General features: G+C 40.3%; 2 protein-coding genes, 2 non-coding genes and 2 pseudogenes across 8 annotated transcripts; 3 read left to right on the top strand and 3 right to left on the bottom strand.

Annotated features, from left to right (window-relative positions):
• The first annotated feature begins 7,930 nt into the window (after positions 1-7,930).
• Positions 7,931-8,281, top strand: LOC128591163 (small integral membrane protein 8-like; annotated as a pseudogene).
• A 10,066-nt stretch (positions 8,282-18,347) lies between these two features.
• Positions 18,348-22,538, bottom strand: LOC128591158 (high mobility group protein B3-like; annotated as a pseudogene).
• Positions 22,539-73,671: 51,133 nt separating this feature from the next.
• AGGF1 (angiogenic factor with G-patch and FHA domains 1) lies at positions 73,672-113,270 on the top strand. Its single transcript, XM_053588213.1, has 14 exons — positions 73,672-74,315; positions 76,493-76,595; positions 77,933-78,132; positions 78,982-79,146; positions 82,095-82,283; positions 86,119-86,449; positions 88,194-88,305; positions 88,722-88,773; positions 99,047-99,148; positions 100,420-100,585; positions 102,404-102,486; positions 106,540-106,667; positions 108,319-108,418; positions 110,125-113,270. The coding sequence occupies exons 1-14, from the start codon at positions 74,088-74,090 to the stop codon at positions 110,323-110,325; spliced, it is 2,160 nt and encodes a 719-aa protein (XP_053444188.1). The 5' UTR covers positions 73,672-74,087; the 3' UTR covers positions 110,326-113,270.
• On the top strand, positions 98,712-98,908 carry LOC128592997 (small nucleolar RNA SNORA74). The gene has a single exon (XR_008382192.1). It is a non-coding gene; the product is annotated as a small nucleolar RNA SNORA74 (small nucleolar RNA).
• Positions 113,271-118,043: 4,773 nt separating the features above from the next.
• On the bottom strand, positions 118,044-131,830 carry ZBED3 (zinc finger BED-type containing 3). 5 transcript variants are annotated; one of them, XM_053588246.1, is made up of 5 exons: positions 131,701-131,830; positions 131,499-131,602; positions 127,880-128,777; positions 123,242-123,385; positions 118,044-122,542 (listed from the first exon to the last, which is right to left on the bottom strand). In XM_053588246.1, exon 5 carries the CDS (start codon positions 122,484-122,486, stop codon positions 121,854-121,856), a length of 633 nt encoding a protein of 210 aa, XP_053444221.1. In that variant the 5' UTR covers positions 122,487-122,542; positions 123,242-123,385; positions 127,880-128,777; positions 131,499-131,602; positions 131,701-131,830; the 3' UTR covers positions 118,044-121,853. The 5 variants fall into 5 exon arrangements, with proteins under 5 accessions (XP_053444221.1, XP_053444241.1, XP_053444230.1 ...); XM_053588266.1 differs by lacking the exons at positions 131,499-131,602; positions 131,701-131,830 and adding an exon at positions 130,495-130,775 and having other exon boundaries at positions 127,880-128,039; positions 128,674-128,777; XM_053588255.1 differs by lacking the exons at positions 131,499-131,602; positions 131,701-131,830 and adding an exon at positions 130,495-130,775 and having other exon boundaries at positions 127,880-128,136.
• On the bottom strand, positions 124,752-124,889 carry LOC128593526 (small nucleolar RNA SNORA47). The gene has a single exon (XR_008382375.1). It is a non-coding gene; the product is annotated as a small nucleolar RNA SNORA47 (small nucleolar RNA).
• Positions 131,831-144,179: the final 12,349 nt, after the last annotated feature.

The raw sequence follows: 144,179 nt of genomic DNA, 5'->3' as shown, positions 1-144,179 counted from the left end.
AAACGTCTTCTTTGTATTTTTCCCTTGACCAATATAAAGTGACCATCTTTGTCTTTTTTGACTTTAGTTGCTTTAAATCCACATGTATCTGAAAATAAGATTGCAACTCCTCTTTTCTTCTGAATTCCATTTGCCTGAAAAATTGTCTTCCAACCCTTGACTCGGAGCTTTAATTTGTCTTTTGAAGCCAGGTGTGTTTGTTGCAGACAGCAAATGGATGGCTTGTGTTTTTTAATCCAGTCAACCAATCTATGTCTCTTCAGTGGGGAATTCAAGCCATTAACATTTATTGAGATAATTGATAAGTGTGGTAGTATTCTATTCGTCTTATTTTGTGAGAGTCCATTGCTTAGTTTTATCTTTTGCATCAGTGTGGAGGTTTGGTTCTGTCCTTTAATTTCTGACTTCTTACTTTGCTGCTGATCCATTGTGGTGGTCAGTGTGCAGAACAGGTTGAAGTATTTCCTGTAGAGCTGGTCTTGTTGTGGCGAATTTCCTCAATGTTTGTATATCCGTAAATGATTTGATTTCTCTGTCAATTTTGAAGCTTAGCTTAGCAGGGTACAGAATTCTGGGCTGGAAATTGTTCTGTTTAAGTAGATTAAAGGTAGATGACAATTGTCTTCTTGCTTGGAAAGTTTCATTAGAGAAGTCTGCGGTCACTCTGATGGATTTGCCCCTGTAGGTCAACTGGCGCTTACTCCTGGCAGCTTGCGGAATCTTTTCTTTTGTCTTGACTTTGGACAGGTTCATCACAATGTGTCTTGGAGAAGCTCGGTTAGAGTTGAGGCGACCTGGGGTCCGATAGCCCTCTGAAAGCAGTGTGTCAGAATCTTTGGTGATATTTGGGAAATTTTCTTTTATAATATTCTCTAGTATGGCTTCCATTCCTCTGGGGCATCCTTCTTCCCCTTCTGGAATTGCTATAACTCGTATGTTGGAACGCTTCATAAAGTCCCATAATTCTGACAGTGAACGTTCTGCTTTCTCTCTCCTCTTTTCTGCCTCTTTTACTATCTGAGTTATCTCAAAAACTTTGTCTTCTACCTCTGAAATTCTTTCTTCTGCATGGTCTAACCTGTTGCTGATACTTTCCATTGCATCTTTAAGTTCCCTGATTGACTGTTTCATTTCCTTCAGCTCTGCTATATCCTTTTTATATTCTTCATATCGTTCATCTCTTATTTGATTCTGTTTTTGGATTTCCTTTTGGTTATTTTCCACTTTATTAGCACTTTCCTTCATTGTTTCCATCATTTCTTTCATTGTTTTCAACATGTGTATTCTAAATTCCCTTTCTGTCATTCCTAACATTTCTGTATAGGTGGAATCCTCTGCAGTAGCTACCTCATGGTCCCTTGGCGGGGTTGTTCTGGACTGGTTCTTCATGTTGCCTGGAGTTTTCTGCTGATTCTTCCTCATGAGTGATTTCTTTTACCTGTTTCCTTGCCCTAATTTTCCTTTCACTTCCTCTTGCTCTTTAAGTTCTCATGCCTGTGGACTAAGGGTTACAGGACCAGAAGGGTGAGAAGGTTGAAGAGCAAAAAAGGGATGAAAGAAAGGAGGACTGAGTGATAAGAAAAAAAAAAAAAGAAAAATAGAGAAAGGAGAGGGGGTGGGTAAAAGGAATATTGACAAAAAGAAGAGCGGCACAGAAAGAAGGAGACAGAGCAATATAGGTGTCCAGTAGGGTACTTTGATACAACCTTAAAAAAAAAACCACCTTCTGGGGGTGCCCAGTTGGGTGGTTCCCTTGAGGTCAGCAGCTCTTTGCTAACCTGATCAGTCACAGTACCCCACCTCCACCAAGTAGAGAGGACAGACAAAAATGCTATAAATCAAACCAAAAGAAGCAAACAGAAAACTTTACGGGATAAAATTGGCTGGAAAAACCAAATAATAGTGGTAGAAACACTAACAAAAATGAAGTTCTAATTATTGAAATAGGGAGCAATGGGAAATTATAATTAAACTAGAAAAATTGAGAAAGAAAAAGGATCTGTATGGAAAAGGTTGAAGTTAAAAAACAAAACAGCAATCAACAACATCAAAATAAACAAAAAAAACCCAACCAAACCAAAAAAAAAAACCCCAAAACAAAGCAGTATGTATATGTTATTGAGTATTGTCTGGGCAACACGTGGTCTTCTGGGGTATGAGATGTTAATTGCAGTTCTGATACGACTGGAGGCTGCTAGTTTCTCAAACCCCAGCAGGTAGACACCCTAAATCTCTCTTCAGCCCACTTAAAAGGCACTTTCAACTTGTTCACTTGCTGAGCAGAAGCTTTCCCAGGGAAGTGCTTGTCGCTGGAATCACTGCTGAAGTGGCTATCCACTTACCCTGTGTGCCAAAACTGGTCTCCCTTTGCCCCCGAGGGTTAGGGCTATAAGGCGGCTCAGACCCCACCCTTAGGCTACTTGGTCGCTGGGTTACCAGCTCCCACCCAATTCTAGCTCTGCGACCCTGAGGGCGGAGCTTGCTGGGGCAGATCACTCACAATGGCTTCCCGTGACCCAGAGCCAAACACTGTTAGCTCCGTCTGGCTCAGCGGCTCAGACTTGGGCCCTAGACAACGGCCAAAGTTCTCCGCACTCCCGCTCAGGCTCTCCCCAAGGCAGTTCAGCTGAGTGCCAAGTCCAAAGACACCAAAACAGTTCACAGGTAAGGCCTTTCTGGTTTGCAGTCTCGCTGCTACTGAACTTACAGTTGCGGGCGAGTTTAGACAGATTGAACACACGCGACCACTTGCCGCTTTTCCACTGTTTTAGTCCTCCTCTTGGGGTCCAGAAGTCTCTCGCTGACTCCCTGTATCCTCTCAGGGGTGATGATAGGAAGATCCCACCAGCCAGAGAAGCCTGGAGTCCTATCTCCCCAGACTCACGGTGCCCAGATGCAAGGAAGCTGTTACTCGGCTGCCATCTTGCTCCCCCCTCTGCCGCCTGACCCTACTCTTATCCCCAACTCCTGCATCCAATTCTTCCTTGGGAGACTAGAGTTCTACTTACTTTTTTTTTTTTTTTTTTGAGACAGAGTCTTACTATGTCACCATGGGTAGAGTGCTGTGGCATCACATCTCACAGCAATCTCAAACTCTGGGGCTCAAGCGATTCTCTTGCCTCAGCCTCCCAGGTAGCTGGGACTACAGGCTCCTGCCACAACACCCGGCTATTCTTTGGTTGCAGTTTTCATTGTTGTTTAGCAGGCCCAGGCAGGGCTCAAACCCGCTAGCCTTGGCCAGCACTCTACTCACTGAGCTACGGGCGTCGAGCTAACACCCAGCTATTTTGTGTTGTTGTTGTTGTTGTCATTGTTGTTTTTAGCAGGCCCGGGCCAGGTTGGAACTCACCAGCTCTGGTGCATGTGGCCGGTGCCCTAACCACCGAGCTATAGGTGTCGAGCCTAGGGTTCTACTTACTGCTTACTAATAACTGATTTCCCAAGTTTTTCCTGCCTCCATACCTGAAGTTCTGAGCTTTTTTCTCATAGATTTTATGTTACTGTAAGCATCCATTTTCTGGACAATTTTCTACCTCCTCTAAGTCTGTCCCGTCTACCACTGTCTACCTGGTCTGCCTGTGATATTGGACTTTATCCCAATATCTAAAGCAACATGTCTTCCTGGTATTAAGTAGGTAGGGTAGAAATGCTGTGTGTTTACCAAAATTCATTTCTTCTACCTCCTGAACATATAGCTGGGCTACATTTTTTTCAACCTCCCTTACAGTTAGATTTGGCTATATGACTGAGTTCTGACTGAAAGAATATGGAAAGAAGTGATGTCCACCCCTCCTAGGAACCTCCACACCTTCTCTCTCTTCTCCTATTTACTGGCTAGACTCAGAGGATCTAACAGAGGACTTCAAGGCCATATAGGAAGACCATCCTATAGAGCCATAGGATGCAGACCATCCTATAGAGCCATAGGATGCAGGAGCCTGGATCCCTGAGTGACCATATGGAAGGCTGCCTATTGACCAAGAATATCCACATTATACTTGATGTGAGTTTTTATTTTGGTTTTATTTGTATGATATAAATATACATAATATTGAGTGTTACCATACTTCATACAGTCAGCCTATATATTTTTTTTGGGGGGGGTGAGGGGTTGTAGTTGTCATTGTTGCCTGGCAGGCTGGGGCTGGATTCAAACCCGTCAGCTCCAGTGCATGAGGCTGGCACCCTAGCCGCTAACCTACAGGTGCTGAGCCCAGTCAGCCTATCTAAATGTAACCCTCAGATATTCTTGAATTTTCCAGTCAGGTTTTATTGCAACTATCCAGAGAGGACTGATTTGACTCTCTGCCAAAGAAAACTACCTCAAATACACATTTTTAATCTTGTGAACACCAAACTTTGATATAACCATATTCAACTTTTCTACATTCCTTAAATAATTTTAGAACAGCGACTCTTAGTTGCTTTTGAAAATATGACAGAAACTACAAATCATCATCCAGAAAGAAATGTCAATGTACAGAAAAATATCCCCCAAATATCTGAGTGTTCACAGATCTCTAAAATCCATCTAAGGATTTTAGGACAAGAACCCTTGCTCTTGGACAGAATGATGGATAAAAGTCAGTTTTATACCAGAATTCTTCCCAACAGAATTGCCCTCTCTCAGTACTACAATGAATCATAAAATGATTCATTAGTTAATTTGGCTGCAAATTAGGTCCATCATAGCAATTTAATCATTCTGTTTCTATATTTAACTATTTAATTTTGTTTTTTACGAGATGAGGTCTTTTTCATCGGCTATGTAGTTTTTCCTGAGGGAGAAAGTACACTTGACTCAGGATGGATTTTTGTGGCTAAGATTTTTCCAGGTCTCTCCCAACTTCAAACTTCCCTTTCTTGATATTTTAATAGGGAAACAACATTTTCCAGAGTTTACCTGCAAATTAGAATCTTCATGAAAAAAAAAAATAAAGGTTTGATGGGCAAGATTCACTGGTAGGCAAGTTGTTTATGTGCTCCACAACAATCAACAGAGAGTTGTGGAAAGGAACTTGCAGGGTTATCATATGAAATGATATCTGAATACACTTTTTTCTGCACAGTGAAGTATTACAGAAAAGAGAAACACATTTATATGCTCATCTAAGCAAGTTGAATGGCTTCAGTTCTAATGGGTCATTTATAATGATTACCATCCATTCTTTTTCTTTGCATTTAAAAGTTTTTTCTTCATGTGTTAAACCACACAAAGAGAAAAGGAGCAGAGATATGAAAGAGGAAATATGGGTGAGAGAAAGAAGACTTGGTTAGAGGGTTTGAAAACATAGTAGAAATCAAGGTCTCTAAACTGAATTCTGAGTTTCCTCTTGCTAACAATAGAGTGCTCTGTCCCTTGACAGCTAAAAAAATGAAAACAAGAAATGTTTTTTGCTTTAGGGGAAAGACTTCATGGTAACTTAACTCAGACATAAAGTTGGATGAGCTACAAGATGACCACACTCTTTGTACCTAGAAGGATTATCAGATACTGAAGATTCCTAGTAAGAAAATAGACACCCCTTCCCAGGTTTCTAAAGTACAAGAAAATGTGTTCCCTGTTATTAATGGTTCAGATGTAACCAAGCCAAGACTTGAGGGATGGCAAAAGGTCCACTTAATTGAAAATAGGGCCCTTCACGGAAATTCTCACCCTTACCACCCTTTTCTTTTGTTCTTTAAAATTCATATTTAATTAATGTGTAATTAATTAGTTCTTCATTGTTTTAAACATTCAAACCATTCAGAAGTAATGAGGTAATAAGTGATTAACTTGGCCATATAAGGAATTGCTAATTATTATAACATGACATAGAATTGGCAGGTAAGTTTTGAATACATGAGAGTATAATGAGTGAAATGAATAGTATAAGGCTGTGGTTCCCAACCCCCCAAGCCATCACTTCGGAAAAGTATTCCATAAAGAATGTTTTATTCTAAAAATTCTAATAAAATATTCAACACAGGCATACCTCATTTTATTGTGCTTCACTCTACCGTACTCCAAGATATTGGATTTTTTTTTTTTTTTTTTTTTTTTTTTACAAATTGAGGACTTGTGGCAACCCTGAGTTGGAAAAGTCTGTTGGCACCATTTTTCCAACAGCATGTCCTCACTTCATGTCTCTATGTCACATTTTGGCAAATCTTTTGCAATATTACAAGCTTTTTAATTATTGTCGCATCTGTTGTGGTAATTTGTGGTCAGTGATCTTTGAAGTTACTATTGTTACTGTTTGAGGGCGTCACAAACTGTACCTGTAAGATTAAGCAAACTTAATCTATAAATGTGAGTGTTCTATCTATTCTACCAATCACATGTTCCCCTATCTCTTTCTCTCTCCTCTGTCCTCCTGATTCCTTAAGACAAAACAACATTGAAATTAGGCCAATTAATAACCCTACAATGGCTTCCACGAATTCAAGTGCAAGGAAGAGTCTCATGCGTCTCATTTGAAATCAAACCTAGACATGATTAACCATAGTGGGTAAAGCTAAGATAGGCCAAATACTTGCTCTCTTGTCCCAAACAGTTAGCCAAATTATGAACGCAAAGGAAAAGTTCTTGAAGGAAATTAAAAGTGCTACTCCAGTGAACATGGCAATGATAAGAAAGCAAAATAACTTTATTGCTGATAAGGAGAAAGTTTGAATGGTCTGGCTAGAAGATCAAACCAGCCACAACAGAGCCAATTCCTGACTCTCTTCAATTTGTAAAGATTGAGAGAGGTGAGGAAGCTGCAGAAGAAAAGTCTGAAGTTAGCAGGGGATGGTTCATGAGCCATCTCTCTATCCAAAAAGTTCAAGGTTAAGCAGCAAGTGCTGATGGAGACACTGCGGGGAAGTTATCCAGATCTAACTAAGATCATTGGTAAAAATGGCTACATAAAACAATAGATTTCAATGTAGACCAAACAGCCTTCTACTGGAAGAAAATGCCCATGTAGGACTTTCATAGTTACGGAGGAGAAGTTAAATGCCTGGCTTTAGAGCTCTTGCTAATGCCGTTGGTGACTTCAAGTTGAAGCCAATACTCATTTACCAAAAATCCCAGGGCCTGTAATAATTATGCTAAGTCTACTCAGCCTGAGCTTTATTAATGGAACAGCAAAACCTGTATGACAGAACATCTGATTACAATATGGTTTACTGAGTATTTTAAGTCCAAAGTTATGAACTACTGCTCAGAAAAAAATTCCTTTCAAAATAGTACTGCTCATTGACCCCGTAGGTGGTGGAGAACTCTGATGGATATGTACAGGAGATTAATGTTTTCATGCCTGCTGACACCTCATCTGCAGCCCACGGATAAAGGAGTAATTTTGACTTTCTAATCTTATTATTTAAGAAATACATTTATACACTATTGTTAAGAGGGTCTTTACCTAACAAATGAAATCGGTGTAACCTGGTTTCTTGTACCCTCAATGAATCCCCAACCATAAATTAAAAAAAAAAAAAATTTAAAGCCAACCATTAAAAAAAAAAAGAAAAAAGAAATACATTGATTAGGGCCAGGCAGAGCCCCAGGGGTGTGGAGCAGAGGGGACGCAATGACTGTCAGCCGCAAGGGGGTGCCGGGCGGTGCAAGCTTCCCCCACGCTACACACGCCCTTCCCGCCCGCGGAGCCCACTTCCTGGCCCGCCCGTCCAGTCCTGTACACGCCACCCAGAGCCCCAGGCCTCCCCCTAGTGTCTCGGTGTCCCGGCTCTCTAGACTAGCAGAGCTGGGAACGTGGTGGTGTCAGGCGCGGACAGGAGGAGCCTCCTGCCCTCAGCACCCTGCGCTGGACTCCCGGGCGCTGCCCCTCCCGCGGCTTCCAGCGCGAGCCGCCCTTGGCCGTCACCCCGCCGTCTGCAGCCGCTCAGAGCCTCCCCTTCGGGTAAACTCAAGAGACGGGAACGTAATAAGCCTTCCGTGGTCAAAATGTCTTCACCACCCGAGCCTCCAACATTTAAAAGGGAACCACCTAAGGAGAAAGCCTTTAAAACCCCAGGGCTCAGAGTGGGGGCGCAGGACAACCTTATGTCGAGCTGTGAATCCGGAGCTCTTCATTAAACCCTGTAACGGCTTTTGGACTGGCAGCCCTTTTGCTTTGTGGGGCTTATATTGATCACCTGCATGCAACACAAGAGAATAAGAAGGACCTCTGTGAAGCTGTTGATGAAGCTGTCCCTCATGGGACACAGTCACACGAGGAGGAGAACCTCTGGTGGGAGTAATGGTGCTGGTTACCGCACATGGAGCTTCCTTGAGGGCTCTGAAATCTTCAGATGAAAGATTTCGTAAGCACACAGTATCATGTTTCCTATTCTGGAACATGTGAATGAGCAGAGAATATAGCAGTAGCACCCAGACAGCTGTAGTAAATTTTGTCTTTTCATAGCTGCAGCCGCAGAAAATTTTCTACAAAAAAGTCACAGTATTTTTCTTTCATTAAATCCTCTTATCAAAGTGCCATAAGAATAGGAGCCATTTTTGTTAATTATTAAGCTCTGTAATGAAAGTGCTATTAAAAAATACATTTAGTAAGGCTGCAGCTGCCATAGATAGCAATTCTCCTGATGGATTTGGGCCCAGCACACTGCCGTTGCACTACTCTGTCTCCTGATGGATTTGGGCAAAGGCAATTGAAATTATTCTGGGAAGGATTTACCATTATGGGTGCCATTAAGAACCTCTGTGATTCATGGGAAGAGGTCAAAACAGCAACATTAGCAGGAATTTGGAAGACATCAACCCTTATGGATGGTTTGGAGGGGTTCAAGACTTCAGGAAGTAATTGTGGATGTGGTGGAAACAGCAAGAGAACTAGAATTAGAAGCAGAGCCTGAAGTTGTGACTGAGATGCTACAATCTCATGATAAATCTTGAATGGATGACGAGTTGCTCCTTATGAATGAGCAAAGAAAATGGTTTCTTGAGATGGAACATAGTTCTGGTGAAGATGCTGTGACTACTGTTGAAATGACACTTAACGTTTATGATTAACAAAGGTTATTGTCAAACGGCTATTGTCAAATCCCAAGCGAAATGCTTTTCATCTCTTCTCAATGAAGCCTATTGGAAGTCTCTTTCAAAGCAAAGTCTTTAATGGAAAGCCCGCCCTTACACGTGAATGGATGATGTATCCCCTCAGGTCATTGATAAGATGTGCTTAGAATGGTCAGGAGACCAAGGTGGTGCTTCGCTCAGGATTGCAGAAACATCTGTAATAAGACAAGAGCAGAGTGTTATTGGGAGAGACAATTCAAAAGGTCAATTTTTTAAAAAAATGAATAAAAGAGTCATTAAAACATAAAGGTGAATAAATGGCTTTGACAATATTGGACATAGCTAATGAAAAAATCAATTCTGAAAGAAAAGTTAGAAGATAGGACAGAATGAGAGGTATCAACATACATTTGAGCAGTTCACTGATGTTCGGTATCAATAATTTTGTTTCTCCTCACTCTAAAAATCAATTTTCTCAGACACTTTGCAGATTTTTAAGATAGTTTCCCTGCAGAATAGAAAACCTAGAGATGAAACCAGCATCATATCACCAATATACCTAACAAAAGCATACACGGGGAAAGGAATCCCTACTCAACAAATGGTGCTGGGAGAGCTAGATAACGACATGTAAAAGACTGAAACTGGGCCCACCTCTCTCAACACTCACAACAATTAATTCATGGTGGATAAAAGATTTAAATCTAATAAAGAATTTTTATCATTTCATGATTAAAAGTTTAGAAGAAAGTTTGGGGAAAACTCTTGATGGTATTAGCCCGGGGAAAGATTTTATAAAGAAGACTTTATTGGCAATTGTAACAACAACAAAAATAAATGAATGGAACTTAAGCTAAAAAGCTTCTGCACAGCTAAGGACACAACAATTAAAGCAGACAGACAAGCTTCAAAATGAGAAAAGATATTTGCATGTTATGAATCTGACAAAGGGTTGATTACTAGAATCTGCAGGGAACTCAAATTAATCATCAAAAAAAGAGCAAACAATCTCATTTATCACTGGGCAAGAGATATGAACAGAACCTTCTCCAAAGAAGACAGATAAATGGCTAGCAAACATTTGAAAAAGTGTTCATTGTTGCAAATTATCAGAGAAATGCTAAATCAAACCCACATTGAGATATCATCTAACCCCAGTGAAAATAGCCCACATCACAAAGTCCCAAAGCTTCAGATGCTGGTGAGGGTGTGGAGAAAAGGGAACACTTTTACCCTGTCAATTGGATTACAAACTAATACCACCTCTTTGGAAAGAAGTATGGAGAATCCTCAAAGAGCTAAAAGTAGACCATCCGTTTGATCCCATAATCCCATTACTAGGATCTAAACAGAAGAAAAAAACAATCATCTTACCATAAGGACATATGCACTAGAATGTTTATTGCAGCTCAATTCACAATTGCCAAGATGTAGATTCAACCCAGGTGCCCATCAACACATGAATGGATTAATAAATTGTGGTATATGTAAACCATGGAATACTATTCATAAGTCCCCATAAGAAAAGATGGGGACTTTATATCTTTTGTGTTTACCTGGATGGAGTTGGAGAACATTCTACTTTAGTAAAGTATCACAAGAATGGAAAAGCAAGTATTCAGTGTCCTCAATACTAATATGAAACCAGTAGATGAACAAATACACCCCTACCCAAGAGAAAAACATAATTAAACTCAAGTGGGGGGAGGGCAAAAGAGGGAGGGAGGAGACAAAACTGTGGGGAGAGGGGAGGAGAGAAGGGAATTGGTTTACCTAACAGGTACAATGTAAGGGTGAAGGGCACAGCTACAACTACTTGGGCTCTACCTAACAAATGCAAACAAAGTAACCTAACTATCTATACCCTCATATTCATCTGAAATAACAGTAAAATAAAATAGTTCCCTTGAAAATTACTGTCTGAAAAGGCAACATTAAGATGCTGTGAAGAACTGATCACTTTTTTTTTACTTTTGGGGTTTCATTGAGGGTACAGAACTGATTGCTTTTATCACTTGAGTGAATGTCGGTGAACAAAATTAATAATTCTAGGTAATCCCTCCGAGGCTTGATCTATTGCTGCTACTTTCCCTTGCATTTTGTTTTGTTTTTTACTTTTTATAATCTTATAAAGTAGCTCAATTCCTCATTTCACTTATGTATGTAGATTTGATATTCAAATTTTGCACTAGCACATTCTTTTAATTGAATTAAACTAAATGAATAATCCCTATGTAATGATACTAACAAATGTTACTAACAAATAATACTAAGTGCTGTGAAACCGTTCATATATACTATCTAATTTAATCTTACAGCAATCCAGAATGGTAGGTAATGGTATTTTCCTCATTTCATTGCCTCCCCGCTAGGTTCACATGCCCACTGCCCAAGAGACAGCTAATACCCAGAGACAGTGGGGTCTAAGTGGGGTTTAACCACACAGCGCTAAGTGGGGAGATGGGAGGAATTCTCAAAACCACCTCTCCAAAAATTGGAGAGACAGGGTTTTTAAGGATAGTGTTGACAGGCAAGGGATTAGGTAATTAGGTTTGCTAATTGGCTAAGTTTGGGGAAAAATTGTAGGGGGTTTGGAAATCAATTTCTTGTTTTGCTTCAGCTCCTGGGGTCATGATTCTAGTCAAATGGGTCTTGATATGGGCGCTGGTCTGGGCGGGTCAAACAATCCGCTGGGATGCAGGGCCTGGAAGATATCTCTTGGAAGCTGCCTTCCGGCTTCCAAAAGGTGATGTTATCTTTAGAGAAAAGTTAAGAAGCTTTACAACTACCAATTATGTGGAAAAAGTAAGGAATCTTCCCAACCACCATCTGGAAGAACACAGTGCCTAACTACTATCAGGCAAATGACAGGCAGTGGCTGATAATTACCGTTATTTTAGCTAACCCTGCTCCTTCACAGAGTTTGGGGCCATCGCTCTAGTTCTCATCTTGCACCCTTTCATCAATTTGTAAGGGTGGTTTCAATTTTGTAAATGAAGAAACAGAGAAAGAAAGAGGTTAAGACGCTTGCCTAAGATCATATAGCTAAGTTATCTATAAAGAAAACAATTCACTTATGTTTGTCAAGGTTAACTCATTATAAGAATGATTCATTTTGTACCTAATTATAAATCACTCTTATATATTATCTGTTTTATAATCCCCCCTCTCCCCTTCCATTACAACACATCCTGACCCATTCTCCTTTCTCTCAAGTATTTGGGGAAATAATATCCAGATAATTCAATGGGTTTGCTTTATTACTTTCTTTTTTTTTTTTGAGACAGAGTCTCAGCCTGGCACCCTGAGTACAGTGCTGTGGCATCATAGCTCACAGCAACCTCAAGCTCTTGGACTCAAGGCGCGTCTTGCCTCTGTTTTTCTATTTTTATTAGAGACAGGGTCCCACTTTTGGGACCAGCTCAGGCTGGTCTCGAACTCCTGAGCTCAAGCAATCCACCTGCTTTGGCCTCCCAGAATGCTAGGATGACAAGTGTGAGCCACTACGCCGGGCTATTACTTCCTTTTTAATGGAAATATTTCCTTGATTTTCATTTTATCACATTGTAGAAACCTGGCTTATTGTATTTCAAATAAAGGAACTCAAGAAATTTTATCCCCAAATGTGATTTCCTGGTATAAAGAATATTTTGAACTGCCATTCAAAGTCAAGAAACACTGGAGGGGGCTTTCCTTCTATCTGCATAAAACTGGACATGAAAAGAATTGCCTTTTCTTCCCTTTCCTGTTATTTCAATATATTGCAGGAATGAAGATCAAGAATGCAAGCAGACCTGGTCCAAATCATTTAAAATATAATACCTGTCTCTTGTGTTAATTTTAGTCAATCTATTTTCTCCATCTATTCATCCTCACTAAGCAATCATTTATTGCCCTGTAGTCCTCAGTCTTCCCCCTTCCTCTAAAAGACATGTATACAAATATCTGAACTCCATCAGGAAATTGGGTAATCACTCTGTGACTTCTCCCCATGTGCACAGTAAATAAATTTCTCCTACTAATCTGCCTTAACGGTTAGTTGGTCATTCAGCAAACTTTTGGGGGAAAGGGGCAAGTTTCTCCTCACCCCTAAGCATACTTCTACTAGGAGTGAAGGCATATTCCTCAGACTTGGTGTTCTAGAACACCAAAACATTTTCATAATCCTTAGGTCAAGCTGTAGACAAGAAATTCATTGTTGTGATGGATAAAAGACATCGCATTCTCCTGAGACCCGGCTGGAACAGACAAAACTTGCTTTCGTTTGGCAAATTTTTGAGGTGGGCTTTCTAGAACAAAAGCCTCCTCTGGTGCTGCAGGAACGTGGCATCTGATTCACAGACAGGAATCTCAGGGTGACCGAGTGAGCGAAATTGTCAATCCTTTTCCTTGCCGGATAAACAGTGTCTCTTACCATATTCTACTGAAATCCCAGCAAGCCACCAAGGCTAACGAACAAAGGTGTGCTTCAGAAGAGGGTCCCCGTGTTGGTGTTGCTATTTACAGGTGAGTCTACACTTGGTGGTGCTTCTTGGACCTTACTGTGACTGTGTGTCACCTGGGCCTGCTATGAAAGGTCGGGTTCTGATTCCCGGGTGGCGTTGGAGAGTCTGCACTTCCAACAAGCTCCTGGGTGATGCTGACTCTCCTGGTCCAAGAACTACAAGAACATACAGACCTGTATGGAAGAAGAAAATGGCCTTTCACTACAGTTAGCCACTGGATGGTTTAGTTGTTTTTGCTTTTCTCAAAGGCTTGTTCTGTATAATAAAATCTACCTCTCTTTTTTTTTTTCTATCTTGTCACTTGTGTTTGGAGCAACACACAGAAGGAGCAAGCTGTAACTTGTAAGCAGGAGACACATTAATAAAAGAAAGCTCTGGAGGGAGATGTAAGGCCAGCCTGTTGCCATGACACCAGGTTAATGACACTGAGCTGGAAGAGTGATTCTCCCCGGAATAGTTATCAAGTGACACCATCTTAATTACCCAATGAAAAAACTGCCTGTTTCCAGCAAATGATTATTTCCTGATGGATATCCTTGTCTTGTTAAGTATGCCTTCTGGCCATTTATAGCCAAACATTTTTCCTGAGAAGGAGAATCACTTTCTCAGCTACCTCTACTCATCAGCCTCCCAACTCAGAAACACATACACACACACACACACACAGACCTTCCACGTTCAGCTACTCTGAATGATTAGAAACACTTCACTGCTTGTTATGCTTCAGAGAATTACACCGATCATGAAGAACTAAGACTGGAATACAACTTCCTTTCTAGCAACTTTTTAAGCTGTGGATAAGGCCTTCACCTTGGGCAAAAGGAAGAAAAGCTGATCACAAATCCTCTCTGAGCCATCTTGACCACAGCTTCCTGTCACTCTCCTTTCCTCCAAGGCCCTTAACTTGTGTTTATGGCCCAGGGCTCTGGTGGGCAACTATCCTGTCTGACGCCTGACCTAGAGGCCTCCTAGACAAGTAACTGCCCCATCTGACACCTGGCCTAGAGTCCTCATGGACAACTATCCAGGTGTGACACCTGGCCTAGAGCCCTCATGGACAACTATCCTGTATGACATCTGGCCTAGGGTCCTCATGGACAACTATCCAGGTGAGACACCTGGCCTGGAGCTCTCATGGACAACTATTCTGTATGACACCTGGCCTAGAAGCCTCATGGACAACTATCCTGTATGACATTTGGCCTAGAGTCCTCATGGACAACTATCCTGTATGACATCTGGCCTAGGGTCCTCATGGACAACTATCCAGGTGTGACACCTGGCCTGGAGCTCTCATGGACAACTATCCTGTATGACATCTGGCCTAGGGTCCTCATGGACAATTATCCTGTATGACACCTGGCCTAGAGGCCTCATGGACAACTATCTGTTGTGACACCTGGCCTAAAGCCCTAATGGGCAACTATCCTATGTGACACCTGGCCTAGAGGGCTCCTGGATAATTGTCCATTCTGTCATCCAGTGAGATGTGGTTTGGGGAGGGCAGAGCAGCTGCCCCTCTTGGCTCTTTCTCTTCCCTCCATAATACCACCACATTCAGTTGAAAATGTTATTGATGAGTACATCAGGTTGAATAATGTCCTCCCAAAATTCATGTACACCCAGAACCTCAGAGTGTGGCCTTATTTGGAAATAGGGTCTTTGCAGGTGTGATTGGTTATGATGAGGTCACACCGGGTTAGGATGATTCCCCAAATCCGATCATTGGTGTTCTTAGAAGGGGAGAGGACACTGGAGACAGGAGATGCACAGAGGAGAGTCCAGGCAGCAGCAGAGACAGAGACTGGTGTGATTCAGCTATAAGCCAATGCTCCCCAAGGACTGCCAGCCACCCGAAGTGAGGGAAGACAGGAAGGATGGTCCCTTAGAGCTTTCGGTGGGAGGTGGCACTGCCAACACCTTAATTTTGGGCTTCTAGCCTCCAGAGCTGTGAGAAAATAAATTTCTGTTTTTTGAAGCCACCTGGCTTTTGGTACTTTGTTATGACAGCCTTAGGAAACGAATAGAATGAGTAGAATGAGTAAGGGAAATTAAGGAATTAAAAGATGTGGAGGAAAGAATGTAGAACTGTATGAAAAATATGACTCCTCTCCACCAATAATCAAGGGGAAAAACAGCTCACAATTAATAGAGCTAACCCATTTCCTCACCTTGGTCAAAGTATTAGGCCTAGCCTAAGGTGGAAAAACACCAGCTAACTCCTGGCAACAAAATGGAGAAAGTCTGGTTCACTCCCAAGATAGATGGGGAAGTTCTCACTGACTTCTTGCTTGATTAACTCCCTGAGAAACAGACCAGGAGGTACCAACTGTGCCTGGACTGACCTTTAAGAAATGTCAGGTGGGAAAGTACTGAAACAAAGATGTCTGACTAACCTTCTGTACAATGTTTGCTAACCTACCTGCATGCACCTGGGCAGCTTGTGTGCCAACCAAGATGCAGACCAAGCCTTAAAAATCTGACCCCTTATGCACTCAGGGCTGTTCTCAGAAATCCCATGCTGAGACACTGAGGCAGTCGCCAGCTGGCTCTTCAATAAAAGGACTCCTCTTTAAATTTGACTTTTCTGGCAGTGTGGTCTTTGAGAGACTCCCGGGCATAACAAAAGCTCGAATCAGAGCTCTCTGTGGCAGCATCTTCTTCAAACCTTTGCGGTTCAAATCTCCATTCAGCAGGGTAGTTTATTTATTTAGAAATCTTGGGAAATCTCATTCGCTACTGTTATGGATTGGTCTCACTCTAGGGCTGATTTCCCTTCCCCGATAATTTGAGATAATAGCCCCCAGCTATGTTTTTTTCTCTAATTCTGAAGTACTCAGCCCATAATCACACTATGCAGTGGCTTTCAACCTGGGGGGTCACAACCCACAGGAACTGTATTAAAGGGCCGTGACATTAGGAAGGTTGAGAACCAATGTTACAGGGGAAAGGCCATCAGACCAAAATCAGCAATGGCATCTTAGACTTATTCAAGGTCCCCTACCTGTGGAAGTTGAGGATCTGCCCCTTCTTTCTTTTCAGGGTCCAGTAGGTAACTCTGGGATCACAAATATGTGAATCTTTACATTGGTGAACACACACTTACATACATACACACACATGCACCTCCCTATGAGATGGGTGCCAGCTGCCTCATCACCCCCATAAGGATACTGCCTGCCGCTGACACGCACCAGGGAGCTGTGTAGGATAAAAGATGAAAGGACAAAAAAAAAAAAAATAGATGAGAATACCATAACTCTGAAATGATGACAGGCACCGTTACTCTTAGATGGGTCTGGATCAGGCCTGAACAGGACAAGATAATAACGAATGGGCCAAGTACTGTCATGAGGAGAGTTAACGAGCCAAGTGCTGTGACAAATTGTTTTACTTATCCATTAGTTGCTAGATCTGCATTATGTTCCCTTATTGTTATCTAACCGCCCTTTATGTTACCTATTGACTAAACCGCTAAATTGCAAGGTTTGCTTCTGTAAAAGTGGTCATCATGACCCTGCGCTTGCTTTTTGCTTCTTTTGCCAACTTTCTTTTTGCTTCTAATTGCTAACTTTCAGCTCACCTGTTTGGCCCTTTGCCAACGTTCAGACTGGAAAAACTCCAACTTCAGACCCCTCAATGCTCTCTCACTTAGTCTGCATCAGACTTTGCTAAGACAGCCCCGCCATCAATAAAAGACTCCTTTTTGAAATTCTAATTTTTATCTACCCCCATAACACCTAGGACAAACAAACCTTCTCAGATACAACACAGTCCACTGGAGGAAAGAAAAAATTTTCTTACCACTCAATAACTAGCAAAGCCACCCCCTAGCAATGGACTTAGAACCTCGGGACTTTACCTAATGTAACCTTCACATTTTTTATACTAGGCAGATGGAGATAATAGGAGATTTTCACCTCCAACTGGAGGACAACAATATGATCCTCCTGGGGTATTGTTTGACACTGAAAAAAGGGACGGAAAATCCTTTTGGCCATTTCTGTTTCTTAAAGTCATATTTTTATTTTCCAGCAATTAAAAAAAGTGAGTTCAACACAAACAATAAAATCAGCACCAATTTTAGCTGATCATGAAACAAGAAAGAAAAAGTTGGCATCTGAGCTTTAGGCCACAGAATAAATTGCAACTCTACAGTAAAGAACATCTTTACTTTGCTTTCTGTTCAGATTTCTAACCCTTTGTTAGATTCTAACACTCTATATGTGTTTCTTTGTTTCAGAAAAAATGAATGGCTTCTGTCAAGATGGGTTTTAGGAAGAAAGATGGGCCATTGGTATTAAGATGTCTTGCTTCTCCTAGTTTATGATCAGGAGTGTTTTGTGTTCATTGAGCTCAAAATTCATTCAAATAGACTTTCAGAGTTTTCAGTTGGTCAAAGTGGCTCAGAAAAACAATTCCTGAGGTTGTGTCTTTCTGCTGTGATACTCTAAAAGCACTTGAAAAACTTCTTTTAAAACTAGCATAAATACTGTATGTTGACTATAGATAGATGTATTAGTCATGGTTGTCCAGAAAAACCAAACTAATAGTGTGTAGGAGATATATGAGGTCTGACAATTAAGTTTGCAAGCTCATCTTAGAAAAAGTGCTACATACCTTGTTGCTGAAAATCACTACAGCCACTTTTGCAGTACTCCCCTCAGCCATCTGATGGCCAGATATTATAGTGATACTCAACAATGAAGTATGTTGCATTTTTTTCTAGAATGAATTAGTGAACTTAATTGTCAGACCTCATATGACAATAGCTCTGATGGCTGTTCCAGAAAAAGTTTTTATTTTTATTTATTTATTTTTTTTACAGATAAATAGTTTTTTATTCATCCTCCCTCCTCCTCCTATTCTTCTTCCTCGTCTTCTTCATCTTCCTCTTCCACCTTTTTCCTGGCAACTTTAGGGGGACCCTTTGTGCCATCAAACTTTCCTTTAGACTTATAGTCAGCGACATCCTTCTCATCCTTCTCCTTCAGCTTGGCTGCCTTAGTGATGTAAGTCTGCTTTTCGCTGTCACTTAAGTTATTCCACATCTCACCCAGCTTTTTTGCCACATCTCGAATAGAGATGCCAGGATTTGTAGACTTGATCTTGGGGCGGAATTCTGAACAGAAGAGGAAAAATCCAGACGGTGGCCTCCGGGGGCATTAGGGTCCTTCTCCTTAGGGTCTTCCTCCTTTAGCTGGTCATAATCCTGATCACAGCGGACTTTATCAGCCTTTGCCATTTCATCCAATTTATACTTCTCTTTCCCAGGCATTGACTTCCACCTTTCAGAGCACTTCCTAGAAAACTCTGCAAAATTGATAGGGACCTCTGGGTTTTTCTTCTTATCTTCTTCTCTGCATGTCTGCACAAAGAAGGCATAGGCAGACTTCTTGCCCTTTGGTTTCTTGGGGTCACCTTTAGCCATCTTGACTGTATTGTTCGCTCAAAAAAGAGTTTTTAAATTGCTCTGAAGTGTGGTCTAAGCATAGCATCCGTGCATAGCTTCCCAAGGGGAGGACTTCAAAGGGCACCACAGTGATATTCAGTGATGAGGCATGTAGCATGTTTTATAGGATGAGTTTGTGAACTGAATTGACCTCGTATGTATATATACAGACAGATAGAAATACAATAAAGATAGATACAGATATAGATATGGAAAGATACAGACATCTCAGGAGAAGATAAGATGTTCTACCTCAAGCAATGAAGCAGGAAAAAAGGGTGAATTCCTCCTTCCTCCGTCTTTCTTTCTATTCAGGCCCTCATGCCCTGACATTGGGGGAGGTAGTAATCTACTTACTGAGTCCACTGATTTGAATGCTAATCTCATTTGGAAACACTCTCCTAGACACACTCAGAAATAATGCTTAATCTGGGTACGCCGTGGCCCAATAAAGTTAACATATAAAATTAATTTTCACAATAGAGAAGAAAAACAGGTAACCAAAATAAGAAAATAAAGGTTTATAGCAGCATCAATAAAAAATAACTACTAATATTCTTTCAAGAGTTTTCTTTCTCTCTTTTTTTTTTTTTCAGACAGTCTCACTATGTCACCCTTGGTAGAGTGCTGTGGTGTCACAGCTCACAGCAACCTCAAACTCTTGGGCTTAAGTGATTCTCTTGCCTCAGCCTCCCAAGTAGCTGGGACTACAGGCGCCCACCAAATGCCTGGCTATTTTTGGGTTGCAGTTGTCATTGTTGTTTGGCAGGCCCAGGCTGGGTTTGAACTCACCAGCCCCGGTGTATGGGGCCAGCGCCATAATCGCTGAGCTACAGGTACCAAGCCACTTCCCATATTTTTCTATACTTATAAATATTATTAACATGTTTTTGAAAATTAGATATACTATATTTTTTGTTATATAATCTGCTTTTCTCCCTAAACTGTATTTTGTGACTATCTTTCCCTTGTCAATACAGATGCTTTCATATTTATTTAGGCAATCCTGTCTTTGATGCATTAGTACCTGCGGAACTATATCTCCAAGAATTCCCATCCTTGTGTGGTTCTTGGGTAGAGTTGGCCGCAGGAGAAACTTATGTGAGGGGAAATTTATGGGCGGTAGAAAAGAATCTGCAGCCTTTTTGTTAGACCGTGAAGCGTGATGTAGGGCTAGGTGCTGTGGCAGCTGGTGCCTGCTGTCACTCACCCGTCAGCTAGTTCACCTTGTTGACACGCAGCTCTGCAGCAAATGGCACAAGCTTATCCTGCAGTTTATCTGTGTCATTGAAGTGGGAGGTTTTATTCTAGAAAATGTAGAACTAGTTGCATCCCAAGTTCCAGGTTACCCTCACAGGTTTCAGTCTTTGTTTTCATCACATCCATCCTTCTTTCCCAAGTGCTGGGTCTGCTTGTTTCAGGCCCAACACCAAAAGCAGAAGCTGTAGCTTCCTTAGTCTGCTTAACTACCTACCTCTCACCACTCATGGCAATTCTGCTCCCATTGGACAGCGCCCATCTAGAACTCAGTGCCACAGGCGAGGTGTTCCAGCTAGTTACCTACTGCTCTGTAACTAAACACCCCAATATTTCCTGACATCTTTTAAAGGTATTATCTAATAGTTTTATATGTTATTAATTTTAGTTTTGAGTAACTAGTGAATGCTTACAATGAAACCTCCAAATAATGGATATTAGCAATATGGATGTATAAAGAGTTTTTAAAATCAAATTTAAAATATCCATAAAATCTTATTGGGTGTTCATCAGAGAACTAACATGAAATTGCTCTTCCTTTTAGAGCTTTATATGCTTGTGAACTGGGGAAGAAAACACATTCTGTTTTATGGAACTGTCCCTTTATTTTTTGCATCAGAAAATAAACCTTCATTTCTATTTGATGACACCCAGAATAATCTCTGATCATGTAATTTACTTCTCGGTTCGCCAGAGGATATTTGTAGCAGAGTGAACCTCAGAGATGGATGTTTGGGGTAATGTTATGACGTTAGAAGCCAAGCAGATAAGAGAAGCGTGGAAGGAATTTACGACAATGTGATAATCTTTTATGGGTGATTCTTTCCTCACCTATTTTTATATAGGAATGTCATCAGATGTATTCAGCTACCTGTTCAATAGATTTTATGTTTAGATCCAACAGTGAATGAGTGAGTTTCTTTGTCACCCTCACAGCCCTCTGAACTTTGTGGGGACACTGCCTTGCATTCACATGGGTTCACCTGTTTGGTTAATTGAATCACTTGTGAGATCCCGTGTTTACATTCTTTAGATAAAGACCCACCCCCAACCCTAAAGTAATAATAGTAAACACTAAACTGAATCCAGATTCTTAAAAATCCTCTTATAGTAGATAAAAAGGGGCATTATAAAAATGCAAATTTAACTTCTACAAAGTCTGCCCTTAGACTAAACACCACACATGGCATCCCAGGGCCTTTTCTCCTGGGAGCCTTCCCTACCCCTCTACTCTTAGTCAAAGTAGGACGACAAAACTCAGTAATGTTAGTGGGTCATGCACCAAAGTTCTGGACATGTTTTATTCTAGAAGTGAATGACAAATGTAAGCAAAGATTTATCTGAAGGGATCTGGAGAGAAAACAAACAATAGCTTCCATATATTAAGACCTTGTTAGGAACCAGATGCTGTACAGAGTTTTTTGTAAATACGAACCCCACTATTACTGCTTCCCATTTACAGGTGAGGACAGAGGGGGCCACTGTGACATAGAACTGCTGAGCAACTCTCTCACAGTCACACAGCTAGTGAGTGGCAGAGCTGGGATTCCAACTCGGGCTGTCTGGCTCCATTGCGTTCTACACTATGCTGGAAAAAAGCAAGGAAGCAAAGATTTTATGGGATTCCAGTGCCAATTAGCTTTTCCCCAAATAATGCATTTTGTTTAACTGAACTTCTGGAAAGCCAGAGGAGTGATGCTAATATCACTATGATATGAGTGGACCCACAATGTCCTTGCTGGGGTGTCCAGGCAGATGGTTTCCCCTGACTTGGCCTCAGTGTGCTTGTCTTTATAAAGGGCCTTCTGAACTAATGGTGGCTAAGGTTTTATCTACGCCCATACCACCAGTCTCAGCTTATCACTATTTCCCAGGGATGAGATGGGGCACCTGACTCCCCAAGGCTCCGTGATATTCATCTGCAATTCTGGGAGGCTCTCAAAGCAAGCATGAAGGATAAAAATGCCAAAAAGCAGAACAAATACAAACTCAAATGATTAAAAATAATGTAAAGGAATTTCACGAAAGCCAAACAAACGGATGAATGGCAGGTTGGTTCTCCGGAGTATAACAAATGAAATGAGTGTGAAAGTGGAGGGCAAGGCCCATTGCAGGCCTTTGTCGAAGCCGTGGAGGAGTGCTGACTTGTGCTTTTGACCAGGGTGTCACCATTTTTATTTATTTTATTTTTTTTATTTTCCTTTCCCTCACACTCACCCTCCTTCTCTGTCTGGTCTCCCCTTCCCCCATGCCCCACCATGTCATTAATTGTCATTAATTGTCCTCATATCAAGATTGAGTACATAGGATTCATACTTCTCCATTCCTGAGATGCTTCACTAAGAATAATGTGTTCCACCTCCATTCAGGGTAGTACAAATGCTGCAACATCTCCATTTTTTTATGGCTGAGTAATATTCCATGGTATACATATACCACAGCTTACCAATCCATTCCTGAGTTGAAGGACATTTAGGCTGTTTCCACACTTTAGCCATTGTAAATTGCGCTGTGATAAACAGCCTAGTACAAGCATCTTTATAGTAAAAGGTTTTTTTTTTTCCTTCTGGGTAGATGCCCAGTAATGGCATTGCAGGATCAAACAGGAGGTCTAGGTTGAGTTCTTTGAGGGTTCTCCATACTTCCTTCCAAAAAGGTTGTATTAGTTTGCAGTCCCACCAGCAGTGTAAAAGTGTTCCTTTCTCTCCACATCCGCACCAGCATCCACAGTTTTGAGATTTTGTGATATAGGCCATTCTCGCTGGGGTTAGGTGATATCTCAGGGTGGTTTTAATTTGCATTTCTCTAAAAATTAGGGATGATGAACATTTTTTCATATGTTTGCTGGCCATTCGTCTGTCATCTTCAGAGATGATTCTATTCATCTCTCTTCCCCATTGATGTATGGGATTGTTGTTTTTTTTCTTGTAGATTAATTGAAGTTCTGTATAGATTCTGGTTATTTTATTTATTTATTTATTTATTTATTTATTTATTTTGGTTCTTGGCCGGGGCTGGGTTTGAACCCGCCACCTCTGCCATATGGGACCGGCGCCCTACTCCTTGAGCCACAGGCACCACCTAGATCCTGGTTATTAAGCTTCTGTTTGATTCAAAATATGCAAATATCCTTTCCCATTGGGTAGGTTGTCTATTTGCTTTGATTGTTGTCTCCTTGGCTGTGCAGAAGCTTTTCAGTCTAATTAAATCCAATTTGTTTATTATTGCTATTGTTTCTGTTGCCAAGGCAGTCTCCCTCATAAAGTCTTTACACAGGCCAATATCTTCCAGTGTTTTTCCTATTCTTTCTTTAAGGACTTTTATCGTTTCATGCCTTAAATTTAAGTCCTTTATCCATCTTGAATCAATTTTCGTGAGTGGAGAAAGGTACGGGTCCAGTTTCAGTCTTTTACATGTGGATATCCAGTTCTCCCAGCACCATTTATTGAATAGGGAGTCTTTCCCCCAGTGGACGCTCTTGTTTGGTTTATTGAAGATTAGGTGGCTGTAAGATGTTGGTTTCATTTTCTGGTTTTGTATTTGATTCCAAATGTCTATGTCTCTATTTTTTTTTTTTATTAAATCATAACTGTATACATTGATATGATCATGGGGTATCATACACTCGCTTCATAAACCATTTGACACATTTTTATCACAGTGGTTAACATAGCCTTTCCGGCGTTATCTCAGTTACTGTGCCAAAACATTTACATTCTACATTTACCAAGTTTCGCAAATACCCCTGTAGTATGCACCACAGGTGTGATCCCACCGATCCCCCTCCCTCTACCCACCCCCCTCTTTCCCAGTTCCCCCTATTGTTAAGTTGTAGCTGGGTTATAGCTTTCATGTGAGAGTCCCAAATTAGTTTCATAGTAGGGCTGTGTACATTGGGTACTTTTTCTTCCATTCTTGAGATACTTTACTAAGAAGAATATGTCTCTATTTTTGTGCCAGTACTATGCTATCTTGACCACTATGGACTTGTAATACAGCCTAAAATCTGGTATGGTGATACCCCCGGCTTTGTTTTTATTACTAAGAACTGCCTTAGCTATATGAGTTTTTTTCTGGTTCCATACAAAATGCAGAATCATTTTTTCCAAGTCTTGAAAGTAGAATGTTGGTATTTTAATAGGGATGGCATTAAATCAGTAAATTGCTCTGGGAAGTATGGACATTTTAACAATGTTGATTCTTCCCAGCCATGAGCATGGTATGTTCTTTCATTTGTTAATAGCCTCTGCTATTTCCTTTCTTAGGGTTTCATAATTTTCTTTATAGAGGTCCTTCACCTCTTTTGTTAGGTATATTCCTAAGTATTTCATTTTCTTTGGGACTATGGTGAAGGGAGTTGAGTCCTTAATAAACCTCTCATCTTGGCTGTTGTTGGCGTATACAAAGGCTACTGACTTATGGACATTGATTTTATATCCTGAGACATTACTGTATTTTTTTTTATGCGAAGTAGTTTTTTTTTGAAAATCAGTTTTAAAGCACTTTTCATGCTCTAAAGAAAAATTCAATGCTGCATCATGTCCCATATCTTGTATTTTATAATCTCTTAATTCAGTGTCAGCTATAATTCTTAAAATAATGAAATATTTTTCCTCATTCCTCTGACATTCCAGGTCCTTTAAAATACTTCTTTTGGCTGGGCAAGGTGGCTCATGCCTGTAATCCTAGCACTCTGGGATCCCCCTCAGTTTGGCCGGGACATTACTGTATTTTTTTTTTTATGACTTCCAGGAGTCTTGTGGTTGAGTCTATGGGATTCTCTAAGTATAAGATCATGTCACCAGCAAAAAGGGAGAGTTTGACCTCCTCTGCTCCCATTCGGATGCCCTTTATTTTCTTGTGTTGTCTAATTGTACTGGCTAGAACTTCCAGCACTATGTTGAATAGTAATGGTGACAGAGGACAACCTTGTCTGGTTCCAGTTTTAAGAGGAAAAGCTTTCAGTTTTACTCCATTCAGTAAAATATTAGCTGTGGGTTTGTCATAGATAGCTTCAATCAGTTTTAGAAATGTGCCACCTATGCCTATACTCTTCAGTGTTCTAATTAAGGTGTCATCCAAGTGGTGCCACCCTTTATCCTTTTTTCTTTTATATTTTTATTCCTCTTGGTGGGTAAAATGTAGCAAGTTTTATGGAATTAGACAGCAATAAAGTTATTACACAGAAACAGCCCCAATTTCCCCATCAAAGAACAGCACCTGGGAAACCCACGATGGGATGAGAGTTTGAGGTGAGACTCTGAGGCATCTCACGCATGAACATTTGCAATGGCTCAGCTCCAGGTTTAACTTGAGAGTGTTTCTCCTGCCAGGACAAAGTGGCCTAGAAATGTGGCTTTTAAAAATGGTCTAAGAGGGCAGCGCCTCTGGCTCTAAGGAGTAGGGCACTGGCCCCATATGTGGGAGGTGGCAGCTTCAAACCTAGCCCCGGCCAAAAACTGCAAAAAAAAAAAAAAATGGTCTAGGACATCTGTAGAGTGAAGAGTGAAACTCCAACTCAGTCAGCAAATGGAGGCTGAGCATCCTCTCGGTGTTTCTCCTTTAGAAGTGACAGCTCAGCAGTCACCTCTCCTGTCCTCCCCACCTCCCAGGGCTCCCTGGAGTCATCACATCCCTGCCCTGTCCTGGCTTCAGCATTGTGACTTTCTCTTCTGCTGTTGAAGGGAGCTGCCTATAACAGAGTGTACAGAACCAGGCTTTCACACCTCTCAGTTGAAGCATGGTGGTCTGTGGGGCTATTGAATGCTATTCTAAATTTTCAATTCAATTGCTATTTAAAAACACTGGCTTGGTGTGTGTCACACTTTATGGGGGCAAGACATGATTGCAAGAGGGACTTTGCTTAACAATTGCAATCAGTGTAACCTGGCTTATTGTACCCTCAATGAATCCCCAACAATAAAAACAACAACAACAACAAAAAACACTGGCTGATTTTAACAATCATGGCACCTTCTCCTGCCACAGTGATGCTCTTAACCACTCGTGTTTGTCGAGACCACAGTATTGTCTTTGGAACCTGGGATCTCTCTGGTCATGTACTCCAGACCAGCAAGCTGAACATGGAAGCACAGTTGAACTTGGAAGCACAGCTGAACTTGGAAAAAAACTCCTGGAGACTTTTGTTATTTCACAGTATGTATAATAAATAGGAGGTATAAAGATATTCTTTAAGTTAAATTATTATCTTTTTTATCTGATTTGCCACTGACTTGATAAATTATTTTTGTCTTCCATTTTCCTGAACTATTATACTGTCTTTTGTCCATCTGCACCGGGTTGCCTTTCAGTCTAGCTCATGACTGCTTTCCTGAAAAGGCAGGGAGCCCTTTGGGCGTTGCCAGTGCAAGAGCTCCTCAGAATGCTTTCAAATCACGATGCTTACCTAGCTCTAAGATCTTCTAGAAGCCAGCACTCTTCCACTTTCCTGTCCCCAAAGCGTAGGGCAGGGAATGAGGGAGTTTGGAATGGAGGGTTGGGTCTTGGACAATCCCCTTCCTCTTAGCAGTTCAAAGAGTAGCACAACCACTCAACCACCCACAGGATCTGACGCAGGGGAGAAAATCTTGCCACTTCCCTCCAGATGCTTCTCTATTCCCCGAGCAAGAGCAAGACATTGTCTCTACAAAAAAATAGAAAACTTAGCCAAGTGTTGTGGTGGCAGGTATCTGTAGACTCAAGTACTGGAGAGTGTGAGGCAGGAGGATCATCTGAGGCCAGGAGTTTCAGGTCGTGGTGAGCTATGACACCACTGCACTTTAGCCTGGGCCACAGAGCAAGACCTTGTCTCAAAACAAAAAGCAGAAACCAAAACCAATTAATTCATGGTGAGGATGACTGGGAAACTGGTTTAACTGATTCCCACTACCAGATCCATGATGTTGGTGAAACAAACCTGCCTTATTCCCCAAACATATCAATGTTCCTTTTCTTCGGAAACAAATATCTAGGCTGGCTTTACAGATCAGTCTGCTGTTACCCAGGGCAATATGCAGCTCCACATCCCCAAATTTCACCTTTGCCCCTATGTAAATTCACCATCTCAGGTCTCATTTCTTAGGATCTGCTCCTCCCTTCTATACCGTGACAACAGTATGGGTCTGTGAATTTGTTATGGATTTGGGTGTCAACAAATAGCCCGGTGACCTGTAATTTCTTATTGTGATTCCTGTTGAATTAGGATTTCTGAGATGCAGACCACATGCCTTGGGATTGTGGGCTCTGAAAAACTGGTGTTTATTAGATAGTTAGAAAAAATCTTATTTGATTTGTAAAGCCAGCCTGGATGTTTGTTTCTGAGAAAAAGAAACACTGCTATGTTTGGGGAGTAAGGCAAGTTTGTTTCTCTAACCCCATGCATCTGGCAACAGAAATCTGTTAAGCCAGTTTCCCAGATGTCCCTACTATGGGTTCATCTGGATTTTTTTTAAGACAGGGCCTTGCTCTGTCACCTGGGGCTAGAGTGCTGTGGAGTCATCACAGCTCACTGCAACCTCAAACTCACCGGCTCAAGCAATCTTCCTGCCTCAGCACACCTCCCCACCCCACTCAGTATCAAGGATTACATGTGCCTAGCTAATTTTTCTATTTTTAGTAGAGACAGTGTCTTGTTCTTGCTCAGGCTGGTCTTGAACTCGTGAGCTCCAGTCGGCCTCCTAAAATGCTAAGATTACAGGCTGAGCCACCATGCCTGGCTTTGGATTGGTTATTAACCCAGATTCTCAGGCCCCTCCACAGATTCTGATTCATCTAAGGTGGGACCTGGGAGGATGCATTTTTCACAAGCTTCCTACCTCCTTTTAAGTTATTGTCATCATCAGGGAAGTGAACAAAACATTGACTTAAACAAGTGGTTCTCGAGGCTCGGCACCCGTCGGTCAGTGTTTAGGGAGCCAGCCTCGTACACACACGGGGGCTGGTGGGTTCAAACCGGCCCAGGCCTGCTAAAATAACAATGACAACTACAACAAAAAAACAGCCAGGTGTTGTGGCGGGCACCTGTAGTCCCAGCTACTTGGGAGGCTGAGGCAAGAGAATCCCTTAAGCCCAAGAGTTTAAGGTTGCTGTGAGCTGTGACACTACGGCATGCTACCCAAGGTGACATAGTGAGACTCTGTCTCAAATAAATAAATAAGTAAATAAATAAATAAAAATAAACTATAAAAGAAATAAATAAAAATAAACTTCTCAAACTGCAGCCTCCATCAGAGAGAGCTCAAAACACATTCCTAGAGTTTCTGGTTCAGTTGGCCTCAGCAGGGTCTGAGAATTTGCACTTCTGACAAGCTTCTGGGTGGTGTTGACCTGACCCAGGAAGCACATTTTAGGAAGCACTGTCTTGCATAACCCACTTCCCTGCGTGGATCCTTTGCCCTGGAATCACTTTTGCCCCTCCTTTGGCCTGAGAAACCGTTTGTAGACAAAGGGGTTCAGAGTTGTTCCAAAGATATACTTGGCAGCAATTTCTGGACATCACAGCCCTCTCCCCACAACTTCTTCCCCTGAAGACTTTAAACCCTGAAAAGTGTGTCGGTAGCTTCCTGGAGCTGGGGCAGACACAGGTGCATTGTCGTGATCTGAGAATGTTTCGCCCGTGATTTCCTCTACCCCACTAGCCTCAGAGAAGTCACTCCTGTCTGCTTGGAACCAACATAATCATATTTGTGTTGCTCATAGTTGCTGGTGTTCTCACTGCATCTCGTCTGCAATACAAGAAAAGACGTTTTAATAGAAGAGTTAGCTTTTTATAAGAGAGTCCTGAGTTACTAAAACCACAGTGCCTAATCCCCCTTGAAATCACAAGAATGAATACAATTACAAATGCTAAACATCTAAAACCTTCCAGTGTATTCAAGGGCTCTTGCCAATTTAAGTAAAAATACTATTTCATTGTTGTTTTAATTTGGAATCTCTAATTATGAAGGAAGTTGGGGGGATTTTCATTTATTAATTGACTGTAACTCTGTAAATGGTCATATTCTTTGTCCATTTTTCTGTTAAGTTGTTGATATTTTTCTCATTAATAATATTCTCTTTGGTAATAAAATTAGCCTTTTTATATTACATATGCGACGATTTTTCCCCTCAGTTTGTGATTTGTCTTTATTTAGGTATCTATATTATGTCAACATTTTATATTTTTAAGTGGAGAAAGGTATTAAATCCTTTTCTTTATGAGTTTAGGTTTTACATTAAGCTTGGAAACTTTTTCTCCAATCTAATATTTTCTTTTTTTAAATTTCACTCATGGTGAAATTCTTCTGGTATGGTGATGGTTTCATTTTTATATTTACATTTTTCATTCATTTGCAATTGATTTTGCTTTAAGAAATGAGATACGGCTTTGCTTTTTTCCTAAATGATCAGCCAACTATCCCAAAACAATTTGTTGCATAAACAATTGTTTCCCCATTCACTTAAAATGACATCTTTAACTTGGGTTTATTTTCAGGCTATTTCTGCTTAAACACCAAACTCTTTTAACTATTACATCTTTAAAATACATCTTTAATAATAAAAAAAATGGTATTTCAGAAAGGGTTACCTGATCACAATGTGGAGAAGGCTGGGAACGACAGTAGGGACCAGCTAATAAGCCATAAAGCAATTGAATCATCCAGGTGTGGTGTGATAAAGCTGGGCTGGGGGTGGGTAAGGGAGAAGAAGGATCTGCCTAATCGGCAGGATTCAGTGATCTACTGAAAATCAGGGTCAAGAAGATCAAAGGATGGCCAGATTCAAAGACTGCCAGAGACGAGGAACTCAGTCTATTCTTATTACACCAAACTCAACTGAATCACTCCGAAGTATCAGGTTTGGGTACTGGGAGAAAGATGCTACCATTAAAAAGTCACATGTTTGTATGCCTTTAACTTGAGAATTTTGCCAAATTGAGGTTGAAGTCATAATTATTGGATTTGGCTGGGAATAGTTGGTGGACATTACATCTATTTATAAGCATTGTATTTTTGGCAATCAATTTTAATATATCTCTTGGGCTGAGTTAATACAAAGTACTTACAGTTAATTCAAAGATCAGAGTTTTACAGACAGTCATGTGACCATTAAGCCATACCATTTGAGGAACATACTCCAAACATGGTATGTTGCCCAAAGAACATACTTGTGGGTTGCCTGCCACTTCTATGAGTGAGTAGGTAGACTCTATGCCTCGACACTATGGTCCACTGATTGGCCAAGGAGACTGGAAACATCACTCATCATTGGTCTTGATTCTTTAATCAGACACATCTAAAAAAAACTTTATTTTGAACAATTGAAAAATAATTTTTATGATCCAACTCTATTTTTAAACTGCAAAACCTGGAAAAATAACACATACACAAATACTCTCACTCTGCAAGTTCAACAGTATGAACTATTATAAATAAAAAGTAGAGGGTCCATATTCTCCCTGCCTGAGTCAATTCTCACTCTCCAGAGTTAAATGCTGTTAACTTGATGTGTCTCCAACAGACTACTTTTCTCTATGTAAACACACGCACATCTATATGTGTGTGTGCATGTGCTTGTATATTCACGTGTTCAGGTTTTTTATTTTACAAAAACACAGTCATACTCTACACATCCTACAATTTGCTTTTTTTTTTTGTTCACTCAATCTATATTATTGATGACTTAAAGGTCTATCAATGTCCTTTGCTAGTCCATTTGTGGGTCGATGGACACTTGGGCATTTTCCATGACTTAGCAATTATGAATTGGGCTGCAATAAACATTCTGGTAAGATGTCTTTGTTATATTGTGACTTTTGGTCTTCTGGGTATAAACCTAGTAAAGGAATTATAGGATCAAATGGCAGGTCTATTTTTAGGTCTCTAAGTATTCTCCAAACATCCTTCCAGAAGGAACGTATTAGTGTGCATTCCCACCAGCAGTGTAGAAGTGTGCCCTTTCCTCCACATCCACGCCAACATCTCTGGTTTTGGTATTTTGCTATGTGGGCTACTCTTACTGGGGTTAGGTGATATCTCAAAACAGTTTTGTTTTGCATTTCTCTGATGATTAATGATGATGAGCTTTCTTTCATGTGTTTGTAGTTCGTGCATCTGTCTTCTTTAGAGAAGTTTCACTTCAAGTTCCTTGCCCACCCTGAGATGGGATCACGTGTTCGTTTCTTGCTAATACGTTTGAGTTCTCTGTGGATTCTGCTTATTAGACCTCCATCGGAGGTATAACATGCAAATATTTTCTCCCATTCTGAGGGCTGTCTGCTTGCTTTACTTACTGTGTTCTTGGCTGTGCAGAAGCTTTTTAGTTTGATCAGGTCTCAGTAGTGTATTTTTGATACTGCTTCAAGTGCCTAGGAGTCCTCCTCATAAAATATTCACCCAGGCCGATTCCTTCAAAAGTTTTACCTGCACTTTCTTTAAGTATTTTTATAGTTTCATGTCTTAAGTTTAAATCTTTTATCCAGTGAGAGTCTATCTTAGTTAATGGTGAAAGGTGTGGGTCCAGTATCAATCTTCTACAGGTTGCCAGCCAGTTCACCCAGCACCACTTGTTAAATAGGGAATCTTTTCCCCACTGAATGTTTTTAATTGGCTTGTTGAAGATCAAATAACGGTAAGTAGCTGGATTCATCTCTTGGTTGTCTATTCTGTTCCAGACATCTACTTCTCTGTTTTTGTGCCAATACCATGCTGTTTTGATCACTATTGATTTATAGTACACTCTCAGGTCTGGTAGCGTGATTCCTCCTGCTGTGTGAGTAATGTTTTGGCTATTCGAGGTTTTTTCTGATTCTATATAAAACAAAGTATTATTTTTTCAAGATCTTTAAAATATGACAATGGAGCTTTAATAGGAATTGCATTAAAATTATATATTGCTTTGGGTAGTATAGACATTTCAACAATGTTGATTCTTCCCAGCTCTGAGCATGGTATGTTTTTCCATTTGTTAACATCTTCAGCTATTTCTTTTCTTAAAGTTCCATAGTTCTCTTTGTAGAGATCTTTCACATCCTTTGTTAGGTATACTCCCAAATATTTCATCTTCTTTGGCACTACTGTGAAAGGAATAGAGTCCTTGACTGTTTTTTTGGCTTGGTTATTGTTGGTATATATAAAGGCTACAGATTTATGGGTGTTGATTTTGTAGCCTGAGACATTGCTGTATTCCTTGATCACTTCTAAAAGTTTTGTAGTAGAATCCCTAGTGTTTTCCAGATATATGATCATATCATCTGCGAAGAGTGAAAGTTTGATCTCTTCTGACCCTATGTGGATACCCTTGATCGTCTTTTCTTCCCTAATTGCGATGGCTAAAACTTCCATTACAATGTTAAAGAGCAATGGAGACAAGGGCAACCTTGCCTGGTTCCTGATCTAAGTGGAAATGATTTCAATTTAACTCCATTCAATACAATATTGGTTGTGGGTTTGCTGTAGATGGCCTCTATCAGTTTAAGAAATGTCCCTTCTATACTAATTTTCTTAAGTGTTCTGATCAAGAAGGAATGCTGGATATTATCAAAAGCTTTTTCTGCCTCAATTGAAAGAATCATATGGTCCCAGGCGGTGCCTGTGGCTCAGTCGGTAAGGCGCTGGCCCCATATACCGAGGGTGGCGGGTTCAAACCCGGCCCCGGCCAAACTGCAACCAAAAAATAGCCGGGTATTGTGGCAGGCGCCTGTAGTCCCAGCTACTTGGGAGGCTGAGGGAAGAGAATCGCTTAAGCCCAGGAGCTGGAGGTTGCTGTGAGCTGTGTGAGGCCACGGCACTCTACCGAGGGCCATAAAGTGGGACTTTGTCTCTACAAAAAAAAAAAAAAAGAATCATATGGTCCTTATTTTTTAGTTTGTTTATGTACCAAATTACATTTATAGATTTACGTATATTGAACCAGCCTTGAGACCCTGGGATAAATCCCACTTGGTCAAGGTGTATAATTTTTTTGATGTGTTGTTGGATTCTGTTTGTTAGGATCTTCTTGAGTATTTTTGCATCAATATTCATTAGTGATATTGGTCTATAATTTTCTTTTCTTGTTGGGTCTTTCCCTGGTTTGGGGATCAAGGTGATGTTTGCTTTGTAGAATGTGTTGGGTAATATTCCTTCCTTTTCTATATTTTGGAAGAGGTTTAGTAATATAGGTACTAGTTCTTCTTTAAAGGTTTGGTAGAATTCTGACGTAAAGCCATCTGGTCCTGGGTTTTCTTTTTAGGGAGATTTTGTATAGTTGATGCTATTTGAGAACTTGATATAGGCCTGTTCAACATTTCCACTTTGTTCTGGCTAAGTGTTGGTAGGTGGCATTCTTCCAGGTATTGGTCGATTTTTTTCAGATTTTCATATTTCTGAGAGTAGAGTTTCTTGTAGTATTCGTTAAGGATTTTTTGAATTTCTGAGGGGTCTGTTGTTATTTCATCGTTACCATTTCTGATTGATGAGAGATTTTACTCTTTTTTTCCTGGTTAGGTTGGCCAAAGGTTTATCTATTTTATTGATCTTTTCAAAAAACTGACTTTTTGATTTATTGATCTGTTGTATAATTCTTTTGTTTTCAATTTCATTTAATTCTGCTCTGATTTTGGTTATTTCTTTTCTTCTGCTGGGTTTGGGGTTGGAATGTTCTTCCTTCTCCAGTTGCTTGAGATGTTCCATTAAGTCATTAACTTCCTCTCTTTCTGTTTTCTTGAGGAAGACTTGCAATGCTATAAATTTCCCTCTTAGGACTGCCTTTGCAGTATCGCAGAGGTTCTGGTAATTCATGTCTTGATTGTTGTTTTGTTCCAAAAATTTGGTGATTTCCTTCTTAATCTCGTCTATACCCCATCTATCCTTTAGCATAGGTTGTTCAGCTTCAATGTTTTTCGTATGGGTATGCAACTTCCTGTTGTTATTGAGTTCAACTTTTATTCCATGATGGTCCGAGAAGATGCAAGGAATAATTTCTATTTTTTTGAATTTGCTGAGGTTAGATTTGTGGCCTAGATGTGGTTGATTTTGGAGTTATGTTCTGTGGGCTGATGAGAAGAATGTGTATTCAGTTTTGTTGGGATGAAATGTTCTGTAGATGTCTGTTAAGTCCAGATGTTGCATGGTTAAGTTTAAATCTAAAATTTCTTTGCTTAGCTTCTTTTTGGAGAATCTATCCAGCACTGCTAAAGGGGTGTTAAAATCTCCAACTACTATGGAACTGGAGGAAATCAAGTTGCTCATGTTTGTTAGAGTTTCTCTTATAAATTGAGGTGCGTTGTGGTTGGTTGCATAAATATTAATAATTGAGATCTCATCGTATTTAGTATGACCTTTAACAAATATGAAGTGTCCATCCTTATTCTTCCTTATTTCAGTTGGTTTAAAGTCTATTGCATCTGTGAATAGGATTGCAATGCCTGCTTTTTTCTGCTTTCCATTTGCCTGGAATATAGATGACCATCTCTTCACCTTGAGTCTATATTTATTTTTTAATGTAAGATGCGATTCTTGTATGCAGCAGATATCTGGCTTGAGTTTTTGTATCCAGTCAGCCAACTTGTGCCTCTTTAGAGGACAATTTAAACCATTCACATTAATTGAGAATATTGATAAGCTTTTCGAGACATTTTTAATCCTTTGCGACTGTGGAAGTTGGAATTTGATCAAAATTTTCTGGGCGGGTTTACTTTTGTGGTGGAAGATTACGCTGGTCTTTATGGAGGATAGGTCTGAGAATATCCTGGAGAGCTGGTTTAGTTATGGCAAATTTCCTCAACATGTGAATGTCATTGAAGTATTTAATTTCTCCGTCATAAATGAAACTGTTTAGCTGGGTACAGGATCCTGGGTTGAAAGTTATTTAGTTTTAGAAGATTAAAAGTCAATGACCATCCTCTTCTAGCTTGAAAGGTTTCAGCAGAGAGATCTGCAGTTATTCTAATATTCTTCCCCTTGTAGGTGATGGTTTTCTTTCATCTGGCTGCTTTCAGAATTTTCTCCTTCAATTTAACTTTAGTGAAATTGATTATGATGGGTCTGGGGGATGTCTTATTTGGGTTGAGTTGTGCTGGAGTTCTGAAACTGCCTGCTATCTGAATTTCAGATTCTCTTGGCATGTCTGGAAAGTTCTCCTTCATAATCTCATGGAGAAGAGACTCCGTGCCTTGTGAAGTCACTTCATCATTTTTAGGGATCCCTGTAAGATGAATATTGGTTTTCTTTGAATTATCCCAGAGCTCCCTGAAAGAGTGATCTGTTTTTGCCCTCTATTTTTCTTCCTCTTTGAGAGTTTGGGAGCATTCGAAAGCTTTGTCTTCAATGTCAGAAATCCTTTCTTCTGCTTGTTCCATTCTGTTACTGAGGGATTCTACTGTGTTTCTCAGATCTTTGAGGGATGCAACTTCTTGTCTCAATATGTCAAAATCTTTGGTCATTTGGTCTTTGAATTTGTTGAATTCTTGAGAAATCTTTTGGGTTACTGCTTGGCGTTCTAATTCAATCTTATTTGCTATCCAGATTCTGAATTTGATTTCTGACATCTCAGCTAATTGTTTGTGCTTGGGAACTTGTGCTGTGTCTGCCCCATTGATCCTTGGGGTAGTTGATCTACTCTGGTTATTCATCTTGCCAGAGTTTTTCTGTTGATTTCGCCTCATAATTGTTTTTTACCATTGCCACTAGCTGTCCTCAGAGTTGGGGAGGTGTCTCTCCAAGATTAGATCCCAGCGGGATCACTGTATTATTGCTTGATCTTTGTAGGGAGTGACCCTGTGTAGTTCCTCTGGGGTTGCTCCAGCTAGGGAGTTCTGGTTGTGGAAGCAGCTCCGGCGTGTGACACACCTGGATCCAGCAACAGGGCGGGAGGTGGTGCGCACAGTTCTGGGAGTGCCTGGTGCCCATTGACTTTGGCACAGAGAGTCTACGGCTCCAGCAGTCTCTGGCCAGGAGAAGGGCTCTGTGTAGAGGCAGGGAGGTCTCTGGAGGGTATGTGGCTACCAGAATCCCTGGCCAGATGAGCAAGCTGGTGTGGAAGCAGAGAGAGCATAGGAGGGAAGAGACAGGGTTGTGTGGCTCTTACAGTTCTTGGTCAGGGCATGCAGTGGCCTGGCGGGTGCGGGTCGCTGTTTGGGGGTCTCAGCGCAGCTCTTATGGAGGTCTGGGAAGCACCAAGCCCAGGAGTTTGAGGTTGCTATGAGCTGTGACGCCACGGAACTCTACCCAGGGCAACAGTCTGAGGCTCCAGTGTGCCAATACCGGTCTCACTCTGCCCCTGAGGGTTAAGGCTGTAGGGCAGCTCAGTCCCCACCTTTAGGCTGTTCAGTCACTGGGTTACTAGCTCCTGCTCAATCCTTGCTCTGTGACTCTGAGGGCGGAGTTTGCCAGGGCAGTTCTCTCACAATGGGTCCCTTTGGCCCCTGCCCAACACTATTAGCTCTGTCTGGCTCAGCGGCTCAATCTTGGGCCCTAGACAATGCCCTAAGTTCTCCACACTCCTGATCAAGCTCTCCCTAAGGCAGTTCAACTGAGTACCAAGGCCAAAAACACTGAAACAGTTCACAGGTAAGGCCTTTCTTGTTTGCAATCTCACTGCTACTTGTACTTATGGCTGCCAGCGGGATTAGGTTGATTGAACACATGCAACCACTTGCCAGTTTTCCACTGTTTTTGTCCTCCTCTTGGGGTCCAGAAGTCCCTTGCTGACTCCCTGTATCCTCAAAGGGATGATCATAGGCAGATCCCGCCAGCCAGAGATGCCTGGAGATTTATCTCCCCAGACTCACCTTGCCCTGTTGCAGGGAAGCTGTTACTTGGCCGCCATCTTGGATTGTTCTCTGCCAGACACTTTTAAGAAAAGCAGCTATTGTTATTGATCAAGCATCCTTTAGTGTTTTACAATAGCAACACGGCTTTTTTCTTTGTCTTTGCAAAAATGTTCACTACAAGATCCTTTCAGCAATGGCTTTTCTGCTGATCTAAAGTGCCAGTTTGCAGATCATTGCCTACTTGACAAGGGAGGAGAGAGAGAATGAGTATAATGTCCATCTCTTTTCTTCATCCCCTATAAGTTCCCATGTTTCTTCAATTTTCTTCCCAATTTTTTCCCCTCTGATTTCCATGTGGGTTGAGTCTGGGTTCTTATACCTAAATTTGGGATTATAGCAATTAGGGCCCCCAATAGCAATAACCTGCTCATTCCTCCCCTTGTAGCAGTTTCTCCTCCACTTGAATACAACCTTCATGCCTCGGTTTCATGGAGATCATTTTAGAGCACTGATTTCATTATTATTTCTCTTGCTTACACTCAAAGACTGTCCAGTGTATATAAAATTGCATTCCACAATAGTATTCAAAATATTTTATCATCTGCCTTACTTTCTTTGTCAACTTCCTAGTTGTCTCCAAGATGTCATTAATAAAAACACTCTGCAAATGGGATATGGTAGGTAGAATAATCCCTCTCCCACCAGCTCTAAAATGTCTACATCCTAATCCCTGGAACCTATAAATATGGTCCCTCACATGGCAAAAGGGATGTTGCAGATATGATTAAAGTTAAGGGCCTTGAGATGGGGAGAGGATCTAGGATGATCCAATGAGCCCGATGTAATTACATGAGTCCTTAACAACAGTGAAGCTGCCTGGGTGACATAGACAGCTGGAAGAATGGTCAGAGAGACGCGCTGCTGATGGCTTTGAAGGTAGAGGAAGGGGGTGATGAGGCAAAAGATGAAAAAGACGAAGATAAAGATTGTACCCTACCTTCTTCAGAAGGAACATAGCCCTGTTGACACCCTGATTTTAGTCCAGTGAGACCCATGTTAGACTTCTAACCTATAGAACTGTAAGAGAATGCATTCGTGTTAAGTCATAACATTTGTGGTAATTTGTCATAGCCACCATAGAAAAGTGACATATGGAGTAAATTACTGTGTATATAAAGTGTTTATATTTGCCAAATAATTCTCCCACCTCTAAATAAGCCAGGTTCAACAGTGGCTTGGGGTAGATTCTCAGGCTGGCCCACTACCTGAAATACCCTCTCATTTTCCTTTCATTTACTTAAGTATTTGCTGTCATTCAAGTCTAGTGGGAGATCTATTTGTTTCAGATTACTCTGATCCCTTCCTCCTGGGGTGTTGTCTGCGAACAATTGTTTCTCTCCCGCTTTATTCGTCAGTTGTTCAAAGTCTTGCTTCCATAATTATATTTTATGTTGTTGGGCAACAGGGACCTCCAGTAAGTTTTTTTGTACTTCTTAATAATTCTGTACACATATATGATCAGCCCTAAATAAATAGTTCAATGTTAGAGCATTTTAAAAGTTAAACATTTAAAAATCAAGTTATCGCCGTTAGAAAAATAATTATTGAGCTCGTTGAACAAAATTGTAATGCAGTTCAGTGACTAACCGATCCAATTGTCAAATAACCTTCCCCAAGAAAACACCATGGCATAAAGAAAGGCATTTCTGTGTGTGTTTTAGTGGCAGGCAAAGCTGTAATAGAAATGGATGAGCTATCTCCAGTTTCAAGACAGTTATACTTAAGTACAGAAGAATAGCATTCTAACACATTCTTACCAGGCTGGGAAAGAAACCAGCCCACTGGCTAAGTAGAATGGACAGGTTTATTGTTAGGGCTTGAAAAGTGGGATAAACCCCAGAGGGGTGCTGCACTCACAATTCTTAGCTGCTCCTTTGTTCACACCTTCATTAAATTTCATTCCATTCCTTGGAACAGGAAAATGCGGCTTTTAATAAATTGCTACCATTTACATCCTACTCAGTATTACACATCGGAAAATGATTTCAGTCCAGATGCTTTGCTGTATATATTTGTATGTATATATTTAGCATTGGAAAAAGATAAGGAGAGTTTTTTACCCTCTTAAGGAAATCAGGATAAACAATAATGTGAGCATGGGGTGAGACAAGGATGAGGTTATTTGATGTTCTTATAATATTGTTGATATTCTGATTCACTTTCTGCTAATCCCTGTAACTGCTTATTTATAGGAGAACATTCACTATCACAATCCTTTGGACTATAATGACTTTGGTAATTATCTATTACATTTGCATTTTTAAAAAAGAGGATTTTTTATAAGGTTAAAAAAAAATATGTGATTGAGCTCCGAGGACAGAGGAGAATTGGCAGCAGGGTCTGAAATTGAGCAGAAAAGGTTTATCTTAGCCTTGGATAAGCAGGAGGGAGAATGCTGTGTAATACTGAGGAATAACTGGTCCACTGCTGGGATGATCTGGGAGCCACTGCCATTGTCACTGCCGCTTAGTCTACTGGGCACCTAAACAGCTCAACCCAGATAGAGTCACTAGAAAGAAGAAGTTAATTTTCTTGCTTTTCTAACATTGGTGTCCACCTGCATTGCTTCTAACTTGGTCTTCCATACATCCTGGCAGCTTGTCTGCTGGCCGTTGCCTGGCTGCTTCCAATACCCTGGGGATATCCCTGAGTGTTTTGGTTCCAGTGATGCGAAATATATTTCATCCATCAAATGACAACATATACATGTATTTCCTGATGAACACACAGTGTCGGACATCAGCAAGAGCTCTGCTTGTTTTAATTAGTTTATGGTGAAAACTGTTGAAGTGCCTGAACGTGAAGTAGCTAGTTGATTCACAAAGAAGACAGGACGTAGCTCCGCCATCCTCAGCTTGGTTTGGACATGGGGCTGAAGCAACACTCTCCTCCCCCACCCCCGCCCATCCCCAAGGTGTCTCCTGAGCAGTAAATGGGACACCTTCTTATTCTCGGCCTCCATTCTGTGATGTGTCTAGTCAGCAGTTGCCGACTTCTTCTTTCCTCCTGCAGCACCGTGTGGGTATTTTGTGTCATTCTGCCATTGGGTTAATTTCAGTTGTTTAGACGTGTGCCTCTGTTACTATTAAAATTCACAGTGAGTAGAGAATTTGCTACTCATATTTAAGTCTCCCTCAGGACATAGCAAAAATCTGTATTCATAGATAAACAATAAACTTTTGCTGAGTATTTTTTAAGTGAGTAATGCCAACAGAATTCAGTGTTCACTTTCAGATTCTTATAGTATCAATTTATAGGATCTTCTTTTGTAAATGTCCTCTTTAAAGTTTTATTACAGAATTAATATAAGGTCATTTTAAAATTTAGGAACTATACTCAAAAATAAAAACTACCCACAGTCTCTCAACCATATGTAACTCTATACATATTATGGTGTTTATACATCTAGTTTATTTTTTATGCACACATAAACATACATAGAGAGGGGATCCGTCTATGTCTAGTGTTTTGTGATTTTTTTTTTTTAAAGACAGAGTATTACTTTGTTGCCCTTAGTACAGTGCTGTGGCATCATAGCTCACAGCAACCTCCAACTCTTGGGGTCGAGTGATTCTCTTGCCTCAGTCTCCCAAGTAGCTGGGACTACAGGTGCCCACCACAATGCCCAGATATTTTTAGAAACAGGGTCTTGCTGAGGCGGAGCAAGATGGCAGCCGAGTAACAGCTTCCTTGCATCTGGGCACAGTGAGTCTGGGGAGATAGGACCCAGGCATCTCTGGCTGGTGGGATCTGCCTATCATCACCCCTGAGAGGATACAGGGAGTCAGCGAGAGACTTCTGGACCCCAAGAGGAGGACTAAAACAGTGGAAAACTGGCAAGTGGTCGCGTGTGTTCAATCCGTCTAACCCCTCCGCAACTGTAAGTTCAGTAGCAGCGAGACTGCAAACCAGAAAGGCCTTACCTGTGAACTGTTTTGGTGTCTTTGAACTTGGCACTCAGCTGAACTGCCTTGGGGAGAGCCTGAGCGGGAGTGCGGAGAACTTTGGCTGTTGTCTAGGGCCCAAGTCTGAGCCGCTGAGCCAGACGGAGCTAACAGTGTTTGGCTCTGGGTCACGGGAAGCCATTGTGAGTGATCTGCCCCAGCAAGCTCCGCCCTCAGGGTCGCAGAGCTAGAATTGGGTGGGAGCTGGTAACCCAGCGACCAAGTAGCCTAAGGGTGGGGTCTGAGCCGCCTTGTAGCCCTAACCCTCGGGGGCAAAGGGCGACCAGTTTTGGCACACAGGGTAAGTGGATAGCCACTTCAGCAATGATTCCAGTGACAAGCACTTCCCTGGGAAAGCTTCTGCTCAGCCAGTGAACAAGTTCAAAGTGCCTTTTAAGTGGACTGAAGAGAGATTTAGGGTGTCTACGTGCTAGGGTTTGAGAAACTAGCAGCCTCCAGTCGTATCAGAACTGTGATTAACATCTCATAGCCTAGAAGACCATGTGCTGCCCAGACAATACTCAATAACATATACATACTGCTTTGTTTTTGGTTGTGTTTTTTTTTGTTTGTTTGTTTGTTTTTGTTTATTTTGATACTGTTGATGTTGCTTTGTTTTTTAAGTTCAACCTTTTCCATACAGATCCTTTTTCTTTCTCAATTTTTCTAGTTTAATTATAATTTCCCATTGCTGCCTATTTCAATAATTAGAACTTCATTTTTGTTAGTGTTCCTACCGCTATTATTTGGTTTTCCACCCAATTTTATGCCGTAAAGTTTTCTGTTTGCTTGTTTTGGTTTGATTTATAGCATTTTTGTCTTTCCTCTCTACTTGGTGGAGGTGGGGTACTGTGTCTGATCAGGTTAGCAAAGAGCTGCTGACCTCAAGGGAACCACCCAACTGGGCACCCCCAGAAGATGGTTTTTTCTTTAAGGTTGTATCAAAGTACCCTACTGAACACCTATATTGCTCTGTCTCCCTCTTTCTGTGCCTCTCTTCTTTTTGTCAATATTCCTTTTACCCACCCTGTTTCCTTTCTCTATTTTTCTTTTTTTTCTTATCACACGGTCCTCCTTTCTTTCATCCCTTTTTTGCTCTTCAACCTTCTCACCCTTCTGGTCCTGTAACCCTTAGTCCACAGACACGAGAACTTAAAGAGCAAGAGGAAGCGAAAGGAAAATTAGGGCAAGGAAACAGATAAAAGAAATCACCCATGAGGAAGAATCAGCAGAAAACTCCAGGCAACATGAAGAACCAGCCCAGAACAACCCCGCCAAGGGACCATCAGGTAGCTACTGCAGAGGATTCCACATATAAAGAAATGTTAGGAATGACAGAAAGGGAATTTAAAATACACATGTTGAAAACAATGAAAGAAATGATGGAAACAATGAAGGAAACTGCTAATAAAGTGGAAAATAACCAAAAGGAAATTCAAAAACAGAATCAAATAAGAGATGAACGATATGAATAATATAAAAAGGATATAGCAGAGCTGAAGGAACTGAAACAGTCAATTAGGGAACTTAAAGATGCAATGGAAAGTATCAGCAACAGGTTAGACCATGCAGAAGAAAGAATTTCAGAGGTAGAAGACAAAGTTTTTGAGACAACTCAGATAGTAAAAGAGGCAGAAAAGAAGAGAGAGAAAGCAGAACGTTCACTGTCAGAATTATGGGACTTTATGAAGTGTTCCAACATACGAGTTATAGGAATTCCAGAAGGGGAAGAAGAATGCCCCAGAGGAAAGGAAGCCATACTAGAGAATAGTATAAAAGAAAATTTCCCAAATATCACCAAAGATTCTGACACACTGCTTTCAGAGGGCTATCGGACCCCAGGTCGCCTCAACTCTAACCGAGCTTCTCCAAGACACATTGTGATGAACCTGTCCAAAGTCAAGACAAAAGAAAAGATTCTGCAAGCTGCCAGGAATAAGCACCAGTTGACCTACAGGGGCAAATCCATCAGAGTGACCGCAGACTTCTCTAATGAAACTTTCCAAGCAAGAAGACAATGGTCATCTACCTTTAATCTACTTAAACAGAACGATTTCCAGCCCAGAATTCTGTACCCTGCTAAGCTAAGCTTCAAAATTGACGGAGAAATCAAATCATTTACGGATATACAAACATTGAGGAAATTCGCCGCAACAAGACCAGCTCTACAGGAAATACTTCAACCTGTTCTGCACACTGACCACCACAATGGATCAGCAGCAAAGTAAGAACTCAGAAGTTAAAGGACAGAACCTAACCTCCACACTGATGCAAAAGATAAAACTAAGCAATGGACTCTCACAAAATAAGACGAATAGAATACTACCACACTTATCGATTATCTCAATAAATGTTAATGGCTTGAATTCCCAACTGAAGAGACATAGATTGGTTGACTGGATTAAAAAACACAAGCCATCCATTTGCTGTCTGCAAGAAACACATCTGGCTTCAAAAGACAAATTAAAGCTCCGAGTCAAGGGTTGGAAGACAATTTTTCAGGCAAATGGAATTCAGAAGAAAAGAGGAGTTGCAATCTTATTTTCAGATACATGTGGATTTAAAGCAACTAAAGTCAAAAAAGACAAAGATGGTCACTTTATATTGGTCAAGGGAAAAATACAACAAGAAGACATTTCAATTCTAAATATCTATGCACCCAATTTAAATGCTCCCAGATTCTTGAAACAGACCTTACTCAGTCTGAGCAATATGATATCTGATAATACCATAATGACAGGGGACCTTAACACTCTTCTTACAGAGCTGGACAGATCCTCTAAACAGAAATTAAACAAGGATATAAGAGACTTAAATGAGACCCTAGAACAACTGTGCTTGATAGACGCATATAGAACACTCCATCCCAAAGATAAAGAATATACATTCTTCTCATCACCCCATGGAACATTCTCCAAAATTGATCATATCCTGGTACACAAAACAAATATCAACAGAATCAAAGAATTGAAATTTTACCTTGTATCTTCTCAGACCATAAGGCACTAAAGGTGGAACTCAACTCTAACAAAAATGCTCGACCCCACCCAAAGGAATGGAAATTAAACAATCTTCTATTGAATAACAGATGGGTGCAGGAAGAAATAAAACAGGAAATCATTAACTTCCTTAAGAATAACAACAATGAAGACACAAGCTACCAAAACCTGTGGGATACTGCAAAAGCAGTTTTGAGAGGAAAATTCATCACTTTAGATGCCTACATTCGAAAAACAGAAAGAGAGCACATCAATAATCTCACAAGAGATCTTATGGAATTGGAAAAAGAAGAACAATCTAAGCCTAAACTCAGTAGAAGAAAAGAAATATCCAAAATCAAATCAGAGATCAATGAAATTGAAAACAAAAGAATCATTCAGAAAATTAATGAAACAAGGAGTTGGTTTTTTGAAAAAATAAATAAAATAGATAAACCATTGGCCAGACTAACGAGGAATAGAAAAGTAAAATCTCTAGTAACCTCAATCAGAAATGATAAAGGGGAAATAACAACTGATCCCACAGAGATACAAGAGATCATCTCTGAATACTACCAGAAACTCTATGCCCAGAAATTTGACAATGTGAAAGAAATGGATCAATATTTGGAATCACACCCTCTCCCTAGACTCAGCCAGGAAGAAATAGAGCTCCTGAACAGACCAATTTCAAGCACTGAGATCAAAGAAACAATAAAAAAGCTTCCAACCAAAAAATGCCCTGGTCCAGATGGCGTCAGTCAGAATTCTATCAAACCTTCAAGGAAGAGCTTATTCCTGTACTGCAGAAATTATTCCAAAAAATTGAGGAAGAAGGAATCTTCCCCAACACATTCTATGAAGCAAACATCACCCTGATACCAAAACCAGGAAAAGACCCAAACAAAAAGGAGAATTTCAGACCAATCTCACTCATGAATATGACGTCATGAATATAGACGCAAAAATTCTCAACAAAATCCTAGCCAATAGATTACAGCTTATCATCAAAAAAGTCATTCATCATGATCAAGTAGGCTTCATCCCAGGGATGCAAGGCTGGTTTAACATACGCAAGTCTATAAACGTTATCCACCATATTAACAGAGGCAAAAATAAAGATCACATGATCCTCTCAATAGATGCAGAAAAAGCATTTGATAAAATCCAGATCCTTTTCTAATTAGAACACTGAAGAGTATAGGCATAGGTGGCACATTTTTAAAACTGATTGAAGCTATCTATGAAAAACCCACAGCTAATATTTTACTGAATGGAGTAAAACTGAAAGCTTTTCCTCTTAGAACTGGAACCAGACAAGGTTGTCCTCTGTCACCTTTACTATTCAACATAGTGCTGGAAGTTCTAGCCAATACAATTAGGCAAGACAAGGAAATAAAGGGAACCCAAATGGGAGCAGAGAAGGTCAAACTCTCCCTCTTTGCTGATGACATGATCTTATATTTAGAGAACGCCATAGACTCAACCACAAGACTCCTAGAAGTCATCAAAAAATACAGTAATGTTTCAGGATATAAAATCAATGTCCACAAGTCAGTAGCCTTTGTATACACCAATAACAGTCAAGATGAGAAGCCAATTAAGGACACAACTCCCTTCACCATAGTTTCAAAGAAAATGAAATACCTAGGAATATACCTAACAAAGGAGGTGAAGGACCTCTATAAAGAAAACCATGAAATCCTCAGAAAGGAAATAGCAGAGGATATTAACAAATGGAAGAACATACCATGCTCATGGATGGGAAGAATCAACATTGTTTAAATGTCTATATTTCCCAAAGCAATCTACCTATTCAATGCCATTCCTATCAAAAAACCAACATCGTACTTTCAAGATTTGGAAAAAATGATTCTGCGTTTTGTATGGAACCGGAAAAAACCCCGTATAGCTAAGGCAGTTCTCTGTAACAAACATAAAGCTGGGGGCATCAGCATACCAGATTTTAGTCTGTACTACAAAGCCATAGTGCTCAAGACAGCATGGTACTGGCACAAAAACAGAGACATGGACACTTGGAATCGAATTGAAAACCAAGAAATGAAACTAACATTTTACAACCACCTAATCTTTGTTAAACCAAACAAGAACATACCTTGGGGGAAAGACTCTCTATTCAATAAATGGTGTTGGGAGAACTGGATGTCTACATGTAAAAGACTGAAACTGGACCCACACCTTTCCCCACTCACAAAAATTTATTCAAGTTGGATAAAGGACTTAAAGTTAAGGCATGAAACAATAGAAATCCTCCAAGAAAGCATAGGAAAAACACTGGAAGATATTGGCCTGGGGAAAGACTTCATGAAAAAGACTGCCATGGCAATTGCAACAACAACAAAAATAAACAAATGGGACTTCATTAAACTGAAAAGCTTCTGTACAGCTAAGGAGACAATAACCAAAGCAAAGAGACAACCTACACAATGGGAAAGGATATTTGCATATTTTCAATCAGACAAAAGCTTGATAACTAGGATTTATAGAGAACTCAAATTAATCCACATGAAAAAAGCCAACAATCCCATATATCAATGGGCAAGAGACATGAATAGAACTTTCTCTAAAGACGACAGACGAATGGCTAACAAACACATGAAAAAATGTTCATCATCTCTATATATTAGAGAAATGCAAATCAAAACAACCCTGAGATATCATCTAACCCCAGTGAGAATGGCCCACATCACAAAATCTCAAAACTGCAGATGCTGGCGTGGATGTGGAGAGAAGGGAACACTTTTACACTGCTGGTGGGACTGCAAACTAGTACAACCTTTCTGGAAGGAAGTATGGAGAAACCTCAAAGCACTCAACCTAGACCTCCCATTTGATCCTGCAATCCCATTACTGGGCATCTACCCAGAAGGAAAAAAATCCTTTTATCATAAGGACACTTGTACTAGACTGTTTATTGCAGCTCAATTTACAATCGCCAAAATGTGGAAACAGCCTAAATGCCCACCAACCCAGGAATGGATTAACAAGCTGTGGTATATGTATACCATGGAATACTATTCAGCCATTAAAAAAAATGGAGACTTTACATCCTTCGTATTAACCTGGATGGAAGTGGAAGACGTTATTCTTAGTAAAGCATCACAAGAATGGAGAAGCATGAATCCTATGTACTCAATTTTGATATGAGGACAATTAATGACAATGATGGTTATGGGGCGGAAGCAGAAAGAGGGAAGGAGGGAGGGGGGTGGGGCCTTGGTGTGTGTCACACTTTATGGGGGCAAGACATGATTGCAAGAGGGACTTTACCTAACAATTGCAATCAGTGTAACCTGGCTTATTGTACCCTCAATGAATCCTGAACAATAAAAAAATAATAATAATAAATAAATAAATAAAAGTCAAAAAAAAAATATTCAGGGCCAGGCGCAGTGGCTCACACCTGTAATCCTAGCACACTGTGAGGCAGAGGCAGGTGGATTGCTCGAGCTAATTGAGTTCAAGATCAGCCTGACCAAGAGTGAGACCCCATCTCTAAAAATAGCCGGGCATTATGGTTGGTGCCTATAGTCCCAGCTAGTTGGGAGGCTGAAACAAGAAAATCACTTGTGCCCAAGAGTTGGAGGTTGCTGTGAGCTATGATGACTCCATGGCACTCTACCAAGGGTAACAAAGTGAGACTCTGTCTCAAAAAAAAAAAAAAAAAAAAATTAATCTATGTGGAACTAAAATACATTGTGCTCCAAAAGTTGCCCCCAGTTGTCTCGTTATACAGAATCTTTACTGTATCCTTAACGAATAATAGCTAAATGTACTTTTATTTACAAGATTTTTATTTTACAAAGAGGTGGGCAACATATGAGAATATTTTGTACACATTTTGTAGTTTTGTAATAAATATTTTGTAAATAAAGTTACATTTAGCTACAATTTCCCATTTGCCCTATGTATGGCGACTTTAGTGGCACCCTGAACAATCAATATATACATACGAGGGCTTTCCAGAAAGTATCCAGCCATTGTTGCCTTGTTTTTTTTTGTCGAGACACAGTTCTACCCTATGCCCTGAGCAGAGGGCAATGGTGTCGTAGCTCACTGCAACCTCAGACTCGGGCTGTGGGCATCCTGCTGCCTCAGCCTCCGAAGCCGCTGGGATTACAGAGGCTCGCCGTGGCGCCTGGCTGGGTTTTTCCATTTTTTTCATGAGTCGGGGTCTCACTCTCACTCAGACAAGTCTCGAACTCCTGAGCTCAAGCAATCCTCCCACCTCAGCCTCCCACAATGCTGAGATTACAGGCGTGAGCCACCGCGCCCGGCAGTATCCAGCCATTGTTAACACTTTTCTTTTTCATATTAACATGATTAGAAGTCTATCACCATTTTGACTGCGGCAGAGTATTTCATTGTATGGATATATCTTATAGTCTACATTTATATTGCTTGCCAATTTTTGTCTTTACAACGCCAGTTAAGGTCTTGTTTCTTGGCCTATGTAGTTAGCTTGAAGCCTGTATCGAAGGGATGAGTTACAACAACTCCTAAATTCATCATGACCTGGAAGAATTACCTGGTGTCTGGTTACACAGAATTTTTACTGTACCCTTGACAAAATTATGTGGAATACAAAAAAGAAACTACTTGTTCATCAAATTTACCTCATTCTTTTGGTAGGGAATATGTGTCGTATCTGAGAATATATTAGAAACTTTAAAATGGACAACACATCACAAGACACTTAGTATTTAAGTAGAATTTATTGTCTATAGAAGTCTCTTGGTGGCTCAGCGCTCATAGCACAGTGGTTATGGTGCTGGTCACATACACTGAGGCTGGCGTGTTCGAACCTGGCCTGGGCCAGCTAAACAACAATGACAACTGCAACAAAAAATAGCTGGGCATTGTGGTGGGTGCCTGTAGTCCCAGCTACTTGGGAGGCTGAGGCAAGAGAATCGCTTAAGCCCAAGAGTTTGAGGTTGCTGTGAGCTGTGATGCCACGGCACTCTACCGAGGGTGACATAGTGAGACTCTGTCTCAAAAAAAAGAAAGAAAAAAAAGAAGTTTCTTGGTACTTTCAAACTCCAGATCCATTGTGAAGAAATACTCATGAGGCCAGGCGTGGTGGCTCACACCTATAATCCCAGCACGCTGTGAGGCCGAGGCAGGTGGATTGCTTGAGCTCAGGAGTTGGAGAGCAGCCTGAGCCAGAGTGAGACCCCATTTCTAAAAATAGTTGGGTGTTATAGTGGGCACCTGTAGTCCCAGCTACTCAGGCAAGGGATCACTTGAGCCCAAGAGTTTGAGGTTGCTATGAGCTGTGATGCTACAGCACTCCACTAAGGATGATGAAATGAGACTCTGTCTCCTCCCACCCCCCAAAAAGAAACACTGATGAAATCGAAATCAGTCATAGTAAGACCAAAGACGAAGGTTCTCATTACATGGCATCTCATTTGAATGCTCCGAAATATTAACGATTTCAGACTAGCCTTTCTATTTTCCTCTTTGAAAATGATAGTCAGTTAACATACATAGCATTTTACATATGGCTGATGAAATCAAACTTTGCTGTTTACTGCAGGCCAGGGTGGAGCTGGAGATAGTTACCATCCGCAAGCCCATACCTACTCTGGACCACCATCTCCCTCTCTGTTACAAAAAACCTGCTCTGTAGAGACAGTTTAGGGTGAAGAAAGGAGGGATATGGCAACCGTGTACTGAGCAGGACACCTCAGTGCCCCTTCCCATCCATTAATCCATTCAGAACGCGGCCTCAAGCCACACTAAAATGTACCACAGGCCTCCTGGGTTATTTATACCTATGATACCGAATTACCAAGAGTCCTATAAAGCCACATCACATTAAATCAAATGAAAGACATAACCAAGGGTGAAAGTATTTGAGAACATTCGGAAACTGATACAAGCGGTGAATAAAACTGTAGAGGTCATTGATTCATATTTTATGAATTAAATTCCATAGACATATAATATGTGAAAGAAAAAGTACTGGATCTCTGATTGCCGTGTGTTTCTGATATTTCATAGACCTTGATATCAGCTATGAGTACTCAATACTCATAGATAGATCTCAATACTCAATACTCAATAGATCCAGCACCGTGTGCGGCCACTGTAGTTAAGAGAAAATGAAGTGAAAGTGCCTTTAACAAGTACGTCATTGAAGATGCTACGATTCATCTACTTGCAGTGGAGTTAGAATTCTGGAAGTATGTTGCCAATTTTCTTGCTGTTAGGACTGACTTGCATAAAATACACCCATTGTTTGTTATTTATGATTTAGATCTAAAATGGTTTTGGTAAATGAGTACACTATTTATGTAACTATTAATCTAACATCTTTTTTATTTATAATAGTAAAAAAGAAACTGTTGCCTGTTCACAATTCATTGCTGAGAGAAACCCAGAAAATGGAATGCCACCATCTCACTGTTTCTTCATACACGCCCATCACAATTCCAGTACGTTTAATTGAACTTATTTACATATATTTCAGACCAAGCTGGAAACTAGGAACATTCCATGAGTAATAGAAGTCACTATTTTACTTGACTATCATGTTGAATAATATAACTTATGTTGAAGGCGGTTCACAGTGCACGGGTTCTGAGTTAGAATTACATTCTGTTACCTACACTAGGTGAGTAACCTCAGGCAGGTGATTTAACCTCTTTAAGCCTCTGTCTCCTCATGGGCAAAATAGGGACAATAACTGTGCTGCCCTTCATGTATTTTTAACTTTTTATTCGGAAATAATTGTAGATTCATAAGTTGCAAATATAATGCGGTGAGGTCCCATGTACCCATCACCAGACTTACCAAATGGTGACACATTCCATAACTACTGTTCATTATCAAAAACCAGGAAATTGACAGGCATAAAATAACGAACCAGATTGCAGTTCTTGATCAAATTTCACCATTTTTTTATTTATTTTATTTTATTTTATTAAATCATAGCTGTGTACATTGATATAATCATGGGGCATCATTCACTAGCTTTATAGACCGTTTGCCAAGTTTCACATATTCACCATCTTTTCATATGCTCTTTTTTTGGTGGTGGTGGTGAGGGTAAAGGCCCTATGATATTTTATTACACGTACAGATTCATATGATCACCGTTACTTTTTGTGGATTAAATACAATTTTGTGGATTAAATACAATTACGCATTTAAAGTGCTTGGCTCAGGAGGTGGCTCATAAAACAAACGATTTAAATGTTACCTACAATTATTGGATTGAATCAGATAATCTTTCTTATTCAATGCTTTCCCATTTTATGAGGTATTAGCTTAGTTGAAATAAACAGTATTTTGCAAGCTAGAAGCAAGGTTCTTTGTATTAACCATGTTTTTAAAAATTTTCTCTATTTTATGATGCTTTGACATCTTGAGCCCTTGTAGACCTGAAAAGAGACTGCCTCTTTCCAGACCTAGAGCATGCCTTTGACATGCAAACCAACCAAATCCCAGTCCATGTACCCATCAGCCTCTTCTTACCAGGCTCCATCAGTTGGAGAGACACTGTTCCTGTTCTCAATCACCCCAGGCCCAGGTATAGGATGACTGGAGACCCTGTAGCCCAGAGCCTGCTGAAATTACTCGAAGTATCAAATCCCAGCCCGCCCAGACGCTCACTCTATCCTACCCTGCCATTCCTTCCTGGGAAACCATAATAAAGGCTTTTGCAGAGGATTTCCCCCCGCCTTCTGCCCCCTCACCCACCCTGGTGCTTTCCTCTCTGGCCCTGAGTGATGTGGTTTGCCCTCCAAGCTTGAGAGTTTTCAATGGCAGTCTCCTGATCTATTTTTCTCACCCTCCCTGAATAAAACAAAATCCCAGATACATTTAAAAACATCCTTCAGGTCCCAGTTAATTCCCTATTTGGGAAGAGTATAAACTAGACCATTCCAAGGGAGAAGCCAACCCTGTTTAAGATAAACGGATGACTTACTTCAGACTGACAGGTCCCAGCTTAGAGCAAGAAAGTCACCTAAGAAGTGTGTGAAAGAATGTGGCCCACAGTCGGTACTCAGTAATGTCAGGTTCTTGACAGACTTTCTTCCCCTTTGACCTTAACTCAAAAAGCAAATCTCCACAGCACGGATGTCTACACCTGTAGGACAGCAAATGTCCCTTGTGCAAGAGCTTCATGAATTGCCCAGTGAGGCCTGTGGTTATACAAAGAAGCCTTTGAGGTCAATCTGCTTTCCAGGCAATGAGGGTTGGCCCTTTCTCAGTGGCAGTCCTCTCGCCCAGCTCATCTACCGGTGAGATCAGGCCTGAGGTCCCTGGCCTCTGCTGTGGGACATCCTGGAGTCTAACTCGCCTTGCAGCTTGCACTTCCACGAGCCCATCCTCATCCTCCTCACAGACTTCCACTGCCTACAACCTGTTTGGAACTTCACAGCATGTTGTTGCCAGATTCTTGTTCCTGCTCTAGCGTGACTCCATCTCACAGCAAGAATAAGCAAATGGGCTCACTGCCTACTGTGCACAGAAGCCCATACTAAGAGGCAGTAGCTTTTTTTTTTTTTTTTAGAGATAGAGTCTCACTTTATCATCGTTGGTAGAGTGCCATGGCATCACAGCTCACAGCAATCTCCAGCTCTTGGGCTTAGGCAATTCTCTTGCCTCAGCCTCCCGAGTAGCTGGGACTACAGGTGCCCATCACAATGCCTGGCTTTTTTGTTGTAGTTTGGCCGGGGGCAGGTCCAAACCTGCCACCCTCGGCATATGGGGCCAGCGCCCCACTCACTGAGCCACAGGCACCGCCCAGTGGCAGCATTTTTTGAGACAAGAAAGCTATCTTTATTGAAAATCAGCCAGCCAGGACACAGGAGCGGGCTCAAATCTGTCTCCTTGATTTGGGGAAAAGGATTTAGGGATGCTGGTTTGGCAAGATCTGATTGGAGGTCTTCAAATTTTTCCACTTATATAATAAGATATGTTGAGGTGGATTTTTGCACTGGGCCAATGGACCCCTCACTTCTGGCAAGGCTTTCATGTCCTGTTTTCTTGGTTCTGAGGGGTTGGTTCTGGGTGTTGTTACAAGTCAAAGCCTTTTCTGTTGCACGTGCCCAGATTACAGGCTTGCAGTTTTTGTCTCTATTATACCTAAAAGGAAACTCACCATTCTGTCGTCAACAGAGTGGGGCCAATGTGGGGTGGTCCCATGGTTCCAAGAAGTTGGATCTGTCCTACGTTAGTTTCCCTCCAAATGACTTCTCTATTTAATCTTTGCTTTTCATATTCATAACCATGTATGCCTGCCAGGGACAGATTCCTATCCCGGGTCCATAGATGGGCTTCAGAATGTCAGTGAAGCAATGGGAAAGGTGGGCTGAGTTCTTAAGAATTCAACTTATTATACAAATGTACGGTACGACAATTTTTGCCTGTTCTTTTGTGTTTCCCAACCAGTTCTGTACCCCGTCTGCAGCCCATGGGAAATACGTGGGTAGCTTTTGAAATGTACTGGTCCCACCTCCAAGGGCTTCACTTAACAAGTCTGGAGTGAAGCCATGGAGGTGGTTTTGAAAGCTTCTCTGGGGAGTCCTGCAAGCGTTGGGAGTGGAGCCTCGTTTTCTTGGTTAGAGGTGAGAGGGTGGGTAACCTCTCTGTCATGGCAAGAATCTCAGAGAGGAATCAAGATGGAAGAATGAGCACGTGCACCTATAGACACACCCCACCACCTCTAAGCCCCCAAATTGTACAATCAAACCTGAGTCGTGGCCACTGTAAACTGGTAGAGGCCTGAGCAGATTCAGTTTGGAATCTGGGGGTAGGACAAAGTTATAAGTGCTGCGTGGGGCTTCTATCAGGAGGTGCATAATATCTGGTTGTCTTTCTTTCTTTTTTTTTTTTTTTGTGGTTTTTGGCCGGGGCTGGGTTTGAACCTGCCACCTCCGGCATATGGGGCCAGTGCCCTACTCCTTGAATCACAGGCACTGCCCGTGGTTGTCTTTCTTGATGGTTTCAGATACCGATGATCGATATTTAAGTCTGTTAATGTATCAGGGGCTATGAAATGCTGATATTACAATTCTATCATTTCTTCTTCATTTATTACCTGAAATTTGTCTATAAAGAGAAATTTTCCTTCATTTACTATTTGGTCAGCCAATGGTGTGGTTCATATAGGAAAGGCAGCATGATAATACCAGGTACCTGTTTTCAAAACAATGAATTGCTTGACCAGTATCATCCACTGTGATTAATGAAGCTGCTGCTGCTGCTGCTTCTTCTTCTTTTTTTGTGAGACAGTGTCTCACTTTGTTGCCCCAGGCTAGAGTGCCATGTAGTCAGCCTGCATCATAACAACCTCAGACTCCTAGGTTCAAATGATCCTCCTGCCTCAGCCTCCCGAATAGCTGGAGTACAGGTGCCTACCACAAAGCTTGTCTAGTTTTATTTTATTTTATTTATTTATTTATTTTTGTAGAGACAGAGTCTCACTTTATGGCCCTCAGTAGAGTGCCGTGGCCTCACACAGCTCACAGCAACCTCCAACTCCTGGGGTTAAGTGATTCTCCTGCCTCAGCCTCCCGAGTAGCTGGGACTACAGGCACCCACCACAACACCCGGCTATTTTATGGTTGCAGTTCAGCCGGGGCCGGGTTTGAACCCGCCACCCTCGGTATATAGGGCCGGCGCCTTACCGACTGAGCCACAGGCGCCGCCCCCTTTATTTTTTATTTTTAGGAGTGATGGAATCTTGTTTTGCTCAAACTGGTCTCAAACTCCTAAGCTCAAGGGATCCGCCAGCCTTGGCTTTACACAGAGTGCTAGGATTACAGGCATGTGCTACCAGGCCCATCCTATTTAAAGCTTCTTTGTCTATTGTTTTGTGAATATCATCTTCCTGCCTGTGATACAATGTGGTAGCTAACTATTCAATCTGGCCAGTGAGCACAAGTTGATTAACATGCAGTCAGATATAGCATCACATCCCACTTTTCTTCACATACTTCAGTTGCATTCCTTCGTGAATTATTCAATATCATATTCACATCAACCATTATTGAAAGTAACCACAAGGTTAATGACACAGAAAGGGTTTAAGCATATGCCTACTTGAACGTAAAACACATAAAAACTTCACAATACTCAGTATGTTTTAGATTTTTTTTTAATTAGGTATATAGACGGCCCTGAATTACTATATAATTATATTTTAATCCTCCAGCCATGGTGTCATTCTGGTAAGGACTGCCAAACAGCTAAGGCTTAGCTTGTTTTTTGAAAGAGTGCAAATCCACTTCTCCCTCACGTACACTTGGTTCTTCACGTTCCCCCCCAAAGCAACACAACCAACACAACCATAGCACAGGTGAGATATAAAGATTAAAATAAGAATTACACTTTTAAAGAGAAGTAGCCAACCTCAAGTTCTTGAGAGAGGAGGCCCAGGCCCCATATTGGGAAGTTATTTACAATGCCAGAGATTTCTGGGAATATACATCAAAAGTTCAGAACTCAGAGTCAATCTACCACTATAGAGTTAATGCAAAGGTTGTTAAACTATCTCTTTGCCTGCTAAAAACTGTGGTTATTATGTTACGGTAACCTTGAGATAAGGTACCAGCACTCAGCAGAAGACCCAAGGTCAGTTACTCACTTGGAACTTAGGGGAACAAAGTGCTCCTCTTTGCTTTTTAAAACAGCAGTCATTTTTCTTTCTTGATTGGCACTGCTCTATCTGGCTGAACTTCCTGGAACCTTGAAATTAACAAATGCTTGCTTCCACTTCTGTAAACCTGCACATGCTTTGACACCTTCAGTGGGGGGCAATATGGTAATTCCTTTGTCTGTCTGCCTGTGAATCCCATAAAAGGACAGGGACAGAGCTGATGGGGAGCACAGCCATTGTTCGACTTTAGTCAGCTGTGCCTCCACTGGCTGCAATAAAGCCCCTTTCTCTTCTGTCTCTGGTGTTTGGGTGATTCTTTCTTCCTCTAGGCCTAGATTCCTGCTATGTTCTTATAAATTTATAAAAATAAATTCACTAATGATCTTAAATTAGAAAAAATATGTATGGAAAAACATGCAAACATTCGTATCGTGACACCTAGTCTCAGCCACTTGGCAGAAGATCAAAAACTCTGCCTGGTTGTGAGCCAGACTCTGCTTTAAATTAAGGTGTTGATGCTCTTGGTGCATTTGAACCTTGACCAAACCAGTCAGCCTTCCCAACCTGCTAGCTCAGTTTTAACAAGAAACCTGCTAAATCAATCTTGAAAGAATTCTCTCCTCCATCCCTCACTATTTGGTCACTCTTGAAATCTAATCAAGTTCCTCATACCCTGTCCTTGAATCTCATTATGCTGGCCTGCCCTCATCAAGAATTCCCTCACCCTGAGGTCTCTTCTCAGTAATTTTCCATCTATCGATACCTCCAACCTATAAATCCTACTTGTTCTTGTGTTCAGTGTTGAACCCATTTTCTCTCCCCTATTGCAATATCTTGGCCCCTTCACTTATTGCTATGGTTCTGAAGAAAGTCTTCCTTACCGTGTGAAAAGTGTCAGAATACAAGACCTCCTGAGCAAGAGCGAGACCCTATCTCTAAAAATTAGCCAGGCATTGTGGTGGGCACCTGTAGTCCCAGCTACTTGGGAGGCTGAAGCCAGAGGATCGATTGAGCCCAAGAGTTTGAGGTTGCTGTGAGCTATGATGCCATGGCCCTCTACTGAGGGTGACAAAGTAAGACTCCGTCTTAAAAAAAAGAAAAGTGTCAGAATAATTTTTTCTTTAACAAATTCCAGGCCTGCCCTTTACTAGACAGCTCCCAGAATTAAGGGAGCCTTGTCAGGATCTTCCTCCTTGGATTACCTGACGTAGAGGTGGGGGGCGACCACATCAATATCAGTTTCTCTCAGTATTTCTTTCCTATTCCTTACACCAAGCACAAACAGAAAAAAAGAAACATTTTTAGGTACAGAAAATTGATACATAGAAAAACTTCACCAAAGGATTAAAAACAACGTAAGTGCAATATCCCAGTTATTAGTCCATTTACAGAATAAGGTTTACTTAAACACGGAGTCTTAATTAATTTCATGTTAATATCCTTCCATAATGCCCTAAGGTAGGGACACACACTTCAAATGAGTGACCTTGTTCACAGAGCATCTTGTGCATTTCTTTTTTTTTTGGTTTTTGGCCGGGGCTAGGTTTGAACCCGCCACCTCCGGCATATGGGACCGGCTCCCTACTCCTTGAGCCACAGGCGCCACCCCATCTTGTGCATTTATGATAGTGACATTTATCATGCAATATCCCAGCCACCCCTCGACTGACACTGGGCTCCTCCAGGGCAGAGACAGCCCAGATAGAGCCAGGGGTGGGGAGTTGTTCATCAGAGTTTGGCACATGGTCTCCAATTCCATCACCACATGAAGACCCTCAGGACCAGAATGTGAGCCATGAGAACCTCTAGACAGTATTTTGGTTAGATATAATATATTAATAATACCCTAAGTTATGGCTTGGTACCCATAGCTCAGTGAGTAGGGCGCCGGCTACATATACCAAGCCTGTTGGGTTCAAGCCTGGCCTGGGCCTGCTAAACAACAATGACAACTGCAACCAAAAAATAGTAGGGCATTGTGGTGGACACCTGTAGTCCCAACTCCTTGGGAGGCTGAGGCAAAATAATCACTTAAGCCCGAGAGTCTGAGGTTGCTGTGAGCTGTGACGCCATGGTACTCTACTGGGGGCGACATAGTGAGACTCTGTCTTAAAAAAAAAAAAAAATACCCTAAGTTCGTTCTTAAACTTGTACCTAAAAACTTCAAAATATCAATGTTTTATTGCCACCTTCTGGTCAAATTTTATGTACATATTTTGTGTTCTTTGAGTTATCATTTGGCCTCAGCAAAAAAGGATTTGGGAGAGATTAAGTCCCTGTCAGAGCAGCAGTTCAACTTCCACAGTGGTAACCAACATGGACAGAATATCTCTCTCTTTTTTTTTTTTTTTTTTTTAATAGAGACAAAATCTTACTTTGTCGCCATCAGTAGAGTGCCCTGGCATTATAGCTTTACAGCAACCTTGAACTCTTGGGCTCAAGCGATCCTCTTGCCTCAGCCTTCTGAGTAGCTGGGACTACAGGCACCTACCACAGCATTCAGTTATTTTTTAAAATTTTTATTTATTTTTAGAGACAGAGTCTCACTTTATCACCCTCGGCAGAGTGCCATGGCATCACAGCTCACAGCAACCTCCAACTCCTGGGTTTAGGTGATTCTCTTGCCTCAGCCTCCCGAGTAGCTGGGACTACAGGAACCTGCCACAACGCCCGGCTATGTTTTTGTTGCAGTTTGGCCGGGGCTGGGTTTGAACCCACCACCCTCGGTATTTGGAACCAGTGCCCTACTCACCGAGCCACGGGCAGTTATTTTTTTTTTAGAGACAGGGTCTCGCTCTTACTCAAGCTTATCTCAACCTCGTGAGCTCAAGCTGTCCACTCACCTCGGCCTCCCAGAGTACCAGGATTACAGATGTGTGCCACCTCTCCCAGCCAAAATATATCTCCTAAGAAATGTTACAAGGGCCCAGTGTGGTACCTCACATCTATAATCCTAGTGCTCTGGGAGGCTGAGGTGGGTGGACTGCTTGAGCTCAGGGGTTAGAGAACAACCTGAGCAAGAGTGAGACCCCTGCCTCTACTAAAAATAGAAAAAATTAGCCAGGCATTGTTGTGGTCTCCTGTAGTCCTAGCTAATTGGGAAACTGAGGCAAGAGAATCACTTGAGCCCAAGAGTTTGAGGTTGCTGTGACCTAAGATATCATGGTACTCTACCCAGGGTGACAAGAGTGAGACTGTCTCAAAAAAAAAAGAAAAAAAGGGAAATGTACCAAGGATGTGCATGCATATATGTCCATTTATAAAAATGGGTGCGGTCCCAAATAATTGTAGCTGACATTTCTAAAAGTTTTTGTTGTCTTATAAATAGCTTACAAAATGCTTTCACATCAGGTCACTCTGCTAAATTGAGAGACAATAAGACTTATTAAAGAAATTATTTTTATAACAATCTTCTAAGAAAACAGGGAATTTTCAATGAGCTCTAAATTTCCTTACTGATTTTTGGTCCTATCCATCTTTTTAGACTTTATAAAATGATTCCATATCTACTTTTTAATAATTAAGCTTTTAAGAGTAGTGCACACATTTTATGAAAATATATATCATACAGACAAAACTGTAAAGTAACGAATATGTATACATTAACGCCTTCCTCAACATCTTCCATTTACGGCTCTTGATGGTGATGATGATGGTGCCGGTGATGATGTCAATGGTCCGTTCACGTGACCTGAGGTTAAGAGCACTGCCTTTGGAAGCAGAGTGTCTGAATTTGAACCCCAGCTCTCTTACTGGCTGTTATCTTAAACAAGTAACTCAATCTCTGGTTTTCTTATCTTTCAAGTGAAATTGATGGTGATGATGATGATGATGATGATGAAATGTAACCCACAGGACTGTTATGAGGACTAAATAAATTAATATCTGCATAGTGCTTAACATAGTGCCAAGCTCATAAATAATTATTTTTGTAAAGTAATTAGAAGAGTGCCTGGCACATAGCAAACACTATTTAAACATTTACTAAGCACAACGATAGGAATAACTAATATTCATTGCAAATTTGCTATGTGCCAGGTTCTAAATGTCACACTGGGTGCACATTATTGCTGTTCATCCTCCAAAGATCCTCTGAGGAGGGTACTATTATTTAGTCTCCATTTTACGGATGAGGAAACCTGAAGCAGTGTGCTTAAGTAATTTGCCCAAAGTCACAAAGCTAGTATTAGCAGAACCAGTATTTAGTTAATCTGTCTGCCTAAGAGTTGTGATTTTGGCTCAGCGCCCATAGCACAGTGGTTACCGTGCCAGCTGTGGGTTCACACCTGACCCGGGCCAGCTGGACAACAACGACAACTGCAACAAAAGGGGCGGCACCTGTGGCTCAGTCGGTGGGGTGCCGGCCCCATGTACCGAGGGTGGCAGGTTCAAGCCCAGCCCCGGCTGAACTGCAACAAAAAAATAGCCGGGTGTTGTGGCGGGTGCCTGTGGTCCCGGCTGCTTGGGAGGCTGAGGCAAGAGAATCGCTTGAGCCCAGGAGTTGGAGGTTGCTGTGAGCTGTGTGATGCCATGGCACTCTACCTAGGGCCATAAAGTGAAACTCGGTCTCTACAAAAAAAAAAAAAAAAAAAACAGACAACTGCAACAAAAAATGTCCAGGTGTTGTGGTGGGCACCTGTAGTCCCAGCCCCTCAGGAGGCTGAGGCACGAGAATCGCTTGAGCCCAGGAGTTTGAGGTTGCTGTGAGCTGTGATGCCACAGCACTCTACCAAGGATGACATGGTGAGATTCCATCTCCAAAAAAAAGGTTGTTATTTTACTACCCCACACACATTTCTACTGCAATAAATGATTTCACCCATTCATCATGTCAATAAATGATTTCACCCTAGGGGGCTGTATAAGCACCCACTTTACCTTCCTCTTCTACAGTTTTGGTATACATTCAGGCGAAGTTTAAATTGTTTCATGGCTATTTTATACCTAGATATATTTAATGCCAATGAAATACTGTTTAATAAGGATATGATGATAGTCAAGAGGTTGTTAGGCTCATAAACATTTTGTCCTTGCTCTTCAGGAAACTGTTACAAGAAATTACTCCATTACTTTGGTGAGTAAATGTTTTTGCATGATGATCTCTGAATCCTTGCAAACTAAAGCCAGGCTAGTGTAATACATAAATTGTGGGATCATGACCAGGCCCTTGCTTGAAACAGCAAGAGGGTAAATATGTTGTCTAAGGTTTCTTTTGGATAATTTTCATTTCCTTTCTTATATTCTTAGTTTTAATTATTATAAGGGAATTATCAGTAACTATTGCTCCACCTCAAAGGGCAGAGAGGAAAGAAGGCAGCTCCTACAGGGTCAGGCTGATTCATTCAGCGGCCCCACACCCATATCTCAAGAACAGGAGAGAGATACTCCGTCACGCCCACTGGGGGCGCAGTGCAGGACTCCCTGATGCTCTCCCTCTCTTTGGGTGCATGGGTGTCCTGGGGTGTTACATGTACTGAGTAGTGAAGCAGTAGCGGAGGACAGTGGGATGTGCTCACAGGTAATCTGGGAGGAGGATGCTGGAGAAATGAAGTCCTCATGGACCCCAAGGGAAGACAGTTGGCAGAGCCCGCTGATACAGGCAGCAGAAACATTCCTGAATGAAAGCAGCACCACTGCAGGGGATGGATGAGCTCCAAGAAGTTCCTGGGCCCAGCACCAATAGCCTTCCTTGTGGTCCTTTCTCAGACCCCCAGATCCGCGATGGAGGGGCGATGCACTCTCTTTCTTCTTGAACAACTTTTCCCGGCCCCTAACCCAGCCCCAATCCCCCTGTTTATTCTTCCTTTCATCCTCTTGTTTCCTTTGGTTCAGGAAAACTTTTTACTTCCTTTAGCTCCTAACCTTTCCTAGGATCCTTCTTTGTTTTCCTCAAACCCTAGTCTTTTGTTCTTTTCTGGTAGATAAATGTGTGTTAGACTCAGAACCCATTCCTTTCCTTTATCCTTGAGTACAGGGAGAAATCAGCATTCAGACTTTTCCAAGAATCTAGGATGAAATCATACTATATTAATTATATAACGTATAACTGTTATAATTATATAACAAACAGTTGTTACAGTATTTTGTATGTTATAGTGTTAAATTGTTATAATGTTATGATTATTATTCTTATAACAATTGTTATAACATTTGTTATTTTGTTAGAACACTTTATAATCGTATACATTTCTTTAGTACTTTTAAATGTCATTATAATATTGTTATAATATTTAATGTTATAAATATTAAAATGTAAGTTTGCTTAAAATAAGATAATATAAACAAAAATATTAATTCTATATGTTTTTATATTGTTATTATATTAAAATGGTCTGAACATGCCTACTTTTCCATTCTGCCTTGTGTGAGTGAGAGAGCACCATGGAGACTGCCTGAGTGTGGGGGAACTGCAAGAAAGGTTCTGAGCACATTTTGTTTTCTGAGTAAGGAGTGTTTATTCTCTCCTAGATGCCTATTTAGATTCTCTAAAAGAACATTCACTTTGCTGGGGTTTTTTTGCATCTAGTTAGTAGAAACAAAGAAATTGTTCCAGGCTCGGCGTCTGTAGCTCAGCAGCTGGGGAGCCAGTCACATACACCAGAGCTGGCGGGTTCGAACCCAGCCCGGGCTTGCCAAACAATAACAAACAAAAAATAGCCGGGCATTGTGGTGGGCGCCTGCAGTCCCAGCTACTTGGGAGGCTGAGGCAAGAGAATCGCTTGAGCCCAAGGTTTGAGGTTGCTGTGAGCTGTGATGCCATGGCACTCTACCAGAGGGACATAGTGAGACTCTGTCTCAAAAAAAAAAAAAAGAAATTGGTCTAAGACTTCTCTTACTCTCTGTTCCCTAATAATATTCAATGTGTTTGTCCTTTAAACATAATTCTCATATTTTTTGACTTGTGCTTCTATGGAATAAATTGCATTCAACAGATGATATAGTTCTAACGCTGGCAATCTTGTTTTGCAATTATACTTTTATTTACGTGATTCTTTTTTATTTTTCTTTCTTTTTTTTTGAGACAGAGTTTTACCATGTCACCCTCAGTAGAGGGCTGTGGCAGCTCACAGCAACCTCAAACTCTTGGGCTTAAGCGATTCTCTTGCCTCAGCCTCCCAAGTAGCTTTGACTACAGGTGCCCGCCACAACGCCTGGCTATTATTTTTATTACAGTTGTCATTGTTGTTTAGTTGGCCCAGGCCGAGTTCGAACCCGCCAGCCTAGGTGTATGTGGCCAGTGCCCTACCCACTGAGCTACAGGCACCACCCTATTTATGTGATTTCTTGATTGATGTCCCTCATTAGACTATAAATGACAAGGAACTGGATCAATTTTGACCCAACGTGGTAGCCCCCAGAGCCTTACACTGTCTAGCACACAGCTGACATTCCATAAATATTTCTTGAACAAATAAACAAATTTGTTGAACTTTGTCTTTAAAGCCTCTCTTGAAGCTTTTATCCACACTTTAAAGATAAAAAAGATGAAGAATAACATTGGCAGAACCACATTAAAGAAGTAAGTCTCCTTTCCCCAAGTCTCTGGGTCTCACCCAGCTGATTTAAGGCTTCATCCCACATGACAGTTTCAGCAATTGGTTGTAGCCATCAGGAGACGTTGTGCTGAGAGGGATTTTCAAACCTGCAGTCAGAGGGAAAGAGCCAAGTGCAGAGTGGCTGAACGCTTGCTGTGTGCCGATCATGCCTCATATTCACTTGGTCACCCATCTGAGAGGGGCTGGGACCAAGGAATCATCACAGATCTCCAGGGTTTCAAACAACCTCAGCTCATAAACTGAGTTCCACAGTCTAGCTGTCTATAAATTACTCAAGTCTTCTCTTCACTTAGTGGTTTTTCAATTCAATTCAGCAGCATATACTGAATACTTACTATCATGGGAATGCGCTGGTGGTGCTCAGTACACAGCTATTCTGTCCACTACTCCTTTTAAAAATAAACAGTATTTTCTAGAACCTTTTTAAGTTAAAAGCAAAATTTACTACTCATTTTTAAAAGGCTGAGTCAAACAGTAATGTGCAATGTAACAAATTGCAATTTGCAAGAACCCATGTAGCTGACACATGCATACATGCATACACGGTGCCCACACCAGCCTCCTCCTCCTCCCATTAGCCTACACATGTCTACATATGTACACGGGTGCCCACACCAGCCTCCTCCTCCTACCATTGTTCTATATACCCCTTCTTAATTTATATTTACCAAAGGGGAAGGATAAAAGCCAAAAACTTCAAAATAAGCCACAAACCGAGATGGCTAACCTACGACACACCTATGCTATGTGGTCTCCCTATTGCTCCAGGCTACAAACCTTATAGCCTGTTACTGTACTCAATACTGTAACCAGGCTTAGTGCCTGTAGCTCAAGTGGCTAGGGCGCCACATACACCAGAGTTGGCAGGTTCAAATCCAGCCTGGGCCCACCAAACAACAATGACAACTACAACCCGAAAATAGCCAGGCATTGTGGCAGCCGCCTTTAGTCCTAGCTACTTGGGAGGCTAAGGCAAGAGAATCACTTAAACCCAAGAGTTGGAGGTTGCTGTGAGCTGTGATGCCACAGTACTCTACCCAGGGTCACATAGTGAGACTCTGTCTCAAAAAAAAAAAATACTGTAACCAAATATAAAACAATGCTAAGTATTTGTGTATGTAAACATAGAAAAGTTAACATGTTGCACTGTGATGTTACAAGGCTAAAACATGAGTAGATTACAGGAATTTTGTAGCTCTATTATGGTCTTACGAGAGGAGGATCCTACCTGTGGTCCATCACTGACTGCCACGTTGTCATGCTGCACATGACGGTGCTTGTTGCAAGAAAAGTTTGGAGGATATAAAACTTTCACTATGAGCCAAACGAACTATTTTTTAACTGAACCTTTTTTGGGGGGGATTCAATGTGTTGATTATTTGTACAAATTGGGGTGCTTACATACTACTAATTAACATAGCTTTCATCTCACTTTCGTCTCACAGTGTTAAGACATTTGTGTTCTATACTTGATAGATTTGACTTGTACCCTTGCAATTTGCTCCATAGGTGTGGTCCCACCTTTAACCCTCCCTCTATGGAACCACCCGCCTCTCTTCCCATCTCCCGCCCCTTCCCTCCTTCCTGAAGCTTTTTGAGTTCATTCACATAGAGGAAGAATAAAAATGTTCAAGAACAACCGTGAATATTCTCAAACCTTCTGTTGCTTGTCAAAATAACACCAGGAAGCCAGAGGTTCTTAATGTCATTTCATCATAATGTCAGCAATTATTCCTTGAGTTGAAGTCTCATAGTTGTAAAGCATGTTTAGAGACTGTTACAATAAATGCTTTACTTAAAATCTAGGTTATTAAAAGTGTCTAAGACATTAAACAAACCATTATACATAAAATGTAGTGACTGTGTCATTTAGGCACTACATTTATTTGGATGAAATAGGAACCAAACTACGGTGACTTAATCAAATGGGGTCCATTTTTCTTACTTTAAAGGAAGTCCAGAGACAGGCAATTCACAGCACCATTGACATCCTCTCATCCTTCTGGTTGCTTTTCTTAGGAGATGGTGGTCATCTTCGTGATTGCCTTTTGGGGGCGCTATGACTGCTCTACTGCCAGCATGATATCCACCTTCTCAGTAGGGAGAATAAGAAAGAGAAAGGGCAAACCGAAAGAGGGAATGTGTCGGGCGGCGCCTGTGGCTCAGTCGGTAAGGCGCCGGCCCCATGTACCGAGGGTGGCGGGTTCAAACCCGGCCCCGGCCAAACTGCAACCAAAAAATAGCCGGGCGTTGTGGCGGGCGCCTGTAGTCCCAGCTACTCGAGAGGCTGAGGCAAGAGAATCACTTAAGCCCAGGAGTTGGAGGTTGCTGTGAGCTGGGTGAGGCCACGGCACTCTACCGAGGGCCATAAAGTGAGACTCTGTCTCTACCAAAAAAAAAAGAGTGAATGTGTCCTTGTTTAACAGAGAGCAATAGCTTTAACAGAGAGCAATAGCTTTCCCTGAAGCCTTGCCACAGACTTCTACTCCTACATCATCGGCCATAACTGTGTCACACAGTCACCTAGTGGCAAAGGGTGAGAAGGGCAGATTTCAGTTAGGTGTACTTTGAACAAAATTCAGATTCTCTTGTCAGGAAGAAGAGATAATAGCCACCAAAACACTTTCATTTTTATTTTTATTTTTTTGAGACAGAGTCTCACTCTGTTGTCCTAGATTGAGTGCTGTGGCATCATTGTAGCGCACAGCAACCTCCAACTGTTGGGCTCAAGTGATCCTCTTGCCTCAGTCTCCCAAATAGCTGGGACTACAGGCATGCACCACCATGCCGGATTAGTTTTTTCCATTTTTAGTAGAGACAGGGTCTCTCTCTTGCTCTGGCTGGTCTTGAACTCCTGAGCTCAAGCAATCCACCTGCCTTAGCCTCCCAGAGAGCTAGGATTACAGGCGTAAGCCACTGTACCCAGCCCACAAAACACTTTTTAAAGTCGAATCCCTAAAGGGTTTACCTCCCAGGAACCTTGGAGACAGTCAAGAAATGAATGAATTCAACATTTTGAATAAATGTCTTTTACAGTCTCAGGCTGAGGACAAAGATATGGACCTATGCTCCTGCCAGTGGGCATTTAGACATGGCTCAGTATGGGCTGCCTGGAATAATTTTTTTTTTTTTTTGAGACAGAGTCTCACTATGTCACCCTGGATACAGTGCCATGGTGACACAGCTCACAGCAACCTCAGACTCTTGAGCTTTAAAGATTCTCTTGCCTCAGCCTCCCAAGTAGCTGGGACTACAGGCGCCCATCACAATGCCTGGCTATTTTTTGGTTGTAGTTGTCATTGTTGTTTGGTGGACCTGGGCTGGATTAGAACCCGCCAGCTCTGGTGTGTGTGGATGGCGCCCTAGCCACTGAGCTACAGGCACCAAGCCCGCCTGTAGTAATTTTTAAAGTGCTATACAGGCACCTTCCTACTTAGACTTCATGACACCTGAGAGGCACTAGCAAGCAATAAACACCCTCAAAAGAATTCAACAATGATGCAGGATTGCTAATTTTTATATTTTGTATCCAATTTTAACACTAATAAATTCCTGCTGGAATGGGCCAGGTGCATTTTAAAAAGTCCAGCCCAGAAACCAAGTAACTTTTTATAAAATGATACAAACTTTAACTTGCATCTCTTAAAAACTAATAAAGGAGAACCATTTCCTACTACCCAGCAACCCTTCTTACATCCCTTATTCTCTCCTCTCTCATCACTCACACGTTGTGCTGTATCTTACAAAAGTACTGATCCACAATAGATTAGAAATTTTAAAATGTGTTTTTATTTATTTATTTAGAGACAGGGTCTCCCTCTGTCACCCAGGCTGGTGAACAGTGGCAGTGTCATAGCTCACAGCAACTTCAAATTCCTGGGGTCAAGGAATCCTCCTATGTCAGCCTCCCAAAGTCCCTGTACTACAGGTGCACAGCTAACTCTTCTCTATCTTTTAGAAATGAGTTGCTCACCCTGGTCTTGAACTCCTGAGCTCAAGTGATGCTCCTGCCTCAGCCTCCCAGAGTGTAAGGATTACAGGCATGAACCACTGTGCCTAGAAGAGAATTTTTTTTTTTTTTTTTTTAGTCCGGGGCTGGGTTTGAACCTGCCACCTCCAGCATATGGGGCCAGAGCCCTACTCCTTGGAGCCACAGGTGATGCCCTGGAAGAGAAATTTTTTTAAAGGTCCTTTGTCACAAGGAGCCTGAGAAGTACTGCTCTAGAGTAAATTGTTGATTTTGCATCTTGAAGGTCCAGAATTGGTCCAGTGGAGACAGACCATCCTCTGAGGGTCAGCATTCCTAATATTGGTGAGGGGGTGAACATGGGGAGGTTTATAATATAGTAATTTTTAACTCATTATACAACATAAGGTACAGAATGTAAGCACTCTAATTGAGGGTGGAGAAGAGGGGTTTCCTTAGCTTCCTTTGGCTTCTTTGCCATCACTCGAATATTTTAATGTTACACTCCCTCATTCTTCCCAGGACCCAGGGGAGGAAAAAGGTAATGGTCCATTGACAAAAGTAATATGGAGCAATAAATCACAACTACTGAAATGCTCTGGCTACCCTGATATTCTTGTGTGACACCAAACAGCAGGATCAGGTAAGGGAGAGTCAGCTACCACTGGATCCAATATAAATTATGACGGGCGGATATTCATTAAATATAGAATTGATGACACCCTAAAAGAAACTGGCAATAAATCAGGGTGTACTGAATTGAGGATATCCCTCTGTCATGGACTATCATAGTGTTTCAGGTATTCAGACTCCAGCCTGAGGAAGCTCACAGACTTGTGGAATGGCTTTAGGTCAGGCTGGACATTGGTCAGCTACTGCTGCGCACAAAGCACCTTAAACCTCAGGGGCTTCCACCAACCATGATTCAATGGTTCTCATGATCCTGGGGTTGATGTATGGGTTGGTTTGATTGCCACTGGGATTGCCGGTGCATCTGAAGGTTCCCAGGAGCCTCTGCTCTGGGCTGGGCTTAGCTGGAGCATCTCAGTTTGGACAGAGCTGCTGTGTGTATCATTCATCCTCCTCCTGAGACCAGCACACGTGCCTTGTGTATGCCCTTCTTATGGCAATGGTAGAACCCCCGAGAGCAAGCAGAACCACTAAGGCTTCTTGAGACCTAAACTTGCAACAAGTCCACTTTCTGGCATGTTTATTCACTCTACTAGCCAAAAAAATCACATGGGCAAATGCAGCCTCAAAGATTCTCCCTCTCCTATAAAACCACAAAATCACGTGGGCCATCAGTGCCGTTTCAAAAATGTGATGATTAATTTTGTGTGTCAGCTTGACTGGGCCACAAGATGCCCAGATATGTCCTTAAAAATTATTCCTGGTGTGTGTATGTTTCCAGGAGAGGTCAGAGTTTGAACTGGTGAACTGAGTAAAGCCGACGACCCTCCCCAAAGAAGATGGGCATCATTTAACCCACTGAGGTACTGAACAGAACAAACAGGCAGAGGAAAGTTGAATTCTTGCTCTGCCCAATTACTTGAGGTGGAACATCACATCCATCTTCTCCTGCCTGCGGAACTCCTGGCTGTCAGACCTTCAGATCAGACTGGAGCCTATACCAGTGGCCCTCTGGCTCTTGTGCCTTCAAACTACACCACTGGCTTTCCCCGGTCTCAAGCATGCAGACAGCAGATCATGAGATCTCAGCCTCCATAATCACACAAGCCAATTCTTTGTAATAAATCGTATCCTGTGTGTCTGTATACATAGAGATACGTGGCACCAGAGTTGTACCCGAAGCAAACATGAACAGGGAAGAGGATATAATAATGAAGTCACAGAAGTTAGTTTTATAATTGAAGACTTGTTTTTAAATAAAGAGCTCTCTAAATTTTTATAATCCAGATTTTTGTTTTCTCTTGAAACGTCAGGAGCTCTGCAACACAGGGCTCCATTCTCATGTGACACATTCTCCATTCTCATGTGAATCCAACAGCTCTCACTAGCTGAACAGCAGCTGCTCGTGGCCCTGTCTGCTCACTCACTTCATCTTCCTAGACCCAGGAGTCATGCGTGTTTCCTTCAGAATACTAATTCTATGGCCAGATCTGATTCTTAAGCTTCAGATGGGCTCGTGGAGCACTCACTACTAACCAAACATTGTACAGGCATCCTGCACACACCCCAAACTCCACAAGCAACAAAATCAAACCGGAAGCATCCCTCCAGGCAACATGCTCCTCTCCAACAATCCCTATCCTTTGTCCAAGCTAAAAACCTATCCACTGCTTTTACTTTTCTTTCCCTCTCGAATACATTAGAATGTGGCGCCTGTGGCTCAGTGAGTAGGGCGCCGGCCTCATATACCGAGGGTGGCGGGTTCAAACCCAGCCCTGGCTGAACTGCAACCAAAAAATGGCCGGGCGCCTGTAGTCCCGGCTGCTCGGGAGGCTGAGGCAGGAGAATAGCGGAAGCCCAAGAGTGGAGGTTGCTGTGAGTCCTGTGACATCATGGCACTCTACCGAAGGTAAAGTGAGACTCTGTCCCTAAAAAAAAATAAAAAATAAATAAATAAAAAGATTCCATTTAAAATAAAGCTACAGAATGCCCAGGAAAGAACACCCAAGACCAAAAAGAGTGTTAAAACTATACTAAAGCGGGCGGTGCCTGTGGCTCAGTGAGCAGGGCGCCGGCCCCATATACTGAGGGTGGCGGGTTCAAGCCTGGCCCTGGCTAAACTGCAACAAAAAAATAGCCGGGCGTTGCGGCGGGCGCCTGTAGTCCCAGCTACTCGGGAGGCTGAGGCAGGAGAATCGCCTAGGCCCATGAGTTGGAGGTTGCTGTGAGCTGTGTGATGCCACGGCACTCTGCCCAAGGGCCATAAAGGGAAACTCTGTCTCTACAAAATAAAAAAAAAAAAAAAGAAAACTATACTAAAGTAACAAAAAAAATGAATAAATAAAGCAAAAAAGGTATGTGGATTGAATATCTTAACGCAGTAAAGTTTTATGTCAATTCTTTCCCCCAATAAATCTATACCTTCAATATAATCTTAATAAAAATCCCATTGAATTGTTTGAGGAACTCGAACTTATTTCGAAATTTCTATGGAAAAATTGAGGTTCATAAACGATTAAGGTGATTTTGGAGAAGAAAAACCAAGGAGGGACTTGGCCAACCAGTTGGTAAGACTTACTACAGAATCAAAGCAATGAACGTAGAATGGTTCTGTCATGGGAACACACTAGTAGTAAACAGAAAGGAATTGAAAATTCTGAAGTAGACCCTTCTGTACAGATAGGACCCTGAGAGATGATGATGGTGGTACTATAAAGCAACACAAATGAAATGGTCTTAGGAAAACTAAGTCATGTCCCAATCCTTCCCCTCACCCCAGCTGGAGTAGAAAATGAAATATGAAAGTTCAAATTAAATTACAAGGTCAAAAGAAGAATATGTGTGCATATAAATTGGGGTAGGGGGGTTTTAAGAATATGTGTACTTATACCTTGGGGTAGGTTTTTTTTTTTTCCCCAAGGAAAAACTTGGTATAGGAAGAACTTTATGAGTAAGATTCAAAAATCTATACCATAAAGCAAATAAAATAAAACAAATAAAAAAATAATGACTGACTTGACTACATAAAAGTTCAGGATTTCTCATCAATAAAGGACACCATAGACAAAATTAACAGATATATGACAGACTGGAAGAGGATATCTGCAATATTTAAAACTAATAAAGATGTTCATATGAAGAACTCCTAGTTCATATAAAGAACTCCTGCAAAATAACAAGAAATGGGCAAAGACTTGTGTAGTTACAAAACCCTGGAGTGTCCATCTCCAAGCTTCTTTAATGTGATACAATAACATCCTAATTTGTTTAATAAGCTGCTATAGACCATTTCTGGTACTAGCACCTTAATGCAACTGCTGATACTCGAGGCTTTTTGTCAAAACAAAACGTGGCTGTTTTCTAAAGGCCAGAGGTAACGTGCAGACTGGTTGCATGATGAGGTCAGGATAACTTGGGCTTGAACAGATTAAGACAAATAAGAGAAGCACTGCTTCAAGTAGCAGTTAAAAATCTTTATTCATTCTCTCATTAATTACTCAAACCTGAAATGCTATCTTTTTTCTGTTGTTTTTAGACAAAGTCTCACTTTGTCACCCTCTGTAGAATGCTATTGTGTCATAGCTCACAGCAACCTCAAACTCTTGGGCCCAAGAGATCCTATTGCCTCAGCATCCCAAGTAGCTGGGACTACAGGCACCAGCCATAACACCTGGATAGTTTTTCTATTTTTAGTAGAGAAAAATAGAAAAGACTGGTCTCGAACTCCTGAACTTGAACAATCCACCCATCTAGGCCTTCCAGACTGCAGGATTATAGGTGCAAGCCATCGCACTCAGCCTATGAAATACTATCTTAAAGGTATTTTGCAGATGGCATTTTATGGAAATTTCTACCCCCTAAAATGTGAAGAAAACAAAAAAATATAGCATGTATAAAAAAAGATTTTCCTGGGCACAGTGGCTCATAACTGTAATCCTAGCTACTTGGGAGGCAGACGTGAGAGGATTGCATGAAGCCAGGAGCTTGAGGCAAGCCTGGTCAACACAGACTTTGTCTTTAAAATAAAGAAAATTATTTTTTAAATTAGCTGGCCATGGTGGCATATGCCCAGCTACTCAGGAGGTATAGGTGGGAGGATCCCTTGAGCCCAGGATTTCAAGCTTCAGATCATGCAACTGCACTCCACCCTGGGTGACAGAGAAAGACCTGCAGCTCTCAAAAAAAAAATTTTTTTTAAGTAAATTCAGCAATTGAGTCATTAATGTATTAAGTAAGGGAAGTCAGAATTTTTTGGCATTAAATCTTTATTCTACATCATGGACATACTATATCTTCTCACTAGATTTCCTTTGATGGCTCAAGGATCACTGTTGACTTGACAATAGGGTAGAATCCTTAAGTTTTCACATAAGGTGTTTTGTAGAAGGCATCTTAAGGCCTAAGAATGTGTGCAGGACCTAAAGAGGGCAGGTCCTGGCTGGAAAGCTGTTTGTGACAGAGCTAGCAGGCAGTGCACAGGACAAAAAGACACATAGAACAGTGTTTTAAAATGTAGATTGTAGGGCAGTGCCTCTGGCTCAGTGAGTAGGGCACTGGCCCCATATACTGAGGGTGGTGGGTTCGAACCCGGCCCGGCCAAACTGCAATAAAAAAATAGCCGGGTGTTGTGGCGGGCGCCTGTAGTCCCCAGCTACTCTGGAGGCTGAGGCAAGAGGCAAGAGAATCACCTACACCCAAGAGCTGGAGGTTGCTGTGAGCTGTGACACCATGGAACTCTACTGAGGGTGACAAAGTGAGACTTTGTCTATAAAAAAAAAATTAAAAATGTAGTTGTATTATCACTCAGGCATAGTTCAAGAGGTTAAGGCACATCAGTCCTACTGGGCCATGTGAGGAAGTACCACAGTCCATTAGGAGGCACAAGAAATGTGGCAAGAGCCTTTATTGTTTTTTTCAGTGGGAAGAAACAGAAAAGGTAAGGTGAGCAAGCTTAGGACTGACTAGCTTGAATAAGTTCAGTGGGCGCTGACATGTAGGGATTGTCTCTAGTAGTTTGGTATCTAACCCTGGAATGATTAGGGTAGGGAATATTGGTTTGAAGTGTAATAGCTGCTAAAGGAGGTAGAGGGTTGGTGGGCTCTGGGTGGTTAGTTTGCCTATCACACACTTGGGGTGAGTTGTTTGCTATCTCTAGGAATTAGCTAGCCCTCATAAGGGCAGTCCCCCGTTAGTCACAGAGGCCCCAGATACCAGAACATCAAGAATACTGAAAATAAGAAAGTACAGTTTTGATCGAGGTGGCCATTGATCTAGGACACCCAACAGGATTCTCATGTTAGGTATGTTCAGTAAACACTTAAGAATACCTGTTCTGTGACATGCCTTGTGAAAGAACCAGTACAGGTGCAAATCTCAGACCCAGCACTCTGAGCTCAGGATCTAAGTGAGCTTGGGGAAGAAAGGAATTGTGCTCCAAAGGAGCCCTCATTAGTTTAACGGCTGGTGAACCAGAGTCATACAAACTAAAAATCAAATATACCCACCAAACTAGAGCATTCTGCTATAATGCTCCACAGAAAATTGCCTCTTCACTTTCCTACCTGGGACTCCTCTTTTTTTTTTTTTTTGCAAGTCAAACATAATGTACTTGCTCCCTTTCTCTTAGAGGAGGTCGGGGGGGTTGGGGGGGAAGACTCTAAATAGAGGAGTCTGCAGAATGACTAAAAAGCAGAGGATCTGAACAGTGTGTTCCAGTCCTGGTTTATCATTTCTGTTAATCCTAGGCATATTATTTGTGGGCGACACAGTGTTCAAGGCTGTAAAACAAAGAGCTAGGATGGAAATGTATCTATACAATAAGGTTTTTCATAGAAAATGGTAAGTGCAAATGCCTGAGCCCAGACGCTGTAAGCCCCACGTCGGAAGCCACTTTCCCGCCAGCTCCCTCACGTGCCACCACGGCTCCCCCCGCACGCAGGACGTGCGCATGCGCACTACCAAGCCCTTGCCGCTTCCTGTTCCGTCTCGGCCCCGCCCACTGCTGGAACTATTGTTTCCGGCTCAGCCCGGGAACTGCCGGAGCGTTTTAGGCTCTGGTTCTCTGGCCCGCCTACTTCCCTAACGCTCCTCCCGCCGTCTCAGGGGTTGGGGAAGGTAGTTGCTGGTAAAGTTTTCCCGTTTCAAGGCCGCGCAGGTTGGGCGGGGCCCGTCTTCCGTCCTTTTCATCGTGGCCCGAAGCTCAAGTCGGCTACCGGTGACGAGTTTCAGGGCGTCATGGCCGGGGCCCACCGCGGCCGGCCCCGTGTGAGGCCGCCATTCGCTGCCCGCGCGCTCCCTTGGCCTCTGGGTCCGCCGGCGCCCTTCTCAGCCTGAGCGCAGCCCCTGCTCGCCCGCGGCTTGTCCGGCGCCGGACCTCATGGCCTCCGAGGCGCCGTCTCCACCGCCGTCACCTTCGTTGTCGCTGTCGCCGTCGCCGCCTGCCTCCCCCGAGCCTGAGTTAGCCCAGCTGAGACGGAAGGTGGAGAAGTTGGAACGCGAATTGCGGAGCTGCAAGCGGCAGGTGCGGGAGATCGAGAAGCTCCTGCATCACACTGAGCGGTTGTACCAGAGCGCCGAAAGCAACAACCAGGAGCTCCGCACGCAGGTGCGCGGTCCGCCTTCAGCCCCGCGCCGCGTTCAGCCAGAGGCGGGGCCTTTGAAGCCTCGGATAGCGTCGCGAGGGTCCCTGGCAGGGGTCAGAACTGCTTTGTAGAGTACTTGAAATAAATAAATACCCAGTACAATTACGTGTATAATTCCAAGTACATGTCGAGCAGACCTAAGAGTTCAGGTTACTTAATTAAAATAAATGCCCCGCAGTGGCTTGAATAGAACTTAAGTACTTAAGTTGGCTTCATTCTCAATTGTCCCAACGTCCGGTTGACAGTAGGCGCATTTATAATATTTTATTCTAGGTCATATTTGAGTATGTTAAAGCGCTGAACTTCCATCAGAATCCCATTTCTACCACTAACCAGATGTGTAAACTTCCACTGAGCCTCAGTTGCCAATAAAATGAAGTTAACTAACACAGTTGGGAAGGTTTAGATAGACATGAGCAAACTGTTTCACAATTTTAAGAACTGGAATGCTTATATACGTGTAAGTTGCTATCCTGGGCATTTAGCATCTTGAGTTTTCCTGTAGGAGTAAAGATAATAACCGTCTTTGTAGGGATAATAAGCAGCTTATTTCGCTTTCCTAATATACGGTAAGGATAAATGCTTAAACTGTCACATTAAAATGCGAAGACCTCAATATGTTTTTCCAGTTTGATCTGTTGGGCACCTGCACTCTCTACTGACAAGTTATTTCCACGTAGTTATTCGATTTAAATATTGTCCTTTTTAATTTATTGGTGCATTTACTAAAGCCATAGAAACAGGCTAAACACTAAAAGGTCATCACAGTTACTTTGTTACTAAATGAGCTATGAAATGCCTGCTGAGTTGCAATAAATTTGTATGCCCATTACATAGAAATCTGGGCATTATTACGTTGTGGAAATTAGGTATTTTCTCAACAGTTTTTGAATATCTGCAGTGTATAAGAACGGTGCTAGAAGAATATATACGTGGTAAATTATCATGGGGGAAAGGGAGCAAAATAGGACAGCCTTAAAAAATCCTGTTTAAAATTCTAAGTTGTTAAAGTACTGCTTGTGTTAGAGGTCCTAAAAGAAAACATTTTTTTGCTAATCTTTGAAAGGCTGTCTTGGTTATTACTGTCTTGGTTATTATTACAGTTGATTGATACATCAGATTGACTGAATTAAGTGGTAGAATTTTGGGAACAGGATCCTTTATTTCTAACAAAAAATGTTTTTATGCTAATATTGTAAAAGGCTAGTAGTTCCCTCTGAAAAATTAGAAAATTTAAAAACTACAAATTTCTATTTCTTTTTTTTTTTTCATTTTTTTTTTTTATTTTTGGGGATTCTTTGAGGGTACAATAAGCCAGGTTACACTGATTGCATTTGTTAGGTAAATTCCCTCTTGCAATCATGTCTTGCCCCCAGAAGGGGTTACACACACACCAAGGCCCCACCCCTCTCCCTTCTTCCCTCTCTCTGCCTTTCCTCCCCCCACCCATAACCTTAATTGTCATTAATTGTCCTCATATCAAAATTGAGTACATAGGATTCATGCTTCTCCATTCTTGTGATGCTTTACTAAGAATAATGTCTTCCACTTCCATCCAGGTTAATACCAAACTTCTATTTCTACTCAATGATCTGATACCACTCAGTACCATCCACCTGACATTACTGTTCACTTAAGTACGTTACTGTTATTTAAAATCTTTAGTATACATTTTTCTTTAAATAGTAGTTTTAGGATTAAGTAATTGCAGCAGAAGGAAACAGAGAAGTTGACTGCTGGAGGGGGGCATTGGTCTTCCATGTGCTTCATGTACTGAAATGCCCTTGAAAGGGTACTCTGCATATGCCAGAGCAGTGGAGTGTGGAAATGCCTGGAAGCAGATGAGAGGCTGTCTCAGTCAGTACAATTCAGACGGACATTGTCTGCTACATTCATGAAACAAACTAAGAAACAAGCTTCTAAATATTTCTTTAATGATACAGAACTAACTTCAAAAGAAAAAGCTAGGAAATGAGTTGGTCTTGTCATTTCTCTAAAACTTTCACCAAGGAAAATAATTACTTGTGATAGTAGGAGAATGGTGTGTGTATATATATGCGTATATATAAAATTAGATTGTTACATGATTTTTTTTTCTAAAAAATTACTTTCCCTTGTTTTCAATTTTTTTTTTTTTCAGGTGGAAGAACTTAGTAAAATACTCCATTGTGGGAGAAATGAAGATAATGAAAAGTCTGATGTAGAAGTACAAACAGAAAATCATACTCCTTGGTTGATCTCAGGTAGTCAACTCTTAGGATTTAGGATATCCGGTTACACATTCTATTACGTTCTTTTTTTTTTTTTCTATTACGTTCTTATCATGTTGATGTAGAGTTTTCTTTAAAATAGACTAAGATCTAGATAAATATGAGAAATATTGTAACCTTGACTTCTCTCTATGATTCAGTGTTTTCAGATAATCATTTTGCTTTTCTGGTGGAATAAATAGAAATGCATTGTCATTACTGTAATCTCTGAGGTTGCTGATGTGTTTTCAGCACGTCATGCTCACTGAGTAATTTTCGCCATGTAGTAAACCGTCTACTTCCATTTCTGGCTTTCCCTGTGATCGGGGGCATGTATTTTCTTTCTTTAGTTCTGTGTACAGTGCCAGTCTCTTCGGTCTGTGTGGCGGAGGTGAGTCCACCACCAAAGCTTCGTCAGTGGCCTTGTTTTGTAAGGCAAAATAACTGAGATAGCGAGTTTTAAAGTATATGAGTCACAAGAAGAGGTAATCTTTCCCACTAAGTTTTGCCTTGATTTATTAAGGACATAATTTAACTAAATTGCTAAACACTGCAATAGTACTAATCTCACATATACATACATGGTATATTTTTTAAAAAGTTTGTATCAGGGCCTGGTGCAGTGGCTCATGCCTGGAATCCCAGCACTTTGGGAGGCTGATGTAGAAGAATCACTTGTGCTCAGGAGGTTGAGACCAGCCCGGCAATGCAGAAAGACCCTGTCTCTATAAAAAGTTAAAAATCAGCTGGGCATGGTTGTGCATGCCTATAGTCCCAGCTACTTGGGAGGCTGAGGCAGGAGAATTCCTTGAGCCCAGGAATTTGAGGCTGCAGAAATATGATCGTGCCGCTGCATTTCGGCTTGGATGACAAAGCAAGACCCTATCTCTAAAAAAACAAAGTCAGCGTCAGGACAGAAATTTTGACAGGACAGAAAAATCAACTCTTGATCCTTTACCTTTATTTTATTGTTAATTGATAAGCTCTGTTAAATATGTGGTTAGAAGTTGTTAAGAGTTGCTAAGTTTTTTTGACAGAACACAACTCTGTTTTCTTTTTATCCTCCTATGGGGAGTCCAAACTACTTACCTTTGTTTTTCTTTTTAGCTTGACAGCTGGGGTACGGAAGGAGATATCAGAATCAATGATACATTCTTCTGCAGAAGTGTCTGCACCATGAGTTTTAACCGTTTAAAATGTGTACAGTTCTACAAATTGTGATTTAATTGCATTATGTGCTGTTTGTGTTCAGTGCCAGTGTTTTGGAATTAAGTCCTTTTTTATATACACTATTCTAATATATGATATAACTTAATTTGTTTTTGCTACAGATTATTATTATCAGACATACTATAATGATGTTAGTTTTCCAAATAAAGTGGCTGGACTTTCAGATCAGCAAGATCAAGATATCGAAGCTCCTACTTTTGATTCTAATGACCAGTCACAAATAGAAAATGATGCATACAGTGGTATTGATGGAACAGAAAATGTTCAGTGTAGACAAGACCATTTTGCTTCAAATTCACAGGTATAAAATGCTAAGAAACTGTTGATGCTTAAGAACTTGTTCTTCTTTGTTGTTACGTAAAATAATTCACTTCTTTGGTCCATCACAACATGTAAAAAGATTATAAACATTCTTGTATATAATTATGCAAAGAGTATTTTAGTTTTTGAAGAACAGGAAGTAGCAACTTGTTCATATTATAATTGTGTTACTGTTAAATTGTGTTGTAGAATTTTATGATATATAAAAATAAAATAAAGAGAATCTGTCAGTGTATTTTCATTCAATCAGAAAACTTTGGGCAACCACCACAGTACCATGTTCACAACTAAAAAGGTTAATGCTTTTCTAATTTGTAGTTTCTAATGTCACTTTTCTAATTTCTCTGAATGTTTTATAAATTTGTTTTTACAGTTTGAATTAGGATCCCCACTGTGTGTGATGTATTTCACTTAATCTGTAGCTCTCTATCTCTTTTTGGATGTGTTTTCCTGTTGAATGTGTAATTAGAAAATCTAGATAATTTGTCTTGGAATATTTCAAGGTCTATATTTTGTGAATTGCTTTCCTATGGGATCATTCATTTATTTTTAATAATTGTCACTTTAGTGTCTTCAAAGCTGCATCAAAGTTGAATTAACTGATGCACTAGTAAATATTTTTAAAGGTAGTTAAAATTGTAATTGATTGTCACCCCTTTCCATCTCAGGAGGTTGAAACCAGCCCAGCAGTGCAGAGAGCCCCTGTCTCTACAAAGTTTATTTAATGACTTCAATTTAAGTTTTAACTCTATTTGTTTCAAATTCTGCTAACTTTAAAATTAATATACAGAAGTTTTTTTCTTGTTTGGCATGACTGTATCTTCTATAGGAGCCGGTGTCTGCATTAGCAACAGAAGATGCATCTCAAGAAGGTTCATCATTAGCAGAAAGTCTGAGAGCTGCAGCAGAAGCTGCTGTATCACAGACTGGATTTAGTTATGATGAAAATACTGGACTGTATTTTGACCACAGCACTGGTTTCTACTATGATTCTGTAAGTATGTCACACCTTTTAATACTGTAAGGTTATATTTTCAGTGCCTGCTACCAAATTTTAAACCCTAATTTGAAGTAAGAAAAAAAAATCTGCATTTAAAAATTATGTTTGAGTCAAAGCTCTTTGACAAAAGGATTACAAAGTGGCTTGTGATGCTATACTTCTGGGTTTTTAGTTGTGTTTATTTTAGATTAATGTTTTAGAGTGGCCTAATAACATTTTATATGTGAAGTAACATACAAAAATGTTAGAGCTTTTATTAATAAAAACAGATAATTAACTACATTCTTGCCAAATGTTTAAGAATCTAAACTGAACTTTTTGTCTTAGAATTTTAGGGAAATGAGATCGTTAATCCTAGGCTTGAGGTGAGATTTGTAAAAATTGTCTCGAATACTTTTATGAGTTCATTTTAGGCAACAGGGGGAGACTTTTTCTTGAATTTTCAGTAGCATGTTTATTACTGGTCAATAATAATATATTCTATGTCTTTCAAGCATTTTACTTTTTTAAAAAATCATTCTGTTAACACACACAGGAAATTAACATGGGCTCAGAAATATAATGAACAACTGACTGGGACAGAACCAGAAAATAAAGCTTTTGATTTATTAATGAAATACAGCATTATGGATATTGGAGTCTAATTCTTATTTAGATTTCATAAGAGTGGCGCCTGTGGCTCAGTGAGCAGGGCGCCGGCCCCATATACCGAGGGTGGCGGGTTCAAACCCGGACCCCGCCAAACTGCAACAAAAAAATAGCTGGGCATTGTGGCAGGCACCTGTAGTCCCACCTACTCGGGAGGCTGAGGCAGGAGAATTGCCTAAGCCCAGGAGTTGGAGGTTACTGTGAGCTGTGTGACGCCACGGCACTCTACCAAGGGCGATAAAGTGAAACTCTGTCTCTACAAAAAAAAAAAAAAAGAGTTGATGAAAATGGGCTTGGTGTGGTGGCTCACACCTGTAGTCCTAGAACTGTGGGAGGCTGAGGCAGGTGGATATCTTGAGCTCAGGCGTTCAAGACCAGCTTGAGTAAGAGCAAGACCCTGTCTCTACTAAAAATAGAAAAACTAGCCAGGTGTGGTGGTGCATGCCTGTAGTCCCAGCTACTCAGGAGACTGAAGCAAGATCTTTTGAGCCTAAGATTTTGAGGTTGCTGTGAGCTATGATGATGCCATGGCACTCTACCCAGGGTAACAGTGAAAAAAAAATGATGGCACTCACCCACATGCCTCAGTGCTAAGCACTACAATCTAGATCCTTGAGGTCCCCTGGAGAATTACAGAATGTGGTGCCCAGAGGTGGAGTAGATGTTCATCATTCCAGTTCCTGGAGCTATTGTTAACTAATCTAGGGAGCATAATGATGATACTAATTAAGAGCCCATGGTAAATACATAATTTTCTAATTCCTTTGTGAAGAGAGGGTTTTCTTTCACAGGAGCATGCTAATTGACAATGTTAATGATACCCAGAAAATTAATATTAAACTCTTATCCAGAGTGAGTAGCTATTTACTTACTGAGTTTCTAGGCAAACTGAGTTTCCAGGTAGACATTAGTTTTTGTCATTCTTCTGTCTTTCTTTCTGGGTCTTTCCTTTGACATTAGTTCTTTAAATAGTTATATTTGGCAGGTTATATATCTGAATAAATTAGGGACTTCATTGTATTCTATTTTTATTGTGCTAGCTTTTATTTTATTTTAATTACTTTTTGTCTTGTAATTTGAAAATGTAAGTGTATTTTGTACTGCCACACATGACCGATTAAAAAGATTTGAGTTAAAAATAAAAATTTAGAAGCCAGGCATTGTGGCAGGCAGCTGAAGTCCTAGCTACTCAGGAGGCTGAGGCAGGAGAGGAATCACTAGCCGAGGGGTTAGAAACACTGTGAAGTAGAGATTACTGTGAAGTAGTCTGTCTTCAGCCTAGACAATAGAATGAGACTCTCAAAAAAATAAAGATTAGAGAACTTCCATTCAGTTTCTTAGTTAAGAGAAAGATGGTGAGAATTCTAAATATTTTTCTAAGAGATCTGCAAAATGCATGGAATAAAGATGATAAATTGCAATAATACCAATGGTTAGAAAAATAAATTATTCTTTTCCAGGAAGTTTTAGTTGCTCAATCTCAGTACATCATACTATGTTTCCAGGTCTGATCTGCATGGATTTATGATATAAATAAAATATAGACTGTTCAGTTAAATCTTGGTTATGGAGTACTGGCCAGTATCTATATAAATGCAGGTGATTACATAATTTTATCTTTCTAGTTTTTAATTCATAATTTGCAGAAATTCATTTTTGCATGGCTGCTTTACTCATAAGATTACTTACTTTACTGTAAAACTAATCAATTATGGAAGACAATTGTTCATTAATTTCTTTTTATAGAAATTGTATTGTATTTAGCTCAACTTTATTTTCATATTTTTCTTCTTTTAATGAACTTTAAAAGGCAAGTCTTTATTTTATGACATTGAGAGGAGTGTTATACTGTCAAACCAGTATTATACAAACACAAATAATAGTAAGACTAGAATTGCTTTCGTATGGTCAGCTTTCCCTTAGTCTTTTAGTTTTCATGCCCTCGTAAAGATTTCTTGTCATTTTTTGTTAATGTATTTAGTTGAACCATATGAAATTGCTGTTTCTCATAAGTAAAATAATGTCCAAATATTGGTTGTTTGTAGTGATTCCACTTAATATTTAGATTTATTCATTTTTCACACTAGGAAAATTAGAGCAAATACTGAATGGTAAAGTATTTTGGAAAGTTATAAGCAGTTTTTATTATGTTATCTTTATTATCTTCTGAAAATACTATTGTTATTTAAAGAACATTTACTAGTTTGAATACATTTGGCATATCTGTTAAGTTTATGTTTCTATTTTATTTCTCGTTACATGAGTAGAACTTACTGTTTTCTTGACTTTGAAAGGAAAATCAACTGTATTATGATCCTTCCACTGGAATTTACTACTATTGTGATGTGGAAAGTGGTCGATATCAATTTCATTCTCGAGTAGATTTGCAGCCTTATCAGACCTCTAGCACAAAACAAAGTAAAGATAAAAAATTAAAGAAGAAAAGAAAGGATCCAGATTCTTCTACAGCAAATGAAGAAAAGGTAATGTCTTCATAACTTAAAAAATTTACGTAACGATGATAACATGATAAACCAAAAGTTTTAATAAAGCCGAAAATCATTTGATAACTATGTTTTAAACATATTCATTGAGATAAGGTATCAGAATCCAACAGCCAGGGAGATCTTAAATGAAACAAATGAGGACTTATTACAAATTATAGTCACTAGAAATAGAAGATATTTCTTAAAATTTGAAGGAGATAGATTTAGGGCAGATCAAATACCTTGGAATAATATTCAGACCCTCAGTTGATAAGTTGATGTCAATGCACAATTCACAATTCACTTGTCTATAGGTAGACAAGTTCAACTTTCTTAGTCATGCGAGCAATTTTTTTGCCTATTAGCAAACATTGAAAAAAAAATCCATTGCCGGCAAATAGGGGTGAGGTACATATTTATTAGGATTACGAGTTTAAGTGGCCTGCAATATATTTGTTAAGAAATTGATAGTACATAGGCCAGGCGTGGTGACTCACACCTGGAATCCTAGCACTCTGTGAAGCTGAGGTGGGTGAATTTCTTGAGTTCAGAATTTCAAAACCAGCCTGAGCAAGAGATCTTGTCTCTACTAAAAATAGAAAAAAATTAGCCAGGTGATGTGGTAGGTGCCTATAGTTTCAGCTACTCGGGAGGCCGAGGCAAGAGGATCACTTGAACCCATGAGTTTGAGGTTGCTATGAGTTATGAGGCCATGGCACTCTACCTAGGATGACAGAGTAAGACACTGTCTCAAAAAAAAAAAGGAATGAATGGTATATTTAATTGAAAAAGTATTACTTAGGCATTGAAATGATATTTAAAAAACTGAAGGGAATCTTAAAAAATGCTTATGATATACATTGTTATATAACTTTAAATTGAAAGAAAAAACATAAAAAAGTATTACCAATGTTCTTGCCACTCTCTAAACAGATAAGGTTGGTTGGTGGTTAATAGTCCAGAAAGAAGGCTTATTTGTTTTATTTGCATTTTGGGAATTGTAGCAAATATTTGATACTTTACTCTTGAAATTTTATATCATGTATTTTTCTTCTTAACCAGAGCAAGATTAGTAAAATTTGCTTTAATTTAATTAAATTAAAAATAATACTAAATTCTAGCAGGGGTGTCCAACCTGTGGCTCACAGGCTGCATGTGGCTTATAGGAGGACTGTTTTGCCGATTTGTCAGATATTGTGAAAATTGTGCTGGTACTTTTTTTTTTTTTTACTCATTAACTTTGCTTAGTGATTGTGTACTTAATGTGTGGCCCAGGACAAATCTTATTCCAATGTGTGGCAGAGGAGGAAAAAAAGATACCCCTGTTTTACTTGTAGAATTAGGATTCTGTTGGATTTACTTTGTATTCTTTATTTAATTTGTTTTAAATATTTGTTTTTCAATATGAAAAACATACCTAGGAATGGAAGAGGATATGTCTAAACTATGAAGAGTGATTTTTCTGTTTGCTTTCAAGACCTGTATTTTACTGGACTTATGCTTGTTTCTAGTTTGAACTGTTTGAAAGGCTGGGTTGTGAAAGCACCTCTCCCTGGCAGTGAGAAAAGAATATATCTATAGGGATTGTCAAAGGGCCTTCCCTGGCAAAGCATTCTGTGATACTTTGGTCCAGCCGCGCTCTCATAATTGCTTATCTTTAACATCCTTCTTTGAAAGTATGTGAACTCCAGGACAAGAACTTAAGAAAAATCCTGATGGAATTTTGAGGATTCTAGAAAGTAACTGTGAAGCTCTGAGAGACCAGTTAGTGTCCTCATCATGGTCTTTATTTTTTAAGATACTCCTGAGGCTTACTTTTTGTAGGTAGAGGTTATGTGGAAGGAAGACTAATAGGGTGAGGAGATTAAATAACTTGAAATTTACATATATGCCTCAATGCCGATATGTAAACCCCCTTTCTTATCTCTTAATAGCTAACTGGTATACTGGCAAATAGCTTATAAAAAGGACCTCTTGCAGTTTTCCTTAGTTTTCCCCTGCATGTGTTGTCCACAAGCAATAGTAATAATAACAATAAAATTTATGAGAATAGAAACTGCTTTTTAAAAAGTATATCTAGATAGGGAAATTTTTCACTATAATTTATGGAGCTTACAAAGCTCCTCATAGTTTTCCAGATCCTTGCCCTTGTTCTTGTCCTTGGTGAGTTTGTATTCTTCAAGTGTATACAGTTTATCACACTCTGATTGTTTAGCCAATCTCCAAACTGAATTTATGTTGCTATTAAAAATATGTGCATGAGATACTCTCATATTTTATAAAATAACAGGAACATATGCATTCACTTCATCATGTTGCCTTCAGGTAGAAAGAAAATTGAGAGTATATTACAAACCAAGAGAAAAAGAAGAAAATAACTCTTTGCTTATTCTTATAAGGCTAAAATAATAGAGTTGTCTATTGTACAACATGGGCACTATAGTTAATAACAATGTATTGTATTTTTGAAAATTGCTGAGTAAATTTTAAGTATTCTTATGACAAAAAATGGTAACTGTGAGGTAATGTATATGTGAATTAGCTCGATTTAGCCATTCTACAATGTATACTTAATTTCAAAAAATTCTTTTGTATGTGATAAAAATATATACTTTTTGTTTAAAAATAGATTTGTTCATTTACCATAAAGTATTCTAACTATAAATGTACAACTAATTAATAATAGTCTTATACTCTGTAAGTTGAAATTTTGGAATAAAAGAGAAATAACTAATATGTACCTTAAACTTTTGTGTATTACCAAGCCAATAAAGTATTAAATTTTAGCAAAAGTATAATTTTGCTACATTGGGTATGTTTCAATATTTAAATTCACATTGTAAGTAAAATCAATTCTGTATTTTATATGTTGACTTGGTAACTAGTTAAAAGTTTAGAAAGAGAATTTAGAGTAGATGTATTCTCTGGGCCTGCACTGTCCAATAGAGTAGCCACTGGCTGTGTGTGTAACCAGTGAGCGTGTGAAGTGCGGCTAGTCCAAAATGAGATGTGCTGTAAGGGTAAATACACTCTGGATTTTGAAGACTTAGTATAAAAATGGATATAAGTTACTCATTAATAATTTTACTTTTTAGGCTCGGCACCCATAGCACAGTGGTTACAGCACCAGCCACACACACTGAGGCTGGCAGGTTCGAACCTGGCCTGGGCCAAATAAACAACAATGACAGTTGCAACAAAAAATAGCCACGCATTGTGGTGGGCGCTGTAGTCCCAGCTACTTCGGAGGCTGAGGCAAGAGAATTGCTTAAGCCCAAGAGTTTGAGATTGCTGGGAGCTGTAATGCTATGGCACTCTACCGAGGGTGACATAATGAGACTCTGTCTCAAAAAAAAAAAAAAAAAAAAAAAAAATTTTTTTTTTTTTTTAACTTTTTAAATGTGGCTACTAGAAAACATAGACTCACAGATATGGCTTACATTATATCTTTATCACACCTCATTCTCTTGTAGGCTGTCACATAGTTCAGGCAATACATGATGAGGGTCTGGACTGAGAATATTAGGACATTGACATTAAGAAAGAAAGGCAGAAAGATTTGGAATAAACTATATATGGTTCTCTAGCACTTATCATTAATTCCATATGGTGGTTAAAGGGGTGTCAAAGATAACTATAAGATTTTTAACTTGGATGGTAAGGGAATGGTAATATCATTAACCAATAAAAGGAAAATAAGAGAGAATACAGATTGTAACTATTATTATTTTACAGTATCTACTAACTCTTTGAAACTTCATACAGTGTCATATTGTGTGTTTGAGATAGATGATTCTACCCTGTTCCTACCTATCTACCCACCCTTCTCCAGGATTTGAATTCAGAAAATCAAAAAGTCTTCAGTGTTGAACATTTAAGCTGCAACGAGGGAGAAAATTTTGCAAATGTGAAAAAGAAGGCCAAAGTAGACAATCGTTACAAAAACAGTCCCCCAGAATGTACCGTTCCAATGAGTGGAAACACTATACAATCTCTTTTTAACGAGAACATTTCTAATTCAACTTCATTTAAAGATGAGGAAATCATAGAGACTGATAGTGAGCCAGAAGAAGGTGAAATTACAGACTCTCAGACTGAAGATAGTTATGATGAAGACATTCCCAGTGAAGACCATGTAACCTCAGAAGATACTGAGAATGAAGGTGAGTACATAATTATTGTTTAACTTAACTCTGGTAATTATGAAAGAGCAAAATAATTAAAATTGTTAGTGACTTATGCAGTATACCTGCCAAAAAATAAACTGATTATTTTAATGACGTTATTGAATATCATGTGGGCTACCACTTGGGTATTTTTAGGGAGTAGAATGTGATTACTAGTGACTAATACTTGAATCTTCAGAAAGTTTCATTGTAGCCTGAAGGCCACATGTGGCCCTGCAGATCCCCAAGTGTGGCCCCGTGACCGAATCCAAACTTTACAGAACAAATCTTTTTTTTTTTTTGGCCGGGGCCGGGTTTGAACCCACCACCTCCGGCATATGGGGTTGGCGCCCTACAGAAAAAATCTTTTTAAAGGGATTTATACTAAGAAATTTGGATTCGGTCAAAGGATCCAGAAGGCCACAGGTTCCCCACCTCTGGCTCAGTAGAGCAACAAAACCAAGCTACCTGTGTTCTAATACTAAAATATATATTAAGGCTGTTTTAGTAGGTTAGGCATTTGTAGTCTATTTTTGTAACTAAGTGGAGAAAAAGCAAGTTGTCTTTAAAAAGTATAGTTAATAAATGCAGTTGCTGGCTTGGTGCCCGTGGCCCAGTGGTTACGGCGCCAGCCACATACACTGAGGGTGGCGGATTGGAACCTGGCCCTGGCCAACTAAATAACTGCAACCAAAAAATAGCCAAGCGTTGTGGTGGGCACCTGTAGTCTCTGCAACTTGGGAGGCTGAGGCAAGAGAATTGCTTAAGCCCAAGAGTTTGAGGTTGCTATGAGCTATGACGCCACAGCACTCTACTGAGGGCAACATAGTGAGACTCTGTCTCAAAAATAAATAAATAAATAAATTCAATTGCCATAAGTATAATGTTAAATCTATTATTTTTTTACTTGAAGATATAAAGACACACTTTTAAAACACAAGATTTTATATTACAGTTTTCCCTCTGTGTCTGTTCTACTTCCATGGATTCAACCAACCTGAAATAGAAAACATTGAGGAAAAAAATGGATAATTGTGTCTGTACTGAACATATGCAAACTTTTATGGTTATTTTCTTAATAATGCAATAACTATATAGCATTTAAGCTGTATCAGATATTATAAAGATCTAGATGATTTGAAGTATATGGGAGAATGTGCATAGGTTATGTGCACAACATACCATTTTTGTTTTCCTCTGTGGCTCACTTTTTAAAAATTTGGGGTTAATATGAGGGTACATATGACTAGGTTTCATTATTTGTACTATTTTATATAAGGGACTTGACCATCTGTAGATTTTTGTGTCTGTGGGTGGGCCCTAGAATCAGTCCCCCGTGAATACCAAGGGATAACTGTATAGTATATAAACTTACTTTGCTCTTTTATTCTCAGTGGAATTTCCCTTTTTTTTAAAAAAAAAGTGGACCCAATTTTTCTAACTTACAATAATTTGAAAATTTGTGATATTTTCAAATTCTAAGAACTTAAAAAGAAGAAAATTGATTATAACTGAAAGATATTAAATATGCTGCATACCTGTATATTGGTGACTTTAACTTATTCAAGCCTTACTCATTGCTATATATATATGATACATAGCAGAATTTAAGAAGTTTGTTTTACTCAGAATTAAGATTTTCAACTAGTATATTATTATTTTATGGGTGCCTTCTAGGTATCCGTATGACATATTTTTTCATAGCTTTAAATTAATGTTTGCTCACTTTCTTCTTTGGCAGATGAAGAAAAAATTTGGCCCCCATGTATTAGAGTAATTGTTATTAGATCACCGGTGTTGCAGACAGGATCACTTTTTATCATTACAGCTGTAAACCCTGCTACAATTGGAAGGTAAAAATAGTTAATATTATTGTGTCATTCTTTCAAAAATTATTTCAAAAAGGCTTTATTGAATATGTATGGTATATCAAGCAGTGTATTGTTCCGTGTGTTCTGCATACAGAGAGGGCTAAGGCAAGATCTCTACCCCAAAAAAGCACACTCTGAAGAAAAAAAAGACAGTTAACTGTGTGAAAACTCAGGAAATCTAGAGTAGGAGTAAGGAACCTGGACAATCTGTAACCAGGAGACTTACAGTGGTGGACTTCCATTTTAACATTGTTAGTTTTTGAAAATTCTTTCCATGACACTCTGTAAGTGCTGCCTTTATATAATAATATGCTTCATCAACTTCTCAGCCTTTTGGCTAAGATCAAGTATATGATATTCTTAAAAACTTATTAAAGGCACTTTGCTTAACTCTACAGAGAAAAAGATATGGAACATACTCTCCGAATCCCTGAAGTTGGGGTCAGTAAGGTAAGCTCTTTGTTTTTCAAATAAAGCCCCCTAGATATAATTTGTAAAATTATCATCTGGTCTGATTTTTCTCCATTTCATAGGAAGGTTAATATTCAGTGTAGTAATGGTTATGAAGGCAATGCAGATTTGTTTACTCCAGTGCTTGAGAAAAAAGAATGCTTTGTCATACTTTGAATAAACTAAATTAGGCTTATTTTGGCAACAGCCTGGAGTAGGAGTAGAAAATGTAGGTTAATTTTAGGATTAAAGTAGTACCTACTTAATAAATATTTACCTAGAGAAATAAATACACTGCATTTTGTGGCAATTCAAAAATGAATCATGTCTGGATTCAAGCTTCTTTAGGAGATGATCCCCTTGAGCCTAGAGTATTTTTCAACCTGAGAATAGTCTGTCTTCAACCACCCAAGGTTCTTGTTTGCAGTTTTTCCCTATTGAGGCATTAAAGATTTCAGAAAAAAGAACAGTTGCATTTTCAAACAGTGGTAAGTTACTAAATGAAAAAGTAAGGCACCAGCCACATATACCAGAGCTGTGGAGGGTTTGAATCCAGCCCGGGCCTGCCAAACAACGACAACTACAACCAAAAAATAGCCTGGCGTTGTGGTGGGCACTGTAGTCCCAGCTACTTGGGAGGCTGAGGCAAGAGAATTGCTTAAGCCCAGGAGTTGGAGGTTGCTGTGAGCTGTGATGCCGCAGTACTCTACCCAGGGCCACAGCTTGAGGCTCTGTCTCAAAAAAGGAAAAAAAAAGTGGGAAAGGTTTACATGCTGAGGCCCTTTATACTTCATTTTTATCTTTTTCTTTACTTTGCTGTGTTTTTCTTTCTTTTTTTCCCTTTTAATCATTCCTGTTTTGTTTCCTTTTAATGAACTATAGTGTGAACCTAAAGCAGATTTTAAGTGATTTGGGGGGTTTTGGGAATGAAATTTGCTTCCCATTATTAATTTGAAGACTAGTTATTTTCATTTTGGGCTCACTGATTTGGGGAGAGGGGAAATCTTCATGATCTTAACTCTAACCAAATTAACTTGCTTTCCCCCCCTTTTACTATGATCCTTGATTCTCTTGCCTTCAAAGAAAACCTAGTTTTGTAACTTAAATACCAAAGAAGTCCTTCTCCACCTGAGTCTAAAATATAGGTGGTTCTCCAGGCATTTTTGTTTCTTCTTTCCTTCTTTTAAACTAACATCCAGTAGTGGAATAGCTAATTTGTTGGTGAAATCAGTTTGATAGCATATATAACACATATCCAAGTAGATGAAACAAATGTTTTAAAAATCACCTTCTATTAATGTTAGGAGGTAAAACAGAAACAAATATTTAAACACTGGGTAGAAGATTCTGAGTTTTAAAAAATGGTAAAAATGACAAAGGTAAAATAATTTTGACCATGTTTCAAGTTCTATAAACATATAAATGTTAAATTTAAAAAGGAGACTAAGGCAGTCACAACAAATAGAACAAAATATATATCCTCTGTATTTTAAAAGCTCTTTCAAATTTAATTTTTAAAACTCCACTGTGACATCAATAGGTCATTGAGCAAAGGACATACATAGACTATTCATAATGAAGGAAATAATCATGGCAAATCATGACAAACCAGTCTTTCTAGTAGTCTGAGAAAAGCAAATGAAACTAAGGTGTCAATTTTGATTCATCATATTTCTTAAACATTCTGTTGGGAGCATCATTTAGAGCAGCTTTTTGGAATAGTGTTTGGCACTATCTAAAGACTTGTAACTGTTTTAACCCTCTTATTCTAAATTCAATTGGAAAAGAATATACAAAGGACATAAATAGAAAATTTACAAAAGATGGAAACCTAAATACCTAATAAATACATTATAAGAAAAACTTTTCAGTAGTAATCAGGGAAATGGAAATTGAAATCCCATCCACAAGACTTTATTACATATCTCTTAGGCTAGCAAAAATTAAATATTAACAGTATTAACAATATCAAGTTTTTGGTTAAGGACGTCTAGAGCAACAAGAATTCTCATATGCTGCTGGTGGGAATATAAATTGGTACAACCACTTTGGAAAACAATATGTCAGTATCTGATAAAATTTAAGATTTGCATATATACTATGATTTAGTGATTTCCATTCCTAAGTGTGTACCCCAGAGAAGCACTTCCATTTTGTTTTGTTTTATTAAATCATAGCTTTGTACATTGATATGATCATGGAGCATCATTCACTAGCTTTACAGACCGTTTACCAAGTTTCACATATACCGTTGTAAGATGCACCGCTGGTGTAATCCCACCAATCCCCTTCCCTCTACTGCCCCCCCTCTCCTCCCTTTCCCCTATTCTTAGGTTGTAACTGGGTTATAGCTTTCATGTGAAAACCCTAAATTAGTTTCATAGTAGGGCTGAGTACATTGGGTACTTTTTCTTCCATTCTTGAGATACTTTACTAAGAAGAATATGTTCCAGCTCCATCCATGTAAACATGAAAGAGGTAAAGTCTCCATCTTTCTTTAAGGCTGCATAATATACCATGGTGTACATGTACCACAATTTATTAATCCAATCGTGGATTGATGGGCACTTGGGGCTTCTTCCATGACTTAGCAATTATGAATTGAGCTGCAATAAACATTCTGGTACAAATATCTTTGTTATGATGTGCTTTTTGGTCTTCTGGGTATATGCCCAGTAGAGGGATTACAGGATTGAATGGCACATCTATTTTTAGATATCTAAGTGTTCTCCATATCTCTTTCCAAAAGGAATGTATTAATTTGCATTCCCACCAGCAGTGTAAAAGTGTTCCCTTTTCTCCACATCCGCGCCAACATCTCTGGTCTTGGGATTTTGTGATATAGGCTAGTCTCACTGGAGTTAGATGGTATCTCAAAGTGGTTTTGATTTGCATTTCTCTGATGATTAAAGATGATGAGCAGTTTTTCATATGTCTGAAGGCCGCGCACCTGTCTTCTTCAGAGAAGTTTCTCTTCAAATCCCTTGCCCAGCCTGCGATGGGATCCCTTGTTCTATTCTTGCTAATGCGTTTGAGTTCTCTGTGGATTCTGGTTATTAAACCTTTGTCAGAGACATAACCTGCAAATATCTTCTCCCATTCTGAGGGCTGTTTGCTTGCTTTACTTACTGTGTTCTTGGCTGTGCAGAAGCTTTTTAGTTTGATCAAGTCCCAGTAGTGTATTTTTGAAGCTGCTTCAATTGCCCTGGGGGTCATCCTCATAAAATACTCACCCAGTCCGATTTCTTCAACGGTTTTCCCTGCACTCTCCTCTAGTATTTTTAAAGTTTCATGTCTTAAGTTTAAATCTTTGATCCAGTGAGAGTCTATCTTAGTTAATGGTGAAAGGTGTGGGTCCAGTTTCAGTCTTCTACAGGTTGCCAGCCAGTTCACCCAGCACCATTTGTTAAATAGGGAATCTTTTCCCCACTGAATGTTTTTAATTGGCTTGTCAAAGATTAAATAACGGTAAGTAGCTGGATTCATCTCTTGGTTCTCTATTCTGTTCCAGACATCTACTTCTCTGTTTTTGTGCCAATACCCTGCTGTTTTGATCACTATTGATTTGTAGTATAGTCTGAGGTCTGGTAGCATAATTCCTCCTGCTTTGTTTTTATTTCTGAGTAATGTCTTGGCTATTCGAGGTTTTTTCTGATTCCATATAAAAGGAAGTATTGTTTTTTCAAGATCTTTAAAGTATGACAGTGGAGCTTTAATAGGGATTGCATTGAAATTATATATTGCTTTGGGTAGTATAGACATTTTAACAATGTTGATTCTTCCCAGCCATGAGCATGGTATGTTTTTCCATTTGTTAACATTTTCAGCTATTTCTTTTCTTAGACTTCCATAGTTCTCTTTATAGAGATCTTTCACGTCCTTTGTTAGATAAACTCCCAAATATTTCATCTTCTTTGGCACTACTGTGAATGGGATAGAGTCCTTAACTGTTTTTTCAACTTGACTGTTGTTGGTATATATAAAGGCTACCGATTTATGAATGTTGATTTTGTAACCTGAGACGCTGCTGTATTCCTTGATCACTTCTAGAAGTTTTGTAGTAGAGTCCCTAGTGTTTTCCAGATATACTATCATATCATCCGCGAAGCGCGAAAGTTTGATCTCTTCTGACACTATATGGATACCCTTGATCACCTTTTCTTCCCTAATTGCAGTGGCTAAAACTTCCACTATAATGTTAAAAAGCAATGGAGACAATGGGCAGCCTTGTCTGGTTCCTGATCTGAGTGGAAATGATTCCAATTTAACTCCATTCAATATGATATTGGCTGTGGGTTTGCTGTAGATGGCCTCTATCAGTTTAAGGTATGTCCCTTCTATACCGATTTTCTTAAGTGTTCTGATCATGAAGGGATGCTGGGTATTATCAAAAGCTTTTTCTGCATCGATTGAGAGAATCATATGATCTTTGTTTTTTAATTTGTTTATGTGCTGGATTACATTTATAGATTTACGTGTATTGAACCAGCCTTGAGATCCTGGGATAAAACTGACTTGGTCATGATGTATAATTTGTTTGATGTGTTGCTGGATTCTGTTTGTTAGGATCTTGTTGAATATTTTTTCATCTATATTCATTAGTGATATCGGTCTGTAATTTTCTTTTCTTGTTGGGTCTTTTCCTGGTTTGGGGATCAGGATGATGTTTGCTTCGTAGAACGTGTTGGGTAGTCTTCCTTCTTTTTCTACCTTTTGGAACAAGTTGAGTAATATAGGTACTAATTCCTCTTTAAAGATTTGGTAGAATTCAGACATGAAACCATCTGGTCCCGGGCTTTTCTTTTTACGGAGGTTTTGTATGGTTGATGCTATTTCCGAACTTGATATGGGCCTGTTCAACATTTCCACTTGATTCTGGCTAAGTCTTGGAAGGTGATGTGTTTCCAAGTATTGGTCAATTTCCTTCAGATTTTCATATTTCTGAGAATAAAGTTTCTTGTAATATTCATTAAGGATTTTTTTGATTTCTGAGGAGTCTTTGTTATTTCGTCTTTCTTGTTTCTGATTGATGAGAGTAGAGATTTTACTCTTTTTTTCCTGATTAGGTTGGCCAAAGGTTTATCTATTTTATTGACCTTTTCGAAAAACCAGCTTTTTGATTTATTGATTGTTGTATTATTCTTTTGTTTTCAATTTCATTTGTTGTATTATTCTTTTGTTTTCAATTTCATTTAATTCTGCTCTAATTTTGGTTATTTCTTTTCTTCTACTGGGTTTGGGGTTGGAATGTTCTTCCTTTTCCAGTTGCGTGAGATGTCCCATTAAGTTGTTAACTTCCTCTCTTTCCGTTCTCTTGAGGAAGGCTTGCAGTGCTATAAATTTCCCTCTTAGAACTGCCTTTGCAGTGTCCCAGAGGTTCTGATAGTTCGTGTCTTCATTGTTGTTTTGTTCCAAAAAGTTGGCGATTTCTTTCTTAATCTCATCTCTGACCCAGCTATCATTCAGCATAAGGTTATTTAACTTCCATGTTTTTGTATGAGTATGCAGATTCCTGTTGTTACTCAGCTCAAGATTTATTCCATGGTGGTCCAAGAAGATGCATGGAATAATTTCTATTCCTTTAAATTTACTGAGGTTAGACTTGTGACCTAAGATGTGATCGATTTTGGAGTAAGTTCCATGGGCTGATGAGAAGTATGTGTATTCAGTTTTGTTGGGATGAAATGTTCTGTAGATGTCTGCTAAATCCAAATGTTGGATTGTTAGGTTTAAATCTAAGATTTCTTTGCCCAGCTTCTTGTTGGAGGATCCATCCAACACTGCCAAAGGAGTGTTGAAATCTCCGATGATTATGGAGCTGGAGGAAATCAAGTTGCTCATGTCTGTTAGAGTTTCTCTTATAAATTGAGGTGCATTCTGGTTGGGTGCATAGATATTAATAATTGAGATCTCATCATATTGAGTATTACCCTTAACAAATATGAAGTGACCATTCTTGTCCTTCCTTACTTTTGTTGGTTTAAAGCCTAATGTATCTGCAAATAAAATTGCAACACCTGCTTTTTTTCTGATTACCATTTGCCTGAAATATGGACGACCATCCTTTCACCCTGAGTCTGTATTTGTCTTTTAAGTTAAGATGTGACTCTTGTATGCAACAAATATCTGGCCTGAGTTTTTGTATCCAATCAGCTAACCTATGCCTCTTTAGAGGACAGTTTAAGCCGTTCACATTAATGGAGAATATTGATAAGTCTGGTGAGGTTTTGGGTATCGAGTTTTTCAAAAGTCCAGTGGGCATTTTTTTATCCTTTCTCCAGTGCGGAAATTGGAGTTTGATCTGAAGTTTCTGAGTGAGTTTACTTTTGTGGTATAGGATTGGGTTGGTCATTATGGAGGATAGGTCTGAGAATATCCTGAAGAGCTGGTTTTGTTATGGCAAATTTCTTCAACATATGAATGTCATTAAAGTATTTAATTTCTCCATCTTAAATGAAAGTCAGTTTAGCTGGATACAAGATCCTGGGTTGAAAGTTATTTTGCTTTAGGAGATTAAAAGTTGGTGACCACCCTCTTCTGGCTTGAAAAGTTTCAGCAGAGAGATCTGTAGTCATTCTAATATTCTTCCCTTTGAAGGTAATGGTTTTCTTTCTCCTGGCAGCTTTGAGGATTTTCTCCTTCATATTAACTTTAGTGAAGTTAATTATGATATGCCTGGGGGATGTCTTATTGGGGTTGAGTCGTGCTGGGGTTCTGAAGCTGTCTGCTATCTGAATTTCAGAATCTCTAGGCATGTCTGGAAAATTCTCTTTCATAATTTCATGCAGAAGGGCCTCTGTGCCCAGCGACGCCACTTCATCTGTTTCTGGAACTCCTATGATTTGGATATTTGCCTTCTTCGAATTATCCCAGAGCTCTCTGAGAGAATGATCCGTTTTTGCTCTCCATTTCTCTTCCTCTTTGAGAGTTTAGGAGCGTTCAAAGGCTTTATCTTCGATGTCAGAAATCCTTTCTTCTGCTTGCTCCATTCTGTTGCTGAAGGATTCTACTGTATTTTTCATATCTTTGAGGGCTGCAAATTCTTGCTTCAGTGTGTCTAAGTCTTTGGTGGTTTTGTCTTTAAATTCATTAAATTCTTGAGACAACTTTTGAATTTCTCCTCGAATTCCTAATTCCACTTTGTTAATCTTGTCTGCAATCCAAGTTCTGAATTCGATTTCTGACATCTCAGCCAGTTGTTTATGAATGGGATCTTCAATTGCATCTGCCATATCTTTTCTTGGTGGGGGGGGGGGGTTGATCTATTCTGGTTATTCATGTTACCAGAGTTTTTCCACTGATTCCGCCCCATGGTTGTTTTACTCCCTCTGATTTTTTTCCCCTGGAGCTTTGTCGAGGGCCTGTACAGTGTTGTGGCCTGAGAAACTGGGGCCCTGTGTGGTGTGGTGGGGCTAAGTGGTTCTGTCTTGTTTTCAGCTGGTTTCTGTTCCATCCTAGTGAAACAGATACTTTGGATTGAAGTCTCAGCTGTGGAGAAATATCAGCAATTAAGTCACCGAGCCCCCCACTGGCAAACAATTGGAAAAGAAAAATCAAACCTTCCTACCAGCGTGCACCCAGGGCACCACCTGATTTGTCCTCAGGCGATTGGTTCTGTTCAAAAAGGTCCAAATCAATTGTCTCAGTCTGCACCTGTCTCGGGTGAGAGAGTTTAAGAGGTCTCTAGGAACTGGATCACAGGGGTCTGGTGACTACTCTGGTGTGGCTTGCTCCAGTGCTGCGTGGAGTCAGGAGAAGCCACCCAGCCAATAAATTAGTCTGGGAAGGTTGCTGCTTCCTTCCCCACCTTGCACCACTTCACATCCAGTCACTGATAGCCCTGCAGTTGGCTGACCCAGTTGCCTGTAGTGAATCGGTACTCCAGGAGTTTGCCCCTGCCTGAATCACAAGGAAGTCTGCCAGGCCGCTGCGCTCTGCCTCTCTCCAGCAGGAGGAGGTGAGGCCTGACAACCTTGGGCGCTTGATGAAGGTTGAGGGGTTTTCACTCAGGTCCAGTCTTGCCCCTGATTAATGTTACTGACAGAACAGAACAGAACAACTCTGCCGTTCCCCTGCAGAAGAGAAGCTGAATTGAGCTCCAAATCAGCTTGTCTTTGCTGTTGTATTGTCTATAGGCTGACAATCCCCTGAGGGGGGGATTGTTTTCAGCTGGTTTCTGTTCCATCCTAGGTTTAGCATCTTAGGTTTAGTAAAGCGGACCTCTAGGTCAGCCCCGCCCTAGGAGTTTCCCTGGTTTGCAAGTTGGAGTTGCCTCAGGGAAACTCAGAGTCTCTGGTTGCCCAGGGAGACAGGGGGTGTGGCTTCAGAATATTCGGTAGTGAGCCGTATTGCTAGCAAAAGAGGGCTGCTGCTTTATGGCTCAGGCAATGGCTGCTCCGGTGTAGCTCCCCTCCAGCCAGCCGTCCTCTCTCTGCTGCCATACCCCAGAGTCTGCACCGACCGGCTGCAGCCCAGCACTGTCTACACCCCTCGAGCAATCGCCCAGGAGTCTGGACCCCTGGGGGACAGGCCTCCAGACCTTGAAGCGAGAGCAGAGGGGAGTGCAGGAAGCGCTGGGAGCCTGGGGTTGCAGGCAGAGAACACACAGAGCTTTACACAGTTTTATGCCTGGCCGTATTGTCACCAAAAGACGGCTGTCGCACTGTGCCTCAGGGAACTGCCACTCCGGTGCAGTCCCCTCTCGGCCGATCAACCGGGACTGGCCTCCAGACCCCAGTGTGAGCGAAGGGGAGCGCTGGGAGCTCAGAATTCCAGGTAGAGACTATATACAGTTTATACAGTTTTATGCCTGGCAGGAGGACGCCATGGCACCCTAGTAGGGGAGGTATGTCCAGTTTTTAGAGGGTCTCTCCCGTGGAGTGTAGTGGGAGGAACTCTGAACTCTGCCCAGTTGTTTGTGGGGCACTCTGAACCGTTCTCATGGGGGAGGGGACTTCCATCCGCTTGGTGATGGATTTTGTACCTTTTGTTTGTATCCTTATGGTCGCAGCTCACCTCAGCGGGGTTGACGTGTGTTCTACAACCTTCTCTCTTAGTGCAGCTCAAATCCACCAGGTTACTTGCTGAATTTTTGTCCTTTAACTCTCCTTCTGGACGGGAGCCTCTGTGGAAAGCTGGCTTCAGTCAGCCATCTTGTCTCCTCCCTCTCAGCACTTCTATTTTGTATATTAAAAGATTGCATGTGCAAGAAGGTTCTTAGCAATAACTTTTAAAATAGTAAAGCCTCAGATGTCCATTATCGGAAAGATAGATAGATTGTGTTATCTCCATACAGGGATTACCTAATTCAGTAAAATGAATGAACTACATCTGTGTACCACAGCTGGGTGAACCTCCTAACTTAATGGTAAGCCAAAGAAGCAAGGTCAGAAGAATATATAAACAAAAAGCTATGAGATAAGGAGGGAACAATGAGTCCTGAATATTGAAGATCTGGAAAATTTCTCTTGAGAATTTGGCCTTGAGTGTTTCAGATTACATTGCTGTGGGTAGAATGCTGTGGCATCATCATACCTCATAGCAACCTGAAACTCTTGAGCTCAAGCAGTTCTCCTGCCTCAGCTGCTGGGATTGTAGGTGCCTGCCATGACACCTAGTTTTTCTACTTTTAGTAAAGACAAGGTCTCAGTCTTGCTCAGGCTGGTCTCAAACTCTTGAGCTCAAGTGATCCATCTGCCTTGGCCTCCCGAGTGCTATAGAATTACAAGTGTGACCCACCACACCCAGCCTCATGTTATGAACAAATTAGGTGATTATAGTTTAGTATAATGTAAACTATATTAAAAAATAAAAGAGGGCATTTGCTAAATTATTAATGGTAAATAATTAATGATAGAATTATAGTTTTTTCTTCTGTAATCTTTACATTATTACCAGAAGCATATAATTTGTGTTCAGAAGAAAAGTATTAAAAGTTTCCTGGTAGTCAGCTGTCGGGACAGAACCATTCCTGTGATGGTGTTACACTCCTAGAAGAGGAATGTCTTGTCATCTTTATCCAGTTGTCTCCGTCACTGTTCTGGTGGTGTTTGTGACTGGTGCAAGGCAGAATTGTGTTTCCTTGAGAGTGTACTAAGCATTCACTTTGCTTAGTTCTAGTCTGGGAGCAGACAATAAATGAAAATAAAAAGGAGAAAAAATATTCAAGGTTTATTTATAAGAGATTAAATCTACATTATATCACAGAGAAATTGTTACCTATAGTTTAGAAAAAGTGTAGTACTTTATAATTGCTTGATTTTTGTTTTTTAAGTTTCATGCAGAAATTTATTTTGACCATGACTTGCAAAGTTATGTCCTTGTGGATCAAGGCAGTCAAAATGGCACAATTGTTAATGGAAAACAGATTCTTCAGGTGGGTATATATGTGTTATTTACTTGCACATTATTTTAAAAACTAAACTGAAATTTCTTATTCCTGAAGGCCATAGTCATTATAGATATTATTTGGTTCAGATTGGAGTCAAACTCAAATGTTATTTGGAAGGGAATTCCCAGGAAGGTCTAAAATAGTATATAGCCAGGTGCGGTGGCTCACGCCTATAATCCCAGCACTTGGGAGGCCGAGGCGGATGGATTGCCTGAGCTCATAGGTTCGAAGACCAGCCTGAGCCAGAGTGAGACCCCCCCCCATCTCTGGGGAAAAAAAAGAATAGCCAAGAATTGTGGCGAGCGCCTGTAGTCCCAGCTATCTGGGAGGCTGAGGCAAGAGGATCACTTGAACCCAAGAGTTTGAGGTTGCTGTGAGCTAAAATGCTATGGCACTCTACCATGGGTGACCAAATGAGACTGTCTCAAAAAAAAAAAAAAAAAATGTATAATCAGGTTCTAGGCTATTGAGTTTTGACTTCTAGTTATGTATTTATGTCTTATTTTTAGATATGAATGCATTATAAAGCCATTCAGAATAAATACTCTTATATCAACTTTTAGAGGTCTTCTTTTTTTTTTTTTATTGTCTTAATGGAAATATTGCTAAACTGCAAACTCCTTGAAATCAGGGGCTACGTTGGTCTAGTTAATGCTTATATTCCCAGCATGTAGCAAAGTGCATGGCGTGTAATAAGAAAATATATGGGAAGAGGTGAGGGAGGGAAAGGAGAAGGGAAGGAAGAGGGCCTTGGTCTATAAGAATAAAAAATGAAATAAAACTGAATTATCAAAAGAAAAGACAAAAAGGAGATGTGATGCAGTTATTCCTTTCTCTTAACATTTCTTTTTTTTTTATTGCTATGATTATTTGTTGTGTTCATAGGTGGTTTGAAGTCTAATGTTTGGGTATTTCTGATAGGATTAGGCATGGACATAGGGAAATTGATGGGTGTTGATAACATGGCTCAAAGGAGTAGGGCACTGGCCCCATATACCGGAGGTGGTGGGTTCAAACCCAGCCCCAGCCAAAAAAAAAAAAAAAGAAAAATTACAAGTTGCTTGGGTCAGCTATCTCCTTCACTAGGAGACCTTTTAATGGTTTATCTCTCCAGTTGAGGAAATGTGTGCACATGTGTGTATCTATCTCATTAAGAACCATTTCAAATATGTTTTAGAAAACATTACAGTAGGCATAAAATAACCATGTGTGGTGGCTATTTTTGATTTTTGTTTTATAAATTTTTTCCTCTTTAGCCAAAAACTAAATGTGACCCATACGTACTTGAGCATGGAGATGAAGTGAAAATTGGAGAAACTGTATTATCCTTTCACATTCACCCTGGCAGTGATACCTGTGATGGCTGTGAACCAGGGCAGGTTAGAGCGCACCTTCGCCTTGATAAGAAAGATGAATCTTTTGGTATGTGCAGTAAAATGTCAAATATTGGCGTGATAACTTTTTACTTTAATTCTCCAAGTGTTCTAAAAGGTATCGGTAAGCTACTGGCTTCATATCTAATTCACATGATACCATATTGAGATCTATTTATATAAAGCCATCGGCCTTGGATATAATAGGTATAATAATGGATTGAGATATATTTATATTTCAGTGAATATTATGAAATGAGATTTAAGAAGTAACTTACATTTGAAATTTGAGACCTAGTCTTAAAAGTTATGATGGTAGTTGATTTTTCTGTGTAGTAATTTAAGCTTTAGGTTGCCTTCTGACCATAAAGTAGACTTACAGTGGTAGCTACATGTTCTTCAAGAGTAATTGTAGTTGAAAATTGTCAAGAGAGTAAATTTTAAGTGTTTTCACCAGACACACAAAGAAGACAAATGTGAGATAATGTATATGTTAGCTTATTGTACCCAGTTCAAAATGTGTACATATATCAAAACATCATGTTATATACCATATATACATTTTTACCTATGTAATTTACATATATCTAATTTATATTTACGTGTGTGTATATATATATATATTTTTTTTTTTTGCGACAGAGTCTCAAGCTGTTGCCCTGGGTAGAGTGCCTTGGTGTCACAGCTCACAGCAACATTAAACTCTTAGGCTCAAGCGATTTTCTTGCCTCAGCCTCCCAAGTAGCTGGGACTACAGGCGCCTACCTCAACGCCCAGCTATTTTTTTTGTTGTCGTTGTTACAGTTGTCGTTGTTTTAGCCAGCCCAGGCGAGGTTCAAACCTGCCAGCCTGGGTGTATGTGGCTGGTGCCCTACCCACTGAGCTTCAGGCACCGCCTACATTTGTATAATTTTTTCTCAATTAAAATAAGTAACTAAAAAGTAATTATAACATAATTATAATAAGATTGATTTCTTTTTAACTTCTGTTTATTGGCAGGAAAACAGTCAACCACAATTAAACCCAATCATATATTATTATTTATTATTATTATTATTATTATTAAATCATAGCTGTGTACATTAGAGCAGTCAAGGGGTACAATGTGCTGGTTTCATATATAATCTGAAATATTTTCATCAGACTGTTTAACATATCCTTCATGGCATTTTCCAATCATATGTTATTAACATAGAAAATAATAGGCCAAGGAATTGAGGGTTATTGGTTGATATGTTTTCTGTTCTCTTGATATTCATGTTGGCATATTGTTTGTATGTATCGTTATTTTATATAATAAATAACACTGTAGGATATTGCTTTTGTGCTTAAAATTCATTCATCTAAAGCATTTAAAATGTAAATAGATACTTTGAACTACTAAGAGGTAATCTTTCCTTTTTCACATAAATTTTCCCCTTAGATGCTAAGTTTGCATGTTCATTGTTTTTTATTTTCTGATAAAAAGAGCATGCCATATTACATGATAACATGAATTTTGGATTTTGCAATTTTTGTTTTTATTTTGCACATGTCTATGTTCCTTTGGAAAATCTACTTAATATTTCCACATTTGGGATTCTGTTATGATAGCCATATTGAAAAACAGAGATGTTCATTTTTCATTTTGGTACATAATCTTCCTGTAATCTTTGTTGTTTTTGGTTTACTTTCTAAGTAGATTTAGTTACCAAAATGCTTAAAGGACATCATCACAACCCAAGATCCTTTGTATTAATGTTTATTGCAATTTCTGGTTAATTGGAGTGAAGTTACTCTTATTATTTTTATTAGGTAAATATCATTAGTATTCTACAAAATCAGATTCAATGTATTTTTTTAACTAAACTTACTTTTTTACTTTTAGTTGGTCCAGCATTAACTAAGGAGGAAAAAGACTTGGAAAGGAGAAAAGAATTAAAAAAAATACGAGTAAAATATGGTTTACAGGTAAAGATGTTAAATATTGTTTCAAGTATTAAGCTGTATATCCACTTTTAAGTAAAATATGCCTTAGATATGTTGAGTGTATTTTTTTATATAAGTAAATAACTTAGTATAATTTTGAGGTTACATAATTTCTATTAGTTATTTACTGTTCTGATATTCTTTGTTTTTTTTTTACAGTTTTTTGGCCGGGGCCAGGTTTTGAACCTGGTACCTCCGTATATGGGGCTGGCGCCCTACTCCTTTGAGCCACAGGCGCCGCCCAACTGTTCTGCTATTCTTAACCTAAAAACTATTGAGGTTGGAATAGAAAAATGGCAGTAGCAGCCTACACTTGAATAGCCATTTATGGTTTTCAAAAAACTTGCATTAATATGTGATTCAGGTAGCTGGGTGCAGTGATAATGTGTATGTGATCCTAGATACTTGAGAGGCTGAGGTGGGGGATTGCTTGAGGCCAGGAGTTTGAGATTGCACTGAGCTGTGATTGTGCCAGTTCATTCCTGCCTGGGCAACACAGTGAGAGTGTATCTCTGGGGAAAAAAAGGATGCCATTGAAGAACATAGTTGGAGGACTAATACTTCCTGATTTCAAGGCATATTATAAACTGTAATGATTAAGACAGTATTATATTGGTATAAACAAATGAATGGAAGAAAGTAATGATCCCAGAGATAGATCTTTTTATAGATATGTATGGACAACTGGTTTCCACAATGATGTGAAGGCAGTTTAGTGGAGAAAAGGTGATCTTTTCCAACAAAGAATTCTTGTTCTTTTTTTTTTTTTTTTGTCACCCTTAGTAGAGTGCCGTCGCCTCACAGCTCAGAGCAACCTCCAGCTCTTGGGCTACGGTGATTCTCTTGCCTCAGCCTCCTGAGTACCTGGGAATACAGGTGGCTGCCAGAATGCCCGGCTATTTTTGTTGTAGTTGCCACTGCTGTTTTAGCTGGCCAGGGCCGGGTTCAAACCTGTCACCCTTGGCATATGGTGTCAGAGCCCTACCCACTGAGCCACAGGCGCTGCCTCTCCAACAAAGAATTCTTGAATAATTGGTTGTCCATATGCAAAACAACAATAAAAGAGCATTGATCCATATCTCCTATTATGTACAAAAATGAACTGAAAATGGATCCTAGATTCAAATGTAAAACCTAAAACTTAAAAACTCCTAGAAACCTTTTTTTCTTTAAAGGCAAAGATTTCTAAGAAATCTTCACACCAAAAGCACAATCCCTAAGAACAAATTGATAGTTTACACTTTCATAAAATTGAAAATTTTTACTCTTCCAAAGATACTATTAGGAAAATGAAAAGACAAGCCTCAGATTGGGAAAAATATTTGCAAATCATATATCTGATAAAAGACATCTAGAACACTTAAAAACTCTCAAAACTCAGTAATAAGAAAGCAACTCAAAAACTGGGCAAAAAATCTGAATAGACATTCCACCAAAGAAGATATATAGATGGCACATAAACACATGAGAATATGTTTAGTATCACCAGTCTTCAAGGACATGCAAATGAAAGCCACAGTGAGAAACCACTGCACATCTATGAGAATGGCTAAAATGTAAAATCTGACTATAACAAGAGTTAGAAGGGATGTAGAGGAACTGGGACTCACACTGCTGGTAGAAATGCAAAATGGTACAGTTGCTTAGGAAAACAGTTTGGTAGTATTATAAAAAGTTAAACGTACACCTATCATGATTCAGCCATTGCCTTCCAATATATTTACCCAAGAGAAATGCAAACATAATGTTTATTACAAAGACTAGTAGCAAATACTCATAGCTGTTGAGTTTATTTTGTAATAGCCAAAAACTGGGAAAAACTCAACTGTCTGTTGTACATGGATAAACAAATGGTAATATATCCATATTATGAAATACTATTTAGCAATTAAAAAGTAGGAATAATTGACATAAGCTCCAACTTGAGTGAATCTCAAAATAATTATGTTGAATAAAAGAAGCCAGACTAAACGAGTATATACAATATGCTTCCACTTGTAGAGCAAGTTCACTGTGCACTGGTTTCTAAGTTGTCTGAGTTCTGGGAGAATACATTCATATGCAATAAGTTACGTGAAGCAGATTTATTACTTACAGATAGGCAGCAATGGAACAGAAGCCCAGGATTCATTGTGGACCAAGTCTCCTAAGGCTCAGCTATGATTGTTCTGAATTCTTAACCTCAAAACTATTAAGTGTGGAATAGAGAAATGGCAATAGCAGCCTACATTTGAATAACCATTTCTGGTTTTCAAAAAACCAGGATTCACATGGAATCCTGACTGTGTGTGCCCCACTTGCACAGCAGATGAGAGACCCTGGAAAGCAGCCTACCCTGGGTTACATACCCCAGGGCTGTGTGGCTTACTGGGCTAAAAGTTTGAAGGATATCCTGTTTCTAGGTGGAGACTGAACAAAAGAGCCCTAGCTATTCCAGCTGGTCCCTTCTTAGGATCTTGCATTCCCAGCACATGCTATAGTTATTTTTGAGAACTACAAGCAAGAAACGGGGAGAACTGTGTTATACCATTTATATAAACTTCTAGGAAAGCAAACTAATGTGTTGTGACAGAAAGATGATCAGTGGTTGCTTGGACATGGGAGGAGTTGTGTATAGGGGAGGTCCGTAGGGCTAGATCAACAAAGAGGGACAAGACACTTTTGAGTGAGATGGATATGTTTATTATCTTGCTGGTGGTAATAGTTTCATACGTATATAAGTCTCAAAAATACCTTGTACACTTTATGCATAATTTGTATGTTGATTTTGCTTCAATAGAGGAGTTTTTAAAAAGTTATTATTTCATCTTGTAGATCAAGAAGGTAATTAGTATTTCCAGTTTACTTCTGAGAAACTTAAGCTTAGGATCTTCAGCTATTAAATAATAAAGCTAAATACAGTATTTAGGTCTTAAGTGTATTTGCCCAGTGTTTTTTATACTTCACAAAGATGTGGAAAAAGAAGTTACTGCCAAAATAACGTATTTTTCTGCAAAATTGTATTTTTTTGTCTTCTGCTTTTACTAAGGGAGAGAAATCATGGTAGAAAAAAATGTCAAGGTAGGCTGATTTAGGAGGAAAATAGAAGACATGAAAAAGAAAGAAAGCATTTCTCAAATTTTAGCTCAATTTCATTATCTTCTGGGGGGAAAAACTCACTAAGACAGTTAATTTTATATTTTTCTCCTCTATTTAAAAGCAAAACTATGTAAACCTTCTGTAGTACTTTCCGTGAGTTGCTCTTCAGATCCTAACATCTGTCTGAATAAATACCATTCTTTTTATATGAAGATCAGCAAGCAATAATGAAAGGGAAGCCTTCCCTGGAGCCCCAGGCTGACCCAACTGCCTCTTCTTTGTGCACTGTAACACCTTGTGTCTGTCTTTATTGTTGAACCATACTACTATACAGCCACAGCAGGCTAAAGATTATGTGTGTTTCCCCTCTGACATTATAAATTTCTTTGCATTCCATCCCCTAGCTTGGAGCTTGACGTACTCTTTACTTAGTATTGATTCAGTAACTGATTAGTCATATAAATGGAGTGGTATCAAAGCAAAAAGCTGTTATTGCCAAGGTAAAAGGATATTTGTCTTTTCCTCATTTTTAAAAGTATTTTTGTATTTTTCCTTTCCAAGAAACAGTACAAACTATTTTAGGTCCCTTGGAGCTTTTAGTTCCTTAGAGAAAAGGGGAAATAGATTTTTTTTTTCACCCTCTGGAGTTCCGTATTTTCTTTGAATTCTGGTAATTCATATGACAATGTAAGAATACAGCATTAAGTCAAAATATACTATATTTTCACCGTATTATCTTCTTACCATTTATATTGTAATATCTGTATAACTTGAAATAATATACAAATTTTAAAGAGTATAAAATAAAAATAGCATATCTAATATCACAACTATCATAGCTTGTTTTATTTGTTTATTAAAACCACACTGAACCTCATTTGCTAAGTAAGGGAAATGTATAGACATTGCATTTTTATTTATCAGCTTCCTTTTCCTGGGTATTTTGTGTTTATTAAGAATACAGACTATGAAGATGAAAAGGCATTGAAAAATCCAAAATACAAAGATAGAGCTGGAAAACGAAGGGAGCAGATTGGAAGTGAAGGAACTTTCCAAAGAGATGATGCTCCTGCATCCGTTCATTCGTAAGTATTAAATTATAATTGCTTGAAACTTACTTTGTTCCATAAAACATTTATAGGGTGGTCTGAATTACAGGGCTATATATCCTAATAGGTGGCCTTTAAAGGAACAGTTTCAGCACAAGATGGAAACACTAAGTCTATTTACATGTCCCTCTAATATTAGACTTCTATATTTCCCAAGAGAATTGAGAATAAACACAAGCATATATACTTAAACACTCATATTTACACAGCTAACACTCTAGCCACCACATTTTTTAATAACTTTAACAGTGAAATAGTGTTGTTCTTATTGACCCTGAAATACTTTTTTGTTTAAATTTCTTTTTCTTTCATTCATTTATTTTCTCTTGGTGAAGTAGCTTTAATATAGATGAAAAATGTGATTTTGTGGCCTACAATGTGATAATATTTGTGCATTTAATTGTACATTAGCTACATTTTTTTTTCTTTCTCAGATTTTAAATTTGGGGTGGTGCCTGTGGCTCACTGAGTAGGGTGCCAGCCCCATATACCAAGGATGGCAGGTTCAAACCCAGCGCCAGCCAAACTGCAACAAAAAAATAGCCAGGCATTGTGGTAGGCACCTGTATTCCCAGCTACTTGGGAGGCTGAGGCAAGTGAATCGCCTAAGCCCAAGAGCTGGAGGTTGCTGTGAGTTTTCAATTTAAAATTGAAAACTTTTATATAGAACTGGTAACTAATTATAAAATTTTGATTAAATATCCTGTTTCACTGATTCTACGATGATACTTCTTGTGATAGAGTTTTATAGTTACGAATGGTGACAGTGTTTTTTTAATGGTACATAAAATAACAGATCATCTTATAATTGATGGAGTCAGATCCATCATCAGTACTATATTTGATGCAATGACATTAAAGTTAGATACACTAAGCAACACACGTTAGATTTAAATAAGAAGGTAGAAATATGAAACATACTGATAGTGTTTGGTTTATTGTTATTGAAAAGCTAATTATAGCATATTTTGTAGAACTAGATGAGATAGAACGTAAATAAAATTAAAACATTCTAAAATTAGCAGAATACAAAACCATAGGACAAAATGCAGTTAGAGGTTTTATTTTATTTTACTCTTTTAATTAATGTATAGCCTATGTACAGAAAGTACACAAATCATAAATACATAGCTATGAAAGCATGACGCAGGCTGAAAATAAAAACTAAAAAAATCCTACCTTCCTTATGGCCTTTCTTAATCACTGCCTTCCCCAGAGGTAACCAGCAACCTGACAGCAGTAGATTAATTTCACTTATTTTAAACTTAAACTCTGTTTATTTTGCGTATATATTCTTTTTGTTTCACATTATTTTTATTGTTGTATGATATCCTATTGTATGACTGTAGTACAGTTTATTCATTTTACCATTGATGGACATCTGGATTGTTTATAGTTTGTTGCTGTTAGATTTGCTAGAAGAACATTTTTATGTACTTTGGCGCATATTTGCATACTCTTCTGTTGAGTAGCATATGTAGGTGTAGAATTTGTGTGCCTTCAACTTTATTAGGTAATGCCAAACAGTTTCCTAAAGGAGTTTCACTTATTATTTTTAATTCATGAATTTATTATAAATGTGGCCTAAAAGGTCCTAAATCAGCTATCCTATTAATTTTTCTCAAAGTGAAATCACTGATAGCAATAAAGGTCGGAAGATGTTGGAGAAGATGGGTTGGAAAAAAGGAGAGGGACTGGGAAAGGATGGTGGAGGAATGAAAACTCCGGTAAGACTTAAATTTCTTTTCATTGATTCATTCTTACAGCAGACATTACGATGTACCATAATGTGTCAAGTGTTTGCCTGAAGTGTTAGGAATATTATTGCAGCAAGCAAAAATAGACATGCTTACTACCTTTGTGATGTACACAATTATCAAATATATATGCATGTTTTATGTTTTATGTTCTTAGAAAGCCTTGTTTAGAGTTTTTTCCCATGTCAGAGCTAGGATAGTAAGTGCTGTTTCCTGAGCCAAAAGTTGTTGTATCTTTTAGATTTTTTGTTTTTTGTTTTTGTATGTGTGTGTGTCTGTGAAAGAGGCAGGGTTTTCTCTATCACTGGACTAGAGTGCAGTGGCATTATAGCTCACTGCAACCTCAGAATCCTGGGCTCAGGTGATCCTCTTGCTTCTGCCTCCCAGGTTGCTGGGACTAGAGGCATGTACCACCATGCCTGGCTGATTTCTCTATTTTTTTGTAGAGATGGGGTCTCATTTTTGCTTAGGCTGATCTGGAACTCCTAGCCTCAAGTAGTCTTTCTGCCTAGGCCTGCAAAAGTGCTAGGATTATAGGAGTCAGCCACTGCACCAAGCCTTTTAGTTGCTTTCTTTCTTTTTTTTTTTTTTTTTTTTTTGTGATTTTTTGCCGGGGCTGGGTTTGAACCCACCACCTCCGGCATATGGGACCGGCGCCCTACTCCTTGAGCCACAGGCGCCGCCCCTTTTAGTTGTTTTTTAATGACTTCCTTACCATACCTGGTACTGAACATTGCGGGAACAATCACAGTGTTATTTAACAAACAGGCAGATTCTGTATTAGCCGGAGAATCTGTTAGGTTCAAGAATTCGAGCATGTAACAAGCAATACAGAGAGTGTGTCTGGAAAACAAATTGTTCTAACTCTGTGGCCTCAGAATTCATAGGAGGTTTGGGTTATCTTTCACAAAAACCCTAAAAAGTACCCTGACTACAGAACTTTCATAATAACTACATGGTTCCTGAAGAAATAATAGATGGATTGGTATGCATATATAATAGTTTTCTTATTTTCATTGAGGTATAATGCAAAAGTTTTGTAGTCTAACCTAGGTTCAAATATGTGCTCCTACTAGCCACTAGCTGTGTGGCTTTGGGTAAACATCAGTTTTCTGATGTAAAAATGAGGATTATAAGAACTGTTTTTCAGGGATGCCTTGAAGAAAAAGCCTTTAAGCATGGTTCTTTACATTAAGCACTGAGTAACCGATAGCTATTAATGTTCTTAAACTTGAGGGAAGGCTTCCCCTCCTGCCATAAAAATAATCAAATTCTCTTTTAAGACTCTTAATGTTTAACCTTCCTGTTCACTTACTTAGGTGAGGGTAGGTAGGACAGTAGGTTTAAATGTGTCCATTGGCTTTATTTCTGGTTAGAGTGGAATGATATTCTCTATAGCACCAAAATGAAATTTGATGATTGCTATTTAAGGAACACTCTGTTTCTGTAAAGTTGGCTGTGCTTATTAACAGAAAAGACAATACAGAAAAATGAGTTTATGTTCCATTTATAATGGCGTATATATTCCTCAATGTATTTGATACATTTAACAGGTTTTTCTTTTACATTAATCTTAAATAAATAAAAATATTATAGGTAGAGTACCAAGTTGGACATAGCAGATTTCAGTGTGTTTAGACTCTAAAATAAGTCCTCTGCTCAACTTTTGGTGACAGATTCAGCTTCAGCTTCGACGAACACATGCAGGCTTGGGGACAGGCAAGCCATCTTCGATTGACGATGTGCACCTTCTCCAGAACAAGAGCAAAAAAAACTGGGACAAAGCACGAGAGAGGTTTGCTGAAAAATTTTCAGAAACTAAACCTCAAAAAGATGCACCAGGAACTATGCCTTGGGTAAAAGGGACTGTAGAATGATGGTTAATCACAGAACAGAATTCAAGCTTTTTTTTAAAAAAAAAAGAGTTTGGAAACCCTTATTTTATTGCAGAACTTTTCTCTGCAAAAGATTCAGTGGCACAAGGGAGGTGTGTCACAGTTTACCCCCTCATGATTCAGAAATGTGTAATAAAGTATGGTTTGTAGCTTTTAAAACCCATTTTTTAAAACCAATAAATAGTCACTGAATCAAGTTATGTAGTAAGTGGACTCAAGTTCACAGGGTATGGAAGAGTTTATCAAACTTAGTTATTTTTCTTGTCATTTACAACATTCATATAAGCAACTAGCTATCTAAGCAGAATTCATATAAACCTAGTGACTTAAGTGTATGTTTGTCCTCATCTCCATGTATTCAGTATTATAAAGTGCACAGCAAAAGAAAGAGGCATCAAAAGTTTATAAAATAATTCTGACCATATGCATCCTTGTTTAAGCCCTTTAGAACCTAGATTAAAAAATGTCAAGAAAGGCTGGGTGTGGTGACTCATGCCTGTAATCCCAGCACTCTGGGAGGGTGAGGCGGGTGGATTGTTTGAGCCTTAGGAGTTTGAGACAGCTTGAGCAAGAGAGACACTCCATCTCTTAAAAAAGAAAAAAAATAGCTGGGTATAGTGGTGGGCACTTATAGTCCCATGTACTTGGGAGGCTGAGGCAAGAGGATCACTTGAGCCCAGGAGTTTGAGGTTGCTGTGTCCTATGATGCCATGGCACTCTACCCAGAGTGACAAAGTCAGACTCTGTCTCAAAAAAAAAAAAAAAAGTCAAGAAAACATGAATAGTAGTAAATTTGCATAAATTTCATTAGCCTTGAAGTAGCCTGCCCTAAGTTATACTATTGAAGAACTAATGAACAGGTGATATAGTAAATTAGTCTTTTATTCCTTTCTTCTGTGAAGAATCTGTCGATTTGTACTGTGTATTCAGCATTTACATTTGATTTTGTTTCATAGCTAACAGAGCTATTTAGATAGGAACAACTGAGTACAGTATTGAAATATTCAATGTGCTGGCATTTGAGTGTTGATAAAAATACCATTGTGGGCAATGGAGTTGTGCCAGAGAAATTGATTTCTAGTCCAAAAGGAATACCTCACTAAGGCCTCAACATACTTATTGAACATATTTCCAAATGCAGCAAAAACACTGTAACATTAGAAAGTGATTTGTTAAACCAATGATTTAAACATACTGATATGCTCTGAATTTGTAACCAGCCAGAATTTTCCCTGAGTCAGCAGTACAGTAACAAAGGAGAGCCTCAAATATTGAATTGTAGTGCAGCTTTCTGGGTGCAGGTGTCACTGCTCTGCTGGCTATCACTGTTCTTTCCCTTTCTGTTCAACTTTTCTCCCAGCCGTTTGCTGGGAAATTAACACTGGAACTAACCCTTTTCTGGTAGTGAATATAAGCTACAGTTCCCCCATCTACTATAAAGAAATGTCTTTGAGGTTTAGAAATAAGGAAAGGGGTGGCGCCTGTGGCTCAGTGAGTAGGGCACCGGTCCCATACACTGAGGGTGGTGGGTTCGACCCCAGCCCTGGCCAAACTGTAACAAAAAATAGCCGGGTCTTGTGGCGGGCACCTGTAGTCCAAGCTACTTGGGAGGCTGAGGCAAGAGAATCGCCTAAGCCCAAGACCTGGAGGTTGCTGTGAGCTATGATGCCACAGCACTCTAGTGAAGGTGACAAAGTGAGACTTTGTCTCCAAAAAAAAAAAAAAATAGAAATAAGGAAAGGAAAATTCTAAAAATAAAAATTATACAATAATGAAGATAATTAAGAATTAAGAAAGAAAGGATACATATTAGAATTTCCATCTAAAGGACATAGGCAGAAAGAGAAATGGGGAAAGAAAAATAAATTGTGGAGCTCTCGCCAGCCGGCTGCCAGCAGTATGGCCGCAGCCGTCGCAGCTGCCTAGCACCAGCTTCTTCGCGGGCTCCGCTGCCCAGGACTTGCCCCAGGACCTCGGCCGGGTGAGAAGAGGCCTCGGAGCATCTGCTCTGGCAGCCCCGACAGTCTGTTGGGCTCTCCGGCATCGGCCCCAGCCAGACTCTGCTTCTGGGTGCGCTAGGGGCTGCGGCAGTTGTGGCGGGGGCGCCCAGCATGAAAAAAAAAAAAAAAGAAAGAAAGAAAAATAAAAATAAATTGTGACTACATATAAGATACATGAACAGATTAAGTCCCTACAAGGTTTATGCTGGCATAGTTAGGCCCTATAACTCCAAATTTGGATGAGGTATCTTTCTGTGTCCTTTCTGTCCCACAATATAGTCTAATATATATATTCACACACATACACACATACATACACACACACACACACACACACACTCTAGACTTGGAGGCAGCAGGATTGCCCTGCATTATTTTCTCTAAAACAGGAAAAAAATTACTGGTCTAAATATGATACTGGTGCTAGTGCTCTGTATATAGATAGGTAACATTATAGAATTAGACTCCTCTGTACATAGATAGATAACATTATAGAATTAGCATCCCCCAAAGAGATTTTTGCTACTGGTGAATGTTACTCATTGGGTTAGTATAGATGGTCTGTAATATTTTCCATTATTTTATTGGGAAAAACTTTTTTTCATATTTCTCTTTTGTTAAAAAAATGGAGATCTCAAAAAAAAATTAGGAACTCAAAAATGGTGATAAAAATTTAAATATATGTGGTTTTTGCATTATTAAAACTTTTTGCAGATCTAACGTCTCAGGGCTATACTATATACTGGTTAAAGTACTCAATAATCTCTGGGTTTATTTCCATCTGTAAAATAAGAATATTTATCTCACATGTTTGTCTTGAATAGCAACTGGGGAAATATATACAAAAAGCATTTTGTAAACTGTAGAAATAGTACAAATGTGAGTTCTACTTGTTTAGAAGCATAAATATGAATCATGTACAATTTGGATTCTGCATAAAATTGTTTTGTGTCTAATATTTTAAATATTAGTTTATTCACACAGTAAAGATTTACTGGTTTAATGGCTTTTACTTTTTTTTTTTTTTTATTTGAGACGGAGTCTTGCAATATCACCCTCAGTAGAGTGCTGAGGCATTATGGTATCTCATAGCAACCACAAACTCCTGGGCTCAAGCGATCCTCTTGCCTCAGCCTCCTGAGTAGCTGGGATTACAGGCACATGCTGCAGCGCCTGACTAACGTTTCTAATTTCAGTAGAGAGGGGCCGTTGCTCTTGCTCAGGCTGGTCTTGAACTCCTGAGCTCCAGTGATCCCCCTGCTCTAGCCTCCCAGAGTGCTAGGATTATGGGTGTGAGCCACTGTGCCCAGCCAGCTATTAAATGTTTAAGTGGGGCTACAAGTTGCTGAAGTTGAAGAAATCTAATATCTCATATTTTTGCCAGAACATGAGAAGCTGACAAGTTGAGAACAGAATAAACCATCAATATCAGAGTAAAATAGAAATGGTTTTCTAGTATTAAGTAGCTTGAGGAAGCACTCTTATCCTCACAGAATGAAAACATTTTTACTTCTGATGTTTTATTTTTATTTTAGCTATGAACTTACGAGAAGTTATTGTTCACCCGACCTCAAAAACCCTCCAACTTGTCATGTGAAAGATTATTTATTAATTTGTCATATTTTCAAAGAGCAGGCAAAAGAAGATAGAAATCTCAAGGGAATGTAGGAGGTGTCAGAGATTGTGTACAAAAGCCATCTTACAAAGCTTCAAGACAGAGGTATGTGCTTGGCAAGCAGCCAGAAAGCACTTACGAACCTGACACCTAAAGACAGTTGAAGGTACTTTCCCCAACATCTTGGGTTTTATGGTTCTAAATCTGAGTCATAGATTATTGAAGTTTAGTCATGCTTTGCTTAACAATGGGGGTACGTTCTGAGAAATGAACTGTTAGGCAATATGTGTGAACATCAGTGTGCTCACACAAACCTAGATGGGGTAGGCACACAGCCTACAAAACACTGAGGCTATGCGGTATACCTGTTGCTCCTGGGTGACAGACCCATACAACGTGTTACTGTGCTGAATACTATAGGCAATTCATAGTGTAACACAGTGGTAAGTATTTGTGTATCCTAACACAGAAAAGGTATAGACAAAATACAGAATAATAATTTTATGACATCACTTTGTATATGCAGTCTGTCATTGACCAAAACATTGTTATGTGGTGCATGACTGCACAGGAAAAAAATATGCAACATGCATCAGGTCACTGGCAACTGGAGTTAATGGAGAACATGTCAATCAAAGAGCCCCTGGAAGATGAAGAGCAGACGCAGTTGGGAAAGTTAACGTGGATGGAGGCAGATGCTGTCTCTGCCTATTGAGAAAAAATGGCTTTTCAGAAATTCTGCCTCACTGTTAGAATGCCATGGGATTTCCTTGCGCAGACACAGGAATATTATTAGATGTATTTAAACACGTGACAACATTTTACTTAGCTTCCAATTACTAGGAGACTTCAGAGGGCAGGAAGGTTGCCAGCTCATTCGTCTGATCGTTACTTCTCTTGACCAAAAGCCCACGAGACCATATACTGAAAGGATAAAGCTTTCATTACCATTTAATGTTTTTCCTTAAAGCCCTCATTTTAATGCTATGAAATCAGATTTCAGAGAATGTCATAAGATTTTCATAAAAAGAAACATTTAATACAATTTAAATATATAATGACTCCCAGTGCTATCTGAATTCATTCACATCATAAACCAACTAAAATTGGGCTTTAATCTCTACCGTGACCATTGCTGCCTTTATTTAACCTTAATATACAATACTATCAAGACCAATTTATGAGCCACATTAAAATAATTATCATTGTTTTATTATAATCTCACCCTATTAACTAGATATGTTAATCTGGCTAATCAGCTACCATAGTCACCAGTCTGAGAAATTCACCTCTGAGTAATTGGCAGCTCTTTGTAAAAACCAAATTTATCCTGGAAACATGAATATTTGCCAATTTAAGGTCATTTTAGAGAATGTGATAGAGATTCCAGTGTCCACAGAGGAGTTCCAGAAATGTTTTAAGCATTTTGGATATAACTAAAGTTTTCCAAGGTGACTACTTTGATGGGAAAACTGCTTTCATGGATGGGTTATATATTCACTGTGAGAGTTGTCAGATTATTTGGTAGTCACAAGTCATACTGAGTTTGGCTAAAGCAGCTCATTTGGCAAATGAAGTATGAAATTTTTGTTTCGATAGAAAAATACTTCTATCCTGAAGAAGAATGAGTTGGCAAATCTTTGTGGCTAACATATAGCTGCTGTCAGGAATCCTCCCAAGGAACCTGCTAGTTTTGGGGGGGAGGCTGCTCAGGATTGGTTTTTTGCTCCCATCAGATAAGAGAAAGAGAAGTCATAGTTTTTGGGTTCAAACTGTCAGAATTTCCCTAAATAATATCTTCCTCCTTATAGCAACCCTGTAAGGCATGTATCATCTCCAGTTTACGGATGAGGAAACTGGAAGGCTAGGTGGTTGCCTAGGGGACCCTAACATAAGTGGTTGGAAACTTGGATTTTAATTTCATACCTAACTCCACAGTCTTAGTCGACCAACTCCTCGCACACCACCTTGTAGTCTTCCTAGTCAAACAGATCTTGGCGCACACATTTTCAAACATTCTCAGTCCTTTGGAGGCCTCTGATACTTCCTTCACAAGCATCCTTGACACCCACCCTCCAGGTATCTGTCCCAGGAAAGTCTATGATCGTTCCCTGCACTGGGCACAGAGATAAACCCCTTCTGAAGTGTTAATTTGGGGAGGAGAAGGGTTATCCAATCAAGAATATCCCTTTCTCACAGCACCCTAACCCTACCAAAATATGGAACCTGTCAATATGTTACGTGGCAGGGCTGGGGGTGTGTGGGGGGACTAACGTAGATAGAATTAGGTCGCTACTCAGGTAACCTTAAAGAGAGGGCCCTTGCCATGTGGAAGGGGGTGGCAGGGTAATGCAATGTGAGAAAGACCACTGGCCCCTTCTAAGGGGGACACAGCCAAAAAATGTGGGCAGTCCCTAGAAGCTAGAAAAGGCAAAACCAGATTCTCCCTTAGAGCCTCCGGAAAAGAGCACAGCTTGCCAATACTTTGAGATCCCTTTTGGATTCCTGACCTGCTGAACTGTAAAATAAGTGTTCTTTGAAGTTCTAAGTTTGTGGTGATCTGGTACAGCAACAGAAGAAAATAATACAAAGGCCGACCTCGCTTCCTCTCGGAAAGCTGGCTGGCTGTCCCCAACCCCAGAGCTCATAGTGGGAAGTAGCCAACGTCAACCCAAGCATTAGAGCACTTGGGCCAAGATCCAGAAGTCCCAGCACTGCTGAAGACGCGGCTAGAAGAGAGGCCTTAAAGGAAGCACAGCTGGCCATAGATGTGAAGGGATCGGGGGACTGGATTCTCCAATCTGCTTACTAGCTGTATGCCATCAGCAGGACATCCCCCTGTTTTGAAGTGTTGTAAAACTTGGACTTAAGACCTACCTTGCCTGCTGGGTGTTAAGAGGACAAAAAGAAGTTGTGCTGATCATTGTCAAGCATGTTTATAGTTCTAGGTATGAATCTGACAGAATTAGGGCCTTAATACTGTTGTATTGAGTGGATATCAAATTTCTTGTTTTTGATACTACTATTATTTTTAATAACATTTCCTTCTAAATCTACACTTAACATGAAAATCCAATTAAATAGCAACTAATTTGCTTAATTGTTGACTGGCGTTTTACCATAGTACTTCCTGTAGTTATAGCATATTAGAGCCAGAAGGGGCCTGAATAATCCCCTCATCCATTTTTAGAGGCAAAGAAGCAGGTGCAGATTGTTGAAAGGTAAGAAGGTCAAACCTTTACAAACAGAATTCCTGGATGACTCCCTAGCTGCAAACCAAAACAACCCCCCCAGTGTTTATGAATCCCTTCTGAGACGTTGAGGACATGGACAGCGGTTTAAAGTGGAAACCCAGCCCACTCCATAGCACACTCTTCTCTAGCCTCTGAGAGTGGCAGCCCTAGGGTGCTTGATGGCTCTAGCCTTTTCCAGTTTGGTTATTACCCTGCTTTCCCTACACCGCCATCCTCCCTGCCATATTTCAATCTGAAGAAATAAACACTTAACATCACAGCAAGCATTAAGGAGTTGAGTTGTAGGGTTACACTCTGCACCCCAGGTCCAGCCATTCACCTATGTCAACCATTGCATGCACCGCTCTCAAAGGCAGCACGGAGTGGTGCCATCAGCAAGCCCAGTCACATAAACTGGGGGAAATGCTGCCAATACAGGCGTTGCCATGCTCACCAATCAGCAGTGACGACTCTGAGAGGCCAATTCAATCCCCTGAACCTACTTCTGCACACTCGAATCCTGTCTCTTAGCTGACATCAGGATGCCAACGGACTGTGTGCTTTGCCAGGTGAGTAAGCAGGAGTCCTTGAGGCCAGAGAGAACATCTGTTCAGAAGGCTGCCATCAGGTGACTCGCCACAGCCACTACTTTCTGAGTGGACAAGTTACTCTAAGGCTCTTTCCTCATCTGTTAAACAATGGCATTGAAGGTTTCTTTCTAGGCTTTTCAGAAGCGAAGGTTATATTCATGCTGGTGTTGAGATTTTAACTAAGGAAGTTGAATGCTGATGATAGAGGGGTTTTGTTTGCAAAATGATTTTTATTATAAAATTATTTTAATATAAAAAATTATTTTTAATTATAAAATTATTTTTACTTTAATTATAAAAATAATTCATGCTTAGTATAAAAAGTTGCAACAGTGCAGAAGTGTATAAAGTGCAAAGTAAAACCTCTTCCCTTGACTCCCACAGGCAGCTATCTGGCCAAGTGTTCTCTCCTGTCCCCTGAACTGGCCAGCAGGCTCCCATTAGCTCTCTTTCTTAAGGGAGTGGTTAAGACTCTTAAGTCTTTGCTTTATTTTAATGATTCTCTCAATTGGTGGAATAGAAGAGTAACATTTGCAGAGGTCTTTTCTTCCTTCTAAAAAGTTCAAATTCAGATCGTATAGCCTAACTTATAAATCCACATGACATTAAATTCTAATATTTAACAGAGTAGGGGTTTAAATCTCATTCTGCCTCTTCATTGCTGTGTCTCTAAAGACATTACTTACAATATTATTAGAGTAATATCAAAATTGCAAAAGCAAAAGAAAATACATTAAACCATTAATAGTTTTACTAAAGTAACCAGACTTTGGGGGATTTTTGTTGTTGTTCTTCCGAGACTAGGGCGATATATTTGTGTTATTTGTATAATTATAAAAGTTTTACATACTGCAATAGCTGAACAGCCCCCAACTGGCACTTCATAAATCCTTATTGACTAACAGCTTAGAAAGTTATTACTATTATTTCCTTGTAGCCTTTTGTTACAAATTTTACACAGAGAATTAAAGATAAATCATTACAGAAAAACTAACTTATAAAATCACATTGAATGGGATCTTCACCTCAAATATTTATTGAGCAGCTATTGTATGCAAGGCACTGTGCGGTTAGGATGAATCAATGACCCCCCAGGGCTCAGAGTCTAGCTGTAAAACAGAGACCTACTTACCACATGCCAGATGGCCTGATTGGAGGTTAGTGAGATACAGAATGCTAGGAATCCAGAGAAGTAAGCAAATGCCTTGAAATGAGAAATCAAGGAAAGCTTCATGCTCTTAGAAAATGGGTAGGATTTTTTGTACTCAAGGAGATTGAGGGGGCTTTTTAAGAGGCAGAGATACCAACAGCAGAGCAGTCAGGAAGAAGAGCATACAGTGTGCGTAGGTGAGGGGACAGTAAGCCTGGCACTGCGGAAGGGCAGGAACTTGAATGTTGGGCCAGTGTTAAAGCTTAGACTATAGTAAGTAGGTGATGGGTGACCTTGGGGCTTTTGAGCAGGAAAAGTGATGCAATTAATCAGTGTTACCTTAGGACAAGTCCTTGTCTTTGGCCCAGTTGCGTGTCAGGTAGTGGGGGCAGGAGAAGACAAGGATGGTAAGATGAATCCCAGATGAATGATAAGTGGGGCCTAGGCTTGGCAGGTGGCATCAGAAGGAAGGCAGGTACAATATTTTGTAGCAATAGGCTTATTAGAGCAGATGCCTAGGATTCAGTGATGAGTTCAAATCCCATTCTACCTCTTCCCAGCTGTGTCTCTCAAGACATTACTTAGGGCCCCTGAGCCTGTCTCATCTACAAGGGCATAGTAGCGTCTATGTTATAAGGTTATTGTGTGGCAAGTAATTACTCTCATAAAGCATTTACTTCTGACACATGGTGAACTCAGTAAATGTTACCAATTCCAGTTAATTCACCAACTGGAATTACTTAGCTGGAGTTAGGAAGGAAGCAGGAAGTAACAAGGGAAGCAGAGCTCTCCAGAGGCAGTACAGTAGCTAGGGGCATGGCAACTGACTGCATTTGGATCCCACCTCTACTATTTACCAGCTGTGATCTTGTACAGGCTACTTAATCCCTCTAGCTTGGTTTCTGTAGCTGCAAAACAGGTACAGTGTTATGGAGCTGTGAGAATGAGAAAACCTGCAAAGTGTGTGGCATGTGCCCAATACACTGAGAACCCAATTAGTTCCCAGGGGAAGGGTGGATGCAAGTTCAATGGAGTTGCCCCTTCCACGTCAGAGGTAGGATATGCAAGTGGGAGACAAGAGCAAGGGATTGGACATGAAGGACCAACACAAGCCTGGAGATATTTGGGTCCCCGGCACAGAAAAGATCATTGTACTCTACAGGGAGATGAGCCAGGAGTGTAGAAATTGGCCCAATGAAACAATCAGACAAATCTAGAATATAGGACATTGGATAAGACAGCTGGCCTGATGCATCAAAAATAAGTGTCATGGAAAAAAATACAAGAAGGTTGTTCTAGAGTTTAGACTAAAAGAAGACGGAAGAGTCATAACCAAAAGCAATGTATGAACCTTGACTGGATCCGGTTTTAAAAACAAAAGACAAAAAGATGTTCTTGAGACAACCCGTGAATTTTGACTAAGGATGCTGTTATTAGAGGCTTTTGTTTGTATTGCTAGGTATGGTAAGCATACTATAATTATGTAAAACAATGTCTTTGTTCTTAGGAAATATATACTGAAATACTTATGGGTGAAATGTCATTATATACACCCACGCACGGGGTGAAGGAAAAGTAAATACGGTAAAATGTTAACAATCTGGTTGGAACGTGAGTATTTGGGTATACATAGTACCAGCCTTTCAAATTTTTCTGGTGTTTTTTATTTTTCCCCGAGTATTTTTTATGTTGAATTTTTCAACATAAAAATAAATGAGAAAAAAATTTAAAAAAAGAGAAGATGGAGGAAAAACTGAGAACCAGTATATATCAGGAAAAGGAATTCTTTGGAGGGAAAGCATGATCCACTTCCCAAGAAAGGAATTTGAAGATGGGAAAGAATAACAAATTGAAGGCTGAAAATGAATTGTCAAATTTGAACATTAGAAGATTGTGGTGGCGTTGAAAGAGTTGAGGAGTGAAGGAGTAAAAACTGGGGAGGGTACCACAGGCTGCAAAAGACTACCTGACCATTTTGGACTGAGTCTTCAGTATAAGGGAGACCAGGCATTGCCAAGGGAGAAGAGCCTCGGGAAAGGGAGGGAATGAGACAGAGAAAGGAAGAATATTAATGGAGCAAAGACCCAGTAAATGAGGAAGGGGAGTGGTATGAAGACATAACAGGAAGACCTGGCCTTAGATGGGAAGGATGCTTTCTCCTTTGCTCCAGAGGTGAGGACTGTGAAGATGTCTGGAAGGAATCACCCATCCTAGTGACAAGGGGGTGAGGCAAAAAAGCAGATGCTTGAAAGAGAGAGTTCAGACCCTACCACTGGGTATGAACCAAGGGCAAGACAGCTGCGCTGTGACATGGTGCATCTGGTATTGGCCGGGCAATGTGGAAGGATAAAATAAAGCTAGGGGATCCGGGACTACCCATGAGGCACTAGAGACGATGGGGTAAAGAGCAATCATGGAAACCCAAGGTCCCCTTTTCAGAACTTGGTGCTGGGCAGATTACGCATTAGGAAATGAGTAAGACTGGGTAAAACGCTTTATCCTCGTTTGCACATGCCCTCCACCTTGGGCTGCCAGGTGTATAGGCACAAGTGGTGTTAAGTCTTTGGTGTGAAAAGAAGCTTTTGTCCTTTAGACTAGTCTTCAGTTCCCCAGCCGTAAGTGGCCCTGGCATCAGGTGATTTGGGTTCAGGAGACTTGCTGGAGCGCTCAGGCTTCCCCTGTGCACCACATCCCCTACACGCATGCGCACGTAAGGCCACCCAGGTGCCCCCACTGAGGACGCAGTTTTGATTCTGTGTCAGCATCCTAAGTGTTTCTCAAACTGAAGGTCAGCATCACGTGGAGAGCCCCGCATTTTGGAGTTTCCGAGTCAGCACCCCTGTCCCAGGCGAGGCTGTGGCACCCAGACCAGGGCCCAATTTGGAGGAGCGCAGGCGTGGGGTGGTGGAAAGGACCAAACCCCTACAGGAGGACCTTCGTTATGACGCAGCCGCCCCTGTCGCCCTCCAGGTCCTCTTTGAGAGGCGCGCCCTCCCGGCGGTTCACTTCCCGCAGCCGCGCCTGCAGCACCTCCCTCTGGGCCTGCAGCTCGCGGCGCGCCTGGGCGACGGCGCGCTCCTCCTCCTGCAGCGCCCGCCGCCGCCGCTCCAGGGCGCGCTCGGCCTGCTCCACGGCCGCCTCGCGCCGCTCCAGCTCCCGCTCGCGCCGGCTGCCGCGCACGGCCAGAGCACCCATCTGCTCCAGCAGGCGCGCCCAGTCGCCCTCGGCGGCCGCGGCGGGGAAGGGCGCCGGTGGGCAGGACGTGGGGGGCGGCGAGCGCCAGGCGCCGCTCCCCTCCACCTCCCGCCGGTGCGCGCTCCTCAGGTGCCTCCACAGCTCCGAGGTCCCCGCCTGGAAGCCTGGGCCGCGGCCCACCTGCTCCCCGCACAGGCGGCACGTGGCCCAGTGGCCCGAAGGCTGCCCCGGGCGCGCGGGGGCCAGATGGAAGTAGCCCCAGGCCTCGGAGTACGGCGCCCCCAGGCGGCCGGGAGGCGCCCCCGCGTCGTCCGGCCCGCAGCCCTGCTCCGCTGTGCCCGGCAGCTCCTCACTCCGCATCGTGCCGCACCGGCGGGAAAGGGTCCCTGCACGCACCTCCTGTGACCACGGCCAGCCTGCGAAGAAAGCAGGTCTCCGTCTGTTTCATCACTGATAAGAATCCTACGGCTAGTTCGGGTAGGTGCCTGGCTTTCCCTCTTAATATTCAGTATTAAGTGTTGATTCCTCAGAAAAAACAGAAATGTCTAGCCCTTCCCACACTAGGAATTCTCTTGGAAATCAAGCGGGTCCCCAGCCTACAAGTGCTCATACTAGGTAGTGGGAGACCAAGCTTCTGGAACAGAAATAACCAGGTAAAAAAGTGCTGTATCTCTATATTTTTTTTAATAGTCTCCTTTACTTTTTTTTTTTTTAAAGGTCTTGTCCTCCCTTCAGTAGAAGAGCCGGGCTCCCTTCAGTAGTCTTCTCAGCTTGCAGAGCACACTTTCAAAATTAGCGGAAAAGAAAGCTTTGAGAACCTGGTTCTGTGTACCCTCAGTGAATCCCCAACAATAATAAAAAAAAAAAAAAGAGAGAAAGAAAGTTTTGAGAATGAAAATTTTGTTTCTTAAGAACTTTAGGGCCAGAAGTGTCAGTGGTAGACAGTCTCTTAAAAAGCTTTCAATGACTGTACTTTTTTAAAGATAAAATATCTGTTTTTGTCGTTATAAAAACAATCCTATTTATGAGAAAACTTATACTGAAAGCCATCAAAATGTTTCAAAAATATGCACATTTAGGAAACAGTATGCAAAACAGTGTACTAAAACTTTTACCTTATAATCAGATGGTGGGCTTGTCCCAAGGACCTTGGGGGGTCCCTGTCATTGCCTCCAGGTTTCCAACTAACCCAAGTGCCAGGGAGGGGTAGAAACTGCACACAGTCTTGACTCCTGAGGTCTGATGAATCATTCAAATTGCTAGAACGAAATTCAGAGGACAGGCAGCTCAGTAAAAGAAATTCATTCAAACAGCCTTAAAGATAGGTACTGGAAATACTACTAGTGCCGTGTCTTTCTGGCATTCATTTTTTCTGACCCTTTTATAGATACATGAGGCATAAAACAAATAAAATTAGTTTTCTTTAGTTCTTATCCCAACTAAACAGCCCCTCTACAGATTTACAAGCTATAAAACTTGCTCAATACTTTTAACTAAGAAAGGAAAATATAATCAGAGTAATTAGTCATCATGGTTATTCACGATGGTTATTCATGATGACTAATTAGCTTTAAAAGTCATTAGAAATTACATTTCCCCTCAAGAGAGTTATTAAATTGCTGAAGTCCCAAAAGTGGAGGTTGATGGGATGAGGAGTTAAAAACTCCTTCAAGAGGAATATTTTTATGGTCAGTTAATATTATGGTTATGTAACATTATGGTTAGTTAAGTAGAACAAGATTTTAGTCTTAGAAACACCTTTGGGTTTTTTTGTTGTTGTCTGTTTGTTTTAGACAGTCTCATTCTGTTCTCCCAGCTAGAGTACAGTGGTGTCATCATAACTCACTGAAACCTCCAACTCCTGGGCTCAAGCAATCCTCCAGCCTCAGCCTCTGAAATAGTTGGGATTATAGGTATGTGCCACAGGGCTGGGCTAATTGGGTGGCGGGTGGGGGGGGGGTTGGTACAGCTAGGGTATTGTTCTTGCTCACACTGGTCTCAAACTCCTGTCCTCAAGTGATCTTCTTGCCTTGGCCTCCAAGTGTGCTAGGATTACACGTGTGAGCCTCCTGTGCCCTGCCAGAAATCTTTCTAATTATCCAACTTTACCTAAAATTTTTCCTATACTTTCTCCCTTTTAAAAGAATTGTTTCCTTCTACATTGAACCTTATCCCCTCAGAGTTCCCTTTTTATTATTAGACATATACAAAAGTGGAGTGACTACTATAATGAATTCTTATGATTTGTTTTAGAAATCAAACGAGATTTAAACTTTTCCTGTAATATCAAGACCATGGCTTTGTGTTTTGACGTACTTTCTCAAGCAGGGGATGAAAATCACACATAACCTGCAGATTCTCTTAATTGGGCCAAAGCCTGACAGTCATTATTCCTGATGGGTCCCCAACAGTGCTGGAGGTGAACAATTATTGTCACATCTTTTATCTCCGTGCAAGTTGTCTCTGGGTTCTTTAAAAAATCTGGAATGCTCCGAGGAGTGCCACACACGTGGATGCCATCTGTTATGAGTAAAGTTGGGCACAAGAGTGACAAGCCCTAATTTTGATGTCTTAATCCTTCTATTTTCATGTGAAGCCTCACCTAAGCCAAGACAAGCTGCACCACAACTGTCGGCCAGCATAGCGCTGCCCCTCCGAGGGTGGCAAAGGGACATGCTCTGCCTGGACAGCCCTTCACTTTCGGAGGTCTTAACCAGTGGAAGGCAGCATGGTACAGAACTGCCTCACTTTCTCAGTCCTCCACACATGGCTGTATTCTGGCTCAATACAATCTTCTGTTCAGACTCAGTATCTAAAGCCTGGTCACAGGTCCTAGTACCTGCCTGGCTCTGCTAAAGCTCATTTCAACTGCCCCTACAGTGCAGAAAGGAAGAAAAGTCTCTTCAGATTCTTTAGCCACAACTTTAACACGCAAAGACCTCTTACAGACTGACTAGAAAAAGAAAAAACAACAGAAAAATAGACAAGAAATATGAGTAGGCAAATGACCTAAGAACAAACCCAAATGACCAGGAAATATGTGAAAAGATGCAAGACATCACTTAGGTTCAGGAAAATGCTATTAAAGTAACAATAAAGTATCATTTTACACTCACTCATCATACTAACAAAAAATGAAGAGGGTCTAACAGCCAAAGCTAAAGGGAGACACAGAAAAGGGCATCTTCATGAATTACTAGTGAAGATGGGATGACTTTAAGGAAAGCAATCTGATAATTACTGTGTTAATTAAAAATAGGAGTAATCTGAGATTCCACTCCTGGGGATTTCTTCTGCAGAACTAAACAGCACCAATACAAATGTCCTATGTGTTAGGATGTGTTTATCCAATGCCCCAGGGGGATTTCTGGAGTAACTGTTCTTGGAGAAAAGATGAAGAGTGTGTAATATGATCTCACTATTATTAAATAATATACAGATCTGTATAGGAGATATACATAGTATCAACACGATACTATGGGTTGAGGCAATGGTAGCTGATGAGAAAGGAGGGAGAAGAGGAAGAGGTAGACAGAAGCAAAAGAAACAAGGTACTAAGAAAGCATGGATGTGGTCATGTGCACGCATTTAGGTAGTATTTACATTGCACGATCTGCAGATAAATAAATACCTTTTTTTTTTTTTTTTTTGAGACAGTCTCTCTCTGTTGCCCTGGGTAGAGTGTGTCATAGCTGACAGCAACCTCAAACTCTTGGGCTCAAGCAACCCTCTTGCCTCAGCCTCCTGAGTAGCTTGCACTACAGATGCCTGCCACCATACCTGGCTACCTGGCTAGTCTTTTGTTCTTTTTTTTAATTTTTAGGGGTCTCACTCTTTTTGTTCAGGCTGCTCTCAAACTCCTGAGCTCAAGCAACTCACCTACCTCAGGCTCCCAGAATACTAGAATTATAGGCATGAGCCACCAAGCCGGGTCAGAAGTAATTTTATAAACCCTTGGCTCCTCAGGCAGGGCCAGCCCAGCTTTAACTATGGAGGCTGGAGAGGCAGTCCCATGGGGAAGCCCATTGTTGCGTTACGGGAGACGGGAAAGAACAGCAGCTTTGCCATGGGTATAAGTTCACTCCTGTAATTATTAAGATTAAACAAGAAACAGACTACATGGCGTGGGATGGCGTGTAGCGAAACATCTTTATTCTTGACCACCTTTATATACACTGGTGGTCACTACACACTTAATCTATGATCTCTAACTCTTTCTATCTAACTTTAAATCAGCACAATTTCCTCTGCTTTTTCTTTCTTCTCAGACATATGTTAATTCTTGAGCAAGGTATCCAAATAAAAATCACAAAGAACTCCTGGGGAAGAAGGGGAAACAAAATCCCTCAAGCACACACTTGTTTGCCTCATAATGGAGTAACAACTTTGTTCTTCCTCAAGGCAAAGACCTTTAGGCTCCAAAGACAATGTGTTTTTAACACCTGTCAACCTCTGGCCTATATCCCCAGTGGAGAGATTGTAAGCCTCTGACCACGTGGGCTTAACAGGAGCATAACATCAGAGAAACTGTTCCAGAACAGGCTCTGAGTATGCCTCAGAGGGGAGTCCAGTTCCCTTTTTGCCTTTGTGTTAGCAAAAGCCATTTTTAACCCATTACAGACTTGCCCTGTGTTGCTTATGTGGGACCGTTTAACCCACACCTATTGCAGGGCCACTCAAACATCTACATGCATAGACTCTGCCATGCAAGAAATCCAGTGTGTAGGAAAGGTCAGGATCAAGTGTCTGCTGCACCCTGCCCAACCAGGAGATTCTATATCCACAGGAGAGAGAGGAAGTGATGGGAGAGGGGCTCCTCACATTCATCTCTCTGCCACAGGGCAGACACCTGGGACACTGCCTTAAATGAAATGAACCTGACTCTGTTTCTTAGCCCCAGCTCACCCATGTCTCAGTCTCCCCATCTGTCAAAGGAAATGATAAGAATATTTGCCTCTATAAATAAGTGGCTGAAATCAGATACTGCAAATGACCTCACTTTTGGACTTTCCACTACTATATAAAGTCAAGGTATGAACAGAAAAACTACCACTATTTACTATTCAGACGTGCACCCTCTTTAGTGCTCAGAGGTGGTGTTATTCTTCTCTTTGACATTCTGTTATTCAGTAGAGTAGGTAGTCTAAGAAGACTCCCTTTGGGGACTTTTGAATACAAAATATACATTATAAGAGCAATAGGAGGCTGGGCATGGCCGTGGCAGGTAGATTGCCTGAGCTTGGGAGTTCGAGACAGCCTAAGCAAGAGTGAGACCCTGTCCCTAAAAATAGCCAGGTATTGTGGTGGGTGCCTGTAGTCCCAGCTACTCAGGAGGCTGAGGCAAGAGGATCACTGGAGCCCAAGAGTTTGAGATGCTGTGAGCTATGACACCACAGCACTCTACTGAAGGCAACAAAATAAGACTTTGTCTCAAAGAAAAAAATAATAATAACAGATCCAAGACCCTAACCCCACAAATTTACTTTCACTTCCTTAATTGACTTCATGCAAAATAGGCTGCTTATCACTCAGATAAAGAAGGTAATATGAAGGTTTCATTAACTGAAGCCCTGTGATATGCATTTCTTCCTTACCAAGTACCCAACAAAATGCCTATCATTAATTCACTAATCTCATGGTTAGCTAACAAGAAGAAAGTGAAATAAGAGTCCCCAAACTTCCAGAAAGGTGCCAATGAATGTGATTACTTTCCTTACATCCATTCACTCCAGCCCACTGCTCACTGCACCTACCTAGTCAGGCACGTGCTTGCTGCCCAGCGTTCCAGAACCACTGCTCTGTCTTCACCATCTGGTAGGGTAAGTGATGCTTCCAACAGTAATTCTCATACCTGATGTAAAAGTTAGACCAGTGTTCCCTGATCGGGATGAATTCCATCCAAAGATCTCCATCCTGGGGAAAAGATGAGCAGGGAACAGCTCCTTGGCGCTTTGGCCTTGGGGTCCCCCACTAAAGGGTGGATGCTCAGTATCCCTTCCATTCTCAGGCCCTACAGGGTACAAATGCTCTGTGTGATCCACCACCAAAACACATTACCATTAGTGTTTGATGAATTTTTTTCTTTTTTTTTAAGAAACAACAGCCTCTGTGGCCCAGGCTGAAGTGTAGTGGCATGATCATTATTAGCTCAGTAACCTCAAATTCCTGGGCTTCAACAATCTTCCTGCCTCAGCCTCTCAAGTAGCTGGGACTACAGTAGCATGTCACCAGCTGGGCTAATTTTTAAAAAGTTTTTATAGAAGTAGGGTCTTGCTATGTTGCCCAGGCTGGTGTCGAACTCCTGGCCTCAAGCCATACTCCCCCCTTGACCTCCCATGATTATAGCCTGAGCCACCATGACCAATGTAGTGCTTGACTTTTTTTTTTTTTTTAAAGAGGGTCTCACTCTGTCACCCATGCTGGACTGCAATGGCGCAAACATCTCTCACTGCAGCCTCAAGCTCCTGGGCTAAAGCAATCTTCCTACCTCAACCTCCTGAGTAGCTAGGATTGCAGCCCTTAACCCATGCCCAGTTTGGTACTTAACTCTGAAAAGTTCCAGTTCTTCAGTTGTGTAACTGAAACTTGTTGTATAACTTTTAATGACTTTCAACAGTAGAAATTTTTTAGTCCAGTTTCAGAGGGAAAAACCTGAAAAAACAAATGTAGATTTTACATATTTCCACAAAGGGGAGAGAATAGCATTGTTGGCACCATGCCTCTGAACTCTCCCATGACCATGTTACATTGAAGTATCCATTATTTGAGGAAGTGATAAATTTAAGCCTGTGGAAGATAATAAGTTCACATTAATTACCTACCCATTTCAGTCTATTTCTGAAGAAGTTCTTCTAATAACCTATCAGATTAAAAGATTCAGCAGTATATCTTTCTGAATACCAATATAGGGAATAAAGGAAGGCATCAAAATCCGAATAATTTGCATAAATATGGGCATATACACAAGGTATGACTATAAAATTGAGAATCATCCTATTAACCACTCAACAAAAGTTAAGTTTACTATTTTATATGTATGCGTGTACATATAAAAAATATTAGCCAGGCGAAAAGCTAAAGAACCAAGCAATGTCCTCAAAAGGAAACAACAAATTAATTACAGCTCTGTTGGTCCTTCTGTACTCAGGGCTACTTACTTTGGTTGTATTAACCAGGCAGAGTCATAAACAAATACATGTTGGCTGAACCCAAATCTTAGATGAGAAATTCATGCTAATGAGAAATTCACACAGATGTTTGTGGGAACACTAAACACATTTTCATTTACTTCATCTACCAATGACTTTAATCAAAGGAGAACATAGTAATTAAGTAATTAGCCTTGACAATGGAGCTATCAAGGAAACCACAATTCATTCTTCTCTTGTGTGTCCATCTCTGTTAAAGACTGCTATATATTAATCTATTTATAAGCAGATCCAGACAATTAAAAAAATTAGACTGGAATCACCAGCTTTAAGGTTTAGATGAAATTAAGTAACAGGTAACAATGCCTCTAAACTGTAAAATATGGATACCTGACTTGGGGAATAAAGGGTTAGGTGTGAAAAATCTTAGAAAAAGGTTACCTGTAGACTATAAAAAATGTACTGGACCCACAGGTAATTATCTGGTAAATTAGATGTTCCCTAAATGTCATAAGCCAATCTCTTAGATATTTCTACCACTAGCTAAAAGGCAGAGAAGCACATTCTCCTTTATTAATGCATTTTTAAAAATGAAAATGGTAAAGCATTCTGCCCTAAAGTGGACCTTTATTTCAGGCCGTCGTTACTTAATACATATGGTCCTATAAAGAAAGAAAGGTGGGCAGCCATTTTATCCTGTAAAGAAGCATAATTTAGTATGAGGTGCATGCGTCCTCAAACTTTTTAAACAGGGGACCAGTTCACTGTCCCTCAGACCATTGGAGGGCCGGACTATAGTTTAAAAAAAAAACTATGAACAAATTCCAATGCACACTGCACAGATCTTATTTTGCAGTAAAAAAAAACGGGAACAAGTACAATCACTCCGCCTCATGTGGTCTGCGGCGGCAGTTTGAGGACCCCTGAAAGGGACTTAAAGCTGCCCTACTCTGAAGGCCTTTGTAACCCAAAAGATTTCTAAATTGAGAATTACCTGGTTTGGGCTCTTACTCTTTTTATACATTTGTTGTATACTTTTTACTGCCGTTTGCCTCAACCTATCCTTGACCCCCCCCCAAACGTGTAATAATAATTCATAACAAAAAAGAGCAGAAACTAATTACTCTGTCAATTTTTAAAGCTATTTCTACAGCAGTTTCTGTTAAAGACCTTATCTTTGCAATCTTGGCTAATCAGAAATTCAACCAGTTAGTACTTACTTTTTGCTTTCCCAAGGATGAGAAAATATAACTTCTCTGGCTAAGCTTCAGGCATTGGTCAGTGTCAAGAAATTACAGCAAGCTGCTCCAGGATACTCCGAAAGGATCGGAAAAGTCTTTTGTTCCAGCACCATGAGGGGTGGGGAATTTGTGCATCTGGCGTGCATTCGGTTCCCCCCCACCCAAAATGGGAAACATGAAGAAATTCCTAATTAGAGAAAGCCCACTATAGAGCGCCCAGCGCTTCCACACGGCTAAAAGTCAAGCCGCAATAAGGCAACTTTAACAAAGGGAGAGCAGGGGAGTGACGACGGTTCTCCACATTCCGAAGAACTTGTTGAAGGGAGGGTGGAGGGAAGGCGCCAAACGAGGTGCTGTAAGGAGGTAGCGGGGCCTTTACGCAGAACCCGGCTCCGAGCGCACCTTTTGTCATCACGGCGAGCGGCCGGCCGGCTACCTGTGGTCCGGCTGGCCCGGCCCAGCCCGCCTAGCCCGCCGTGCGCCCGCCCACCTCCCGGCCCGCACTCGCCAAGGCCCCGCGGAGCGCGGGAGGGCGGGAGGCCGGGACCAAGGCCGCCCCTACTGGCGCCGCGCGGACATTTTGTCCGGGAGGGAAACCTCGGCGGGTCCCCCTTAAAGACACAGCGTTCCATTCTTGCTGCAGGGGATACAAAGGGGGGCAGAGGGGTGCGGCTTTCATGCGGAAGTGATCGGGGAGTCGCTCTTAAACCATCCAGGCTCACGAGTGGCAGGGCCTGTGTTTGGCAAGGTTTCAAAATGAGGCACCATGTAATTGTAGTTCATAACTTTGCGTCACCCTTCCAAGACCTGGGTTCCCCGGACCTGTCCCTGGGAGCGGTTTGGATCCTTTCAGGCTCAAAGCTTCTGACGTCACAAATTGGAGGAATTTACACACACACACACAATCAAGGCCTGGGCAAATACAGGGGGCGCTCCCCGGCGGTCAGCTCTGGCTAGATTACGCTCGGGTTAACAACCCCTACCTCTCGGAGGTTTGCGATTGCAAAGATCCATTCCTCAAACAAATGACGTCAGCCGCAGGTAACTTTGGCGCGATTCCTGCAGTTGTCATCATTCCAGCTCCAGGCTGAAAGATCAAGTTTTCAGGGACATCCTCATTGTGGTAAACCTAACTTGGAGGGAGGAGAGGCAAGTCCTGATTTGTAGTATTTTAAATTCACTCACCATGGCGGATTTCAAACTACAGTTTAGCAAGTGGTCAGAGAGTCCCTGGAACTGTATTAATTGGGTCTTCTGCTGCGGCTAGCACATGCTGTTCTTTGTGACTCCCACCTATTTTTGGTTTCCATTTGTTCTGTTGTCTCGCGTAAGCAAATATACAAAAAACCTGTGGGTGGAGTCAGTCACAGCCCCTCCTCTTTGGGATGTGACTGTTACTTTCTGCATACCTCAATTCTGTCCCCATTCTGTTGGCCAAAGCCCGCTATCAGGGGAAAAGTGTTACCGGAATTTCTCTCTTCAGTAGGTCCTTGGTCTCCGTATAGAGGAATGAGGACCACAGATCAGTGCTTACCATAGAATTTTATTAGAAAGAATACAGAAGGACTAAAAAGCACCAGAACCTCTGGCAGAGGGAAAGACCCAAGTGGGAAGTCTCCATGTGGGCTCTTTATCTAGGTCTTGAGAATGACACTTGGACAGGACTTGGCAGATGGAAATACATTTCAAAGTTAGTGTTATCAACAAATTAATGAATGCAGTCCCTCCAGCTCAGGGCAAAAGGTCAGGCCATTCCCTTCATGAAATTTCCCAGGCCTAGGAAAACTGGGGTCCCCTGTCCAACCTTAAATGAGGGAACCTTGTATCAAAAGTATATTCCTTTCTTTTTTTTTTTTTTTTGAGACAGAGTCTCATTATGTCACCCTCGGTAGAGTGCAGTGGTGTCACAGCTCACAGCAACCTTAAACTCTTGGGCTTAAGAGATTCTCTTGTCTCATCCTCCCAAGTACCTGGGACTACAGGCACCCTCCACAATGCCCGGCTACTTTTTTGTTGCAATTGTCATTGTTGTTTAGCAGGCCTGGTCTGGTAGCATTGGGGTGATTCCTGCCTTGGCGCATGTGGCTATCACTGTAACTACTGTGCTGAGGGCGCTGAGCCAGTATATTCCTTTCTTAAGGAAATCTTGCCACAAGGAACAGATCTGTTTAGTACTTTTAAAAGGAGGACAAGAAATAACCATTCCAAGAATGGTTTCAGAAGAAAAAACTCAGGGTTATTTTGCAATGTGAAAATTAACTATTAGGTTGCTACTTTTCCTCTGGCCCAAAGGATGCTTATACCTGTGGACATCTGATTAAAAGAAAAGTAACTACTATGCTGTTGGTGGGAATTCAAATTAGTACACCACTATGGAAAACAGCATGCAGGCTTCTCAACCCAGCAATCCTGCTGTTGGATATTTATCCAAAGGAAGGAAAATCAGTATATCAAAGAGATAGGTGCACCCTCGTGTTTATTACAGCAGAATTCATGGGTTGCAATGATACGGAGTCAACCTAAGTGTCCATCAATAGTCGAATAGATAAAAGAAATGTGATGTATATGCACAATAGAATACTATGAGGTTGGACAATGAACTTCAAGAACTCATCTCAGAAAAAGTGCTACCTGACTGCTGAATATCACTACAGTCACCAGATGGCCAAGGGGAGTACTTTGAAGGTTACCATAGTGATATTCAGCAATGAGGTATATGGCACTTTTTCTATGGTGAGTTCTTGAACTTAATTGTAGAACCCTGTACTTAGCCATACAAGTAAATGAAATTCTGTCATTTGCAGCAGCATGAATGAAATTGAAGGTCATTATGTTAAGTGAAATAAGCCAGTCACAGAAAGACAAATGTCACATGTGAAAGCTTAAAAAAAGTGGATCTCATAGAGGTAGAAGATAGAATGATAGTTACGAGAGGCTAGGAAGAGTTCAGGGGTAGAGGTATGAAGAGAGTTGGTTAGTGGTTACAAATATACATTTAGATAAAAGGCATAAGTTCCAGTATTTGATAGCCTTGTAAGGTGACTATAGTTAGCAGTAATATACTGTATGTTTCAAAATAGCTAGAAGGAATGATTTGTAGTGTTCCTAATACAAAAAAAAAAATGACAAAAGTTCAAGGGGATGGATGTTCTAAATACCCTGTTTTGATCATTACATATTATATGCATGTATCAAAATATCACTTATACTCCATAAATATGTACAAATATTATGTAGAGATAAAAAATGAAAAAAAGAAAAGTAATATATTAATAAATGAATCCAGTTAGAGCCACCTCTAATTCATGTTTTAACATATGAACTAATTTTTTAAGTTTATTGTATCTGGCAATTCTTTTTTTTTAATTAAATCATAGCTGTGTACATTAATGCGATCATGGGGCACCATACACTGGTTTTATATACCATTTGACATATTTTCATCACACTGGTTAACATAGCCTTCCTGGGATTTTCTTAGTTATTGTGTTAAGACATTTACATTCCACATTTATTAAGTTTCACATGTACCCTTGTAAGATGCACTATAGGTGTAATCCCACCAATCACCTGCCCTCCGCCCATCCTCCCTCCTCCTTCCCCCCCTTTCTCCCTTCCCCATATTCTTAGGTTAAAACTGGGTTATACCTTTCATATGAAAGCCATAAATCAGTTTCACAGTAGGGCTGAGTACATTGGATACTTTTTGTTCCATTCTTCAGATACTTTACTAAGAAGAATATGTTCCAGCTCCATCCATGTAAACATGAAAGAGGTAAAGTCTACATCTTTCTTTAAAACTGCATAATATTCCATGGTGTACATATACCACAATTTATTAATCCATTCATGGATCGATGGGCACTTGGGCTTTTTCCATGACTTAGCAATTATGAATTGGGCTGCAATAAACATTCTGGTACAAATATCTTTGTTATAATGTGATTTTTGGTCTTCTGAGTATATATCTAGCAGAGGAATTGTAGGATCCAATGGCAGGTCTATTTTTAGATCTCTAAGGGTTCTCCAAACATCTTTCCAAAAGGAACGTATTAGTTTGCATTCTCACCAGCAGTGTAGAAGTATTCCCTTTTCTACACATCCAGGCCAACATCTCTGGTCTTGGGATTTTGTGATATGGGCTAATCTTCCTGGAGTTAGATGATATCTCAAAGTAGTTTTGATTTGCATTTTTCTGATGATTAAAGATGATAAGCATTTTTTCATACGTCTGTAGGCCATGTGCCTGTCTTCTTCAGAGAAGTTTCTCTTCAAGTCCCTTGCCCAGCCTGCGATGGGATCACTTGTTCTTTTCTTGCTTATATGTTTCAGTTCTCTGTGGATTCTGGTTATTAAACTTCTGTCAGAGACATAACCTGCAAATATCTTCTCCCATTCTGAGGGCTGTCTGCTTGCTTTACTTACTGTGTTCTTGACTGTGCAGAAGCTTTTTAGTTTGATCAGGTCCCAGTAGTGTATTTTTGAAGCTGTTTGAATTGCCCAGGCAGTCCTCCTCATAAAATATTCGCCCAGACAGATTTCTTCAAGAGTTTTCCATGCACTTTCTTCTAGTATTTTTATAGTTTCATGTCTTAAGTTTAAATCTTTAATCCAGTGAGAGTCTATCTTAGTTAATGGTGAAAGGTGTGGGTCCAGTTTCAGTATTGTACAGGTTGCCAGCCAGTTCACCTAGCACCATTTGTTAAATAGGGAATCTTTTCCCCACTGAATGTTTTTAATTGGCTTGTCAAACATCAAATGACAGTAAGTAGGTGGGTTCATCTCCTGGTTCTCTATTCTGTCCCATACATCTACCTCTCTGTTTTTGTGCCAGTACCATGCTGTTTTGATCACTTTCGATTTATAGCATAGTCTGAGGTCTGGTAGCATGATTCCTCCTGCTTTGTTTTTATTTCTGAGTAATGTCTTGGCTATTCGAGGTTTTTTCTGATTCCATATAAAACAAAGTATTATTTTCTCAAGATCTTTAAAGTATGACAGGGGAGCTTTAATAGAAATTGCATTAAAATTGTATATTGCTTTGGGTAGTATAGACATTTTAACAATATTGATTCTTCCCAGCCATGAGCATGGTATGTTTTTCCATTTGTTAACATTTTCAGCTATTTCTTTTCTTAGACTTTCATAGTTCTCTTTATAGAGATCTTTCATGTCCTTTGTTAGATAAACTCCCAAATATTTCATCTTCTTTGGCACTACTATGAATGGAATAGAGTCCTTAACTGTTTTTTCAGCTTGACTATTGTTGGTATATATAAAGGCTACCAATTTATGAATGTTGATTTTGTAACCTGAGATGCTGCTAATTCCTTGATCACTTCTAAGAGTTTTGTAGTAGAATCCCTGGTGTTTTCCAGATATACAATCATATCATCTCCAAAGAGCGAAAGTTTGATCTGTTCTGACCCTATATAGATACCCTTGATTGCCTTTCCTTCCCTAATTGCTATGGCTAAAACTTCCATTTCAATGTTAAAGAGCAGTGGAGACAATGGGCAACCTTGTCTGGTTCCTGATCGGTGTGGAAACGATTTCAATTTAACTCCACTCAATACAATATTGGCTGTGGGTTTGCTGTTTCAGTTTAAGAAATGCTCTATCAGTTTAAGAAATGTCCCTTCTATACCAATTTTCTTAAGTGTTCTGATCATGAAGGGATGCTGGATATTATCAAAAGCTTTTTCTGCATCAATTGAGAGAATCATATGGTCTTTGTTTTTTAGTTTGTTTATGTGCTGAATTATACTTACAGATTTACGTATATTGAACCAGCCTTGAGAACCTGGGATAAATCCAACTTGGTCATGATGTATAATTTGTTTGATGTGTTGCTGGATTCTGTTTGTTAGGATCTTGTTGAATATTTTTGCATCTATATTCATAGGTGAGATTGGTCTATACTTTTCTTTTCTTGTTGGGTCTTTTCCTGGTTTGGGGATCAGGAAACATCAGGGTGATGTTTGCTTCATAGAACGTGTTGGGTAATTCTCCTTCTTTTTCTACATTTTAGAACATGTTGAGTAATGTAGGTACTAGTTCCTCTTTAAAGGTTTGGTAGAATTCTGATGCGAAGCCATCTGGTCCCAGGCTTTTCTTTTTAGGGAGATTTTGTATTGATGCTATTTCAGAACTTGATATAGGGCTGTTCAACATTTCCACTTGATTCTGTCTAAGTCTTGGAAGGTGATGTGCTTCCAAGTATTGGTCAATTTCCTTCAGATTTTCATATTTGTGAGAATAAAGTTTCTTGAAATATTCATTAAGGATTATTTGAATTTCTTAGGAGTCTGTTGTTATTTCCTCTTCGTCATTTCTGATTGATGAAATTAGAGATTTTACTAATTTTTTCCTGGTTAGGTTAGCCAAAGGTTTATCTATTTTATTGACCTTTTCAAAAAACCAACTTTTTGATTTGTTGATCTGTTGTATAATTCTTCTGTTTTCAATTTCATTTAATTCTGCTCTAATTTTGGTTATTTCTTTTCTTCTGCTGGGTTTGAGGTTGGAATGTTATTCCTTTTCCTGTTGCTTGAGATGTCCCATAAGTTGTTAACTTTCTCTCTCTCTGTTCTCTTGAGGAAGGCTTGCATTGCTATAAATTTCCCTCTTAAGACTGTGTTTGCAGTATCCCAGAGGTTCTGATAATTCGTTTCTTCATTGTCATTTTGTTCCAAAAATTTGGCAATTTCCTTCTTAATCTCGTCTATGACCCAGCTATCATTCAGCATAAAGTTATTTAATTTCCATGTTTTTGTATGAGTATGCAAATTCCTGTTGTTACTGAGTTCAACTTTTATTCCATGGTGGTCTGAGAAGATGCAAGGAATAATATCTATTCCTTTAAATTTGCTGAGGTTAGACTTGTGACCTAAGATGTGATTGATTTTGGAGTATGTTCTGTGGGCTGATGAGAAGTATGTGTATTCAGTTTTCTTGGAATGAAATGTTCTGTAGATGTCTGCTAAATCCAAATATTGGATGGTTAGGTTTAAATCGAAAATTTCTTTGCTCAGCTTCTTCTTGGAGGATCTATCCAACACTGCCAAAGGAGTGTTAAAATCTCTGACTATTATGGAGCTGGAGGAAATCAAGTTGCTCATGTCTGTTAGAGTTTCTTTTATAAATTGAGGCGTATTCTGGTTGGGTGCATAAATATTAATAATTGAAATCTCATCATATTGACTATTACCCCTAACAAATACGAAGTCACTATTCTTACCCTTCCTTACTTTTGTTGGGTAAAGCCTATTGTGCCTGCAAATAGAATTGGAACACCTGATTTTTTCTGATTATCATTTGCCTGAAATATGGAGGACTATCCTTTCAGCCTGAGTCTATATTTATATTTTAAGGTAAGATGAGATTCTTGTACACAGCAAATATCTGGCCTGAGTTTTTGTATTAGGTCAGCCAACCTGTGCCTGTTTAGAGGACAGTTTAAGCTATTCACCTTAATGGAGAATATTGATAAGTCTGGTAAAATTTTGGGTATCGAGTTTTTTGAAAGTGCAGTGGACAATTTTAATCCTTTCATCACTGTGGAAGTTGGAGTTTGATCAAAAGTTTCTGAGTGAGTTACTTTTGTGGTAGAGGATTGGGCTGGTCATTATGGAGGATAGTTCTGAGAATATCCTGAAGAGGTGGTTTGGTAATGACAAATTTCTTCAACATGTGAATGTCATTAAAGTATTTAATTTCTCCATCATAAATGAAACTGAGGTTAGCTGGATACATGATCCGGGGTTGAAAGTTATTTTGTTTTAGGAGATTAAAAGTTGATGACCACCCTCTTCTGGCTTCAAAGTTTTCAGCAGAGAGATCTGCAGTCATTATAATATTCTTTCCTTTTTAAGTTATGGTTTTCTTATGTCTGGCTGCTTTCAGAATTTTCTCCTTCATATTAACTTTAGTGAAGTTAATTGTGATATGCCTGGGGGATGTCTTATTCAGCTTGAGTCATGCTGGGGTTCTGAAACTGTCTGGTATCTTAATTTGAGAATCTCTTGGCATGTCTGGAAATTTCTCTTTCATAATTTCATGGAGAAGAGCCTCTGTGCCTTTTGAAGCCACTTCATCGCTTTCAGGGATTCCAATGAGGTGGGTATTAGCCTTCTTTGAATTATCCCAGAGCTTTCTGAGAGAATGATCTGTTTTTGCTCTCCATTTCTCTTCCTCTTTGAGAGTTTGGGAGCATTCAAAAGCTTTGTCTTCAATGTCAGAAATCCTTTCTTCTGCTTGCTCCACTCTGTTACTTAGGGATTCTACTGTATTTTTCAGATCTTTAAGGACTGCAAATTCTTGCTTCAATGTGTCAAAATCTTTGGTGGTTTTTTCTTTAAATTCATTGAATTCTTGAGACAATTTTTGAGTTGCTCCTCGAATTTCTCATTCCAACTTTTGAATTGCTGCTCGAATTTCTAATTCCAAAATTTCCTCTATTCTATTATCTTGTTTGCAGTCCAAATTCTGAATTTATTTCTGACATCTTGGCCATCTGTTTCTGAATGAGATCTTCAGTTACATCTGCCATATCTTTCCTTGGGGAGGTTGATCTACTCTGGTTATTCATGTTACCAGAGTTTTTCCGCTGATTTCGCCCCATGATTATTTTACACTGTTTGACTAAATGAGTGGATAAGGAAATTTGGGTTCAGGGCTCCAGGAGTAGTGATTAACCAGCCATTTGCCCAAAAGCTGGGACTGATGTCTGTACCTTTTCCCCTGGAGCTTTGCTGAGGACCCGTACAGTGCTATGGCCTGAGAAACTGGGGACCTGCTTGGTGTGGTGAGGCTAAGTGGCTCTGTCTTGTTTTCAGCTGGTCTCTGTCCAACCCTTGTGAAATAGTTACTCTGGGTTGAAGTCTGAGGTGTGGAGAAATACCAGCAATTAAGTCACCCCGCCCCCCACAGGCAACAATTGGAAAAGGAAAATCTAACTTTCCTACAACCACACACCCAGGACACCACTTGAATAGTCCTCGGGCGATTGGCTCAGTTCGAAAGGTCCAAATCAATTGTCTCAGTCAGCACCTGTCTCAGGTGGGAGAGTTTAAAAGGTCTCTGGCAACTGGATCACAGGGGTCTGGTGACAACTGAGATATGACTTGTTCCGGTGCTCCGTGAAGTCAGGTGGACCCACCCAGCAAATAGATTAGTCTGGGAAGGTTGATACCTCCTTCCCCACCTTGCACCTCTGTCACACCCAGTCACTGATAACCCCATAGGACTGTAACCCAGTTGCCTCCATGAGCAGATACACTAGGGGTCTGCACCTGCCTGAATCACAAGGAAATCTATGTCTCTTCTGCCCGGCCACTGCTCTCTGCCACTATCTGGCAGGGGGAGGTGAGGCCTGACAACTTTGGGTGCTTGATGGATGCTGGGCCATTCACTCAGTTCCAGCCCTGCCCCAGTAGGCAGTTCCAGCCCTGCCTACTGACAGAACAGAACAACTTTGTGGAATTTGTTTCTGTCCCGGCTAAATTCCCCTGCAGAAGAGAAGCTGTTTTAAGTTTATGGAACCTGCACCTCAGGCTCTGTCTTTGTTGGTGCAGGTTTGTATTCGCAGCACGGTTAGCTGTCAGTTCTAGCCTCCTGCTCTTCTTTAGGCTGATGATCCCCTGAGGGCTGGGTGCATCTTAGGCTCAGTAAAGTGGTCCTCTGGGTCAGCCCTGCCCTGGGAGTCTGCCGTCACTGCGCATGCGTTTTCTAGTCCCAGGCCAGTATTGCCTCAGGCAAACCCTATACTCCTGGGGCCTGCATTTCCGTCCCAGATCTTTTCCACAGTTGATTTCCACCTGAGAAGATGCCTGGCCTCCTCTGCCCAGAGACAGGGGTGTGACTCCAGAATATCCAGTGGTGAGCTCTATTGTTGTCAAGAACGGCTGCTGCTCTGCACCCTGGGGCACTGCCACTCTGGCCTGGTTCCCTCTCAGCCGACTGTCCTCTCCTCACTCCCATGCCACATGCCCTGTCTGCATCTCTTGAGATAATACCCAAGAATCGGGACTCCTTGGGGACAGGCCTCCAGACCTCAGAGTGAGAGTGGAGGGGAGTGCTGGGAGCTCAGAATTTCAGGTAGAGAATATATACAGTTTTACACAGTTTTATGCCTGGCAGGAGAGTGCCATGGCACCCTAGTTGGGGAAGTAGGTCCAGTTTTTAGAGGGTATCTCCCGTGGAGTGTGATAGGTGGACTTTTGAACTCTGCTCATTTGTTTATGGAGTACTCTGAGCCGTTCTCATGGGGGAGGGGACTCCCGTCTGCTTGGTGATGGATTTTGTACCTTTTGATTGTATCCTTGGGGTCACAGCTCACCTCAGCAGGGTTGATGTGCATTCTTCAACCTTCTCTCTTGGCGCAGTTCTAATGCACCAGGTTACTTGCTAAATTTCTGTCCTTTAACTCTCCTTCTGGATGGGAGCCTCTGTGGAAAGCTGGCTTCAGTGAGCCATCTTGTCTCCACCCCCCTCTGCCAATTCTTTTAATAAGATATTTTATTGCTTTGGATGTCTTAAAAACACATTTAACTTTAAACAGACCACATAATAAGATACATAATATTTTCATTAGTTCACAGGAGAGTTTTTCATAAGTGCTGGTTATGAACATAGTGCTATCTTAAACCTTCATAGGAGTCTCCAAACCATTTGTGTCCTCAAGAAGATTACACTCTTAGGCTGGGCACAGTGGCTCACACCAGTAATTGCAGCACTTTGTGAGGCCAAGGTGGGCAGATCATCTGAGCTCATGAGTTCAAGAACAGCCTGAGCTACAGCAAGATCCCATCTCTAAAAAAATAGCAGGGCATTGTGGTGGGCACTTGTAGTCTCAGCTACTTGGGAGGCTGAGGCAAGAGAATAGCCTAAGATCAAAAGGTAGAGGTTGCGAGCTATGACGCCTGGGCACTCAACTGGGGGCAACAAAGTGAGACTCTGTCTCAAAAATGAAAAAAAGATTACACTCCAATAAAACAGTAACATGAATGCAACTCTAGGCAGAAAGTAAAAAATGATGTAAGAGGAAGCAGTTAAATGCCATAATAAATTTAGATAACTACACATTTTTTAAGGTGGCAGCATTTAATCGAGGCCTGAAAAAAGGTGAAATTTAGACTCTTGGTATTACATGTTTATTATTCTAACAAGATGTGCTTTTGATTTATTTTTCAAATTCAGAGAAAAGGAGCCTGTCTTTTCTGCATTTGAGTCAATATTTTAGTTTTCTTATGATCAGAAATCTCTTTCCTGTAGTTTTAAATTAAATTTTAAATCAAATTATAAAATATGTCTTAGTATCTAGTAACTCTTCTTTGCTTCACACCCATTGTCCAAGTTTCAGCAAGAAAAACATGGTTCTTATTGTCTTGGTTTTGGCACTTGCCCTAACTTTCATCATTAATTTCACAATAAATACATAACATTTAATTTTCATAAGAGAATATTATTTCTATCCCCTGTCCTTGAAGTTGGCAAAAAGTAAGGACCTGCATTTCATTGGAAATGCAGACAATTTACTTTTATAAATTACAGCCTTGGAATCTGCTATCTAATCCTTACCAAAAACCCAGATTGAGAAAAATATTTATAGAAGTTGCCTCAAAAATATGGAATTGTAAAGCCATATACCCTGGACTGCATTCTTCTGATACATCTGAGATTTTTTTTCTTTCCTTCTGCTGTTTTTATCTGGTTTTGATCCCAGAGTAACACTGGCTTCATAAAGTGAGTTGAGATGTGTTCTTCTCTGTATTTTGAAAGAGTTTGTGAAGAGTTGGTATTATTTTTTCTTTAAATGTTAGGTACAATTCAACAGTGAAGCCATCTGGGCCCATCTGGGCCCAGGCTTTTCTTTATGGGTAGGTTTTCTGTTGTTATTTTTGTTTGTTTGTTTGTTTGTTTGTTTTTTACTATTTCAATCTCTTTAGTTGTTATAGGTCTATTCAGATTATTTCTTCTTGAGTCAGTTTTCGTAGTTTGTATTTCTCTAGGAACTTGTCCATTTCATTAGCATATGTTGGCATACATTCGTTCATAATATTCTCTTATGATCCTTTTTATTTCTGTAGGGTTCATAGTCATGTTCCCTCTTTCATTTCTGGTTCATGGATGAGCTTTTCCTAAACTGTCCCTTAGGGGTCATTTTCGTATGCCTTCAACAAGGCACCTAGTAGGAAATGAGTTTAGTAGGAATTATTAGATTTAGTATCATGAAAAATACTGTTCCTGTTGTCTGATACATCCCACAATGTTTTCTCTGTAGAATCCAGAGGAGACCTTTCTGATTTCCTAGTCTTATGAAATGCTCTGTATCACCTGAACAAATGAGACCTTTCAGTCCCGTTGTGGATTATGTAACAGACTGTTTCCTTGCTTTGGCTGCTGGGGAGTCAAATATGGAATACCTACTCTATTTATAAGTTTCCTAGGGCTTCCATGACAAAATACCACAAAATAAGTGGCTTAAAACAACAGATATTTATTCTCCCACAGTTCTGAAAGTTAGAAGTCAAGATCAAGGTGAAAGCAGAGCCGGGCTACCTTAGAAATCTGTCAGGGACAATACAAGGGAACTTCAGAAAAATTGTGGAAAAGTGGAATTAAAAGAAAAAGATGAAAATATACACTTATTTCTCAACATAAGTTCTATAAAGTTTAAGACACTTTTGTAGAGAATGATAACAGCGATTTAGTCTATCCCTAAATAAATGAGGGTCCTGAGGACTTAACCATGTCAATGTAGTCTTTTTTTACATTACACAGCAGAAGAAAAATGGGTGCCCTTAAAATGTTTTTTAAGATTATGAAATAAAGAGAAGTCAGAAGGAGCCAAATCAGGACTGTAAAGTGGATGACACCTAATGGTTTCCCATCAAAATTCTCAAAAAATGTCCTTGTTGGATGAGAGGAATGGGCAGGAGCATTGATATGGTAGAGAAATATTCTCTGGTAGTTTTCCAGCTGCTTTTCTGCCAAGGCTTTGGCTAATTTCTTAAAACACCCTCATAATAAGCAGAGTTTATCTTACTTTTGCCCTTCAGCAAAGTAACAAGAAAAATGCCTTGAGCATCCCCTTAAATTGTTGCCATGACTTTGCTCTTTTTTTTTTTTTGAGACAGAGTCTCACTTTGTTACCCTGGGTAGGGTGCCGTGGCATCACAGCTCACAGCAAACTCAAACTCTTGGGCTCCAGTGATTCTTTTGCCTCAGCCTTCCTTCTCACAGGTTTGAAAGCAGCCTGAGCCAGAACGAGACTCCATTTCTAAAAATATCCGGGTGTTGTGGCTGATGCTTGTAGTCCCAGCTACTCTAGAAGCTAAGTTCCATGAACTTTTGAAAGACTTCTTGTACTTCGTTGCCCTTTACTAACTTCTAGTGGTAGTTGGCTGTCTTACTCTATTTTGTGCCTACTACAACAGAATATCTGAGACTGGGTAATCTATGGTGACCAGAAATTGATTTGCTTGTAGTTGTGGAGGCTGGTAAGTCCAACAGTAAGGGGTAGGCATCTGGTGAGGGTGTTCTTGCTGCATCAACATGTGGCAAAAAGTGAGAGGGAGGGAGAGGGACAGGAGGGGAAGAGGAGGGTGGGGAGAGACCCTTTATTCTTCAAGCCCTTTATGATGGCATTCATGAGAGCAGAG

The sequence above is a fragment of the Nycticebus coucang genome, chromosome 1 (genome assembly GCF_027406575.1).
Source record: "Nycticebus coucang isolate mNycCou1 chromosome 1, mNycCou1.pri, whole genome shotgun sequence".
In the NCBI taxonomy this organism is placed as follows: domain Eukaryota; kingdom Metazoa; phylum Chordata; class Mammalia; order Primates; family Lorisidae; genus Nycticebus; species Nycticebus coucang.
This window is presented reverse-complemented; position numbering and strand designations above follow the sequence as displayed.

Coding starts and splice junctions, on each gene's coding strand:
- AGGF1 (XM_053588213.1), top strand. CDS start 74,088: ATGGCCTCCGAGGCGCCGTCTCCACCGCCGTCACCTTCGTTGTCGCTG. Junction 86,450..88,193: donor AGAAGATACTGAGAATGAAG/GTGAGTACATAA, acceptor CTTCTTTGGCAG/ATGAAGAAAAAATTTGGCCC. Junction 100,586..102,403: donor TAAGAAAGATGAATCTTTTG/GTATGTGCAGTA, acceptor TTTTACTTTTAG/TTGGTCCAGCATTAACTAAG.
- ZBED3 (XM_053588246.1), bottom strand. CDS start 122,486: ATGCGGAGTGAGGAGCTGCCGGGCACAGCGGAGCAGGGCTGCGGGCCG.